This window comes from Pyxicephalus adspersus, chromosome 1, assembly GCF_032062135.1.
Source record: "Pyxicephalus adspersus chromosome 1, UCB_Pads_2.0, whole genome shotgun sequence".
Taxonomy (NCBI): Eukaryota; Metazoa; Chordata; class Amphibia; order Anura; family Pyxicephalidae; genus Pyxicephalus; species Pyxicephalus adspersus.
This window is the reverse complement of record NC_092858.1, coordinates 88,314,506-88,447,679: the sequence shown is the minus strand read 5'-3', so window position 1 is coordinate 88,447,679 and position 133,174 is coordinate 88,314,506. Positions and strand designations below refer to the sequence as shown.

At 37.1% G+C, this 133,174-nt stretch overlaps 3 protein-coding genes across 10 annotated transcripts in view; all 3 read left to right on the top strand.

Annotated features, from left to right (window-relative positions):
- The first annotated feature begins 25,122 nt into the window (after positions 1–25,122).
- Positions 25,123–76,550, top strand: YPEL2 (yippee like 2). Of its 4 annotated transcripts, XM_072417403.1 has the most exons (6): positions 25,147–25,274; positions 30,391–30,637; positions 37,559–37,866; positions 57,978–58,021; positions 59,993–60,101; positions 66,619–76,550. In XM_072417403.1, the coding sequence occupies exons 3-6, from the start codon at positions 37,750–37,752 to the stop codon at positions 66,706–66,708; spliced, it is 360 nt and encodes a 119-aa protein (XP_072273504.1). In that variant the 5' UTR covers positions 25,147–25,274; positions 30,391–30,637; positions 37,559–37,749; the 3' UTR covers positions 66,709–76,550. The 4 variants fall into 4 exon arrangements, with proteins under 4 accessions (XP_072273495.1, XP_072273504.1, XP_072273522.1 ...); XM_072417394.1 differs by lacking the exon at positions 30,391–30,637 and having other exon boundaries at positions 25,123–25,274; XM_072417421.1 differs by lacking the exons at positions 25,147–25,274; positions 30,391–30,637 and adding an exon at positions 27,809–28,434.
- A 10,193-nt stretch (positions 76,551–86,743) lies between these two features.
- Positions 86,744–121,731, top strand: DHX40 (DEAH-box helicase 40). Of its 4 annotated transcripts, none has more exons than XM_072417381.1 (19): positions 86,744–86,831; positions 88,933–89,110; positions 91,110–91,302; positions 92,464–92,609; positions 93,475–93,594; positions 94,860–95,090; positions 96,225–96,291; positions 97,037–97,168; positions 97,952–98,051; positions 100,051–100,137; positions 100,232–100,414; positions 101,589–101,669; positions 109,808–109,965; positions 111,845–111,959; positions 115,632–115,740; positions 116,331–116,425; positions 116,988–117,057; positions 118,864–119,092; positions 120,287–121,731. In XM_072417381.1, the coding sequence occupies exons 3-19, from the start codon at positions 91,119–91,121 to the stop codon at positions 120,421–120,423; spliced, it is 2,244 nt and encodes a 747-aa protein (XP_072273482.1). In that variant the 5' UTR covers positions 86,744–86,831; positions 88,933–89,110; positions 91,110–91,118; the 3' UTR covers positions 120,424–121,731. The 4 variants fall into 4 exon arrangements, with proteins under 4 accessions (XP_072273482.1, XP_072273474.1, XP_072273458.1 ...); XM_072417373.1 differs by having other exon boundaries at positions 88,933–89,126; XM_072417357.1 differs by having other exon boundaries at positions 88,933–89,946.
- An 8,234-nt stretch (positions 121,732–129,965) lies between these two features.
- Positions 129,966–133,174, top strand: part of CLTC (clathrin heavy chain) — a 52,113-nt gene continuing 48,904 nt past the window's right edge. Inside the window, exon 1 of one of the 2 annotated variants that reach the window (XM_072417334.1) lies at positions 129,966–130,446. In XM_072417334.1, coding sequence (XP_072273435.1) covers positions 130,405–130,446 — 42 coding nt within the window. In that variant the 5' untranslated portion in view covers positions 129,966–130,404. The remainder of the gene's footprint in view (positions 130,447–133,174) is intronic. The other variant, XM_072417344.1, reaches the window with a different exon arrangement.

Sequence of the window (133,174 nt, the reverse complement as noted above, 5' to 3'; positions counted from 1 at the left end):
TTTCTACTGCGTTTTCCCGCATTTTTAACGCATTCGCATGTTAAGTGCTTATAAACGCGGGAAAACGTCCCATTGAAGTCCATGGAAGCGTTTGCCCACGTTTTTGGGTGTCTTCCAGCTTTACAGAGCATTTTAATTTTTTAAGGTAAAGCTCATAAACATGCTTAGGGAAACGTCCTGGTGTAGATTAGCCTATTGGAATGCATGGGGATTTCAAACATGGGCTTTAAAAGCCTCAGGTTTAATGCTAGGGAAAACGTCCATGTAGACTAAGCTGAAGTCACTGACTTAGAACCTGACTTTACTCTATCCACATTGCCAATTCAGATGGCAGGACAGCCAGATAACTCAAGCAAGTAAATTCAACTTTTATTAGGATTCAATGTAAATATCATGCATATTGAACTAACTTGAAACGAACCATATCAAACACTTTTCTTGCAAAGTTTGTTTGGCTCAGTTTCAAGTAAGTGTAATATTCTTGAAATTTGCTGAATTTTCTGCTATTTTCCAATTATCTGTATTACTGAGTGTCATAAAAATGACACACAATCACCTGCAAACTAATCTTTATCATGTTAGTGTTTGTATTTGCTGCACACATTTGCAAGGAAATATAAAAAGCAGATATAACAATCATATGAGCTGATCACTGGCAGTCTCACATTAGAAAAAAAATGCAACAATAACAATTTAGAAATATTGACTATAGCTTACTGAAGTATATAAACTAGGGAGAAGTCGAAGGTTAAAATAACAACTGATTTTTTAAATCAAATTTCTTTGCCAGAATAGGACCCAGTTTAGACTAGGATTGCAGACAGTTCCTTAAAACTATAATCTCACCATTTAAATCTGCATTTATTGCAACTTTCTAGGAAAGAAGAACAACATTGGCATACATGCAAAACTGTTTTAATAGTGACATATAATGTATACAGCCAGATATCCCCTGCTGCAGAGTATGAATGCCAATGCATTAATGTACATTTTAATTCACCTGCACCTTTTGTTTTAAAGCAGTGCATCATCATGCACAGATAGTCCACATTTGAGCATTGTGGTGCATCAAAATCATATGCATTGGGTTTTGCTGGCAAAGGACATTTTTGTCCTGTTCAAAATTACATTGCAATGACCATAGTCAGTTTTGTGTGTTACCATGTGTTGTGTAAGGGTGAGGATGAAGGTAAGGGTGCATGCTCTGTTGCATGTAGTTGCAATGCACAGATGTAACTCTGGGTAGCTAGAGCTTTTGCTTTATTCATACAAATACTAAGGCATTCCAAGGTAAAGTTGTGTGTGCATGCATGCATACATACAAAACTTTTTTCCTGTTTCTTTACTAATTTGGTATCTAGCCCAGGTAATCCTTTTCTAATGGCAACGCCCTATGCCAAGTTCTTACCTCTCTTCTTCCTTATTGCATATTGTCTCTTTTTTTCTGCATTTCTTGCTTGGTGGAGGGACTGAGGTCACCACTCCTCCTGGTTGCTGACAACATCACTACCAGCTATGATAAAACAATGAAATATGTGGTAGGCGAGGTGAGCATAAGGAAGTCAAATGGTACCCCTGTGTAGTGACTGTTACTTTAGCTTGCATGCATAAGTTGTCAATGTCTCTTTAACTTCTGTTCAAGTTGTCATTAAAGTGAGCTCTAATTGCATACTTCAGTGATTGGGACATTTTTATTAAAATACTGTACAGTTTTTACTTCTCTTTTCCTAGTGTTTTATCCTTTGTTGTATTTGTCTGGTGTTTTGTATTTTGATATTTACAAATATGTTTGGATTCCTGTTTGAAATTGTGTTGTTTTTACTTGAAAACATTTCTGATAAATAAAGAATATTAAAAAAAAAACTGTACAGTGCTAGGCAGGGACACACATTAAGAAAAGATTGAGATAAGGAAAAAAGTGAGTATTTAAATTATAGGCTGTTCTAACCTCACCATTGAATATAGTACAATATTACTCATTGTATACTTTAAGCCCCCACCATTTTGCTAACAAGGCATATTCCCCTACATTTAACTGTTATTCTTTTATGTCAACTATACTGACAACAGTTACAAGGATATTCAGTAACACTGTCCTTTTTAAAGTGGTTGGTCTTCTAATAATTTAAAAAGGTGCTATATATCCTGATGTCAGCCCTGCAGCTACCATGCGTAAAAAGGGCTTCAGCAAAAATATCATTAACTGTCAGACATTTGTTTTTAATATCTACACAATGCTTTCATTTTATTACAGAACGCAGCCCTGTGCTGCCTATAATGAAATGCAGGTTTTGGTTTGCTGAACTCAATCTGATCCAACCCTAAAGTATGTTGGAGCTTTCTCATTAGCACAACATCAACAAACACATGGAAGCAAGGCTTATAGGTACTCTAATATCAAACCTCAAAAGTGATTTTATCTTAGTTCAGCCTAGTACAAGGATATACTTACATATGCAGCACAGAAAGCTTTCTCTTGCTTCTGTCCTAGATGGTTCTGTGTAGCCCTGTGAAAGGATTAGAACACATAAATAAGGCTAAGAAGAAATAAAGCGATTAGATTTCATTCACAAGAAAGTAGCTTTCCTCAGCACGAAGAAGAATGTTAAAGGAATTAGCAAAAGTATTCAGTTTTATTTAACCTTCTTTTTTTCTATAAAGAATAAGGGTACATTCAAAGTAAAGTACACATATCCATTGCACCCTACCTGTACATAAAAAGAAGTTAAGGGCACTCCCTGTCTAAAATGTACTATTCATTAGATATACTTACTGATCCTTTGAGTTGTGCAATATTTGGTGATGCATCAGGTTTACTTTGGGCTTTTTTAGTAGACCCAGCAAACAGAAGTAGACTTAGTGCCCAATTGAGAGGTTTGGAATGGGGAAAACTATTTTCTATTGAATGGCACATCTCAGATAAGGGAATACCATTAACTTTTTTTATATACAGGTGGGGGCAATGGATATGTGCACTTTGAAAGTACATTTATCCTTTATTGGGTGGTTTTACATGCAATGTTATTAGAATACATTCATTTTTAAATGTTTTTATTGTTATAACAGTTTACATGCATTTCCTACAAAACAGTCTCATCAAAATGTTATAATTTCATGTACAATACAGAATAACAAGCTGTACCTAGGCACATGAAGTCATTCACCATGTGAGCTACACTTTTTCCTAATATTACACTTTTTTAATTAACTGTGCATTAAGGCAGTACCTACCTTTCTCCATGTCCCCCATGCTCCCAATTTCAGCATGAGAACCTTTCTACAATGGTTTATATGGAATGACTGAGCCAGTGACAACATGTGAATTGTAATAGTGAAATCTCCTAAAACCCTGCACATAAACTATCATAATGAAACAGATAAATGCTAAGGATAACTATTTACTTAAATTAGACCATGGGATGAAGCATCTCTTATTTCAAAGTAAATTATTTGCAGATAAGCTCCCACATATTCCTCTCCCTTACTTGGAGCACAGTCTGTGTGGGAGAGCTCAGTGTCCATCAGCACCAGACTGGTGATTTGAGTTGTGTCCTCACATTTTTGGACTATCTCTTATAACAATTAGTTAGTAATAAGGACAAATTGCTGGCAATTATGTACAAAGAATGTTACATTCTCATACAGAATTCAGTCATATAGAACAGCTAGTAAAGTTGGTACCCCAGGCTGTTGTCAATAGGGTTGGAAAACACACACAACTGTGAAAATGTTAAAGTGTAGCTCTGCTTCCATTCTCGGGAAGGAAAACTGCTTGAAAACAGCAATAGTAGTTTTTTACTAAATCATATAGTACTTACTAAAAACCTAAAGTGGCTGTATGCATGTGTGATGCTATCTGACATCTGTAGTAGGTGGCACAATGTATATGTTTTGTGTGAATACTGTAGAAGAAAATTTTAAGATGTCACTAATATAAAGGTTAATAATGTATTTTGAATCCCAGACAAATTATCTTGTTGAAATGAGTAGTAGAGTAGAAGTTTGGTATCTGATATCAGAAAAAAAAATTTTCAGCCCTAAAATGCTGCATTTACATTTTATTAATAATATGAAGCAATTTTTTTCTGAAGAGAAAAAGGTAGCGATTTAGGTATGGAAGATGGCTGTAGATAAGTGGTCGCCAACCTTGCGCGGGAAGACAGGTGTCACTCAAAGGGGGGAACCTCCTCTGAGTGATGTCATTATGACGTAAACGAGCCCACTCTCCCATCGCAGATCTGAGCCTGCAATGGGAGAGTGAGTGGATTATATCCAGGGACAATGCCGGCCCACTTCCTTGAACCTGGGAACTATACTGGGGACGTGGTCCACGGCTTGGCCGGTGCATCCCCCCTGCGGGGTCCCTCTACTGACCCCGCTCGGGGGTGCATCAGCTAGAGCGGACCACCAAAATTTTCTTGCAGGCCACTGGATGGTGACCGCTGCTGTAGATAAAATACATCCTACAAACACAGTACGATCTGGTGGATGAAAAAGAAAAGCTCAACCCATTATGTTAAGGTACAAAATTGTATACGTGTTTGTTAGAAATGGAATGCCACAATAATATGCATAAGAGGAAGGGAAATCACAAATATACTGAATATAGAATATATTGACATTAAATATTTCAAAAATTAATTTTGTATACATAGGCATATCTAGTTTATTATGCCTAATTTTCATGTTTCATTAGTTTTCTATGAGGTTATTATTGAGATCATTATTTTGAAAACTAGAGCCAATCTAGCAAAACCAATACCATATTTGGAATCTGTGCATCAAACATAACCTAAAATGACTTTAATCTGTTTGGCAAGAAATTGTTTGTTGACCAGTGTAATCATTAGAACAATTTCTATTTGTCTCAGTGAATAACCACCATCATATTGTCTTGATTATGCATTAAGATATATGAGTATATTAATTAAAACAATAAGTATTCTGGGAAGAATCTTTGCAGATAAAGGTTGCAGATTAAGAACAGATACCACAAATTGCCAATATATATACCACAAGGTGCAATTGCAGAAATCTTTGAACCAAAGGCTCATTTTGGAGTGGAGACTTTTCTTCTGAATAAAGGCACTGATGCAGAATATTTGAAACAGTATAACACATTCTTTGACCTCTATTAGGTTAGGGTTTAAAACAAACTAGTAAAACATCTTGCTGGGGAGATCACAGATAGTTCCTAAGAAATGAATGATGCTTGAAGAATTTAGTTAACATTACTGTATATGAGTAAATACTGTTTAATTACACAATAAAATGTTTTTATGCATAAACATTGTATATAAACACTAAAAATATGAACTTAAAAATGTATCTTTCCTAACCAGGGCTAGGTGGGAGGGATGCGCTGACATAAGTGTAACTGTTCCAATGGTACAGTTACTCTTTCAAGTAGGTAATTTATCCAATGTATTTATTAAGCATGTTAAAAAATTGGTTTATCTAGTCTTAAACTGTACCCTACTTTATATTTTGTATTTCATATATTTTGCCCTAGGTGACATATCTGTTACAGAAAATTGGGGGGAGCAAGTGCATAGAGTTTAGTTGCAGTACTGCCTAACACAAATACCTGATTTCACAGAACACAAGCATCCAAAACTTTAATGGACAATCTACCTTCTCTCTGTTAGTAAGTAGCTCTGACATCCCACTTTCTATCACAATACATCTGTTTTACCCCACCTTGGACCCTTTAAACTAAAGTTTCAGCTAGATCGACTATTATATTGATTATGCATGTTACAGATATATAGGTATGCACATAATCTTTTTTTAAAATTATTTTTGTTGTTGTTGTACTAGTGTACCAACACCCACAGTTTTACAGACTTTTCATAATTCAGAAAGTAACATCCCTTCAACAAAGGATCTTTTTTTCCCCAATATAAAGGCTACAATGCCACCATATGGCCATATACTGTATAACAAGGCTTGTCCCAGAAGCATGAGTGGTCATTATTATCTTATATATAGGAAAGTTGTACTGAGAACAATACAGAAAGTGCTTTTTGCTAAACTACTCTGAAAAAAATTAGATAAAAAAATAAAACTGTAGAAAAATGTCAATAGTTCGAAGTAAATATTTCCCATACATAAAAAATGCTAGAAGTAACTACATGTCCTTCAAATATGTAGAAAAACCTGCTTCTAGGATTAACTACACCCTAATAAAAATAACAATATAGAGAAAAGGACATATTGCTAAAAGTAAGTACATCCATACAATAAAAAAACTCTGTAGTAAAAACTAAGTACATCCGATATATTAAAATAATATGGAAAAACCTGTTGCTAGAAGTGACTATGTCATACATACAAAACTTCTATAAGTATTTTCATCCCTGCAAATAAAATATAAAACAAATCAGATTGCTAGGAGCAGATTCAGCTATATATCTAAATAAACAGCTAATATCAGCTTGTTAGTTACAGCCTAATAATTACAAGCTTAATAACATATGAAACAGCCATTTGTTCAATTAGCCATTTTAGCACCAAAGTAATAACACTGGTCAACAAACATTTTCTTGGCAAACATATTACATTAATTTTAGGGTATGTTTGATGCACAGATTCCAAATATGGTATTGGTTTTGCTAGATTGGCTTTAGTTGTTGAAATAATGACCTCAATAATAACCTCATAGAAAACTAATGATGAAACATGAAAATTAAGCAAAATTAAACTAGATATGCCTACGTAGACAAAATTAAATGTTTCAAATACCTAATGTCAATTTATTTTATATTCATTTCAGTATATTTACAGAACTCATCACAAAGAAGTCATTGGAAAAACTCTGTATGATTTCCTTTTATGCTGATGATAAAGACAATCACGTTGAAGGCTCCAGCAGTATTCTGCTATCATGTGTCTATCCCATCTGCCCTGATACCTTTCTTCCATCACCTTTAAATCTTGATAGAAACTCTCCCCTTTCCTCACTGAAATCGCCAAGGTTTTCTGGAAATTTTTGCAAATGGCTATGGAGATAGTGTACTTTTATGTTCATAGTAGCACCCACATTTTTAAAGTTTAAGAGCAAGTTTTGTACCAGTTCTTCATAATTTTGTGCTTTATGGTTACCCAGGAAGTTCTTGGCAACCATGACATAGCTGTGCCAGGCAGAAGCTTCCCTATCAGTCATGTAACAATTTATCAGTTTTCAGATCTGGGGTCCATCAAAGATTCCTGCTTTTAATATTTCAGTACTCAATCCAGGGAAGAATCTACAAATGTATTTGAAGCAATCACCGTCCTTGTTCAGAGCTCTAACAAATTGTTTTATTAATTCCAACTTTATGTGTAGTGGGGGGAGAATGATTTTTTCTTTGTCAACCATTGGCTCCCTAATGATGTTTGCTGCACCTTTTTTATGTTTTTCTTGGAGGCCATGTCACTTTTTTCCAGTGATCCTGCTTTGCTCTACTATACAACAAGCAGGTGAAACATGGGTACTTTGTATATCCACTTTGTTGTCTAAGTAAGAAGTTCACCATTTTTAAACATATGCACCAGTCTTCATGTTAACTAAAAAATTGGTAGGAGTGTCACCTCTCTTGTCCTAAAAACCAATTATTTTAACTTCTGGTCTCAGACAGTTCTTTTCTTTTTGCCAGAATGCTAAAAGTTCAGATGCTTGTTTGGACAGACTTAGGTCACGTATTAAATCATTGAGCTCTTCTTGGGAGAACTGCTGGTTTGATGAAACATTTCTTTCATATTCACTTCCACTGCTAACTCCTGGATTACAATCCAAACCTTGTATATTCTCCACGTCGGATACAGGAATATCAGGGAGTGTACTGAACACGGGAATATGGGAACATCAGCACCATGCGGAATAGGTCGTCTTGCTGATCCAAATCAGGGTACTCTCGATTGTTTTTCTTGTAACGATTGAATCAGTTTACATTCACAGCACAAAAATAACAATCATTATGATGATTTTTGGGCTCTCGCCATACCATAGGTACACCAAATTTCAAACTTTTCAGTTTTCCATTTTTCCACTGATGTAGACACTCTACACAAATTTTGCATACCATATGGGGAGCCCAATACTTTGTCCCCCAGTTTAATAACCATAAATGCTTGGTTCACAAATTCTGTAATGTTTCTTCTCTGTTTTTGCTGAGAATATTCACCACAAATGTAGCAAAATACATTAGGGTCATTTAAACAACTTCTTCTTGAAGAACTCGTATTTCAGGTAAAGAAAATGTATGAATAAAACGAAGGCAAATGAAAGTTTCATGAAAATAATGCTACATTTAATATATAAAATGCAAAACATCAGTGTAAATAAAGATTCATAATGATATGCTGTGTTAACATTTGTTGTTGGTAAAATTGTCTATTCGGATTCCTGTATCAAAAGAACTAGAGCCAATTCAATGAAACCGATGTCATTTCTGGATTTAGCAGACCTGAAATACACTAAATATATTGAAAAATCCTTGGTAAATGACAACAAAAAATTTTTTGTTGAGCTGTGTAATCTGACTAATCCACAAAAAGATGTATCCAAATATATAAGGCAAACACTAGTTACATAATATGTACTATTTATTCAGCCAAACATACAAAATAACATAAGGCATCATTTCATATTTTCTTCTGTTGTGGAAACAATTTTTTAGCCTAAAGAAAATATATAAACAATGTGCATAGGATCAAACAATACTTTTTCAAACTATAAACATTGATGTGTACAAGCTGCATGTGTTACCTCTCAGTAAAAGTTAGAATGTTTACATATCTATCAACAGTTCAGTGTTTACACTGAAATCGCCTTTATAATTGCTTATCCCTGTACATGATCCATGTCCCACGCTTCAAAACTGTTATGAAAAGACTTCTTATATTTGTTTTTAACATTTATTATTGATTTTCTGAGAGTTTATAAACTTTTTTCTTGTACTATAAATATATATACATTATATTAAGATTAAGATATACATATATTAAGATTGGGTAAAAAAAAGGATTATCCACCAAAGGCTTAGTCTTTGCAAAGATGGGCTATGAGTCACCACTTGCTGAACTTTGTAAGAGAATTATCTGTCAATTTAAAAACAATGTATCGCAGCACAAGATAGAAAGAATTTAGGTCTTTTACCATCTACAGTTAATAAAAATGTGCAAAGATTCAAGGAGCCAGTGAAAATCTCTGTTCGTAAAGGCCAAGGGTGGAGACTGTTGCTAAATATTTGTGACACAGCACTATTTGTGTTAATCAACATATGCAATTGTTTTGCAACAACAGAAGAAAACTACCTGTGTATAACTGGATCTAATTGCTGTGATTTCACTTGGTTAACAGTCAGAATATGAAAAAACAGGAAAATATTTACACAACACTGGAAAAATATTGCATGTGTGTAACTGGAACTAATTGCTGTGATTTCACTTGGTTAGCAGTCACTACATGAGAAAACATGTTTTGTAGCTATGGTTCAAGGAAATAGCGGTAACTCATTTGATACTGTGAAGTTCTGAGTTTGATTCCTGGGTGTGATGATTTGTGTCAGAAGCAGTAATGTTGTACAAAGCAGCTTGTCAAAGACTTTCCCATGAGTATTTTTATGTTTTAATTTTTAGTGCACCAAGCCTGTGTTGGTAATGAACCTTATTAAGTCCCTACTTTTTGACTGTTATCATAAGCAGCTCTGATGGTGGCCCAATGGACTAATACACCAGTTGGTTGTTTTTTTGAATTATGGGTTCTGCATGCTTCATTTGACATGGAAATTGATTGTGGTTGAACTGGGTACTCTAACATAAATTCAGAGCCTCCTAGTGCAGACATACCAGTAGTGAGGGCCATTGTGTTACAGGAGTTGGGGACAGTGTTTGACATAGACATAGAAATGTTAGGTGCAGCTATGTGTCATAGAATAAATATGTATGAAGAGTTTGTAGTGCCATACGCTCATGTAGTATAAGTGCGAAGTGGTATATTTCAGGGTGAAGTGATGTGATACAGACTATTTTAATGGGTTAGGAGCACTGGCAGGAAGTTAAACAGAGGGTGAAGGGTGATATGGGGAGGGGATGAATAATCAGATAAGCAATATCCAAACAGTTTTGGCTTAAGGGTGGCATGCATTAGGGGGCTTCTGGCAAAAAAAATGTGTGCAAGGGACCAAAAACAAAGGGGTAGACAACTTTAGTAAAAATGAATTATATATTTGCAAAATTGATAAGCATTTAGAGAGCAGTAAAAAAGTTGCCATACTGTACTATGCACTACAGTATGTGCTGTACTTTATCCAGAATTTAAATGTAGATTTTAGGTTCCTGGCAGGTCTATCAGTACAAAATTTTGTGATAGAATACCCCACTACAGATGTTTGCATATTTAAATCAGATACACATTGTTTTGCACAGAACCAAACATAACTGAAGCCATCGGGGGCTCTTTGTTATTGGCCATGAAGCTCCTAGATCATAACTTGGTGTGATCAAGACATAGTTTGTCACAAGAGTAACTAGTAAATATATAGCAAAGAAAAATTAAGCAGGACATCTAAATATAGAATTTTCCTGAAAGGTGTATGTTAGCAATTCCCCACTGCCCAATGAAAGAATGTGTTTGGTTTATTTCAGAAAACAAATTGCCTTAGGCATGTAAAGCATTCCCATTCTAATTAACTTGAACAGCCTTTCCTATTTCAGATTGCACTATTAGAACCAGGGTTAACTGTGGATAATTTTGCACTAAAAACACAGTCTTCCACAGTTTTATGATAAATTGACCGTGAGACAGATGTATACAATGTGCCAAGTATATCATGTTCACCAAGTACTAACAGATAAGTATGCTGGCTGTAGTGGTAAGATAAGCTTCTTGTTGTTTTTGGAGTGCAAAATATGTTTTATTCCTCTAAGGTGCCATCACTCGTAGGGGTCTAATGCTCTGTTAAAGCTAATGTGTCACTTTTCAGATCAGATCAGTGTACAGCAGGCTGAGACACTGCAGATACTACTTTTTCTATTTATTTTCATGCTTCATTACCATGTACTGAGCAGTGGAAATTCTGTGATAATTGTTTTTCTTGAAAATATTATGCAAAGGACAATCACATGGCTACATATATTCTGCTTGTACTCTGACCCATCAACAGAGTTTTGAACCTAGAAAATGCAAAGTACATCTTCTACTGCACTGTAACACTAATCTGCATATTGACATAATTTGCACAAATGAATTACATTATTTAATTAATTTAATGGGTGTCCAAACAGTTTCATTAATTGACAGGTTCTCTTTATAGGTGACTGTAAGGGTCAACAAATAGGTGATATTTTAATTATAGATAAATCTTGTTGGGCTGCACAAGGCGATAGCCTTTTATATGCCTTGGACATTACAACAGCAAAATATCCCTGCCAAATGCCCCCTCTCTGTTCCAGTGCACCTTGGAGATTTAGTGTTACCATCCACCTTTGTGTGTTTAAGCGCTTCTTTTTGCATTTCCCATTATACAGAATTAAATTACAAACTCAACAAAGAAAATAGGAACATCCATAATGACATCCATAATGACCCAGAATCTCACCACAGAGCCCTCATCAATGCAGTGTGTGAGGGATTGAGTAAACTGGTAGTTGGTTTAACTTTTCAGCATCTACCAAAAACTGAACTTTAGGTTTTAGGTATAATGATCCTTTAATACCTTACCACTTTGTCCATTCAGGGCACCAGGGGAGCATGGATAAGTAAGTGTGGGGAAGATCATGGTGAAAGTGGGGTCTGTCAAGATAACCTGTCCCTTTGCCCTGAATAGGAAAAGTCAGAGATACTCTTTAAATCTAGTTGTATCTGATTTCTTGAATTTACACATGAAAGCAATACAGGGGTCAAGGGCATGCACATATTTAGTGCTTATATTAATATATTTTTATCAAGTTTTTGATGATTGATTTGAGTTTTTCAACATGGTGTGTTATCCTGCTAAAAGTAGCCTTCAGAAGATAGTACACTATGGTCAGCAACAATACTGTGGTAGAATTTGGCATTTAAACAATGCTAATGGTACTAAGGAGGCAAAAGTGTGCCAAAAATGTGTCCAAAACCATTACACCACTAAAAAAAATGGATGCATGCTTTCATGTTGTTGACACCAAATTCCGATCCTACCATTCCATTGTTACCACAGAAATGAAGACACTTCAGACCTGGTAATATTGTGCAATTTTGGTGAGCCCATGTGCCTGTTCTTAGCCAACAGAAATGGCATCTGATTTAGCCTTTTGCTGCTGTAGCCCATCTGCTTCAAGGTTTGTTCTTCTGCATAACTTGGTTATAAGGAGTGGTTGTTTTAGGTATTGTTGCTTTTTTATCAGCTTAAACCATTTCTTCTGACCTCTGGGATTTACAAGGCGTCTCCCCACCCCCCAAGGACTGCTCCCTGGAAATCTGAATTTTTGTGTGGTGGTAAGTTGCATTGGAAGGATATTAACACAGTTTTGTTGCAGTTTCATATCTTTCCCAGTTGTGAAGAAAAAGATGTTCATTCCACCATGTCTTTTGCAACATGAATCATCATTGCAAATCTCTGATTAAACATAATGTATTGGTGCACTTGGAATTCAAATTCTAATACAAAAGCTGCACTAAACTACAAAATTACTTATGTGTCGAATTTGTATGCGCAATATATTTTTTTCCACAAAAGTGTTACCCTTTTAGTATTTTTTCACAAAATAGTTACCATTTAAGTATTTCCCAAAGCTTGAGCTGAAATTTGATTACTCGGCTGGCATCTGCAATGCACAAAACTACTATTCAAACCTTTAAACCTGAGAGTGTAAATAATTGGGTTCCCTAAGGAATTCAGTGTAATCATCATAGCACTAATGTTCCGAAACACAAAGGCACTGGTTTTTAACTCTTCAGGGCAAACTGTGTATAAAACGTCCCAAAGAACCCCACCAAAGAAGGGAGCATATGAGACAAGTGCAAGAATCCATATGAAAATGCATGTTTTAGCTACTTGAATTTCAGCTGTCCTGTAAGTACCATTGTGTTGCCCATGTGCCAGCATGCAAAGTTTCTGCTTTCTTAATATTGAAATGATTCCAATATAGGTAATCAATGGTAAAACAAAAGCAACAAGGCAGTTAGGTATAGCGATAAAAGCCAAATAGTCAATGCAAAAAGGTCCATAGAGTGTAGAGACATGTTCTTTTTTTTTCAAACAATCCCATCCCATCAGAGGTAAAGAGCCAAGAATAATGGCTACTGTCCAAATTATGAACACAGCTGACAAAGTCTGGTTCCTGGTAACTTTACATTTCAGTCTGTTGGTTCCAGATACTGTCAAGTAGCGCTCTATGCCAATACTCACTAAGTTGTATACTGTAGATAATATGGAAATAGTATAAGATACATAGGCAATCAAGATATTCCATGATCCATATATGGTGATGTCTGGTTCTGTAATAAACTGCAAAGAAATCCAAAATCCAGATAAACTTACCAAAAGATCTGATACAGCCAAGTTACAAAAAAGAATAAAAATGCAATTAGTAAGACCTTTTGAAAATGTTATTGTGACAATCACAGAACAATTAAATGCAGCAGACACCAAATTTGTGATCATTTGAGGAATTCCTAGTGCAAGGACGACACTGGGACTCCATATGTCCGAGCTGTTTGTATCTTCTCTGCTGCAGTTCAGTAAACTGTCCATGATTGTGCTGCAATGTATATGGCTTTTAGTCCATATGTACCATACTCAATCTTTTGTCAAAATGACTCATTTCAATACAATTTTCCTATTATAAACATCTTCACTGATGATAATTAAACATTAACCCTAAGTATTTTAAGTAGCAGACAAATAGCACGGTAACTTACAGTTGCTAAGGTGCATGTGGCTAGAAGATAATTTCTACTTGTAATTTTCCAGCAGAGGTCTTATCTGTGATATGAGACTGCCTGGTACACAAAAGCAGGAAATTGCTGTTTGCAAATTCAGAAAACTTGATAAATTGTAGGATTAATTAATATTGTGTGTTCGAGGAGGAAATATGGATTATGATAAAATCCATTACAGATGGAAGCAAGCCAAGACTGAAAAGAAATCATGAAGAATGGAAGAATTTTATAGCCACAAAATAAATAAATACCTGCTGATCTATATGCTACTGGAAAATATACTGGTTTATTACATTTAAATAATAGTATGTATGTGTAAATAATCAAATTAGATATAATATCCAAACAACAATATTATGATCCAATAGAGAAAAACAAGGAAGCATGGCTTGCCATTGCCGACCTACCCTTGACATACTAGTTGTTTGACTTTATGATAATGCAACAGAAAAAACACAAAAAGGTGCCTTCTTATGCCATACATCCTATTTAATAATTTAAATGTAAATGTAGATTATGTAGTTTCAATCTGTCTTTTCATATTGGGTAATTAGTACAGGGGTGCTTAGTTCCCTTTACCCATTACCAGAAAGGATTGAAAACAAACTACACAAAAAAAAAAAACACTTCACACACTTAAGAAAACATATTTTTTTATTCTTGTTTTAACTTATATTTACCTTTGCATAGCCTGGAAGTTGTTCTGCAGCATTCCAATCCAGTGTTGACAGCCCAGCATCAGTATCTTAGTCCGAATAAAAGCAATGAAGTCAGGGGAACACCCTGGTTAATCTTCTTGGACAAATTTACCTATGATTTTTACTGGGCAAGTGATTCAATAATATATTAACCCCTGGGTAAATTGAAATAGATAATACACATAAAATAACAGAATGGAAATATAAATATTTCACAGAATGGCAAAAATAAAATGTAAATTGTTACATTTTGATAAACATACATCTGCAGGTTTTATTTATTATCTCAGAATAACAAATTCTTTCTTTGAAGCTAACTTGGCTTAAAATGTTTATAAGGCAAAAAAATGCTTAAAGTGTAACTAAACTAAAATTGAGTTGTTCGCTGTCCTGCTATCCGTCTTTGTCCCAGTGAACAGGAAGCCACCATCTTCGGTCGTCTTCAGTCATCTTCTACTGCTTTCTGGCTATGTCACCTTATCTCACACTGCACAGACGCGAGATCGGGTGATGTAGCCTGCAGTAAGGGAGGGGGCGATCTTACTGCACATGCTTGAGATTGCATTTTTTTTCCATCAATGTATTAAAATGTCCCGTCTGCGTCCCGATGCACCACCGAAGCATGCACCGATGCATGCACCGAAGCAGCAGCCAAGAGCCTCCTTGGATGCATGACATAGGTATCCCAGGGTACTCTGCGCTTCCATTCTGTTTTCAGTAATGCAGCTTGTACATGGTCTTTCCCCAAGTTGAGAATAAGCTTCACCCCTTTTCAGTGCCAAGATCTCCCACTTCACTAGGCATTCATGACGAAGTAGAGGTTCTGGCATTTTAGGAGTTGAATGACCGCAACACCGAAAAGAGAGGGCCAAATGTGCAGCCTGAACCTAGGATCCATGGTGCGCCACAGGGACACAGGTACATTGTTACTGGTGTTGTCATATCTTTTGGAGATAGGCAAGTAGGTTTTAATTGAAAGTATGTAGGAAACTGACTCACTCCTGCTATGCTCTTAGTTTGTAGACCATAAAAAAGAATACACAAAAATGATTGGTTCAACCGACAAGTGCTTTTTTTTTTTGCAACCATGTTTTTGTTATATCAGATTTTGAGAATACCAAAGTGAATAATTTACAGGCTGAATTAAAGGTGCTAAATATTACTTAGAATGGTTACATTTTACAGGTTTATAACAACAAAAAAAGATAAAATTGGAAGAGAAGGACTTTATTTTAATGGACAGTCCCATTAAACAGGGTGTGTAATCCTGGTGTCTTGATTAAGGTATGTATTATTAATTTACAGAGCTGATTACATATGATTATACATATATTGGTTTGCTTTCAGTATCTCTAATGTATTGTTCCATACAGCTGTAGAACAAGTAATTTCCTGTCCATATGGTCTGTTCTCTGAGAATATAGTGTATTTACCCACAAGGCTAATCTGATTGTAAGATAAATCTTTATACATATTGACACATGCTAATTTACCACTGTATATTAAATTATGGTAAAACTAGCAGTATTTCATTCAAAAGTTATGTTGCAAATATATACTTATACACGCACACTAAAGTATGTAAAGTAAAAACTTTTTTTTTTATTTATAGTGTGTCCCCTAAACTCTATTTGACCTGGTAACCTTTGTGGGTAAAAAAGAAAATGATACAAAACTCAAAAATGTTAGAATTGTCCCCAGATCCTTGGAGATGAGAAGCAAACTTCCAGCCTCTTGCAGTGACAACTTTCTAAGAGATTCACCCTCATTTTAGAAAGATTTTCTCTTACTTCCTCCTTATAGGACTAAATGAATCTCCCCAAATAGATACAGACAGCAGAAAGACAGACATCCTAGTCATGTCTCCAAACCTCTTTTCTGTGTACTGCTCTCCTCCTTCTTCTGCTTCTTTCACTATCCTAGCTCCATGTACTCTTTCTTCTGCCCCTCTCATTCACTTCCCTCTACCTCTATATTCTGCTCCTTTGCTTACAAAGCCATCTCCTTTTGTTCTGCTCCTCTTATCCGCCTCTAATGACCGGCTTTATACTGTATGCTTCTTCTCTTATCCACCTTCAGAGACCCCTGTTCTTTATAGTGTTCCTCTTCTCAGTCTCCAGTGTCCCCTATATCTCCATACTGCGCCTCCCATCAGCCTCCAGTGTCCCCTTTATCGCTATGCTGCTCCCATATCTACCTTGTATTGAGTGGTTATTTCAAAATACATAAATGTAACTCTTTAATCAATTAATAATGTACACATAAATTAGTCAAGTGCACATTATTTATTAACTTACATAAATGGAGAATAAAGTGGACATGGGCTTTATATATATTTATATTCTCAGTAGACCTAGTGGGGCTACTTTTTATACCTCTACTCAATTCTGCCAACTGTTTTATTTGATTTGGCATGCCTACCCTAGAGAGTTAGAAAGTAGAAATCTAACCTGCCTTTATGCTGCATTCCCACTTTGCTGTTTTTAGGCATAATTGTTTTCCTTAGAAATCTATAAATGAAAACTATTTTTAAACCTGCATTCTTTGCATTAAATGGTAATTCATAACAAAATGTACAAGAATGTAACAAAGTACATTCATGTACACTATGTGCACAAATGTTGAAACACATGTAACACTGCACATTCACATGCATTTTCATTGACTTTCACAAATATGAAATGTGCATTCTGCTAGGAATACTCAGTATTTCCCTCTTTGCTTTAAAGGCTGTGGTGATGTAGGGACCATGGAACATACCTGGTGGCCCTGCCTGGTAGCTCACGGTTTTTGGTCTGAGGTTTTCAATATGATCTTAATGGATCTCCACCCAATACTGAATGTGCGCTTTTTAGCCAGATTGACTTACCTTTGCCCAAATCCTACAAAAGTCAATGTGGTATGTTGTATTGGCAACCTATATTGCTCTTGCAAAGGCTTTCAAATGACCCTCCATCTTCCATTATTAAGATGAAACTCAAATTAGATTATGGCTAATTACAGAATTGGGTACTATTTATAAAACTGGAAATCAGACATTCCCTCAAACATTCCCTTGTGAAAGTCAATGTGTTTCAATGGCAGTAAATGATTCCCACAGGGAATGTTTGAGGGAAAGTCAGATTACCTGATATAGAGCCCCTGATGTTTTTGAACATGAGATTTGAAATTTTACTATGTTATCTGTGATCAAGTGTTAACAAATTCAAAGTAAGTTTCATGTATATAATTTGTTATACATATAACATCTATGAGTGTTTTTATCCTAATATTCTACAATATGATATATAAAATTATTTACCTAATGGATTTGACGCAATAATCTAAGTCAATGTCAATAAGACACCCTTATAATTAGTTTTATATTATATAAGATGTTATGTGACCATGTGGTATATATATTTCTATTATTTTGTATGTATACTGATTGTATGTTAGATTATTATTATTACAATTTCCAAGGTTTCCCAATTGCCTGAGGAAGCCCAGTAGGGGGAAACGCGTCGGGTATTAAGGGCTGTAAAGAACCAATTAGCACTATTAGACGCTACTGTGTACTTTTGAAGAAAAAGACCCCTCACCACTGTATGAATGTAATACAGTTGGAGGAAAGGTCCCACAAGTGGTTTAACATAAAATTGTATAATCTCAATATACCAATTTTATTATATAATTTTTTAATACTTTTATTATATAGAGCCATACAAACTGTCTTTCTTTGTTGTATTCTTTATACACAAACAAACCTATTCTTTGTACAATTCAGGGGTTGGCCTTAGAACTACGATTACTCCCCCAGCAATAATCCCTAGTGTGACTTTAAATCTTTATATATAATATATATATATATATTTATATTACACATTTAATATACATGCTACTGTGCAGTTATATTACATGTTTCTGTGTTTTTTTTAACAGATTTTTGTGTTTTTTTACTTAAAGTTTATTATTAAATTTATTAAATATTGGACAAATTTCAGTAAGAATTATAGGCCTACAATGTAAAATTAATTTCCATGCAAAAAAATGGAACGCTTTTTCCGTTGAAATATGGACGGAATTAGAACGCTAGGGGGGTAATTACCAACTACACAACTAATACCTAAAAGCCTTACAAGACAAATATATCACAGGTACGCCATAAAATATATAGCTGTCAGAAAGGGCTATACAAATCTACTCATAACTCTATTTAAAATACAGAATAATACGTAAAACGTTAGAAGATTGTTTGAAAATGTTTGAAAACAAAGTAAAAGAATACAGAATAGATCATTTTGTTTAAAGAATAAATAATTAGTAAAATGCCCTATTCTTGCTACAATTTGCATATACATGCAATCATATTTTAAGCTTTCTGCAAAATGCTTTGCAAAAGCAACAAAACACTTTAATACCACTCACATTAGTTGGTGGTTCATAAAAACTTTTTCACATTTATTTATATTTTTACTGCTTTTTCCTCTCCTGTGACCCAAATATATAATTTCCAAACCTTACAGCACACTCATATTTTTTTTTTGGACTCCAACGTATTGACACAAAGAAACCTATAAAACAAGTAAAGACATGTTCAGGCACATTTCCTTTTCAATGGGGCATGCCTACACAGATTCCTTCTTTTTATACTGAAGGAATACTGTATGTCTGGATAGAGATGTGCATTTCCCCTAAATCATTTTTCCCAAGGATAGCATTTGACTGCTGAACATGAAAACATTTTGAAGTTTATAAAATAATAAAAAATAATTAATTCTTTTGGACTACAGTATTTTACTGTCTGGTCCAGCATTTTAATTTATTAATACTTTGTGCATCAAACGCAGCACAGATACCAATGGTCAGGGGTTGATTTCTTTAAGTAAACAGTACAATTTATCTATAAAGTGTTTTGTACTAAAACATTCCAATTAAATTCATAAGGACTAGATAAGGTTTAAATCATTAGTTTTCAATGCCAGTGGACAGTGACAATAACTCAGTGGGAAGCAATTAGTGCAAGCCTGATCAGCTATAAAAACAAAGTAACATGTATGAATCTGGTCAATACAATCTTTTCTACACGATTCTAAATCAACCTTTCCAACATTAGAATAGAGTGCAACAGGACAGGTTGTTTTTTTATGCATACAGTTTCTGTTATGGTCTAAGGTTATGTGGTATACAAATAAAAAAAGCAAATATTCAGCAAATATTACAGACGTTCCTGTTCAGTGTACAATACCCATGCAGCAATCGGGAAAGCTTTTTAACTGGCGAACTGATATAGCCAGATGTATTTAATATTGAGGCTATGGGTTGCAAATGACAGACGAATACAGACAGTGCGGTGCGTAATATGTTGGCGCTATTTGAGTCCTGTTTATTATTATTATTATTATTTATTAATAATAATAATAATAATAATAATATTAGGTATCCAGGACAACAAGTAATAAGTAAAAATTAAAAAAAGAAACATTATTAGGTACTGCTATTATTTACAAGTAAAACTATGCTGATTTCTAATATGTTTGCATTGATGCTCTATATTTACCTACATAAGGCAAAGCATATGTAATATGTGACCTGTGGTCACAGGGAACTCGGTACAGAGTTGAAAGGGGACCCATGCAGAGAAGGCTGATTAGTTGCTAGACAAAACTTTTTACAGAATCTAGTTGAAAGGTAAGGGATGAGTAGAGGACCAGAGTAAAATCACCAAGACTTTGAAAAGAGAGATTAGGTTAAGACATTTATGGGACAAAGCAATCCTATCACAAAACACTGCTCTGTTGAAGGAAAATCATCACCTGAAGTCTGTTTAATAACCTCCACATCTTGGGGATTTGGATCCCTGGTTCCCTACACTGCTTAGTTGTTTCTTCAGTGAACCTTTACATTACTTTAGGACAGCAAGATGTGTTTAACAGAAAAAGTGATTTACCTTTGGACAAAGGCTGTTTGTTTAAAAATTTGACATGGCCTATCTTAACAGAGCAGGTGATTAAAAGAGGGAGGAGTCATTCAGTTATGAGCTATTGAGTTCTGTAAGCAGGCTTTTTTTTAAGGTAATGACTATAAATAGAAAGGTGGACAGGGAATGAATGTAACTAGAAAATAGATTTAAACATTAAAATGTTTAGTCTTGAAAACAGAAAATTTAAATAACATCATACAGTCAACTGGAAGAACAATGTCAGTTTAGAAATATTGTCAGACCGCCAGCATCTTTCAGTGTCACCCCCAGTGTGAATTACATAACTTCAATTCCTCTCTATAAATTACACTGTGTGACCCTGCCCAAGTGTGCTCGTGCTATGATTGGTAATAATCTAGGCAAGGTTATATATTCGCTGCCAATATATACTGCACACCCCATTTTTTTCCTATGGATGGAGCAATATTCCTGTGGATGGCTGGGACTGCCAAAAGTATGGCCCAGTTCACACTGTGGCATAGGTTGAACCATGCACATGCAGAACTGACATTCTCCTCCACAACTACTTGAAAAAAAAAGAAAGAAATGCAGGACCACACAATGAAGATCTTCAGGGTTTGGATAAAGGTAATGTTGGCCTTTAAGACAACTACAGAAAATGCAGAATAAGTAAAATTAAATAAACTAGGTAAATCATTTTACCTATTTTACCATGTTCTTTACCTTGGATGTATTTCAGAGGAAATTCATTGATTTAGGATGCTGTTTGTGTAAAGTATGAAAAAGAAAAAAAAAACAAACACTTCAGAACCAAGAAAAAAACATTGCTAAAGAATGTAGCATTGATGTAAAATGCAAAGACTGTCAGAAGTTCATAAAGTTTCTGTGGAATGTGAGAAGACAAATTTCAGATGAAAGGGAAATGACAAATTACTGAGAATACACTGAGAGAACAAGCTTTAATAACTCTTTGTTCCAATAGATATTTTTAACATGCTGTCAACATAGTTGAATATTTGATTCGGTTATCACTAGCAGCACATGTAAGGTGTTCTGAGAATGTTGTTCGAATAATTTGATCACATGAATGTTTAAAAAGAACATCCTGCTAAGAATTTTGAAGAGGAATTTCGGTTTAAACACAAAATTCACAGAGTGAATATGCAGAGTGAAAGCCTACAGTAGTATGAAATAGAATGTTTTTCAAGAATTTTTAGCCAAACTTGGAAAAGAGATAGCTTAATGAAAATAAAATTATTGTTTCAATGTTTATTGTAAAATATATTTACATGGGAGCAACACTTCCCTCTGTCCATGTCTATAGGATTGTGCTTCCTGTCTGATGTCTTCCTTGTGCCATTCCTAGAGTGATGAAAGTGATGATCTACAGCTGAACTGACTAAAAGCTCACTACAATTTGTGCAAAGAATGAAATTTTGTTATTTGGGGTATTTTTTTGTGTGTTGGGATCTCCACAAATATTTTTTGGGTCATTAGACCTAGAATTAGAATAATGCTGGATGATACCCTTATGTGTATCAATTTTCCAAAGCGAGAACACCGTAGAGATTTCTTTATTGCCTCAAACAGAAAAATATGTAGAATGAGTGGGGATCAGACTTTAAGTTTAAAAATCACTTTGATCAAGAGAAAAAATAAGAGTAATAGACAGACTCCTCTGAGAATGGTAATAATGTGAGTTGAAGCAGGGTAAGAAACGAATACGTGCCATAGACAGAGAGTAACATCTATAAAGTCTGTCCATGATGGTGAAAAGCCATGGAGGATCCTTGAATGAAATAGTCCTGAATAAAGGATTAAAAGCCGCAAAAATGAAAAAAGTCTGCTTGGTGCTTCTAAAGTGGATGTAACTGGGGTTTTAAAGCAGAACTAAACCTACGTTATTCACCTGTCCCCATACCCTCACTACGTACAACTCACCCTTCCGGTAGACGATCTTTGGTTCTTGATTGGCTGGGCCGGGATGACCTAACTCCCATGCAGGCATGTGGGAGTTATTATTGTTATTATTATTAATAAACAGGATTTATATAGCGCCAACATATTAGGCAGTGCTGTACATTAATTCCTGGCATGCGCAGAGGAACCCAGGGATGCTGGAAACCAAAGCTGGCACTGTGCATGCGCACATGCACTCTCGGAGAGTTGTGGATAGGCCTTCATTCTCTCCACTTGAAATATTGGGCTATAGGAATAACGTGACCACAGCATGGAGTGCCTTACAGAAGAGGCTGTGGGAGACAATCCATAGAGGAGGCTGCAGGAACAAAGAAAAGTAAAGTGAGTAAAAATCTTTTTTTTACTCCTTCAGACAATAACAAACATTTAGCATTTTTTTTTTTTTGTCTGGGTGTAAAGTTATATTTAGATTTTGCTCTTTAGTTACAGTATGTGACAATGTTATGTGACTGGGGATGTTGAACAGTTGTATATTAACACTGGCTGGCAGTGAATGTTGCTGTCAGTTGACAGTTAGTGTCCCATGCAGGTTCACTGCCTGGGATAGCTGGCTGTGCTCCTCACTGCTCTCATTGGTTGTCTACTGCACAGCTGTCCTCTCTCCTCTGCAACCTAACCATATGCTGCTATCATCGGAGCTTACATGGAGGAGGCGGGGTACACACATGCTCTCTCTCCTGATTGGCTGCTCATTATTTGATATATTGCATCCCTAGCATCCCTGTGGAGGCACTTTTTTCCCCGATGGCCAGTAGATGGTGCTGCAGATACACAAATATCTGTAGACAGGTGATGTTGGGACTGCACAAGAAACACCTGTCAATGCACTTTTATTGCTGCATATCAGACAGTGTAGTTGGAATTAAGACAAAATGTTCCATTAAAATATTAAAAAAAAAATTCTGTGCAACAGGAACCCATTGTTTGTTAAAAATGTTGATAAAAAGTATTAGGCAAGGGTAAAAAAAAAGTTAATCTCTTCAGTGCTGTTCCTCAAAGAAAGCCCTCTCCAGTGCCACTTATCTTACATGATGGCTGACTACTGGCATCATTCAACCCATTAAAAGCTGTCATGGCACCTTGGGGTGTATCACCGTAAGCATGGGCTCATAAAACTATAGTGAGTGCCATTTTCGTGGAGTACTGACACCCGGAGTCCAGTGACTGACAAGAAGACTGTTCATTTTAGGGGCCATTGTATACCAGTTACAGGCTTGTGTTGTCATATCATTTTGTGGCATAACAATACCCATTGGGGTGCACACAGCCGTTATGGGGCCTGGTGGTGGTTTCATGCAGTTGGCCTGTTTGTGAAAGGTAAAATGTAACAATAATACAATTGCTATATAAAATATATATATATAGAGGTAGTCCTCAGGTTACATACAAAATAGAGATGGTAGGTTTGTTCTTAAGTTGAATTTGTATGTAAGTCGGAACAGGTACATTATTTTAATAAATGCAATTAGGACAGATGTTTGTCTCAACATATTATTAGGCAGCATGGTGTCAGTTACTGTATAAGATCCTCACTGTGAGTTAATCACAAACAACGCAAAAAAAAACTTTATGGAGCCTAGACATTCATTAACTTCTGGAGCAAGCTGTGCTTTGATATACAAAAAGAAACAACTGCAGAGTTTGCCTGGGTCATTAAAGAGTTACAAGATGTTGCTCAGCTAGAAAAAGATTTTTTCTGCAAGTCATGCAAACCGCCCTCCTATCAAGTCTCCATCCTGCACAGGAGGGAGCAGGGAAGCCCCGTTTGTATCTAGGAGTCTACCTGTATAAGTCTATGTGTGTGTGTGTACATTAATATGTGTGTGTGTCACATTATTATGTTAATCTAATATATAATCTTTATAAAAAACCTGTCCCCGATCTAGTGATTAGATCACACAACCACACATCCAAATCTTTCTGGCTTGGTGTGTGCATGGGTCTGTACTCTTATTTATTCCTATGAACATTTGGGGACTATTCATACTACTGAGGTGTGGCAATGCTCAGTAATAGAACTGATTGAGGTTCTAACTCTTCTCCACTCTGCTCAGAGCCATACAAGTGTTAGCTTCAGCATCCCTATAGGCCTATGTATGATGTTCTATGCAATGTGCTGTGGGAACATACAGTCTGTCCTGATTTTGCATGCATTGCAATGCTTTTTAGTATGTTAGCTTAACTGAATGCAATGCTCATCAACACATGACAGTGTGGTGCCTGGGCCTATACACATTGTTCTAGCTTGATCATATATTGTTCATTGTGTAAAGGAAGCCTATTCAAATGAATAGAGTGATCAGCACCAAAAACAGACATGCAGCACTTTTGCAGCGTTCCATGAAAATGCATGTGGGGTTAGTACATTGGAGTGCAAGTTAAAAAGCAATGGAAATGTTGCAGCAGCCAGCAATTTCCTGACACCAGGAACAGGTTTGTCATCCACCAGATAGCAGTGTACACACACACAGCGCCACCTATCGGCAAGCAGGAACTGCACCGCACACATCTATAGGGATGCTGGGTATGCCGCGTGTCACGTCACAATGGTAAGAAAATGGGCCGTGTCTATCCGCAGCCAATGGCAGCAATGTTGCTAGGCGCTAGCTGCTACGTATAGGTGGACGGAGGTGTCACTTATTACAGAGCTGGTTCGGTTGTTCTTGTATTAAACAGCATAGAGCTGAAATGCAGATCTGGCTGGAAGGGGAGTGTAGCTGCACTGCTGTCTGTATAACGTGTCGCTGGGCTCAGTAGGTGGCAGAAGGTGGGTGCTGTGTGTGTGTGTCCCATAGAATGTGATCATACTGCAGGAGTTGTGGCTGCTATACATGCGCAGGGGACGTGCTATGTGGGGGTGTCACTCTGCTCCTGTGGCCTCTGCGGAGGAAAATGCCAACCTGATAGAAAGGTTGTGGCGTCAGCTGGCTGTGCTCGGTGTACAGTGCGGCGTCCATACACTGCCTGCCATGGGGCTGTCCCTGCACATTGCGGAGCTGTGATCGGATCATGGCACATAGCTCCAGGCTGCCCAGTGCGGAGGTGACTGCAGCCCGGCTGCTGGGGGATGTAAACATTGCTACACACGTGAGGGGGCACTGCGGGGGGGAAGATACATTGCCATGGCGTCAGAGATTCAGAACACGGGAAAGTTTCATGTCACTGTGATCGGCAGAGATACCGAGAACCCCAGACATTGGGGCTGATTGTGTGACATGACCCGGGATTAGTGAGACGAGCCCGAATATTGCATGTCAGATACATGGGGCCATGTGACCGCATTATTTACCAACACATGGGGGGAGGAGGAGGAAGCACCGCCTGCACTCACCTCAAGGCGGAACAGGGCTGTGTGCTACTCATTGCTGGCTGTACACTTATATTATTATTATTATTATATATGGCTGGGTGTACACATTATATTATATATGACTGGGTGTACACATTATATTATTATACACATTATTATGTATGGCTGGGTATACACATTATATATGGCTGGGTGTCTGGGTGTACACATTATATTATTATATATGGCTGGGTGTACACGTTATATTATATATGGCTGCTCAATGCTGGGTATACACATTATATTATTATGTATGGCTGGGTATACACATTATATTATATATGGCTGCTCATTGCTGGGTATACACACACATATATACAGTTAGGTCCATAAATATTTGGACAGACAACTTTTTTCTAATTTTGGTTCTGTACATTACCACAAATAATTTTAAATGAAACAACTCAGGCGCAGTAGAACTGCAGACTTTCAGCTTTAATTCAGTGGGTTGAACAAAAAGATTGCATAAAAATGTGAGGAACTAAAGCCTTTTTTAGCACAATCACTTCATTTCAGGGGCTCAAAAGTAATTGGACAATTGACTCAAAGGTTATTTCATGGGCTGGTGTGGGCAATTCCTTCGTTATGTCATTATTAAGCAGATAAAAGTCCAGGAGTTTATTTGAGAGGGCGTGCTTGTATGTGGAAGATTTTGCTGTGAACAGACAACATGCGGTCAAAGGAGCTCTCCATGCAGGTGAAACAAGCCATCCTTAAGCTGCAAAAACACCAAAAACTCATCTGATAAATTGCTACAATATTAGGAGTGGCAAAATCTACACTTTGGTACATCGTGAGAAAGAAACAAAACACTGGTGAACTCAGCAACGCCAAAAGACCTGGACGTCCATGGAAGATAACAGTGGTAAATGATAGCAGAATTATTTCCATGAAAAGAGAAACCCCTTCACAACAGCCAACCAAGTGAACAACACTCTCCAGGAAGTAGATGTATCGATATCCAAGTCTACCATAAAGAGAAGACTGCATGAAAGTAAATACAGAGGGTGCACTGCAAGGTGCAAGTCACTCATAAGCCTCAAGAATAGAAAGGCTAGATTGGACTTTGCTCAAAAACATCTAAAAAAGCCAGCACAATTCTGGAAAAACATTCTTTGGACAGATGAAACCAACATCAACCTTTACCAGAATGATGGCAAGAGAAAAGTATGGAGAAGGCGTGGAACAGCTCATCATCCAAAGCATAGCACATCATCTGTAAAACATGGCGGAGGCAGTGTGATGGCTTGGGCGTGCATGGCTGCCAGTGGCACTGGGACACTAGTGTTTATCCATGATGTGACACAGGACAGAAGCAGCCAAATGAATTCTGAGGTGTTCAGAGACATACTGTCTGCTCAAATCCAGCTGAATGCAGTCACATTGATTGGGAGGCGTTTCATAATACAGATGGACAATGACCCAAAACATACAGCCAAAGCAACCCAGGAGTTTATTAAAGCAAAGAAGTGGAATATTCTTGAATGGCCAAGTCAGTCACCTGACCTGAACCCAATTGAGCATGCATTTCACTTGTTGAAGACTAAACTTCGGACAGAAAGGCCCACAAACAAACAGAAACTGAAAGCCGCTGCAGTAAAGGCCTGGCAGAGCATTAAAAAGGAGGAAACCCAGCATCTGGTGATGTCCATGAATTCAAGACTACAGGCTGTCATTGCCAGCAAAGGATTTTCAACCAAGTATTAGAAATGAACATTTTATTTTCAGCTTTTTAATTTGTCCTATTACTTTTGAGCCCCTGAAATGAAGTGATTATGTTAAAAAAAGGCTTTAGTTCCTCACATTTTTATGCAATCTTTTTGTTCAGCCCACTGAATTAAAGCTGAAAGTCTACAGTTCAACTGCATCTGAGTTGTTTCATTTAAAATTAATTGTGGTAATGTACAGAACCAAAATTAGAAAAAAGTTGTCTGTCCAAATATTTATGGTCCTAACTGTATATGGCACACAATGAGATCGGCTGTTACCCTGTGCTGGTCATAGGGCAGCTCTACCTATAAATATTTACACACATGTTTACATACAAAGAGCAGATCAGCTGTGTAACACTCTGTTGGTCATAGTGCATATGGGTTGTAAACACTGACATGGTTGTATCAAAGTGCAGCTTATTGTTTACTGCTAGGAGAACAGCACATTTATACTGCTTCATCTTGCAAACAGGCAGCATTGTGTTGTGCTTTTTACCTCAGAAGGTAAATTAAAGAGAATAAGTATAAGAGTATAGAATAATGAAGGGTTGGAAACCACTGCCTGGTTTGTATATTTGGGAGAGTCAATCTAATTGCCCTCATAATCAACGCCACCTTCAAATGAAGATAAATCCAATATTTTGTGTTGTGACCTTCCAGAACAGGAACAGAGCAGCTTTCAATGTGAAGACATGTTCTTGTGACAACTGTCTGCGAGGAGATTTTCCTCTCACCTCCTGTAATTTCTGTAGGATAGGAAGTGAAGAAAAATACAAATGGCAAAACCAACTAAGCTATCAGCAGTTTTAAAAACCCACATCCAACATGAAGAAAAAACGAAGTTTGGGCTTTGGATATACTTTAGGGTAACTAGCATACTAAGTAATATCAGAAATTGTTGTTTTCATGCATTGTACAACCCCAAGAAATCGAAAGTGTGCTGTCATACCAAGGTCAGTTATACTTTTTTGCACCTAAAGTAACCCTCCGTTCCCCTACATACTTGGGATCCTGGTGTCCCTTACTCTTCCAGCAAGGCCCCATAGATTTCTATAGAGCTGGTAGACTGATCTGTCCACGGGGCTTTGCAGCACAGGAGCCACTAGATGAAAACAATGAGAGGGAGCCATGACTTCTGGGATTACGGTAAGTCTGTGTGTGTAGGGGGCAGGGAAAGTTACTTTAGATCAGGTGAAGGGAAAACAGTATAAATGTACTTTTATAAGTAGTCCTCCCCTTGAAGCCCAGTTCAACCCTGAGTTTCAATGGAGTAAACACATTCCAGGAGCATGGATAGAAAGATGTACAAAACCATGTAGCTGGTTCAATTTAACAACCTGCAAACCATGTTTAATCCTGACATATAATAATTACCCAAACATTAAGGCTGGGGACAATTTGTAGGGGATGTTTTGATATGTACAAATATAATAATCATTGTCATAAAAATATATCTGTGAGAAGTGTTCCCATTTATACCATATAGGTATATTTCAGTCCTGTATCATGCGCTCACATAATTTGTTTATAGAAACATTTATTTCTGATTACAAAACAAAGCTTTTGTGCAAACCGGAATTGTCAATGGTGTCCAGTGTCTGTCTGTGTTGTATTGCTGATGTATAGCTTTGTGGTTCTTCTTGCTGAAAGGTCAGACAATGTACTGTTATTCTTTGTATATTTTTAGCAAGAACAAATTGTCATGGTATAGTAGTACTGCACTACCCTTCCTCTTTAGTGAAATTTTATATAAAGGTTTATTATATGTTGTTGGTAAAACTAATGTTATCCATTCACTATGTCTGTCTCTCTTCTCTACTCTCTTTTCTTTTCTTTTCTTTTCTTCTGATTTCTTTTTTTATTTTTATTTTTTTCCCTCTTTTATCTCTTTTCGCTCTCTCCCTCTCTTTTCTCGTTTCTCTGGGAAACATGTCCTTGTTTGATATTTACCACAATGTGGGCTTTTGTTGTGTTTTTTTTTTTTTCTCTCTATGAACAAATTGCATTAAGATACACAAAAGTACCTTCGATGACCATTACCCATTAAATGCATCGTTTTTACTCTAAATTGATCTTAAATATTCCTTAGCCTATGTCTTGGCTAACTTGCAGTGAATTAGGAGCTGTCATTTTAGCGTAATTTTATTCAGATTCAGTTAGTTTTAGAAAAATACACCTCTGTTTCTAGGGACCCTTTATGCAGTTATAGCCCACATTCCACTCAGAATTTTACATGTTTTTTTAATTATTCTAATTAGAAAAATGTGTGACTCTTAGGGAAACAAAAACAAACATTTAAAAATATCCCCATAGGGCTCTTATTATGAAACATGTAATGTCAACTGTTTTATATAAATGGAGCCCATGAAGTCATAATGGGTATTGGACCAAGACTTGTTAGATCCTCATCATTCAGTTTACCCTATTTTTTTTTTTTTTTGTCTGAATGTCCAAGGTCAGCATAGTAAGCATTTTTTATGCATAGCTGTGTGTACAGAAAAGCCTAATGTAAAAAAAAATGTACAAGTCCAAAAGTTTACGTCTTTGTCTACCAGTAGAAGGTCAGGGTTATAAATACTTGTATGGACTCAATGCAAACAGACTCTCTATTGCTGGAAAAATATCCTGCATTTTTTCTGACTCCCTGTTTGCTTTTCTTAGGGTGATCAGTTTATCTGCAAAGAAGCTGTGGAAGATAAAGATTAATAAAGATTAACCCTTAGTGAATAATATTTGTGGATAATGACTCTAAACATTTTTTCCTTTTTTGGAGCATCATCTTGTTTCTGGTTGACCACATTCACATTTCATTTTTTTTACAGGTTCTCTCTGTTTCTCAACTTGTGATGTTGAGAGGTATGCATAAGGTTACCATCCAGCCAGTGAAGAGGGCTCTCTGGTGCCAAGTTCCAGTGACTCCAATGACTGGTTGGCTCATTTTTCTCCTCCTTGCATCTTGCCCCAAATTCAAAGTCGGGATGCAGATGTGGCAAGTTGGCAACAGTGGAGTGAGCCAGTAACAGAAAATAAGTTATTGCCCTGATAAGCCTGCTCCTCAATCATCAAAGGGTGAGCTGCTGCTTTGCAGAAAAAAGCCTAAAAATATAAGTCAGGTCTGAGTTGGAAGTGAAATCATTAAGTTTGGTGACTGTTTTGTATGTAGTGGGGCTGGGGAATCTGGAAAGTTTACCTAGTATGGGGCAGGAAAAATTTCTTATGGGGGGGGGGGGGGGGTATTCACTCTGTCTGGTTGCTTCAGCATACTTTTGGAACAAGGCACTTTGGCTTCAGAACATGGCCCAAGACCATGGGGTTTTTTTAGTTTTGTGGACAGTTTGGGGTTCATTATATATGCTAGCTGTGTGTTATTAAATACACATTTTTTAATGTACATAGCTGCAGCCTTTAGCATTGGGAGCAGATTGACATACCATGTTTACCTGAAAATAACACAGGGTCCTATATTAATTTTACCTCTGAAAATCTCATTGGGGCTTATTTTCAGGGATGTCTTGTCCCATTTTCTCATGTACAAAAATGAAATGGGTGGCAACAATATTATGACAGTTACCAGAGGCGTAACTAACGTAGAAATCGCCCAGCCCTCCAGCAAAACTTAACTGAAAAAAAAATTGTGCCCCCACACAATATCAAATCCCCATATGTGCCCCCACATATTACGGTATGCGGGGTATGCATATTTCGGAAAAACATGGTAGATACTATATTTATGAAAGAGGTACCAGTAATCGAGAAATGAAATTGGGACCCTACAGTGATCTCTACTTAGGATATAGGCTTATATCTAATTGGCCTATAGTCTGAGAATTTAATGGCAGAGATGAAAAGCCTTTGAACTTTTTTATATATATAAATCAGTAATAGCCACGGATATTCAGGATCAGGTAAAGAACAGTAGGCTGGGAGGCTTGGAAAATATCTTAAACCACTTTTTAATGGCTAAAGAAATATCAGGCTGATTATTTTTCCCTTGTGCTTTCTGTAAGTTTAAACTGGGCCTATTACGAAAGTCTGTTTTGCTTGTAAACTGTAGTCTCAGTTATTAAGTTGTTCCAGGCCTCTGCTGTATTATATTTAACCATAGGAAAGCTAACAAGAAAGTGCTCTAACAGCTGCTATCAGCAGCTCCACAAGGACAATGAATAAATAAGCATATACATTAATAGCCTAAGGATATTGGATGGATTTTCAGACCTTTTCATTACACATCCCAGGGAGCATTGAATAAATTGCATTCAATATTGCTATGTTTTATGTGTATGCAGGAAATAATGCTGATAGCTCATATACTGTATAATAATACAGCTGATAATGGCTAATGTGGTGCCTGTGGCTTCAAGCAAAACCAGTCAGTGTGGATTTACAGGGTAATTACAGCAGATGCAACTCATATAAAACATACACCATAGATACAACATGCTATTTCTTTTCCAGGAGTATTTTGGTTGTTTTCTTAATACGAGTCAGTGTCCACAAGTGTTTTCCTGCACTTGGAATGGAACCCGTCTTTGGAGTGCATCTCCAATGCAGGTCATCAAAATCTCATTTACTTTCATTGAACACTGCTCATGGCAGTCTGCAGGCTTTGTCTAATCCATTTAGCATTTCCCTGTTCAGGTGTATTTTAACTGCAGGCAAAGCAGGTCAGATGCAACTTTTTCTTGTCCATTGCCACTTACCACCTAAATGTAACCAAACAATGCCAGCAAATAATAAACAGTACCTATGCACCCTCATTTTACTCTGATTACATTTTTTGTGTTTTTGAAGTGTGTGTGTGTGTGTGTGTTGTGTGGTGGGCTGAATGCCTGTTGTTGTTGTTGTTGCCATGTTATTCACATCTGACTTGTCTTGCTCAATTTAAAACAAGGTTGATTGTTTCAGTTGGTCTGTTTTAGGGGCACATATTATACACCAGAAAAATGGTACTTACCCCAATCCCTGGGCTTCAGCCTACACCTTTACCCCCACTACACTCTATACAACACTCTATACAATACAGGTGTCTTGTAAGTTGGGCACCTTCTACCACTTGACTGAATGAAGTGTAGTTTCTCCACTTCATTCAGATACGTGGAGATTTTGGCTTCTTTTCAGTTCCATACCACCGGGGAGCACGAATGGCTTTTTAGAATATACACTGTCCTAGAGAAGCCACACTGGTCACTGTACAAATTGAGACTTGCCTGCCTTTTAAACAACTTTTTGAAACAGAATGGCACTTCTGTACTGGGAATCTGTGCTTTGTATCTAACAGAATTCTTCATAATTAGAAATAATTTAGCCATATTTTGTGCACTGCTTGAGTTGATTCACTTATTCCTCCCTCTGTCTTGCTCCAGGTTAGTGTAGGCACCTGTCCACTACATTATTAACATAATTCTTTCCTGCATAACCTTGTAAAATGTTTTTTTTTTTTTCATGCATTAGGCCAAATGCCCAAGAAACAAAAATATTCTCATTATGGCCAAAAAACATAAATTAATATCCACCACACATGAAGCTTGTGCATACCCTGGGATCAGTGAAAATAAATTAATAGTTTGATATATGATATACAATATAGTTGCAGCCTGATCCTCTGCCTTAGCAATGGCAGTTTCTATGTTCATATCCTTGCTTGTTCCTTGTAAACTCGTCAGCCCTGGATATGACACAGACTGCAATTAATACAGGCAGCACTGCCTATCTCTTGACACATGCATATACAACAAGAACAAATACCACTTCCTGATTTCACAAATGTGAGGCAGAAAAGCACAGTGGGAGATCAAAACAAGCAAGCAATGTCTCTAATAAGTTGCAGCAGGGAATTTACACTCCAGTAAATAAAGCCACAGCTCTGTCTCATGTAAGATATTATTTGTAATGTTATGCTGTTGAAATCACTGAAACTAAAGCTTTTGTCTTCCCATTTTATCTACTTTCCTAGTAAGAGAAGAACGGTTAACATGAAAATGATTAGTTCCCCATTACGCAACACTAATGAGCAATGTTTACTGGGCTTATCTGCCTTGCAATTGCACTACATTTTGTTTTGATACTTTTTCTTCTTTGGCTTCAGACACATGCAATTTTATGGTGTTTACTTCCTCTTCGTGGTTATGCCACAAAATGTAAGTCATGAATGTGTTTTTAAAGTAGACCTGGGTCATTTCCTATGAATCAGAAGCTATATTCAATTTACAGCATAATTAAAATATATTTATCAGTGTATTCCATGAGACCAACAGAGATGTATACAAGTAACATTATGCTTTTTTAGTTCATATATTTGTTTATTTAAGGGCCACAAAGTTGTCATATGACAATTTTCTTCTGATCTTTGAAAATGATTATTGATGTCAGAACTGCATAGCTTGCAAGTAAAGCTGCCTCTGCATAATCTCTTGTTTGGATATTTTGGTACACAGTTTTTTTTTTTTTTTTTTTTTTTACCAGTAGTCATTTTGGCGCAATGTAAAGTAATACTTAAGCTTTCATCATGTTAGAATATTTTGCATCTTACATACATTGCATTGCAGTTAAGGCCCGGGAAAATACTTTTTTCTAAACTATTTGTGGCAAAATTGCATGGTGAAACCTCTAGCTCCAAAATGTTTATCAGCTATTACCACTGCAGTTTCCTATTTTTTGGATGCAAAATATGTGTGTATTTTATATAAACATTTTTATATTTTACTTGCATGCACTCCAGCGATGGCTTCACACTTTGATGATTACAACAGCGGACCAGGGTTGCCAATCTAACTTTTAAATTTTGTATGGCCAAAAGGCCTAAAATTCTGGACTTATTTTTGTTAAGGGGGAGTGCACTCTGTGGTATGATTTGGATGGAAACATTTTTGTTGTTACAAAGTGAAAGTTGTAGCCTATGTATAAAAAAAAAAAAAAAAAAAAGATAAATACTTTATTGTAACAACTTACTTTGTGTTTATGTGCATGAGATACAGTATGAATGCCAACTTCCAATAGTTGCACGATTAGGTGGCGGTTTTGAAGATTGTAATTCAGTTTGACTAATGCAATAAGTAGGAGCAAGCAGTCTGCAATGCACATTGCAAAAAAGGGCCAATGCAATGCACAAGTGACTGCTGTGTTCCTGAGATGTGTTGTGTATGATTGGGCCAGCTATGGTTCAAGAAAAGTTTTGCAAAGCCGTTTTCTGGTACTTGCCAAAGATCCCCAGATGTTAAATTGTTTCCAAACTTTGGCTGAAAACCCACAGAAGTTTAGAAAACAACCCAAAACTGATCGGCACAATATGTTTTGAATATCAAACCTGTCAATTCAGTTTTCATCTCATTTTAGTGGAGATCTTCAGGCCAGTTAAATATTAGTTAAAAATAATACAGCCCTTTATTTACTTCAATAACTCATATTTATGAGCTAAAATATATAGTTTAAACATTTAAGAGTAGAAGTTCAATTCTTAATAGGTGGGATTTTTAACTGTCTCACATTGTTGCACTAAAAACTGTTGTCAATAGTAATAGTGCCCATGAGTAATGGGTAGTAAGAAATATATATCAAAATTGTTAAACATGAATATGCAATAGTGTTTTTTTTTCTTCTTAGCATAAAATTAGGGGTCATACTTGTGCCTAAAGCAATGGTTCTCAAACTTTTCAAGTTCACAGCTCCCTTGGTGCCTTGAAAATGTTTTCAGTGCACCCCTGGGCCAAAACAAATACCTAACAAATGTCAGGACCGAACAGCAGTTATATTTGTTCTGGCCAAGGCTACGATGCCTTGAAAAGAAAATGTATACATACATTGCATATCAATTCAAAAGCTATTATTTTAACATTTGCCCTGCTAGTGATGAGTAGGACTCCCTCAGTGACAAACCCCATTCCAGGGCACCCCTGGGAACTTATATCAGAACCCAAGGGTTTTATGTAACCCCTGTTAAAAACTAAGCACTAGAAAGACGGCACAGACAGTTCTTACATAAGACACCTTGTTATGTATGTTGATGCATTTCTCTGAATGTCATGTGTTGCAAAGTACATTTCTGAGTAGAGTGTTTTAAGAAAGCATTAAAATAAAAGAGGAAGTTAGTTATTATGAAACAGCTCACATCACTTACAAATATTTCCTATAGATAGACTGAACACGAGAACGGTTTTTCTTTTTTGTGTTTGTTCAGATTGCAGCTTTTGGTTTTGTGTATGGCTACACTTACACCTCCTATGCTCGAGTGTTGTGGTATCCATTAACCTCCCCAGTGGTTCATTTCTTTCTGGTTTTATGTCTAAAAGGGTACACTGTTTTTCATGAAAATTTAGTTTTTTAAAATTTAGTATAATAAAGTTAAAAACAATAAATTGAATAAGTTTAAAAACCTATATATTTTTTATATTAAAAAAAAAAAAACACATTATACTAATACTATTATATATATACTGTAAAATAAAAGATCTTGAAAACAATGTACTGATTTTAAACATATAAATCCAATGTATTGCATTCAATACAGTTATTTTGTATTGAATGCAATACAAATGGATTTTGAATTTCCCGCCCCACCCCACCGGCAACCTACACACGCACCGGCGTCACTGGGAACTCCCCGGTAACTCATCGGGTGCAAAAGCCGGCCGGAGGAAGAAGAAAGAAAATGCAGATCGCGGTGATGGACGGCGCGGGACGCTGGCGGATCAGGTAAGCGCTGTATTTACTTACCTTCTATAGGTTTACATACCCTGAGTGTGACTCGGGGTTACCTCTAGGGAGGTTAAAACACACCATTTATAGGCTTAAATGTTATCCCTTGTAAAACATACCAAAAATTTGCTACACTTCACCTGCACTACATAAAAACCAAGAGGTGTGAATGTAGTGTAATGATACATTTTAGGCAAAACAAAGACTGTCAGTGCATCATTTGCACGGACCACTATTATGAAGTTGGCTATATAAATCACCCTAGCATGGGAGGATTTCTGCAGATGTCTTCATTTCTGGTAAACGTAATAATCCCTTTACTTATCTCTGTTTTGCTGACAGCTCTTCCATATATACAAGCCCAGAAATGACAAATTCTGTTTCAGCAAATTTTGACATGTATTGACAGTTTTTATTAATCTACCGAATCTGTATCCAAAATTGTTTAGACTGTTAGAAGAAAATTGATACAATGGTAACAATACAACAGGAAATAACAGAAGGGGGGTCTGCTCAATAACATATTGCAAATATAAAGACTCTTTGTTCTTGAAGTCTTATTTAGATATCTTCCTGTGTTTATAAAACATATTAGGCTATACAAGAGATATTGCCATGTAATTTGTTTATTTTTAAGGGTTTTATAAGTATTAGATATAATTTCAGAGCTTTTATTGAAAGGAGTATTTGGTTTAATGGTTAGCATTAGACTGAGCCTGTGTGGGCTTCCCGTGTTTACATGTATTTTCTCTGGACTTTTTCTTCCCATTTGTTGAATAGAGTGGGATTTGGAAAGCTTCATGATACAAATAGCTTCTGTTTATTTATTAAATGATATTGTAACTATTCACTGAATAGAATATTTAACATAAAACATGGTGTTCAAATTGGAGCAATGTAAAGTGTGTGAAGTCCTGCACCAATATTTTGGATGAGGTACTCTGGAGTTTATTACATACAGCACAGTGTATGCAGGGCGCTTCATCATTCACCCAAATACACTCAGAACATCTAGCCATGCAGTGTTCTGCACCTACCAGGGCTGATACTTTTACTTTGTCATGTGGAAGATTGTGGGGCCTGCTACACACTTCTTTTTGTTTTGCCTTTATTATGACTATGGCATCAGCCTTTATGTGTTTTTAATACTGTGCTTGTGACCTTAGAATATAAAACGCAACTGAGGGATGTGCCTGTGTGGATTTTACAGTGTCCATTTTATTTTAGCCCTACAAATTATATTTTATCAGCTTTTTTTGAACCGTTATCTAAAATGTATTTTCTTTTTTTCCCCATCAGGTGAATTGCACTGGATCTGGAGGGGCGCTATCAAATATTAGTGTATTCTTCAGTGTGTGGAGCCTGCCCCCACACCCGTAACCTGCCAAACCACGGCCTTTACCTGCGTGTTCCGGTGTTTCCCGTGCGACCCTTCCTGCGGTAGCGCCTCGTGGGCCACTCCTGAATTTACCCAGCGCTCAGTGGCCCCAATGGTGAAAATGACAAGGTCCAAAACGTTTCAGGCATACCTGCCTTCTTGCCATAGAACATACAGCTGCATTCATTGCAGAGCTCATCTTGCAAATCATGATGAGCTTATTTCAAAGGTATGATACCCTGATTTTCACTTACCAAATTAAAAGTATTGTTTCTGCTCATATGTTGTCTTTGTTCTTTAATACCTTGGGAAAAATTAGGAAAAAATGTTTTAGTAGAAAACCTTTCCTTCTAAGTGTTCTAAGCAGCAATTGTCCTTGTAACCCATGCAAGTAATGAGTAGTTTATCTGTTTTGCTTTTTGTTATAAACTTGATGCCCACCATTGGTCGGAGTTACAGTATCATTAAAATTCACTTAACTCACTTTTTTTTACTCTAGTGACAACTAAGGCACATAGGGGTGGACAAATCAGAAAAGTTTGTGCATGCATAGCACTAACTTGTCTACTTTTGTAATTTTGCCAAGCTGCTGGCTCATTTAAGTTTTACCTTTCAGTCTCGAGGCCAACTTTCTGGCTAGACTCAAATCTCTAAACGGCCAACAGTCACTGGTTGTAGAAATTCAAGGAGATGGGACATTTTCATGGTTAAGTTTTGGAGTAAAGTTGGAATTGTGGTAATCTGTTTTGACTTGGTGCTTGTACATCCTATTGGCTTGTTTCTTAAGCCATACCACCTCTGGAATATTTCCATTTACCTAACATATACAATTAAACTGGTGGTGTTAAAACGTCTGCTCAAAGTGACCCTACTTGATTTAGATTTGAAGTGTGTAAAGTAAAATAGTGCAACGTGAATACACCTCTATCCCTATGGAATCCTTGGATCCTAGACTTGGTTTTTATTTCTAGTCAAGATAATTTCCTTTCCCTATTGGTAAGACCTGCTGTCTTTCATTCAGCTATAACCTGGTTAAGCTTCTACTGCACACTTATTCTTTATTTTTGACCATTGTCTGACAGAGGCAAGCAGAGCTTCAGGAATTGGCATGGTTTTATCTTGTGGGTCATTAATGCAGTCTAGGTTAAGAGGGGCTTCTTGAGAACTCAAGGATTGTTTAAGCATATTCTAAAGTTTCTAGAAAGTTTCTTCTACATTGAGTTACTAGATGACAATTCTTTTACTTCTGTAGGCACCTTGACTGTTCTCCAGTCTCTCACTTGTTATTTAGACCATTGCACAAATGTTCATCACGTATGCTGTTCTCACACTCCTCAACCTTTAGCTATCGCCTAATAGCTTACATTATCAATCTTTTCTGAATATTCTGTTTCCGCTTTAGGCATAATGTTGTATGCTTTTGATAAAACATTGCTATTTGTACTTTATTGTTCATTCCCTAGTATGAATATATTATGCAGCATTGGCTTTATTTACTGTGTTTAGTAACTATGTAAGGGTTAATGTTGGCAACATTATTTTCTTACCTTTTGATTTAGGTGAAACTCCATTATTTTCAAAGAGAAAACAAACAGTCTTCCTTCTTTATTGTAACCTTCCACTGCTCAGTAGATACAGATACAAACTTTTGCATTAAAGCTGAATTTCTGCCTTACCCTTTTAGTTCTGCACATTTTTACAGGTACCTCTCCTGCAGTGCATTTACTTACAATGTTAGAAGCTAACTGTGTTATGTTGGAAGCTCAACAAATTGGACAGAGCCTTCCTGGCTGATGGAAATTAGCTTCATCTAACACCTTTTCCACCTTAGCTGATGGAAATTAGCTTCATCTAACACCTTTTCCACCTTAGCCTTACTGTCCCTAGCCCACCCCTTTCATTTACCAGTTACCAGAGATTTGTGAAAGCAAAAATCAACAAGCTCTGATCTTAAAATTAATGGTTTAAGCTATCCAGCAAACCAATCAACTCTGCATTATAGATACAATATAATCCACTACAGTCAGTTTAATCAGGCTTTTAACAGGAGACTTTGTCTTCTGATTCTTTGGTGCACAGCCTCTATCAGTGTGAGATGTAAGCTGGGTACACACCTGCAATTATTGTCGTTGGAAAGGATCTTTCATGATCCTTTCCAACGACTAAGGACTGCACGATGCATGAACGAGTGCTGTACATACAGCACCGTTCGGCTCTATGGAGAGGGGAGGGGGTGACAACGAAACAGTGCCTTGCTGCGCGCACTCTCCCTTCCCTTGCATTAGGATCGTTCGTCGTCCTTGGGTCTGCCGGGACGGTCGTTGGGACGATGGGTGCTGTACACTGCTTTAGTGTCTATTAATCAGTTTAAGGGCAAAATTGTCATGCCTGAATGCAGAGTATGTTTATCTGCATAATAATAATTCTGAGTAAACATTTGCCTATTCTGTATTTGTAAGGAAAAACTTTATTTAGGTCTATTACATCTCGTTTTTGCATGTCTTGGAATCTTTGATTTCTAAAGAAATATTATAAATAAAAGATTTAGGTTTGATTTAAAATTGCTGATTTTTTTTAAAGCCCATTTCTAACCCTTCACCACAAACAAACTAGGATATAAAATATTACAGATATACAATTTATGGTTAAAAAGCTACTGTCTTTATCTTCAGTTTTTTTGCCTTTTTCTAGGCACAAATAACCTGTACCTGGGAGAATAATTTAATGAGTCTGCTGCAGGCAAAAGGAAGCCTTCCCTTAGTCTTTTTTAGTCACTTACAGTGGATCTGAAGCACCACTTTTAACATGGGAAATTCAGGTAGGTGAATATTCTAGAAAGGGACAGGTGATATCCCTTCTACAATATTTTTTCTTACCTACCTGATTCTCGCCCAGGTGTCAAATTTAGCTGAGCTACACATACACAGCTCAGCATTGGTTGCCAGGAAAATCTGGCAATCTTGGCTTCCCTTGTGTGTACTGAGTATAAATGAACTCCTGTGCACCTGCACAGGAGGTATGTCATCCCTGCAGGGGATGTGAAGTAAAGAAGAACATGGCGGGGCCCTGCGATGGAATATGGATAAGTGAGTAATCAAAGATTTAGTTCTGCTTTAAAATGTCGTTTTGCACGTTGAAGGAATATAGCCAGGGCCTGATCTGTGTACATACCCATAATATAAAAGCAACTGTCCAGGCTGATCTTTTGCTGATACCTAAACAGAGAGGATGCTAGAGGTTGTGGTATAAATTAAAGGAGGGCATTTTCAGAGGGAACACAGGTATTACCTGTATTTTTCTGCTTATGACTTGACTTGTGAAAATATCTTTTGAGGCTGGTTCTACTTTAAAGGACTAAACTATGTAAAAAGGAAAAATCCAGTAACCTGTTTGTTTTTTTTTTTTAGTGTGCAAGTCTATACCAGCTTATATAAAGATAAGCCTGTGTCTACAGTTCCAGCTGTCATAGCAATATTGCCTGTCTCCTGGGCAAGACTAGCTTGCAGCACTGAGCTTGCTTTGAATACAGGATGATTGCTCTAGTTTTTGCAGTTCAGAACTTTAGCTGCCTTTTTAGGTATCAGGTTTCCCAAGTACACTGACATTCCACTAAGGAATGGTGTTTCTCATGTGTTTACCTCAGTGATTACTAGTAAAAGGTCTATGGATCTTGCTTCTTACTGCCAAAAAACTGGTATATTCAGAGTTTATAGCGATATTTGTTTGGGCTAAAATCCAGATCCTAGCAGGTTTACCTCTAAACATTGCTGTTTTAAAGAATATCTATACTGACAGGCATATTTGCACTGCTATTGCTGTCCCCAGCTTTACTTTTTAGGAAATCACTGACCTGGAACAGATAGGTTAGAAATGCTGACTTTACCCAATGCCTGCATCTAAATCTGTTCAACAACCACAGTATTTGTGAGATTTCAGTGGTACAATCTGTGCTAAAGTTAATGGATATCCACTTGTTTACATGGACTTCAGTTTGCATAATGACCCATTTCAGACCTTGGTGTCCTGGTGAGTTGCTTTGAGGCAGCCCATTCAGATTATGGGGCTGGCAGTATACCCAAAAAATCTAAGAACCCAGAAAATCACCATCTTTGGCTGCATACCACAAATTACAAAATTTGTTTTTCTGTTGTGGTACACCACAATTCATGTGCATTGGAGCTGCTGCATAGCCTTGGTGCATTATTGGCACCGCAACCTACTAATGCATATGTACATAACTGCAAAAGAGTGGCTAAGTGTGTTGTAGCAATGTGTATATCACATGCTTGGAGAGCTTTTGGCAAAATGTTAAGCTTTTCACCACTCATCTTCAGTTTGGGAATATTAAACACCAGTCCTAATGGGGTGCCATCAGTAGTAACTAGCAAACTTCATTAGGCTTTAGAACTTGTTCACATTGTGAGATTTGCTTCAGTCCATCAAAACATGCTGTACTAGAAAAAAAAAAAAATACGCAAGAGTGTATGTACACAACATGTCACATCACATATGTCAACATGTGTGTGCTGTATGTGAACAGGCCCTAAAGCTTGTTAAAAGCCTGCTAGCAGCTTGATTAAAGTGACAGTCAGGATTTTAAATCATTTTTAAATATTTCAGATGAAAGAACAACCAATTCTTTTAAATGTTTTCCTCTACATTATTTATTTAATTACCTGAAAAGTGACTTTGAGTTTACAGGGGTCTGGGATTCAGATTTCCAAGGCTGTGATTACAGCGCTTGAGCCCTTGAGAAATAAAAGTAGCCACCGTCTGTATCCATTTTTAAATTTTACTATCTGTATGCTTGTAGGTATGGTATACTTTCTTCAAATATCTCATCTCAGTATTGAATTTATGACTATGGAAAAATGTGCACATCCACATCTGGTTTGCAGGCTTTATGTATATAAAACAAAGGTTTAGGTTGCTTCTTAGAGATCTCAATGTGAAACTGGTACCAGCGGGGGGGGGGACAGACTACAGACATGGCTGTGTTTTATGAGCTTTACCTTGAACATGAATAGTTTCTCCTTCTCCAGACATGTTTGTTTGCCTCTGCAGTCCTTGCTGCAACAAAATCTCTTGTGCAGGCTTCGTTTATAAAAAGCTAAAAATAGAGCTGAAATGAAATGTACAACAGAGCCAGGAGATGTGGATAAAAAAGCATGGAAAGTTTGACTTGGGCCAAGTAACGTCTAGGCTTATTCTCTGGAAAATATGAGTTGCTGATTTGTAGAAAGATGTAATTTTAGTTGGTGAACATTTACAAATTGCTGTTGTTGAAATATCCTTTAGAGAATGTTGTGATCCCTCTACATGCAGTTGTGCGTGCATTTGTTTCTTGAAAACACAGTAGTCCTATATTTTTATTTTTTTTTGTCCCTATCCTGCTGTTACAGCTATTTGCATACTAAGCCCCTTACCTGCTGTATGGTACCTAATGCAGCTCAGACAAAGCAAGCCTAAAGTAAAGGGGCTTTTGGTACAAAGACACAATGTAAGCCTGAGAGATCAGTGACAAAACTAGTGCATCAAGTAAAGTTGTTCTAGGGTTCCGTTACTTGTATCCGGTCCAGGTGACTACAGGGTGATCTATTAAATGTATACATGGCAAAAAAAAACACAAGTGCATGGTATATTTTTAGACATTTCATCAGTTAAAGCCCAATGCTGGCTTATTTTGAGAATTGTTATTGTACTATAAGAGCCCTTTGCCAGGATACACATGGAGACTGCTTCTGAAAAGATGTTAGTTGCTGGTCTGCATAGTTTTAGTACCTTGATTCTCTGATCTGGAATAAGCATGCAGAGAAAGTCAGAAGGCCTAATCTACTTGATCATGAACTCGGAAATCATGGAAGCGTTTTCACAAGGGATCAGTGACACCCTACTTTTCTGTTGCTACAGCAGTAGTGTCTTTATGAGCGAACATTTTTGAGTTCATGCTCCGTTTACTCAGCATATAATATATGAATTGATTTTACCATTTTACTTGCCCTTTTCATGGTTGATATTTCCAAAACATATTTCCAGTGCATTTCTCTAGTGGTCATCTGTTTTTTCAAGCAGTATAAACAGTTTCCTTGAATGTAAAGAGTAGAGAGTGCATTATTTATCATTTTAATATAATGGGAGATAACTAAACAGCATTTTGCTCACAATAGCACAGTTTAAAACAAACCGATGTTCTTTTCCTTTGTTGCAGAACTTTTGATTTCATGTCATCTTTCTGCATGGCACTGCACAGGGTGGATTTCCACATGGTGACAGTGGTCTATGCCCGGTATTATTTTAATAAAATCTGCCGATTTAAAAAAACAGCGATTATGTTTTTAGTGATTGGGTTTACATTCATATTAAGCCACAGATCACCTTAACAGTGCAACACAGCCACAAGGTTGTGCATTAGCGAGAGGCAAATATGGATTTCCTTGTCAATCTAAGCATGTTTTCTCAATTTAGATAATTATTTACCACATTTTTATTCACATATGCAGTATCTATTTTCGCTCCTTCAATGACCTTACTACTGACTTCCTTACTCATAACCTCATCACACGCATGGCTCCCAAGACATTTCTAGACCTGGCCCAACTAGCTGGAATGGTCTTCCTCATCCTATTCGGCTTGCTTCTACTTTCCGCTCATTTAAAAGAGCGCTCAAAACCCATTTTTTCAAACTCGCCTACCCATCGTCTGTCTTTTGAAACCACCACTACTTCCCAGCACTACATATTTCCCCTCCTATTGTGTGTTACTTCCCACACCTCCTAGTGTGTAAGCTCTTCGGGGCAGAGTCCTCTCCTCCTGTATCACTGTCTGTATTTGTCTGTCATTTGCAACCCCTATTTAATGTACAGCGCTGCATAAAATGTTGGTGCTATATAAATCCTGTATAATAATAATAATATATGTAAACAACAATTTACATACTGAGTATTTATAGTGAGGCACTGGCTGGAAGGATTGTGTAAACAAAACAAACTTTTTATTTTCTCAAAATATTAATAAGTGCTCCTCTGGGTCATGAAGCCTGTAGGGATTGTATAGCTTTTAGGGGAATAAAGCCTCCATTTCTCAACTTAGCTGGTAGGCAGATCTGATCAATAGTCTCAGCTTTCCACAGGCTGATTAAAGCTCAGCGCTCCCCCTCACCTATTTTGCTGTGTGAAAAGGCCGACGGAACACTAAAAAGGTACAGGTGCTGACCGTGTTCGGGAACCTATTGGAGTTGCACCGTGTTAGTGTCATGAATGGCTTACTGCTGCCAATACCAGAATGAAGCCTTTAGCCCTTACTAATACTTTTAAGGATATCAATCATAAAAATGAACGCCTCTTTCTTTCCCAATATGCCTGTATGAAAGTTAATCATTCTCCTGGTTCCTAACACCAGCATTTGCTTACCTCAGACTTGAGCAACTCATTTCTATGGTTGCCATAGCGACCCCATGAACATACGCATCTCTACTACACAGAGAACCATCATCATATCAAAGGAGAATGTGCACCCATTCAATTACAGCCTTTGAAAAACTGTTTAAACATTGTTTATGTGCCCAAGAAAACTGAACAAGAAGAAATCATTATGAAGTTTAAAGCGTCTGTTTCATATTCACTTATGGCTTATTTTCCTGGCTCTCTCTCATTACTTCTGTCTCTGTCTAGCATTGTTAAAATCAGTCCTGGAAGCCAACTGACAGAGGTATTCATTTTATTGAGCTGTAAAAGGTTCATATAAATAATTCCTTTTATACTTAATGCAAGTGGTCGCTTTTAAGCTTTAGATGAGTAAACCTTATAAGAGATTTGTAAACTCTGGCTTCACTAAAAAAAAAAAAGTTTCCAGGGTCCACTATTCCAACATTACCCTTTACAAAAATGTACCAATTTACTATGTACCCTGGCTCTTGGATTGAATTCCTTGCATATTTGTTAATAGAGGGGATTCAGATCCGACTACCTGTACAATACAATCTCACCCATACTGCTTTAGGTTACACAGCTACTGGTTCCCCAAGTTTACTAAATTAAAACCACTGATGGCAGGTTATTCAGGTAGAAATTATCATGATGGCCCATTTATTTTAGAGTAGATGAAATTGGCATTTAGGTAGATATTTATCAAATAAACAACACAAACATGAAAGGTGAATTGAGGGTAGACATTGGTGGAAATATGGCCTATGTTGTGATTATCTGAAACCTAGGAATATTAAGCTAATATATCTTGGGGGAGCAGTTTATACTTATTATGATCCAGTATTTATATAGCACCAACATTTTATGCAGTGCTTAACAAAGTCCATAGTCATGTCATTAGCAGTCCCTCAAAGGGCTCACAATCTAATGTCCCTACCATAGTCAAATGTCATTACCACAGTCTAAAGTCATTTTTGGAGGGAGCCATTTAACCTAATTGCATGTTTTTGGAATGTGGGAGGAAACTGGGAAGAACCTGCAAACTCCATGCTTATAGTGTCCTTGCTGAGATTCAAACCTGGGACCCAGTTCTACTAAAGCCAGAGTGCTAACCTTTGAACCACCAAGCTGCCCTACTTATAGGAGTAGTGGTGGCCCCCTGCCATGGCTCTGCACTAATTTACCATCATGCACTACTTTATTAAGCTTTTTTTTTTTTTTTGTTCTAAACCGTTCCAGAGTTTTTTAATTTCCCTCACAAAAGTGAGAGCTAAACTCTAAAAAAGTTAATATCCAATGATAACATATAGTCCTATACAATGTTATATGTGCCAACCCAGTCTTTTATTTAATTAAATGGCTTTTATTGATAGAACAATGACAATAGAGAATAAGAGAACCCTTTCCAATCAATCAAAAAATCATACAGTTCAGACTTTTGTTTAAGGGGATTACTCATGTTGCTAAACTGTTTTTTTGGAAAAGGGTAAAGGAAATATTGGTTTTGTTGGGTAAGCTCCATTTTCTCATTCTGTATGAAGTGGTTTTAGGAACAAAACTTCCCTTTCAATCTAACAGGCATTGCATTACATACAATGAATGTGGTTAAGGCCATTGGGGGTTTGCCTACAAGCTACTTCATCCTTCTGAAAAACAGACACATTGTGGCTTTCTCTTTTATAACTGGAAGATAGCTACACCAAATCATATCACCAATCTGTTCTCTGAAGCCATTCTTCCAACTGCTGCTCCTGTCACAAGCGCTTTAAGTATGTTACTTTGTCATCCGGCTGTAATGTCTCCGAAATCTAAGGTGGCAAGCTGGTCTTTGTACATTTACAAAATTGCAGTATGCTCAACTTGGCTGTTGGGTCTGTTGCTAGAAAGTAAATGAGTAGAAGAAGTTATTGCATGGTTTCTTTGTGTTTTCTCAGCAATGTGTCTACAATAGGTGGAAAAACTAGGTCATACAGCAATAAGGGCTGGTAGCAACAGTATGTCAATAATTCACCGGTGTTAATTTGTTTTATTTACTCTACTTATGCTCTGAACTATTGACCTTTCATTGTGATTACAAGTTCTTTTATTTCTGTTTCATTTCTGAACATGCAGCCATTGTAACTGGTACTGCTGATTAGGAACACTGACATTAAGAAGTAAACAGGAGTGACTAACACATGAAGAAAGCAGAACAGACACAAACAACCCTTCAAAATATTACATTGTTCACTGCACCACTTTGTATGCGTGTGCTGTAACAGTGACGCATTAACCTTTCTGCATGTTCTCCGCTTCAGCATCTAAATTTAGAAGATGTTTTGAGAACACTGCATAACAATCTTTTCTAACACTGTAAAATAAAGACTTGAAAAATCAACAGTCTTCCCCCGCTACAGACATATTTGGAGTAAATGTACACTGACGTAACACTTATAACGTTTAACTATGTCTATGAGATTAATAAGTAACTGTATTCTGCTAATCTGAGAAGGATATATTACCTAATGCATGTGAAATGCTATATACAAGGAAAATTAATATACAACAAAATAAGGTAAAAGCTGACCATAGATGGATAGGTAACACTCAAAAACCAAAAACAGAAAGGTGTCTTTCCATCTTCGAAAGATTCAGAACCAAACCTAATTTGCTTCGTGATTTTGTTGTTTTGCAAATTGTTGCCTGTTATTTCTTCGAGTGCATCTTCAGCCAATCCTGTTTCTTGGTTTTGGTTGAGTGGAAAATGATTAGAACTTATTTTGGTGTTTAAAGTTTTTATAACCCCTTTAGAGATATTTTCCTATTACTTCATGTCCCAGTAACAATTTTAGCATAGAGCATGAATTCTTTAACCTATAATCTTAACCCATATTTTAAATGCTTACCATACTGGGGCCACTACCCTTACCTTAGGAAACATTGATGCAGGGTAAATCTAAAATCTCCATTAACTTTTTATGCCTAGTAGGGATGAGTGAGCGAGATTTTAAAATTCGATCTTGCAGCGAATCGGGACGTTCTTGCTTACTGAACACATAGGAGAGAATGGCCTGTGTAAATTCGGCTGTCGAGAACGAAATTTTTGGGACCTGCAAGAGCAATCGGGAGCGGATCTGACAGCTCCGCTCCTCTGATTGCTCTTGCAGCCCTGTAGTATGAGTTCTTGGATAAAGATTCTCTATCCAAGAACACAGGAGTACCAGGGCTGTGCTCATCATGAATGAATGCAGCCGTGGGAATCATCCTGTGATGATTTCCACGGTTGCATTCATTGATAAGCACAACCGCGGTACTCACACTGACAGGAGGAATACCGTGGCTGCATTCATGAATGCAGCTTTGGGACTCGTCCTGTAATGATTTCCTCGATCTTCCGATGGGTCCGCGAAATTGGTTCGCCGAAACTTTGCAGACCCATCGGAAGTTCGAGGAAATTTTCGCGAGAATGTCATCCCTACTGCCTACGCAAAATGTTGACAATGGGACGGACAGGAGATCAGGTCAAAGAGTAGGGAAATGTTTTGAACTTTTCATCAGGTTTTGCTGTTGTCACCATTAAGGCGATTTCCCCTGATTTTGTTTTATTTAACACCTGTTACTTGGGAAATCAAGTGAAAAGAAATCTCCCTTGTGAAGAGATAAACAATGAGAATCTCACAGAACAACCCTTTCCTATACTTTTCTTTTGGTGTGTGTTTTTATTGCAGACAATTTGCCTAGAACTTTACAGTCCTTCTGTATATTTACATCTTGTTATATGGATGAATATGATCATTTTTTTAACCTGTGTGCACATAAACCGAAGCAAAGTAATGTGAATGTAGTTCACGCTAGTTGGAAATTTTCAGACTAGATTAGTGTAAAGAGATGTTTACCTGGGGATAGACAAGAGTTGTGTTATTTATTTGATTTCTGTGTGTGTAAATGATGGTAAGAATGGTAAATTTATGTACTACTGTGTATTATATGGACTTTGCTTTTTCTCCTAGTAGAGAAAAAGACGATAAGGAAGTTAAAGGTAGCAAAGTGTGTATTTCTGAAGAGGTCTGTAGTAAAGTCTACTTGTGGCTTTACCATGTATGGGCAAACCTTGGATTCACTTTGAGAAGGTGACACATGTTAAATCCAGTACTCCATTCTTTTTTTATTTTCTGATAACTCTGCAGTATGAGGGTCTTCTTGATTGAATTGGATTGGTATGTCTACATAGTAATTTATTTTCGACCAACCGTGTTGTTTGTGCTCAATTATACGAATTAATATATGATCGTACTTCTCTATCTGCACAATCTCACACAACCCAATGCAATCTTCACTTCCTCATGCCCCAGCCTTCTACTTCCTTCTGGTCATGTAAAAACATTGCTACATTTGAGTGTCTCTAGCCTCTTCTCGAATATACAATAAATGTCACTACCTTGAGGAAACAAATACTTTATCTAATCTGTAGAAAAAAAGAAATTAAAATACCCCCATACCCCACTCCCCAAACTCAGAGTCTAGGATGTTTTAATCACTTTAATTGTATTCAGTTATTTTTTTTTTTTTTTTTTAATCATCATAAAATAAAGATAGTAGTACACACTCCCCTATGGTCTAACAGTCTTACTTATTCAAATCCATTTGTTACTCAAGTGCTTAGATTCCCTCTCTTCTTGTTCTTTAGGTACTTCTCCTTTTTGCCATCCCTTCCACTGGCTGCTAATTATTCAGATAACACTGGGGAACAATTTTGAACAAAATTTTTGTTGACTTCAATTTTTCAGCTTTTCTACGCTAAAACAGGTATGCTGATTTTGAAAGTGCAATTAGTTTTTTTTCTATCACGTCAGGTTTTTTCTCTACCGCTTATATTAATGTGATTTACTGTGACGTGATTTTGTATAGGCTATTAATTTACACGCAAGACAGTGTGGTCAGAGGTTGTGCGCTGCTCTATGTAGTGAAAAAGCAACATTTATTTTTCTACTTAACACACGTATTTCCTTTCTTTGAGATCATGTCTGGCTCTGCTGTTTTTCATCCTAGGTGCCATAAACAACCCTGATTAATTTTGTTATATTTGTGGCTGTTTTACCATTTGTAGCCTATTTGGCATATTTCAAAGTTAAATTTGGTGATCAAGATATGTCTTGGGCCCCTCATAAGGTGTGTCGAGGGTTTACGGATGTAGACAAAGGGAACACGTGATAAGATGCCATTTGGTATACCTATGGTTTGGCGAGAGCCAGGAGATCATTTCATTGATGTTTACTTTTGTATAGTTAAAAGTTCAGGATATAACCAGAAAAAAAACAAGTAACATAGAGTATCCTAGTCTACCATCGGCTATACACCCAGTGGCTCATTCAGATGAAATCCCAGTGCCAGTTTTTGTTACACTACCCTCTCTTGAATGATGGAAGAGTGTAAAATTGAAGAGGACGAAGAAGGCTTCAGAACTCCTAGCATCAAAACTGCGGGAGAAAAACTTACTTGAAAAAGGAACGAAGGTATCATACTTTCAAACCAGAGAAACTGCATTTCTGCAGTACTTTAGACCTTGCAGTGGCTTTGTGTATTGCCATAATATACCTGGTTTAATGGAGGAATTGGGAATACCAATCTATAACTCAACTGAATGACGACTATTCATCGATAGCTCAAAGCGGAGTTTAAAGTGCGTCCTCCTTCACAATGGCAATATATTTGGGTCAGTCCCAGTTGGCCATTAGGTTTCTCTTTGTGAAGAATATGCAGGCAAAAAGAGAGTCATTATCTTAGGCAATATCACCAACACAATTGGGTCATCTGTGTTGACCTTAAAATAGTATGCTTCCTTCTTGGTCTGCAACACGGATATACCAAGTATCCCTGTTATCTGTGCATGTGAGACAGCAGAGCCCGTGGGAGGCATTGGGTGGAAAGATCCCCAAGATCTGCCCTAAAACCAGGTGATCCAAACATTTTACATGGGCCACTTGTTGATAGAAAGAATATTATATTCCCGCCTCTGCACATGAAACTGGGTCTGATGAAGCAGTTTGTTAAAGCTTTGCCAACTGAAGGAGACAGTTTCAAGTACCTCATTGTGGCATTTCCTAGCCTGTCATTTGAAAAAATAAAGGCCGGTGTGTTTGATAGTCCACAAATTCGGCAGCTCATCAAAGATGAACATTTCATCGGGACAATGTCAGAAGTCGAAAAAAATGCTTGGTTATCATTCAAAGCCATTGTCAAGGACTTTCTTGGAAACACACGAGCAAATAATTACACAGAAACTGTCCAGAAACTCTTGAAGAGCTACAAAATGCTTGGTTGCAATATGAGCATCAAGGTGCATTTTCTGCAAAGCCATCTTTTTGACTTCCTGAAAAACCTTGGTGCAGTCAGTGATGAGCAAGGTGAACAATTCCACCAAGATTTGAAGGTCATGGAAGGATGGTATCAGGATAGATGGGATGTACATATTATGGCTGACTATTGTTGGAGCATTTGGCGGGATTGTCCTAACACTGAACACTCCAGTAAAAGCTATAAGCGTAAATTTTTAACCTAACCGCTTACCGGATTAATTTTCAAATGTTTTACTGTAAAAAAATAAAATGTCATAGAGTAACAATAAATGCTTTGTATGAACAAAAGAAATTAAAAAAAAACAGTATATTCAAGTTAATATTTTAATAATTTTTCAATGTATGTAAAATGTGTATGTTTTTTGACAAAAAGGAAGGGTACCCTGTATCATAAAAACTGGATGTGATAGGAAAAAACTGGGGCCATTTCTGGATTCACCACCCAAAAATATAGAAAAAAAAAAGTGTATGATCTAACTCAAAAAAAAAATGCGTTCCCCAGTGTTATTATACTTGACAGATGTCTGAAAGTAAATATGGAGGTACTTTTTAAAAATCATAAATACCCCCCCCAACATGATCCTAATAAATACTTTTGCTGCGGCCAGCAGGGATTAATTCTGTTAGCTGAACAAATGTGACTGCTTTTGTCTAGTTGCAGTACGTTTATTGCAATATAGTGAACACGGGTATCAGTGACAATCTGTCTTCTACATGAATTTTTGGAGCACTACTAGAAGTAACTACTTTTCATCATTATTTCTCCTATCTGGTATCTGCTGCCCTCAGTGCTATTTTTAAATATCATAGTTGGCTTTTCTTTTATGAAATTTGCAGTAATCACAGGTGTGATTTTTAGCTTTGCTATAATAAAAAAACAAAAAACAAAATTAAGCTGCAGATCTCACTAGCATGCTGGGCAACTCCATTGCTGTTTGGTTTCCCCCTAGAGTTTCCTATTTCTACAACCTAAAGTAGAACTAAACCTGTCACTCACACCTATTCTACAATTGCCTGATACAAGGTGTACCAGTGCTTGTACAAAAGGGTGTCATTGTGTGTGTAGGGTAACATGATATCCAAACACCGCTATATTTATAAACTGTAGTCAAGAATGAGGTTAAAGAAATACCTAAAACGTGTACTGAAAATCTAAGAATAAGCAGTATGGTAAAAAAAATTAGGAAACCTTTCTATAATATAAATGCAGCATTCAAGTGAAACCCCCATTTATCATTTCTGCCCTATTCATGCAGAAACACCCCTGACAATATGTATCGCATTACTCTGCCTACATTGAAACAAGGCATGCTGCTTATTAAAAAAATGTTAGCATTCTACGGTTCTGAGCTATTAATGCAGTTTGTGTTTGAGAGTCACAAAGTGTGTCCTTGTTTAAGGTTTACCCTGAAACTCCATCCTCCACTTTCCACCCTCAGATTATGAAATGGACTAAATAGACAATGGTTACATTTCACAGCTGCCTTCTCCAAAAGGTCTGTGTCTAAAACTGACGTGTTGTAAAATGCATGTACTGTTTAAGGAAAGAGATAAAAAAAACTCCTATAATATGTGAACTGTATGTGCATAATGGATACAGAGAATTGAGTGTAGTGATGTAATGTAAGGTGTAGGCAGTATATGGTACCTGCTGTTACACTAGCAACACCTCATTTATTATGCAAAGTGCAGTGACTATTTGGAAAAACAAAATGGAAACAAGTCAAATTTCAACTTCTCTGTCTAGAAAGTATTTTATAAGAGTTTTGTGGGTTATTGCACTTTGCATATTGATCTGTGTCTAAGAAGCCTATCCAAATTATTGAGTTTGCATTTTAAAGAGCAACTCAGACTATACACCGAGCTATGGTAATGCAGTGTTCAGTAATCTATATAAATCAGGAATAACATTTTCTGTGAAAAGACTGCAAACCTAAATGTGTTGCATGGGGTCTAGTTATCTATGCTGTGCTATCTTGAACAACCCACCAATGGGGTTTTATTGTGCAGCTGTAAACTGACATTTGTCAACAGTAAAAGTGTTATATGTAGCAGTAACCATAAGCGCAAGGAATTTACTATAAATATTAAAGTATACTAAAAAAAAAGGTGCTTTATTCTAAAGAAATTGGTTACAGCTTTGCTTTCTGTGGTCATATTTTGGTAGAATGGAAGAAAGGAGCACCTACATGATGCAAGAAAATCTACTCCATGGAGATTTCCCATTATCTAATGACACTGGAGAATCTCTCAAGCAGGGACACAGACATTATCATAAACCTTACAGAGATTTGAAGCGTTTTCCACTTTATTTAAAAAGACTTTTAGCATGATCTCAACTTTGGGTATTATACTTATTTTCAGCATAGTAAATTGTTAAACATCCTTAATCTGCAGCACTCACGTCTTTTAAATTGTCAGACTGACTAGAATGAAAAATTCTTCACCAGTACATCAGTTGTAAATGTTGTTTTGACCCCGAAGGAGACCAAGGAGCAAATTCTTCACACCTAATGTAATTTTCTATTTGTGCTGATTTTAACTGTGCACACCCCTCCAAAAAAGTCAATTTAATTGAAATGCCACGAATCATTGGTCACAGTATATGTACATGATAAAGTAATATTACATTGTTGGCTTTAACATACTCCTTGTCCACTGTCAAGATGCTCTGCAGATAACCCTGATCTTCTTAAATCAATAAGTGGCCTGTCAGAGGTTTTACTGGGCCCTGCAAGAATAGAAGGAGATTTCTTTTTTCCTCTGCGTCAGTGTAACGTGAAAAACAATTGCTGACACACTTGTCGTCATTCATAATTAATAGAATGCCACTGAGCTGCAGTAGGCAGATTAGACTATACAAGGTTTATTGCAAGGACACGTACGCTCTCTTACTGTTAATCTGTCTGAGTAGGCTCAAGCAATATAATAGGCCATTAGATTTAAAACACAAGACCAGGTCAGACAGGTGTGTGTGTGTGTGTGTTCTGACGTTGTATGTTGCATAGCTAGAGGCAACACAATGAAAAGGGATCTATTGGATGACTCATTCACATATTCTGTACAGAATTAATTTCTGTACTACAAAAAAGCATCAGACCTGGATGCATCTGACTAATTGTAATGGTTTTAAAAACACATTTGTTTTTTTTCTCAACTTTCTTGAGAGAGACTGTTATCACAAAAAGATTGTAACTTAAGTGAATTTTGTCAAAGCACTTTTTGACCTGTTACCTGCCAAAGGATTTGTATTTCTGTCCTGTCCTGAGGTTTATAGTCCTGCCTTAGAATGCAGCCTTGACTGGCACCTGACCTTTTCTCTACTCCTCTTTCACCTTCACATGCATGTGTCCCCCTTATCCTGTGGCTAAAGATTCGGCCCACTTCTTTGTCTCTCTGCTTTCTCTCTTTCTATCTGCATGTATATTGCAATTCAGCACAGCTGACTGGTTCCTTATACTGCTTCTCCATTACAAGGTTCTCTGCAAGAGGCTGATGCCAACTCAATTCCCAAGTACTTATACCGCTTTGCATTTAAAACATGCACTTTATTTGTTTAGTTTATGCCTGGAGTTTAATTTTAAAGTAGGACTAAACCCGGCAGACTTACTAGTCCACGTTCCAGCACTGGTTGCGGCCATCTTCCTGTTCTTCTTCCTCTTTCGGGTGGTCTTCAGCCATCTTGGTTGGCCATGCCAGGGTTACGTAATTCATTCATTCATCCCGGGACATGCCCAGCTCATCTTTTTGCCAGAAACCGGGGGAGATCATACAAACTTTTAATATTACGCTTTAAGTGTACTTGTGATGTGACTGATAAATGATAACTGAAATTGCTGGGACTCCAACTAATGCTTTTTTGTATACTTTTCAATGTCCATAATAAAGAGCATAGTCATTGTATGTTTTAATAAACCTTGGGTGTCTTTCTTTTGTGAATTGGATGTGCAAAATTTTTTTCATGAGCTTCAGGTACACTTTAGTTATTTGATCTTTGCACTATTTTTTTCACAGTCCAATCCCAAAGAAAGAAGCAATTTGGGAATAAAGCATATGATATGCATCTTTTTTTTAAAGTCCTGGGCTTAGGGCTGTAAAGTTACCTAAATGTAAACATTTAGCTATTGTTCCATTTGACTACCAACAGGAAAGAAGGCTCAACTCCTTAAGCTATAATACATAAATACACATATATTACATGATTGCTATGCCAGTCACATTTGACTCCTAATTTTCACTCTCATTGCTGGGAATAATGACTGGTATGGAGTATAAAATATTGTTTGTGAACCGCTCTAAACACCAGAAAATGTTCTAGCCTTAAATAATTACACAAACTTTATGTGCACTTTTAAAATGTTTTCTTACCTAAATGCAAAGAACATCTTGTGGCTCTATGTCCATTTACTGGGTTTTTATTTCCTTACATTTGCCTGCCAGGTGCTCTTGTTTCTGTTCCACGTATTTTCCTAAGTAAATTCACCTGTAAAGACATATGGCTGGAATATATCCTTCTGTATTTATTACCGTACATGCTTTGTGTTGGTTACTATTTACCGTGACTAGGTGCTACATATAGAGGACATACTTTCCTTGAAAAATTTAGTTTGTGACAACAACACGGTTTTTGATTGCCTAATTGTCAGCCAACATCATAACTTAAGTTATTCATGCCTGGGAACAAGAAGGTTGTAGTGATTGAGGTGCATCATAGGATAATGTTAGAATAGCTTCCAGATGAACCAAAAGTAGTCGTTGAGAGAATGCATGATGCACAGTGACACGTTATGGGCACACTTTGTAGGGAAGCATCTCCTTTTGTGACCTACCCAGCATTGCTTTTAATCCTCTGTGCCCATTACACATTCTGAAATATTAGTACTTACAATTTTCTCTTAGCCTCTTGCAAAGTTCTGCAAATACCTGTTGATCCTGCCAGTGAAGTCCAACTAATACAGATTTCTGTGATGGTGTACCATTGATGCTGCACTGCTTCTTAATGCACGGCAGAGTTACCATTTGTCAAGTAAGCTGTGTCTGCATATTCTTTAGAAAGATAGAAAAAGGTTGCAGGGGATGTGGCATTGTCACTGCTAATTCAGAAACCTGTAACTTGTTAATGAGCACCTAATCACACCAAGTCTTTGTTCTGTTTTTTTGGATTCTCAGCATTGTCTATGTTGCTGAAAGTTTCCCACTGTGAGCTGCAGTCTCTGGGAATAGAATTATGTGAGAAATTAAGGATTTGGCTAGTCAGGGAGGAAACCACTTACTTTATGAGGCCTAATCATATAGTAGTTGGATTAAATACTTAATAACCATTCTAGAGCCTTTAAAAATTGGGGTGATTATCCCTATTTAATGTATAGCGCTTTGTAATATGTCGGCACTATATAAATCCTGTTTTTTATTATTAATAATATTATTATGACACGGTAGTAAAAGTAATGGAGAGGTTGAACATGATAAAAGGGTAGTGGGTGAAAGGGAAGGAAGAGCAAGAAAACAAAGGGGCAGTGAGAATTCTGGAGGGTTATTAATCAAACTTTGATGGATACTGGAGATGTTTTATAATTTGTAGGCGAGGGTTATGGGTGTCAGAAGAAACTCTCAATTGCATTTTCAATGTTAATGGTTTTGTTTATGCATTTTATTTAGTCCAGCAAAGCTTAGAGAGGGGGTCCTAAGTTTGGTTAAGATATGTGAATAAATTATTTATTAACATTAAAGTTTACATTTTATTATGGCTACCCTATATCTCAACCTTAATTTTACTGCACATCTTAAGTAAGAACTATAGGTATTTTAATAATGAGTGGAACTACTCAATTTTCATAAACTGGAGTGTCATAATTCTTTGTTTATTTTCAAGAGATCTCTGAAAGGGTGAAGTGATTAGTGCCTCCCAAAAGTGACATTAAGCTGTGGGTGCCCATATCTTCCTCACCCCACTTCAGATCACCCATCGGAGTGTTCTGGGACCCTGCAGAGCATTCAAAGTGAGGCAAACAAAGGCACTAAAGGGGCCCTGTTATACAGTGCCCTTTATGCTAGTGACAAATCATCAGCAGTAAAATTGCCTAAAAGACTTTTTACTAGTCCCCTATGGAACAACTTCCTTGTCAACAGATACAGTGGCATTGCTGCCTTATCAGTAGTGGTCTAAATTTTGCAGCATTCTAGGTCAGTAAGAGAATGATTGCTGAGAGGTAAATGAAAGCCTTACCCAATGGCGATGTGTTCTTGCATCAGGGTTGCCAACTAACACCAGCACAAAAGAAACGTTGAGAGCCCTTTATCAGGACATTTAATGCCCATTATTCAGCCCCACCTACAATTTGTCATGTCCATGACACCTTTTTACTTCAGATATCATTGCCCCCTCATTGGGGTCCTTTAGTGTCCTGGTTCTTTTAAGACCTGCTTCCCAAGCAAATTACTTTACTAGAATTCTCTTTACCATGGGAAAAAACTGGAGTCTAATGCTCTTGACTGTGCTTCATGAAAATAGTTACTTTACTTATTTAAAAATTCATTGAGATGGTTTTTTTAAAAACTGTTTTTCTTCCTTTGATTTGCAGTCATTTCAAGGAAGTCAAGGTCGAGCTTATCTATTCAATTCTGTGTGAGTATTACTTCTAAGACAAGCCTTTTCTATTACTGCTTGGAGAATATCAGATAGGATTTGCACTTGTGCTCACAGACTATTTGTTTATATATTTCTGCTGCAATGAATCTCATTTTTCAAAGCTGTACAACTGAATTGAAAAAAAAAAAATCCACCTTTGATTTTATCTGCGTGCATTTGTAGGTTATGTTATTGAACGCTAAGCTTACAACATTAGGAGACTATCACTGGAAAGAAAATTGTCCTCCATAAATTGCTTCAGCTTACTCGAAGGCACCATTGTGTTTATTTTTAACCTGAAAACATATTGTTATTGCTTTTCATAGCATGTGCATGAGAGAACGGAGACACCCAGAAGAATAGGCCAACTGCACACTTTGCATAAAACACATGTGCCCTGTGGGTTTCAAAGGAAAGTATTCAGTTATTTCAAAGAAAGACAGCATAAACAATCTTCGCACATGTAGTGCTAGTTTAAATAATGGTTTGTAGGTGCATAAAGGGCATATAGAGTGGGTTAAATAATGGCTTGTAGGTGCATAAAGGGCATATATAGTGGGTTTTATCAAAATTTTTGATTTGATTAAGCCCTTTTAAAGCAGACATGGTAACCTCCAAACTAGTCAATTACCATGTGCAGTCAGAAAAGGTTTCTTTTAGCATTAAAAGTAATGACGTAAAAACCCCTGTCAAGCCATTTTGCTGTGTCTCTTTTAGGGTAGATTTACCCCAGGGTGGGAGGGACTTGAATACCAGGGCAGGTAGTAGTGGGGAAGACAAATGTTTATACTACTGGTCAGAATAGGAATAAAGGAAATCCTTCTATGAGCACAGCATTTTGGTGACTGATAGTGAACCCCTTGCGGAGATTTCCTCTGACCTTTCTCAGGGACACAACAAGAATTGGAAGAGATCACTCCAGTTGGACGTTTTACAATAAAAACTGACAAAAATTACACGATTAGTAATCCTTTCCAACTCCAGAAAAGTTCATTTTGGATTTAGAAACCCTTAACCAGAAAGCATATAGGCAGCTCTACGGTTTTTAGAGATTCACTTTTTTGTTGTCCTGATGAGCACTGGGACTGAATGGAAAAGATTGTGAGTTGTCACCAGAAAAATATTCTAATGGAAATCTTTCAATAGGGATACATTGTTTTGGTGACATTTGGAGTTTTTTCACTTTGGGGAGCTTTCCTCTTGCTTCCCAATGTGGCCGCAGAAAAGTAAGTGAAAGGAAATCTCTCAGCATGTCGCAAAAATTATGAGGTTTTAGCCCTTCCCTACTTTAAACAAAATGAGTGCAATGGCTGTCATTCAGCTAGAAGGAATATTCAGGTCATCATACAATAAATGATCAAGGCACTACATTTCTAGCAAGCTCAGCAGATAAAAAAAAAAAAACTCTTCTATTTTAAAAAAACAAATGCAGCCACTACATCTAAAGATTGGTAAGCTGCAATAAAGGAAAACAGGAAAGCAGCATATTCCATATTTCATTTTATTTATTAGACATCTGTGTTGGTAGCTGACTGAAGGGATGGCACAAAATAATTTGAATTTCTTACACTATATCTATTTTAGCTAAATGAACTTCAATATTTACTTCTAGGGTACTTTAATGGCCTACTTATCTTGTGTCTACAACTGCTAGCTGTCTTGTTGGTTTACACCAAGTACAGAATTAGATGTGGCTACAATTATTTGTGTGATGGAGGAGTGTAGCATTTAGCTCCCACAAACTACAATGCTACATTTAATTAATTTCTGATTTTACTGCACTCAAAAAAATTAAAGATTAGTGGCTGTGGGTTACTGTATATTTTATCATAAAGGCCCCTAAATACTGTATATTAAAAAAGGCATCTTAGTTGTTCATTTTTTTTCTCACTGTAAAAACATTGTAGCATACTATTTGTGTCTGCATGGTTTTTATATTTTTTTTCTTTCTTTTTTCTTCAAACACAGTGTAAATGTTGGTTGTGGGCCTGCAGAAGAACGTGTGTTACTTACAGGACTCCATGCGGTAGCAGACATTTATTGTGAAAATTGCAAAACCACATTGGGCTGGAAATATGTAAGTAGTTCTTTATTAGTTGCGTGTATGTTTATTGAGTTGCATATAAATGTGCTGTACTTTTTATTTAAGCTGCTTTAAAGGTATTCTTTGTATACTTTTTACAAGCACAGTATATTTTATTAGACATAACAATATAAGCTATACCTTTCATATAATCCAGTGGTTAACATCTAATTGGTTTCAATCTTACCCAATGCCTCTATCCTCCCTTCCCCCTCTCCCCCTCCATAGACACATTCTATTTATACATTTACACATCTGGCCATTTCCACTAGATCCTAGATGGTGATTTTAAATATGTTAGATCAGTGGTCCCCAACCTTTTGGAGCTCACGGACTCCAGACAGTGCATGCGCGGAGAGCTGTGTGTCGCTCAAAGGAGAAGAAACTACCGCCCCCCCCCAGAGTGACATCATGATGCCAGAACTCACCTACTCTCCTATTGCAGGTCTGAGCCTTCAATGAGAGTGTGGGTGAGTTGTGTCCAGAGACACAACCCGCCCACTGCCCTGAGCATGCGATGCATACAGGAGATGGTCCGTGGCTCTGGCCGGTGCGTCCCCACAAGCGGGATCCTTTTCCTGACTGGGTGTTGGGGACCCCTGTGTTAGATCATTGCTGCAAATATTCTAGGCCAGGGGTGCCCAAAACGTTGATCACGATCTACTGGTCGATCCGAAAGGCAACGCGAGTCGATCACGGAGCCCTGCCTTACCCCTCCCTGCTGTTTACCAGAAGCCTTGCTGTACGTCTATAGGGATGCTGGGGATGTCTTTGTGTGTGGGAAGGCTCTGTAACAGTGGGAAGGGAGGCAGAGAGGACGGGAGGGCAGTCTGAGGTGAGCAGTGCTGGGCAGCCAAGTCAGTTCAGGCTCGGTGTCAGGGTTCAATTACCGAGATACCTTTCTACAGATTAGCAGTTCTTTCCCTGTGCAGCACGCCATTCTCCTATGACAGGTGAACTGTAGCTTTCCTGTCACTATAGTTTTGTAGCGCAATGTCTGTGCAATGTTCTGCCATTTAATATGTCATTAGCTCCAGTCACTATATATATATATATATATATATATATATATATATATATATATATATATATATATATATATATATATATATGCGCTATGTTTAGCATTTTTTATAACCACTATAGATCTGTCTGAGTTCTCGTGTAATTTAAGATTTTTTTCTCCAATGCGTTCCATAGCACAAGTCCTAGTAATGCTTACAGTCTTGAGTTTTTAGTCTCCAATAATGCTTGCAAATATAATTTTATCAAATGCATTATGATTCATTGTTTCATTATAATGCTGTTAACCTCCCCCTCATGCCATTATATTTAATTTAATAACTTTTCCCACACAGAAGGATATTTTAAAAAGCTAGATAGTTTGTAAAGGTCTTGCCCTGAATAGATAACAAGTGCATGACATATTTTTTATTCATTATGGTTTAGAAAATAATAAAGGCTAGGGGTGTTTACTAGTGAATTTATAATTTGTCATATAAAAAATGAATATCATATCTTCAGCAGCCCCCAGTACCTGCTTTTATACCCAGGGCCAGGAGAGCAGAAGGCAAACCTCATGGGCACAGTGCTATGGCACAGTTGGGAGGATAGCATCTCCTGCGCTGTGCAGGATTTAGCTGTCAATCCAGTACCTCAATTATTACAGATTGCACTGGGAGAGCATGTAATCCAGCTTATTAAACCAGCACCATTCCATTCACATATAAAGATAAAGAGCTCTGCATTCTTTCTTAAATGAAAGCTACTATTGAGGCTTTTTTCATAACTTAGTTTTATATGTAAATAAATTTAAAAAAATGAATTGGTTTTGAAAAATTTGTTTTTCCCTTCTGTTTTTGTTTTTTTTGGGCAGGGTCGTGATTTTATAGTCTTATAATCACAAAATAATGATTAAAAGAAAATGACATAATAACAATAGTAATAACGGAAGGACAAACATGCCTTACCAGCTTACGAAAAGCACAATAACAATCTGACATGATAACAATCTGACATGAGGCTAGGCTGAAGAGGCCAAAGGAGTGGACAGGGACAAGGGGAAAGAGAGGTGGAGGACCTTTGTTACATGGAAGCGACACCCATCTAGTGTGATCTGTATTCCTTCCAGGGATCCAGAATAGCATCAAATTTTCCTAAAATAATATTGAGTGTGTACAATGTCCGATCATTAACCATAATCCAGTCCATTTTCGCAGTGTTTAGATTAGATTTCCATGATTTAGCCAAAGTGATGCGAGCTGCTTACAGAATTAAGTTTTATCCATTTCAAAGAGTATTTGGAAACCCCCGCGTCACATTTACTAAATGAAACACTCTCCGGAGTACTTGGTACATCCTTCTTTAAAACCCTGGAAATTATTCGGACTATTTTTGACCAAAAGTTCTGGGCTATAGGGCAGGACTACCACATATGTACCATGGTGCCCCTAGCATCACAACCTCTGAAGTACAGTGGGGGAGGTAGAGGGATGGCATTTGGAAAGTCTGTCTGGTACTAAATACCATCTGAGGAGAACTTTATAATTAGCCTCTACTAATCATTAAGAAATTTTAGAAAGACAGAAGGTTACTTCGTTCCATTCTTCATGGGACTAGGAGAGCCGAAGATCATTTGTCCAAGCCCTCATATATGACAGTTTGTCTGGGAGGGATTCCGGGGCAGCATAAATTATTGTGATTTGATCTTTGGTATCCGCAATAAATCTACAGGAACTTTTAAATGGAGTAGAACACATAGGACAAGGGGCCTGTCTGATCTTGGACCAGACAAATGATTTAATTTGTCTGTAACGGAAGTATTCCTGTCTCAGGAGTTTCCTTTTACTGACCAAATAATCAAAACTAAAAATGTCACGCACATCAATAATATCTTTGATTCGGTAGAAGCCCTTATCAAGCCACCATTTAAAACTACCTGGATCTCTGCCAGGGGAAAACTCCGGATTGTTCCATAATGGAGTAAGCAGTACATGAGCAGAACAAAGCTTCGAACTGCGTCGGAACCTACCCCAAATTAAGAGAGTGGGACAGAGAGAAGTAGCCCGGGACCACTTTAGTTTTTTCTTTAGGGGAGCACATGCAGGAGGCGATTTCCCCAGATGAAATTCATGATCTTAGATTGCTAAGGCTATACGACCCAGCCATGACGGGGGGGGGGGGGGCACTAGACCATCGTTTTAGGTCAGCATAAATCTTGTTGAGAAGAGGGGTGTAATTGGCTTGGAACAAGGACCGGTACCTAGAGGTTAAATGAATCCCCAAGTATTGAAAGGAATTTTCCTCCCAGCAGAGATCAAAATTTTCTTTCAAAGGTGACAACTGAGGCCCTGGAATAATAATGTTAAGCCTGGGATTTAGATTAATTGACCTGGGGACCTGAAAAGCTTTCAAAAGTCTCCAATGAAACAGATTAGGGAGTGTAATATGTGGATGAGTCACATACATAAGAATATCATCCGTGAACACTGAACATTTATGTTGTGTCTGGCCGCTCTGGATCCCCTTGATATCTTGATTTGCTCGGATAGCCCGAGATAAAGTGGAGATAATGGGCAGCCTTGTCTTGTACCTCTTCTGATGGAAATATTGGGAGAGAGGAAGCCACTTAATGAGATATTCGCTATAGGTTACGCTCGCAAGATATTGATAAAATATTCCCTAAAGCCCATAAGTGACAAAACTGAAAATAGGTACAACCAGGACACGCTATTGAAGGCCTTTTACAGGTCAGTTGCCAGAAGCATTGTGTCTCTCAAGACCATTGCCACAGTTAGTGAAGCAGGGATAATAAATCAATGGAACGTCTCGTATTGTCAGGAGCCTGCCCATATTGCATGAAGCCTACCTGATCCAGATGGATATAGACTCCGAAAAATGCATTCAAATGAACTGATAATATCTTGGTCATAAAGTTCAGATCACAACCGATTAGCGAGATGGGCTTGTAATTAGTGATATTCGTGGAGTCCTTTCTCGGTTTGGGAATAACACTAATGTAGGCACGGTTGGCTTCATGAGGTAGAGGGAGGCCTACTTGCAAATAATTGTAATATTACACAAGATGTGGAATCAGTTGGGGACCAAAAGCTTTGTAATACGCATAGGAGAATCCGTCCGGACCAGGAGCACTGCCCTTTTTAAATAATTTAAGAACTTTGAATGCTTCTTCAACAGAAAGGGGTTTCTCAAGGAATATTTTTCTGATTGGATTTAGAATTAGGCAAGTGGAGCCCATTGAGAAATTCTTCTAAGGCTGCCTGTGGAGGAGTTCTTTTTTCACCATATAGAGAACTAGGCCGATAATATTTTCTCTGGATTCTGAAGAAAGTCTACCATCTTTAGGTTTAAAATTTGGAAGGGCGTGTAATTTGGGTTTGAGGTTTAATTTAAAAACCAACAGTCTGCCAGGTTTGTCTCCCCAGGTATATAAAATGAGTGGACGGCCCATCTCAGGGATTTTCCAGCTTTGGTGGTTAATAAAAGATTGATTTCAGTGTGTAAGGGTTCTATTTGTAGACAAAGGTCCAAATGTGGGATTAGTTTTATGTTGGAGTTGTTGTAGACTATGGTAATTTTTAGTTTTGAGTTGATAAGCTTGTCTTTGGCCTTCTTCCGTTCCGCACCAATTCTAATTAACTCCCCCCTAATGAACACCTTATGGGCTTCCCAATTGTTAGCGGGAGATGTATCCTCTGGGCTGTTGACTAAAAAAAACCCATCAATCAACATTTTTTTTTTCTTTTAAATTAAAGCTGAATAATATACCTTCTTTTGTGCACAGTTGTACAGGCTCCTTCTGTACTGAAACTGATAACTCTGGAACTGATTACACTGTACACTTACAGAAGCTGCAGCAAGTGTGATGGAGTCTTCCTCCTCTCTGAGCTGAAAACTGTCCAGCACCATCTAACCTATTCTTCCCCACTCTTACAGAACCCGCACCACCTCTTTCTTATGATTTAATTTCTCTTAACAATGTTTAGTATCACTTGTTGGTCATTTCCATCTGTCTGCATGCAAATTCGGACTGACATCCCACCCATCATGGCATCATCAGGGCTAACCACTCTGTGATATCATTTCAGAGTAAAAATAAGGCATTTAATGAAAACCAAAAGGTATCAATAGCATATTGATGAGTAAGGAGAGGAGAAAACCGGAACATTTGACATAATAAGCACTTTTAAATTTTAAATGTGTAAACCCTCACTTTTTGGTGTCCGACATCTTTGGCCTGATGCTTGCTGGGCCATTCTGACATGTAAATCTGCATTCCTTCTTGGTAGGACTGAATCTGTCTAATTTCTGTGGATTAGAGTGGCATTCAATTATGGCAATAGGGCAGTAGGAATGTGAGAGATGAAAAACAACACTTTAAAGCTAGGTTCACACCTGTGGTGAGGTTGTGGTGCATTTACCATTTCCTCTTGCCAGAAACTGCTGCCTCGGTATACACTTACATGGTAGTGTCTCCTTGCAGCAGCCCCATAGAGCATAAATAGGGGTGGTATTAGTACTGCTCACTGCCACCAGCTGTCAAATATGCAGACAATGGTTCTTTAAACCCCCTAGCGGTAATCTCGAGTGTGACTCGGGGTGGATTTTACCTGCAAATAGCGGTATTCCCTAGTCTCACTCTGGGTAGCTTTAACCTAATATAAACCCCACTTACCTTGCTCCCTTGTCGTCGTGGATTCAATACAAAATAACTCTAATATAGAGTGCAATACAAAGACATTTTCATATATATATATATATATATATATATATATATATATATATATATATATATATATATATATATATATATATATATATATTATATATGCTACTGTGTTTTGTTTTTTTTTATTAAATGTATTAACTATTGGACATATTTCGTTTCGTGAGCTATGCCTTAGAATTATAGCCTACAATGTCAAATAAATTTCCATGCAAAAAAAAAACGCTTTTTGCATGGAAATTTGGACAGAATTAGAACGCTAGGGGGGTTAAGATCTGATCCTCTGTGTGTGGCAGCTGCAGCGAACAGCATGGGATTGTACAATTTAGAGGCAGACCTGAACTTGGAAATGTTAAAACTTTGCCTTTTAGAATGGCTTGATATTCAGGCATTTCAACAGGGACTTGAGGGCTGCTGCAACTACAAATTCTTGCACTTTAGATTTGGCAGGAGTTGTTCCCCCCCTAATGTAATTATTTTTAAATAAAGCATGATAAATTAGGTTAACTAATGCTGTATATCAAGCTGGTATTTGTATATCAAAGCAGTTCTATATCTAGAAATGCTTCCAGGAATACCCTTGAAGAACAGCAGTCTTGTATCCAGGTAGCTATATGTATCTGCTGTGCAGAAAATCTTTTTAATTGGCTGTCTTGTTCACTTTTAGCACTTTGATCACTTAAGTCCTGTATGCAGATGACAAAGCACTAGTGTTCTCATAGTTTATACTTAGTATATTCTAATAATTGTCTTTGTTTTTAACAGGAACATGCTTTTGAAAGCAGCCAGAAGTATAAAGAAGGCAAATACATAATTGAATTAGCTCACATGATCAAGGATAATGGCTGGGACTGAAGAGATGCACAGAAGCCTGAACATCCAGCTGAACGTGTTATCCTTAGAATGAGCGAGTAACTGAGTGCTTGGTTTCATATGATTCAGAGGCTGTGCCGCATGGAGCATCCTCTCACCCTTAATCCATCATTCTTGGTGAATGGCCTCTAAACTTCTGACACTCTGTCTCTTTGCTTTGTATTCCTTTTGTGAGTTGCCCTCGGCCTCATGCTCTTTTGTAGAGTTGGCTAACGAAAAGCATCAGGAGCCTCATAGCCCAACCAGTTCTTCAACTGTTAAGAGTTGACTTAAAGCTGTGTGTAACATGATGTAAAAGAAGTGGCATACGGGGGTCGTCCAGTAGAACAGAAGGGAGGTATAGTCTTTCAATGGCGGGAGGGACATATGATGGTGATGACGATGATGTCCTAAAATTTAGGTTATGGAACATTTTTTTTTTTTTCATTACAAGAGGAAAATACCTCACTGTTACTTTTGGATAATATGTGTAATTACCCTAGATAAACTGGGTTAATAATTTATACCTTGAAGAAACCAAAAACATGCAGAATAGAAAATTGATTATTTTCAGGAACTTTCTGACCATCTAGTGGTACTTAGTAGTTTTTTCTTCCTTCAGATGATTTGGCTACAACTGTATTGCCTCTGATTACAGTAGCATTGTCAGTTTACTGAAAAAGATGACTATTTCAGAAAAATACAATTTCACTGTGCACCGTGAGTTTATTACACCTATTACAAAGCCTGTATATGGTTGCATTACTTATGTCTGCCCTGGCACCGTTGCTTCAAACCAATCCAGTGTCCCCAGGCATTCAAATGTCCATACTGGACTTGTAACAGTTGTTTAGTATGTTTTTGTGATGAGCAAGGTAATGATTTTGTTTTGTTTTATTTTTCTAGCAATTGGTGCAGAAGGGTGTACATTGACATCCTTCAGTCACTCATAATAAATACAGGAATAGGAATGGTTGCCAAGTTTAAAGGCTTCGGGGAAAATAGTGAAACCAGAATATGAATACCAACAATAGTTTATTGATTTGTTTTCTAAGATAATTGGGAAACCATTTGCATTTTTAAAATAAGTTGATTTTGTTGTGCAGTTAATGGCTTCCCAAGTTTCATGGTATCATTTGATAAACTATTCCTGTATCCATCAATAGCCTGGTTATTTGTGGTCTGTAATATTGGAAGCAATTTTGATATCAGTTCACTTGGACTACTTGATTTAAAAATGTCCCTGAGTCCTTGAGTTGTGGAATAGCGAACTGATGGTAGATTTACTAATTTTTTTTTCCCCTCTTTCTAACACGGGTGGTCAATTTTTTTTCTTTGGATTCTATATTATTAGAAAGTGCACCCAGTCTGCAAACAGAGATTGTTCCTTTTTTTTGTTTTCAAATTAAAATGCCAACCTTAACAGATCCCTATAAAGTGATTTAAAATATGATTTTTAAGCTTTTATTTCATATTTTGCGTTCTGTGTTTCAGTTAGTTGCACTTAATGTAAGCAAGTTTTAAATGAAAAACCAAAGGATGAATTTTTTTCATTTTGTTGTGTGACTGCCTGTCAATGTAACAGGAATCGACTGTATAATAAGAAAGTGCATATTCTGTCCATATAACACATCCACACCTGAATGAAAATACTCTTGTGCAGAATGTATATAATTTAGTGCTTATAGACCCTTGCATTTTATTGTAAAGCCACATTGACATTTTTTGCGATTTCACAACTATTTTTACCATATTGAATCGATATGGTAAATACAGTCAAGTGCATTATTCAAACCTTAAATAATCCTCCTACTCGACCACATTTAGGCAGTCAAATCAGTCTGCTCTCCACTCCACATCTTTTCAACTATCTTGTGTCTTACATATGACCCTGTTGACCAACTTGTAGATTTGCTAAACTGAAAATATTTTGATACGAGAGTAAAACGCGTCCAAAATGCCCATGGCGTACTCGTTTCACATGCTTTTTAGATTTGGGGTGTGGTAAGGAAATAGCTTTACCTTAGCTCCTCTAAAAGCATGTGCCAAACACTTTAGAAGAACATTTTACAGGATTCTTCCATAGACTTGAAAGGAGGAGTTTAACAAAATTTGCAGGTTTCAATGCCTGATATATGTTGCAGGCAAAAATTAATGCTATTTTGCTGTGTGCATTAGACTCTTCACTTATTATTAACAGGCAGCATTTAATTTGCTTAGCATTTGAAGAGCTTTATTAATGTGAAGCAAATGCCAGTTCTTTATGTGAATGAGGCCTTAAAAGAAATAAAATAGGATAAGGGTTTTGCCCCAAGCAGCCAATCCTATTGCAATTAGTATTTTCCATTGCAGGGTTAGAGATAAATAGTAACATATGGCTGGTGTAGGCAGTAACTACACATTTTTGCTTTTCTTTAGTTTTATAGACCGTTTGAGAATTCAATTCATTGAGGATAATCGAAGACGGAAAGAAAAAAGCATGTCTCATGTTGTCTCCTCTAAAATTACATTTGGGTTCTAAATGAAACCCACTGTTTTAGAATTACAAAATTAATGTTGTTGTTTCTGGGAATAGCAAAGTGGTTTGTTGGAACAGTGTCTGTGTGTCTGTGACACTGGAAATTAATTCTCACAGGCTTTCGGCCCGCCTGAGTTATGTAAGAGCGTCTGTTTTGAGCAATAACAAAATAGGTATATATAATAAGGATACCTTGAAGCCAATATGTAAATTTTGACATGTAAAAGCAAGAAATAAATGAGCACCTCCTTTATTAGAAACTGCCTATTCTTCTTGCTCTCCTTGGCCTAAAGACCACTTGGGGAGAAGGCAGAATTTAAATTCATCATTTGCTGAAAATACTAAGAAAAGTTTATGCAGTAATTTATGGTACAAGGCTATATGCTTGTCTCAGAGTGATGCAAAACAAAGTTCAAAGTAATTAATTTAGGGACTCTGGCAATTAAAATTTATATTTGTTCTGAGGCTTAAAAGTTTTAGAAGAGAAAAGCAGTTTTATGTTGAAACTATTTCATAAAAAAGTAAAATTTACTGTTTACCTTTCAGATCAATATACGCAGAGGTTGACCGCTTAATAATCAGTAGTGGTTTGACCTTAGTCTTCCTAATACAGGCTGTTCAATGTCTGCATGCTTATGAGTTCTGAAATAAAGTAATGCAATTTCCAATGAAAATGTTTTAAAAAAAACAAAGACCACATATTCTTTAAATAGTGTCCAACCTATGACAGAACTCTGTGGCAAGCTTTTTGGCAAGCTTTAAGACAAACTAATTGAGACAATGGCCCTGATTTATTAAAACTCTCCAAGGCTGGAGTGAATACACTTTCACTGGTGAAGCTGGGTGATCCAACAAACCTGGGATGGATCTGGTCCAAGTTTCAAAGCATTTGCTAGCAAAAAGCAAATGACATTGAAGAAATCCATTCCAGGTTTGCTTGATCACCCAGCTTCACTGGTGAAAGTGTATTCTTTCCAGCCTTGGAGAGCTTTAATAAATCAGGCGCAATCTCTGCTCTCCCCCACTTCACAGGTTTGGACTAGCAGGACTGTGCAAAGCAGGGAGCTCTAATAGGTTCTATGGAACTGATTGTTTGTCTCCCAGGTTCTGCTGCAGTTATTTTAACACCTTAGTGACTATCGACTTCCTACAACTGGGGATTGAGCATTAGAGTATGTTGGAGTGTGCAGCAATAAGAAAAAATTCACTCATCAGCAGTTATACATAAACTGTCCAGGATGGGGATAACATCAAAGTAGCTGTAAAGGGTGACTGACTGAGTTTTATTACATTTACAAGTTGGGGATTGAGCATTACAATATTTCTCTACATGGCTGTGAGTTGCTTGCTTCCAAGTGGATTGTTTGTTTAAGCAGATTCATTACTAGTACCAGATTTCATGATGCAACTAACACCAGACACAACTGCATTTACTCCTGACTGCTTTAGTGGAGGAAACTAAGACAACCAGCAGACAGACAGAAGACCGTAAATGGGAAGAGTAATTGCACCATGGAACCTGTTGTCAATAATCGGCTCTCATCTATTACAGCTGCAGCCATGTTGTAAATCCTTTTCAGCCCACAGAGAGTCATCATTTTCTATATACTAAAATATATTGTTTGTGGTTTGATGGAAGCTAATAAACAATGGCTATAGATTGCTATAGAATAGAGCTACACAGTCAGTTTTAATCTTTCTATAGAGAGACCTTTTATTGGCAATCATCTCATTTGCAGCACATTCAAATCAATGTGATGCCAAAAAATGACGGTCAACTAGCAGCTAATTTTCTCATTAGCAAAAGATAAAATTCTCCCATGTAGCCCTCGCCGTATTTTTAAAGTACTGAAATGAATCCAGAAAACGGTTTGTGTTACAGAGCACAAAACTATAGAATGATCATTGGTTTTTAAGTGCTGCAGGTTTTTAAGTTTTATGCAGTTTTTTTTTATATAGTCTATAGGCTTATCAACATTTCTTAGGACATAAGATTGTAAATCATTTTTTTTTTTCAGTTTGAAAATATCTATTCCATGTAGTAATCAAATAGCTTTACCTTTGCATTTAAATATAAAATAAAGTAAATAAATACTAGCAATATTTCTCAATTATTCATACCGGGGCCCAACTATAATATCCCATATGCTCCATTGACCTGCAAGGATGCTGTCACTGTACTAGGAATGTGCTATAAAGCCATGAGCTCTATTTACCCTTCCACCTCCCAGTGTAAAAAGTGTGAGCCAATCAGATACAGAATATGTGTTGCGTACAGCTTCTAGATATACCCATTCACAGTCTTGTCACTGGGCTTTTTGTACTGCACCACAAATAAACCCATGCCTTATTCACAAAACAAAGCAGACACAGTAAACTATTATCCTGGATCATCAAGTTTACTTCTTTCTGTGTTACTGAATGCAAAACACTTGAACAATAGAAATGTTCCTGAAAATTTTCAGTGACCAAAGCTACAGAGTATTGTTGCATTCATATTCGTGCATTCCTAAACCCATAAACTATCTACAAGTATAAAGCTATGTTGAATATGCCAAATATTAGGGATGTTACTAGTCACTAAGGAGCTGATAGACTAGAATATTGGCTAATATTAGCTATATATGGCAAACTTGAAATTTGAATAGGAGGACTTTTACATATTTCCATTGGATGCTCCATCTGTTTCCAGTGAAAAATGTTAGCCACTGATTTGACTATATTCAGTCTTAAGCTGGTATAACTGTGTATTTTTTACTTAAAATATTCTTGTTTATCCTTTATTCAACTTTTATTATTTCACCAGACTATGACTCTTCTGCTTGAGCTTCAGGGGTCATTTATATTTTAACAGTTGCTGTAAACTGCCTGACCTGACAGCTTCTTAGTGTACTCAACAATATTAAAAAATCTGAGCCCAATAGTTGTTTACATTATCCCAAATTGTGGAATTTTTTTTTGAGATTGTTTTTTATTCTAAGGAGCCGGCAGACTGTATGAGGTCAGATCTATAACAGGTCAGGAACTGTCAAATTTCAGGTAAGATCCCACTCTCAAGGTGAACTGTCATATTGATCCAATAAGTATAGCTAAATAAGAAGGGGATATAAACCTCTCATAAGTAAGCGTGAACTGTTATAATAATTTAGGACTAAATAAGAATTTCATAAGCCATATGGCCATTTTGTTTCTTTTTACGGTTCATTTATAAGTCTGCAGTAGTACATTAGTAAAATATTCTCTTCCTACCAATGCTGCACTAAAGAAGAGCATGTTTTGGGTTGTATGAACCATTGCATTTTTAGTTTAAGCCTTGAAATTCAGCTTCTACATAACACTATCCATGGATCAGCTAAATTGAACTCAAAAACATTTAATACACAGAGCTCTCCTGTGTTAATGGAAAGGATAGGGGCAGAGTTTACGATCTGCAACATTTTTGTTGGTTCTGATTTATCTTTTCTCTTCCATTTGTCCTTTCACTTCCTATGCACCTCACTTGGATTGCAGGGGTTTACCCTAGGTATAATTATATTGGGCTAGAACTTTTTCATTGAGGTTTATTGCATATATTTTTTTCCGCAGATTGTCAGAGTATTTTCAAGTGATATTAACATATTGAACATGTCATTCCCCTTTCTGGTATCAGTGTTTTACATTCTAGTTATTTTTCCCCTCTGAAGAGAAATTTTACATAACTGTACATTTTAAATTTGTACTAAATGCATTTCAATTCAATCAAGTTATATAAACACAATCATCCCATTAGATGCCATGTAACTGATAGCGTTCAAATTGTAATGCATTTGAATTCAACCAGAATATATGAACACAAGCATCCCATGAGATGGGATGGAACTGATCATGTTTAACTATAATATGTAAGTTTTAACTCACCCTTCAAGGGCACAGTGACCTAGAGTTAATTAGAACAGTGAAACACAATCCGTGATGTCATCAAAATAACATAATCTATCCCTGTTTGCTGGTTTGCCTGTCATTGTTGGGTGGTATTGTCTCATCAGCAATACTGTTCACATTTCAAGTATACACAAACATACAGTAAACTTAACAGCAGCTGGACATGATGTATGATTGATTCAGGTACATGGAAGTTTGTGTTCATAAAAGTTGACTATTCAGTTCTTATCACTGTTCATGCTGTCAGCAGATTAACTGCAAACACCAAGCAGGTTATTTACACTTTGCATACAGAACATTAATACCTTTTGGTGCATTCATACCATGAAAGGTTTGGGCAAACTCAAATACAGCCGCATAGTAGAAAAGCCTACTGTATTTACCAATGGCATATTAAGAGTTTTACAGCTTGAAACATGTATAGAAATATAGGCTTTCATTTACCAGTTGCAAGCACATTCTTCAGTGGACCAACATCACACTAAACCATATATATGATATAAAAAAAAGGTCTAATGAATTTCCCTTAGCAATCAATGAGAAATCCCCTTTAGTTTTCAGCATATAAGAGAAAAACATTACTCATGTAGTCCAAATTGAAGTTTGCAGCTTTTGGTTCTTTATGAACAGACATAGAACCTTCAGCTAATATACTAAAGTTCAAGACCTCCCATTATAAATAGTGGTTCACTTTTTCAGTAGTTATTGTTTTAAAAGAAAAAGTCCTCAATTTTTACCTTCCAATTATCTTTTGACGAACCTTGGTCCAGAGCAGACAAAAAGATCCAGACTTTTCATTATTACCATTTTTTTCAGTCACGTTTACTTTTATGGCTTTTTTTTTTCTTTTTTTAAAATGCTCTTTTAAAGTCTTTACATTTAGAGGTTATCCTTTTTTTTCTCACCAACTGGATAACTTTTGAGAATCCTGGGTATTTTAACACCCCTTATGTCTTTTCAGTCTTTCTTTTATTTGTGGGTGTCCTAACCAAAGTCACTGTTCTGTGCTTACATTGACAAAGCTTTAGAAAGTTGTGATTTACTATGTTGTAATGCTGCTAAGACTGTACTTTACACACGGAGTAAGCGCAAGGAACACATAAAGTTGGAGCAAGTGTGTGTAGCCAATACATTATAGCTTGATGATGGATGAAGAAAATACTTTTTCTGTTTCTGCAAAATCCAGCCCTGGATGATATCTAGGAAAAATGCTTACATTACCCCCAACATGAAAAGTGTTGTTTATAAAACTATAATCCTGTGGTCAGCACCCCCAAAACATTTAATTTTTGGTTGATTTATTATCTTACTTTCTCTGTAGTATTGATTCAATCTACACATTCTACATTTGAATGTTTGAGTGCATATTTAGGTAACCCACAGCAATCTGTAAAATTCCTCCTTTCATCAGTTTAGAGCAATAAGAGCAGATTCATGAGTGCTGATTAGATTCCATGGGTTACCATTCTTTGCACAATACCTTTTCCCTTAATAATTCTTGGTTAGTATGATCATTTGTTTTCAAAGCTTAACTAGTGCGCCATGTGGTTTCCTTGTCAAACAAAAATGGCTTTCTGAAGTGGAAAAAGCTTTGCTGGGATTACTTAATACCATGATGCAAATATTGTATAAGAAACTGACTTCTGTAGAAAAATGTGATAAAATAGTAAAAAGCTGCCCTCTTATTGGATGCTACAAGTCACAATACTTTCTACATCATGGTAATAAATTATCCTTGTAATTGCTCAAGTACTATAGTATGACTTTAAAACATCACTACTTGAAGTGAACCCTCAAGAGCAGAAAAATAGAAGCTTTCATTGCAGACTTATTTTTACGGGTGCAGTCTCCTTGGCTGTTGTCCTTATCTGGAGCCAGAATCTTGACAACAGCTCTTGAGAGTCTGAACATAATGAGGATTGATCAACTAAAGGGAGTCTAGGTTGTTGATTTTACAAAGTGAATTATCATTCATCAAAGAATAATTCATTTAGTGAAGCTTTGCTGACTTTAGCTATCCAATGATATACAAGCAAAAATCATTTTTTATTTTTTTTTTTGCTTGTGATTGGTTATTCTTTTAAGTGAATGTTTATCACATAAACAATACTAAGCTACTTAATTATCTGTAGGTCATCAGCCTAAACTCCTAGTAAATCAGTCCCATTAATAAGTTGGCAATTAAGCTTCTGTATTTGTACCTTCCAGGAGTTAGTGCTATCAGAACTTAGTATATAGAGTTATCTTGTGAATAGTGACTTGACCAGATAGTTAATGCAACTTTTTGCTAATCTTCTCTAGCAGATATATCAGTAAAAACAACTCCTTTAGTGAATGTCTCTAATAATTAAAGCTAAAGTTTTTTTATGGTAAATATTCTATATATTGATTGTTTAGATTTGGTGAATGAGCTAGTGCATTGGAGTTAGTAGGCATGCACAGTTTGGCACATCCTTTTGATTTTTTTTCACAGGGCAGAGCATAACTTGATAGCTCTATGCAAGTAGAAACCAAATGGCCAACCTACCCAAACCTATGCCAGTAATGGGTGGACTCTGATGTGTTGAATCACCCATTGGCTTGTTATGACTCCTAAAGATTTTCACTGAAATATTTTTTTAGGGTAATCACAGCTGTGGTGAGAAATATAGGGAGCTGTGAGTGATTGTTCCTGTCGGTGTCTACCAAAAATCCAATATCTCTTTGGGTGGGTTGGCCCTTTAAGAACATTTGTGCCTGTAGCACTGGAAAATATTCTTGATAATATTATACATTAATCCTAATTCCATCTAAAACTACCAGTTTAGTTTTCTTTGGAAATGATACTATACCGGAAATTATATATATTCCTATATGTAATAAATGTTGATGAATATTACATAGACATATTCGGCCTATTGGGTACTGTTTGTAATTATTCTGTCAAGGGCAGTCAAAAGCCAAATGTTTGTAAGTAATGGAAAGATAACTGAGGAAGAAATGGGAAAAGTTAAATATGTTTCTATGTTAAGCACTGTGAGGTCTTCTGAAATCTTTACTATTAAGGGGATTTGTGAGGCTCATGCATGTAGCAACTTAACGTGGAATCTATCTTCCCTGTTAAACTTCTTTACAAATGTAATTCACATGTGAGGTAAGAGAAATCCACATTCTATCTTACAAGAAATAAGAATCAGATACCTGTGTGTATTGCTTTTGTGTTTACAAAATGTCTCATTCTTATTTTGGCTTCTATAAGTTTATCAGGTCACATTTTTTTTGTTTTTATAAATGTATTTGTTTGTCTTCATGTTTCGTGTAAATGTACATAGTTATTCAGTATTAGAGGAAAGTGCATTATTTCTGTCATATTTACAATGCGTTGGTGCTCATTTGAGAAAAAAATAAAGTTTTATTAAAGATACAAGTGTTTTGTCTTTTTTTTTAAAAATGGTATTTCATGAAATGTTTTTAAAAAGAAAAGCTTTGGTTTGGTAAAAATGAGAAGGACTATACTCTCAATATTTTTTTTTTTTTTTTTTATAATGAGTTTTTCTTTAGGTCAGAATTAACAAGGATTTTAACCCCAACTAAAAAAAGAGTAAACCACTCCTCTTGATCTGCTATGCCTAAATCAAATTACACAGAAGTTATACAACTGCTTTACTGTAACTTTGCATCACAAAGCAAGACCCATCTGTCAAAATGATAGCCAGGAATTGATGGTAAATGTGGCTGGATTGTTGCAAGGGAGGAGGGGCTCCACGCCACATGCACACAACCTATTTACATTTATTTGGGCTTTGTGTTGCAGGCCATCGGCTCTAGTTAAAAAAAAAAAAAAAAAAAAACAGAATCTGACATTCCCTGATGAGAATCAATTTCTAGCGTTGAAACACATGGGCCTGAAAGATTCCCAGTAGAAAACATTTTAGGGGATTGTCTGATTCCCTATTTTATAAATAGAGCCCAAAGTGTCCATAACTGGTTGAAATGTCATTTTCAAAGGGTGTGGAATTTGGGACCCGGGTTACAATGTGTTATGAATATTGATGCACCGCCCAATGCACCTACAATGCAGTGCACCACAAGGCACCTAGGGACCAAGTAAATGCAAACCAAAGAGACCTACAAGAGAGGCCTTCTAGCTAATAAAGGTAATGACTAGCAAAAGGTTAAATTCCAAATGTTTAAAATGACTTATTCTTTAGTGTGTAGGGCTTCTGGTACCGTTAAATCTTAAGCCTGGAGCTAAAGCTGCCTTTTCATAGCGTTTTTTCTAAAAATAATTACTGTATATATCTCATAAAAAAAGAGGAAATGTAAAATGTCATATGACATCAATAAGGTTAATAGCCATTTTTATTTACCAGTTATTTTTTACTGATGGAGCCTATAGCTAATAATATAAACAGTGCCAGAGACTGTACATCTTCTTTGTAACCTTCACAATAAAGAATGGCAAATTATAGAGCAATCAGGGACATTACTTGAATAATTGATAAGGTTATTGACTCTGCCAGTAGAAAGCCAGCAAGAGGAGGATATTTCAGCTGTGTTGTACAGTGATTACAGAATCTGTGTCTAATATTAACCGCTAATGGACAATGATATTCTATAAATGGTTGATACCTTCCATCACAAATGCACATGATGATGGCAGCCAGAAAGACATAGATAAACAAACAAGGTCCTGCAGCAAAACTAGAAAGAAGAATGCAATTTTAAGTTTAAATATGATCTAAGACCTGTCATCAAGTGATTTTAGGACAATGGTTTGGTAAGCACTGTTGCTGCCTAGCAGCAAGAAGGTTCTGAGTTAAGATTCAGCCACATCTACATTGCCTTTATTTATTCTCCTTGTGTTTTGGGTTTTTTACAATGACCACAAGATCTGAGAGCTACTTCTTTTCATGAGGATCACAAAAGGCTGCAAGTTTTGTCCTCAGCCTTTTTCTTCTGAATACTGCTGAGAGAGAAGTGCACAAGTTTTCTGGCATGCATGATAACGGGGAGCAGACACTACCAAATTTATTTACTTCTAATTGCTTGTTATCATTTGATGCATGTACTGTGATTTAACACAAACCGCTCCAAAAATTAATTCAACAATATACAATTCTAATGGTGCTGATACGAACACAAACATGTCAGAAGAGACACAATCATTGCCATACTGATGCAACCAGAAACATATTTAAAGGCAGAATAGGTGTCATACCGCCATATTCAGGAGCACACTCGCAATCGGTGCAGTACTGACCTACCATCCTGGAACATATCTACAAATATACCATCAGTGCCATACTGACACAAGCACACACATGTTAGCAGAGACACAATCATTGCCATATTGATGCAACCAGAAACATATGTAAAGGCAGAATAGGTGTCATACCGCCATATTCAGGAGCACACTCGCAGTCGGTGCAGTACTGACCTACCATCCTGAAACATATCTACAAATATACTATCAGTACCATACTGACACAAGCACACACATGTCAGCAGAGACACAATCATTGACACACCCACAAACATAATTAAAGGCAGAATAGGTGGCATACTGCAATAATCAGGAGGACACTCATGAATGGTACAGTACCAACCTAGAAACATATCTACAAATCTACAATCCGTACCATACTGACACTGGCATCTGTATAACTATTTTGTGCCATTATATATCATTGAGTGCATTTTTGTAACTTGCAGCAATGCATGCATCATTGTAGGTGTGCTCATATATAAATCTATATTTTTTTTATTTACTTTTACTATTAATAGCATATCTGTTCATTGAACAGGACGGATATGAAAATGTTTGCCAGTGCAGTAATAGAGATCCGGGTAATGAGTGGTGTTGAGCTGTGAAAAATGTATACCTAATAGGTAATCAGTGATAAGAGCCTGTAAAAAATAACAATGGCAGATAGGGGTATTGGATTAATTCACCTAAAGCTACATACACACTTCCAATTATTATCGTTGGAAAACGAACGACGAACGTTCATGCACGATATATATGAACGATCGTATAGCACCGATCCTGTACATAGAGTTAACGACACGATCGTTCGTAGATATTGTACACACAATAGATATACTTTTTTACGAACGATTTTTTGCCCAATCGATCGTTCGTCGTTCGATTGGAACGATAAAAATTGGAAGTGTGTACGCACCTTAAAGGTTCTTTGAAAACCTACAGATAAAATTGTAAGTCAAAATATTAATAGCAAAATAGATTTGAGGCAAGCCTAAAAGATCATAAATTCTCTGTCTCCACCTAGTGTTTTAAAACAAATTGTCAGTTAGGTCTATTAAGTCCAACAAGTAATAATACAATTGCTGAAAAGCACATCAATTATTTAAACAAAGAAGTGCTAAGATAATAAAACATCAGTTAATTTGCCCTTTTCAAGGTAATCTGCTGGCAAAAGCTTCAATACCTTTTACCAATTGCATACAGTCTCGATGAATATAAGCAATATGGGAAATTTTGTTCAATAAAAGAAGCCTGTGTGGCTAACTAATACTTTGGTTCCCAAATCAGCATTACTGTGCACTGTGGTGTGCTGCAACACACATGTAAACAGGGTTACGTGTGGGTGCCGTTTAGAATAGCAAGCAATGTACCATGCTGAGATAAATAACATGCCTTAAAGTGCATTGCGGTAACATGCGCTTTACTGAGTGTGATGTGATCACAAAGCATAGCAGGTGTGATTGGGCCTTAAAAGCCTCCAATAACCAGTAAGCTACATATATTATTTTTGCAGGCTGTACAGTTGTAAATGTATACAGATATGGGTTAGGAAGGTGCTGTGATCAAGAGTTGATCAAGAGGGTGCAATAGACAGGACCTGTGACCTGAACATTGTATACTTGTAGGCCAGGTAAGAGGTAGAAGATTTTCTTCACTATTTCCTAACTGTACTACTGGTTTATTCTGTCTAAATGGCATCAGGTAGCTTGAAGCTTCTTCACTCCTTGCCTGATCAGTGCTGAGACATTGATTCCCTTGTCTCCATGTGACACCATCTGGACTGAAATTAAAGAGCAACATTCACTATATGACCTTTGTTGCACATTGAAAACCATGAGAGAGTATAGGATATTGCAAGAGCTATACTTCATCTTCATCTGTGTATTCACACTAAATGAGGTTGAGGCTGGTTTCTTTAGGTAGTTCCACTGTGGTTGTTATTTAACAGTTAATATCTCTTTTTTTTTTTTTTGATTACAGGTGTTTTCCTACGGTGCAGTTGCATGTGTCCCAGGGCAGTCTGGTGCTTTAACTGCTTCCTTTTATCAACTTCAAAATGTGCTACAAAATGCTCCACAATCGCACCTGAATGTCCACAAAAAGAAACGCCTGTGACTGCTCCCAGATATCAAGCCACTGAAAATAGGTGCCTGGGGGCGGTTACCCACAGTTCCGCAACAGCAGTCTGAAAATATAATATATTTATAAAGTTTGTACTTGGAAATGTTCTTGAACCCTTACTGACTTTGTCTGCCACTGGATCACAATATTTTAAGATTATGAAGGTCACATTTTATGGGTGTCATCCTGGCATGTGGCCAGTGACCCCTGTGCAGAACTTACCTGGGCCCCCTGTTGAAATTGTGGCAGCAGTACTGAAAGTTTAAAAGGTATCCCTGAGGCTACTGGACCTGAGAACCCCAAATCCACAGTGACTGACATCTTTAACCAGCTGTCTAATTTTGAAACAAACAGGACCCATTGTACATTAGCCCCCCAACAAATTCTAGGATGTAATCTGCAGGCTCTGCTCTACAATTTTAAAGAATCTATTATATGAGAAGCTTTACTAAAAGACCCATGAGACTTTGATGATGCACAAATCAGTTCAAATCCCAATGTGTCCAGGAAAATACTTTAAATGCAACTCATGTTGGAACAGATCAGTATAAAAGTTAGACAATTACAAATGGGCCTTGTACCATAGCCCATATTCTTTAACAGATTTATTAGCTTATCAAAACATTTACAGTATAGGATTTTAGACTTTGTTTGCACCGTTAACACAATCCTTTACAATTTACCAATGACCTTTTATGATTGGCTAACGCATACATGGAGATGAAGATAAATCAAGTACCATTAATATTAATATGGGGAGGTAATGAACAACAGAGGACATTTCAGGGGAAAATAAAGCAGTCTGAAATAATGTATTATCATGTATTTTGTATAGAATATTATAAAATATAAAGGAAGGATTCTGTATGACATGCAAGCTATATCGATGAATATTAAAAAGCTTTTTTCCATAAGGCCTAGGCATCTAAGACACAAGAAGGAAGTCCAGCTATTTTTATCAATTCATCTACTTTACTGGTTTGGGGATTTTAGACTTACAGTAATTATCCAAGTTGACATGCTGCTGAATGTAATTAAAATGATCTCTCACTGGGTTAGGAAGTGCAGCTCTGCTCATTATTAACAGTAAGCTGCTACAAGCAAGTCATCGTGTTCTAATTGAAAGGACAGTAAAAATACCATTGTGGTTATGTACATCTTCACATTTCCTAGTTGTTGTCAAATGCAAAAAATATGTGAGCTTATTTACAAAATTCTGTGAACATCAGTCACAGCATGAAAAGGCAGAGTACCTCTAAATACTTGTTCTTACAGGCAACCTTTTCTTTCCCTGTTCCTCTTGTCAACAACATACATTTGGCACTTCAGTAACACAGTAACATCACTTTTTTTATTCCAACAAATGTAAAATAAAAGTATTTTGAACTAGTATAAGTACCTGAATCTGTTGTAATGATCTGCCTACTGCAATTTCTAGGGCATCATTAATCAGAATATTGAGGAAATTGGATCAGCAGCCTGAACCAATCAGGCTTTTGATCTTAGCAGTGATGTCAGTCTAACACTATCAACATGATTATAAGACTTTAAAGTGAAGTGCAGTGATTGTGCTTCTGATTCGTCATGCTTCAATTGGAAGAGTGGAAGAGAATGCTGACTAAGAATTAAATCTTTTTGTACCCAATTTTCCAGTGTGTCACTTATCAGAATGGTAAGTTTTGAAGAATTTAGGCAGGAAAGTTAGTTGTGCTCACGAAGGATGCATTCAGCTATAAAACATTACATATAAAATATACATGGAATGTATTAGTAAGATCCTAAGAAATGGAATTTTGACTACCAATTAAAGTCCAATAAGTAATGGTCAAATGTGATTGATTTTTTTCTGGTGACATTAGCCTTAGAAAGGTCATTTATATGACCAATCTCTGTTACTCAGTATTAATTAAAATTGCCTCTTTCTTTAGATTTCTATCTTTTTTTCTATGGTAGCTTCAGTCTGTATAGCCTAAACTCTCCTTGTTTCAGAAATCAATAGGCTTTTAGTAAGATAACAGCAGTCAACTATATCCATTTGGCTTTATTCCTAAATATGAAAGATAGCCTCAACATAAAAATGAAATATTATAAAAAGAATCAAGGCTTATACAATATTAAAACCGATTGAAAATATTTATTTCCAATCTTTTTTACATGTCATCAAATATAAATGTATCAGAAATGATAAATCTCTTCAAAAACCAATAAAACTAAGTTTTAAAACTTCCCTCTTCAAACTATATATAATAAAATACATATAATCTGAAAGTCTAATAAAAGCCAGAATACAAAAATTCAATATCAATCATTCTCTACAAACCACATCACAGTACTTCACATAAACCTACCATTACATTTAAAAAGCTTTGCTCTGGCCTTATCCCAACCAGTCACTCCCTCTCTTACTAGACCAAGAAAATAAAATACATTTTCCCTGATCAAATCACTATGATCTTCGGCCTCATACTTAAATCCTCTATAGAAATATTTGGGTTACACTCTAATTTCATGCTGGTATATGCCCACCTCCCCACCATGCTCACACTGCAACACTAAACAGGGCCCATTCAACCACAAATTTTGGCAATGTTCTGAATCTTTAACCCCTCTGGATATACATCATAGCATGCGTTATACATTTCAGGAGTTGACCTTTCTTACTACATATTACTATAACGGTAAAGAACTCTACACAATACAAAGGTTTGCTTGTCAACCAAACTGAACATACAAAGTGGTCCATCTTCTCTCTCTTCCCCTTCTTTATCATTTTATAAGCAGGGACCTCACATAAGCTCCCCTACTCCTTCCCCCCTTCCTTCCTTTTTGCGTATCTTCTCTTTTCATGTAAACACTAGCCCCCTCCCTTCTCCCATGTATCCCCCACATTTCACAGATTCTATTATCATTCCCTTTTCTATCAGAAAATCTGTACCCACCCTATACACAAGACATAAAATATATGAGGTCAACAGTATGTATTCTTTAAGGCTTGGGCCCAATAACATAACTTTTTTTCATCAGTGGCCTAGATAGTTTAACAATTAATTTTTTTTTGCTTCCTTTGTCAGATAGATAGATAGATAGGTGCTATAGTCCACAAATATGATAATTTGGTAAGATAATATATGGCTAGGTAGAAGAGACCTATGTCAGCGTGAAGGACATTCACACTGAGATGTCACAAACACTGGGGCAGAAGTGTCCTTCCTACAGCACTGTCAAAACCTGGATATCTCTTTTTAAGACTGGGCATTTCACCGTTGAAGATGAGCCCCGCAGTGGGCACCCCCCCAACCTCAACTCACCTGGCAACCTGCGATGCTGTCCATTAGATGATTATTGAGGACCGGTGAATATCCGCAAGAAAGGCAGCCCAGATACTTGACATCTCACAGGAGCGTGTTGGGTTTGTTATCACCACTATCCTAGACATGTGCAGCCTTTCAGCAAAGTGGGTGCCGAAATGTTTGAACAGTCACCAGAAGAAGGAACAAGTTGAAGCATCCAAAGCCGTTTTGGCCCATTTTAAAGCTGCTCAGGAGAAATGAAATACCCTGGGTTTCCAATTGGTCCACCATCCCCCCTACTCACCTGGGAAACGTTTTGAGGACATTTCTGAGTCCAAGATGCTGCCGAGAGCTGGTTTGAGGCCCAACCAAAGGACTTGTATTTGAACGGTCTACAAAAGCTGCAACTACGCTGTACCAAGTGCATCAGTCTCAGGGGGGAATATGTTGAATATATGTGTTATTTCATAACTCTGGCTCACTGCTTCCTGGGCAAAGCCAGGGACTTCTCAGCACCCCCTCGTACATTAGCAGTTCTTAGACTGAATAACATATATGAGCATATTTACAAACTGATTGGATCTAAGAAGTGGTAAGCTGAAAAGTTATCTATTTTGAGTAGATATACTTTAATGCATTATCACAGCTGTTGGCTGATGTTCAATTGCAGACTGCAGACAGACAGGCTGTATTAGGAAATCCCAACACAGGAGTTCTTCAGATACACAAATAGTGCAGGTAAAGTCATTGTTTCCAACTTGTATAAAGCTAGCCATCATGACAAATATAATAGATTTTTTGGCTCCATAACTATTCTGCAATGAGAAATGTAGCCTAGAAGTGTAACCCTATATAAGGAATCAAGCCCTTATTTTTCTGCTCTGCTAGGTCTTAATTAAATTTTCACATGAGACATTGGGGCCAGCTGTGTCATATTGATTGATCAATCGTGTAAGCAGATATTAGCTGTGTGCTATTCAAACTAAGCAGTCGGTCTGGCTGCCACGTTGTCATGGTTCTACAGGTTTTAATTCTAAGAAATGAGCGTTGGTAATATTTACCTGGTTATTTTAATACTCAAGTCTGTTTGCAATGCAGAACTGTTGCCGCTATGACCACATAGCTCTAGAAAAGTACAGTGCAGCAATTGATATTCCATCTCTCTGTGTACATTAATCAAAGCCATGGTGTAGATGATATAAAGGAGGCCAGCTAATCACAGCTGTTTCTAAATGGAAGTTGTGGGCCTCTGACAGCATTTGTTACACATGTTCAATGCTTTTTCTGGTGGTTTGCCAACAATTCGCACCCAAAGGCACTTTTGTACTGGTGAATTGTGATAATGTACACATTTTGTATGGCAATGCATTGATGCACTTGGTTATTAATAATATTAATAAACAGTATTTATATAGCGCCAACATATTTCTCAGTGTTGTACATTAAATAGGGGTTGCAAATGATAGACAGAGACAGACAGTGACACAGGAGGAGGAGAGGACCCTGTCCAGAAAAGCTTACAAGAGTTATTTATTTTTATTAGTAACCCAAACAAACCTTATCCTAATGCTGCTGTGTGTTTCAATGCACAGTCCATTCAACTTTTTTTCATTGAGGTGTGTTGGGCTGTCCGTTCATATGAATGCATGGCAAAAGCAGTGCAAATGTATGTTCAAAAATACATAACCGTTGTGGGATCTTGGCCTGAGTCAGAACAGTTAATACCTGTACTATACTTCATGGTAACTGGAATATAAAAAATAGAACAGGAATGGGTTCCACAATTGTTATGCCGTTGTCTAATGTACTACACCACCATATATGTCACCACGGTATTTGGATCACCAAATACTGGGTTACCTGCATGGCTCATTTCCAGCCTCCAGTTTTGTCGTTCAGCTACGTTAGCACCTATTGCCCCTTTTTCAGCCAACTTTTGGCTTCTTGGATCAGCTGTGAGTGTACAGAGGGCACTATAAACAGCTCCATCCACCCTCTTTTTTCAAGGATGTGCATCATACACCACAATCAACACACAAGTGAAATGGAAATCATTTTGATCTGTTGATGTGTTCCCTGAACTTCTATTGTAATTGTAATAGTCATTGGGCCGGATTTAATAATGCTCTCCAAGGCTGGAGAAGATACACTTTCATCAGTGAAGCTGGGTGATCCAGCAAACCTAGATTGGATTTCTTCAAAGTCATTTGCTATTTGCTAGCAAATGTTTTGAATCCTGGACCAGATCCTCTCCAGGTTTGCTGGATCACCCAGATTCACTGATGAAAGTGTATCTTCTCAGGCCTTGGGGAGCTTTAATAAATCAGGCTCATTATGTCTGAGGATGTAGCTATTAGGCTGTGAAATGTGTCACATTAGTAACTATTTGTATTTTGAACTTTACTACCATACTGAAATACAGTTCTTTATTACCCCTTTCAGGTATTCAGTTATCTTGTCATTTAACAGGGATAATTAGGTGTATGCTTATGACTGTTTGCAAACTCTTTTAATACTTGTATTGTTATTATACACGTTGGGCTACTCTATTCCTTTCATTGTGATTTAATAAAGGTTTCTATGATATTCTCAGCAAACCTTCACATCAGCTACAAAACCACCATTGTTACATGACCTTAATACAGATGATTATGGTAATATTTAACTACAGTGTTCAGATGAATAAATACATTTGTATGTTCCTATAATACACTTTCTGGAAAATAGTAGATAAACTGAGGAGGCTGATAATATATTTAGATATCAGAGGCAGCTGGCTGAACTACAAGTTCCTGAGGTAACAAGAGTTAAGTAAACTACATGTGCAATCTGGCAAAGCTCAGCAGGGGGCGCTGTTCGATCCCTTTTTACAGTAGGCAGGCAGATCACGCTGAAGATTGTTTTGTCTACGGGTCCTTGTAGAAGTCAAAAAGCTCTAGGCAGCAGGAAGTGCAGGCTGTGAGCTGGGGTTGTGTTGTGTGCACACATGTGGGAAACCTAGCTATCGTATCAGAGGTCCTAGGTAAAGGTAGGAGACATACAAAGTGAATTCGGGTGTGGGATTTAATAAAGAATGGGGGGGGGGGAATATTTATATTTTATCCTCATTTCTATAACCTGCATAGCAGGGGACACCATGCATGTGATGTATTTGTTTTGGAAACCCTTGTTTACAGAGCAACCAAAATATGGGGATCAGATCCCTAAAAGGCTCATAACAATTAAATAATTGTAGTACCTAAGTATCATGACAGCTGGATTTTATTTGTGTTACTTCTGAATCAATGTTTTTGTCAAGTCTGTTAGCTATGTAAAGGCTTGATATATAACATAGAATATAAAGGTACTAATAATTTCTGCACCATTAAACTGTGATGTTTAGTTGTATATAACCTATCGCAACATTCAGAGTATGTCACAACTATCACAACTACCAGGTACAGCTCAGGGTATAGAGTGGATTGTAGAATGTCAGGTACAGAATTATAACTTCACTTACAAATATTGTACGAAGTATGGCAGCTGGGAGTATGTCATATACAGCATGAAGTACAAAGCAGAGTGGACTGTAGAATGTCATGTACTGCACAGAGATCTAAAGCAGGGGTGTCAAACTTTGGCCCAAGGGCCAAATCTGGCCCCCCAATGTCTTTTTTTTGGCCCCCAAAAAAATCCTAAATATGAACTGCAGCTGGCCCGCCGCTGCATTTAAATAGCGCCGTTACTACAATTCTTGGCATCACTCTCGTCTATAGACCAGCGGGCTCTCTGCCTATGCGTGGCCCCGCATTGGACTGTTTTATAGACGCAAGTAATACCGGAATTTTAGTAGCGGTAATATTTTAATGAAGAAGGAGTTCCAGCGGCGGGCCACTCATAAGATTTAGCCCCAAATTGGCCGTGTCTCGCATTTCCAGCACTCCCCCTCAGCTGTACTGTTCCTTGCTACTCCAAGGCCTGGACTTGAATGGTTAGATTTTCATAGAAGAATACTGTTATTATTGTTAGCCTGTGCAAAAGGGTTACCATGAAATTTAACTCAGAATTTAACTTAGAAGGCTACAAATAGAGAAAGAGGCAAAAGATTTTTTCTTAAATAAAATTTTTAAAAATTCCTATGCCTCTTTCTCTAATAAAGGCTTGTTCCACATTGAATGTAAAGCAAAACCTCTTCGTTTCCATATGAAAAGGTTTTATATCTAATGAGAAGAAAAAATGTCCTCAATTTTTTCATTAAATTTCAAGGTTGGCCCGCGACTTTGTATACGTTTTTAATTTTGGCTAACTGTATTTGAGTTTGACACCCCTGCTCTAAAGCATGTCATATAAAGCATTAGAGCATGGCAGCCTAGACTATGTAACTTACAACAGAGTGGTATGGCTCAGAGAACTTCACTTGTAGCTAGTGTATGGAGTATGGCATGTGTAAATGAGTGGAGTAGAATGACATGTACTGCACAGTGTATATCTCTTCAATATGCCACTTCCATCACATTGTAGCGAATGGTATGTCTCAGAGAATTTCACTTAGATCTGGTGTGTAGAGTATGGCAGTTGAGAGTATATCAGGTGCAGCAAGAAGTACAGAATAGCGTGTACTGTAGAACGTAATGTACTGCCTAGAATTAGTTGGAATAAATTATGTCACATACAGTGTAGCAGCCGGAAGTATATCCCTTACATCACACTGCTTATAGTGAAATTTCACTTATAGCTATTCTACAAAGTATGGCAGCTGTGAGTATGGGATATACAGCATGAATTACAGAGTAGCTTGGACTGCAGAATGTCATGTAATGAACAGATCTGAATTATGTCATATATAACATAAAGTGGGGCATTCCATAATATGTCACTTACAGCACACTGTACAGAATTGTATGGTTTAATGAATGTTACTCACAGTCCAGCTGAACAGTCAAATATCTTCAATGGGGAGGGGGTTTGTTCTTGCTTTTTTTGAACTGCACTCCAGAGAAACAGCTAAATCCAGCGATAGATTGTTTATATTTAGGTTCTTTTACTTGCTATAGTATTTGTTATTCTGACTATCTAGTCTTGAGATTTACACAGCTCTGGTTTTCTTCTGCTATAGTTCAGTAACTCTTACATATTTTGTTTCCCCCCAGCATGTAAATGGACAGTAAAAGGTGAAGAAATACACTTATGAGCTCATCTCTGTGTCCTTGATCTCTTCTATCAACATGTTGCTCTTTAGCACGTGAACCAATTGTGTGGCTTCTTCATCTCCCAGACTGAGCTTGGATGCACAGGGACTACAGGAGGCTAATGCTGCATTAAATTCAGGTGCTTCTACTTCATGGTATTAAAATATGTCTATTTATGTATTACTGAATATATCCGTGTGTTCTATACTTGCTTGGAGTTTAGCATTAATATAACTAAAGGTATTATAAGGATGAAAAAGTGAACTGGAATAATTAGTAGAAATGCTAGACACAGAATATAAAATGCTCTGTACTCATTAAGGGAGGGGATTCTGTGACCTGGTATAGCAACCATAGCCAGAACTTTTGCAGTGCAACATGTTTGTGGTTAAATATAGGGTTCCACTCCAAATGTGGAATTAAGAATAAAAACATGTATATAATAACTTTATATAACTTTTCTATAACAATAAAAACTTTATATAACATTTATTTAGAACCCTCTAATCAGTTTCTGTCATTTTGAGACCCCCTGGCTCCTGGAGGCACACCATAGAAAAGGTCACTGCCTCTGCTATTTCAATGTTTGAGACTCAGTAGATCAATTAGGTTTATGCTATGATAAACAATCCCTATAGGACTAGAAATTTTAGGTGGTCTTGTGGAACTTTAACGTGTTCCCTGAAGTCCCATTCTGCTATTGAATTGATAATTACATTGTATGGAACAGTTTGTGATATAACGTCCATATGTAGGCATTATAGCTTGGGAAAGGTTATACTAAACATCCAGCTTTTTTTCTTGTTTATTTTGCCTTTGAGCTGATCTCGCCTTCACCATCTTGAAATTTCATCAACTAAATATATGCTTGTGTAAATGTTGCTTATCCCTGGTGGTCCCTGGTGGATGTTACATTTTTGCAAATTATTTTTCTGCTTCCTCTTTCATAATGCTACCATCCTACCAAACATTTACGTGAGTATTTTATTATGCTTAAATTAGGTTTTTATAAGCGTTGATGCTTCAAACTGAGCATATTGTGAAAAATATATAAATTTTTTCCTGTAAAAGGGGATATTTGACCATACCTCTTGTTTCCTGTTTGTCAATGCAGCCCTTAATACATGAAAGCACCAATAGGCAGGTTTGGGGACAAGGTCAAGTTCAACTACTGATTGTTTTAATATATTGTTTTAATGCAAGGTGATCTCCAATCATGTACGAAACAATAACAACATCAAATGTTACCCTTTGTGGTAATACCTTATTGTCCATGTGCATACATAGGATGCTCAACTGTTTTGACAGATGCACAATACAGTTTAGGTTACATAGTTACAGTGAGACAGGTGGCTCCCATTCACTAAACAGCCCTGCCATTTGTGCTCTCCGCTGTCCATGGCCATTCTGAAAATGCACTCTTTGATTCACCAAGGACAGAAAAAGGCATTCATAATTGTAAGCCTCCCACTCTTGCGACAGCACTGGGATGTCTGTGGAGGTCCTCGTTTATCCAGGTCACTGTATATCTTGTAGTAGTTACTTACATTCATCTGGACTTGTTTTAGTAATGTTGAAGGCTTTTTGTTATGAAAATTAATCAAAATTACAAGAACAAGTCCAGTTGATTGTGATTAACTGCTACTGGACACAAAGCACTGGAAGTACAGCTGAGCACTACTGCGCATCTGCACTAAACAGTGGATGACTGTAAAGGGTACCACTAAATGGGGTAACATTGTATGCTAATAGTATTCTACTCCTTTTGATTTTTCTAGCTGACAATGTTCTTTAAACGAGTGCTTCTCTTTACTAAATTACTATATTTTATTATATGAATGTTTACAATATTTCACTATATGTGAATAGATGTTTGAGCAGAAGCTGTGCATTGCAGAGTGCTCTAAAAATAACACTGTTCATTTTTATAATTAAATGGTTGTTTGGTAAATATTAGCCCAGGTTTGCACTTGATTAATTTCAGCTAATCCACCTCTTGATGGGAAGGTTTGTATAAAAAAGAAAGTGCCCTGCTTTCCTGGGGATATATTAAAACTCACTGAAAGGATATAACCTCCATGCTGAGAATGTGTTATGAAGCAGCTGTTACTGATATTATGCCACCCCATATGTTACAGAATATTGACATGGAATCTAAAGGCAGACCTATGAAAAGCCACGCTCGAGAACAGGCTTACCTTCCCAGACTTCCTATTGAAAAATGCGAAGATAAGCTAGTCCAGATGACCAGGGATACTTCAATCCTAATAGTTACTGGAGACACAGGCAGTGGGAAAACTACAAAGCTTCCTCAGTATCTGTACAAAGCAGGTAAATAAATGTTTGCATGCAGTCATTGTACTATGTTGTTGGTACTATACTGTATCAATCCTTGTTCCACTATGAGTTAAAAAAAAACTATTTTGTATGTATCACATTAGTTTTCTTTTCTTTCAGAAATGTAGTATCCCAAATATACCTTTTACTATGCACACCAAGATTTCCTAAATCTATTACTATGTAGGGTTGTGACTCGACACACCCACTCTCTATACATAATATAAAGAATATATAGGCATAGCAGCTGATACTGATCCTGTTCTAGAAACAATCCTGTTTTTTTTTATCATGCCTCAAACATGACTTAGTGAAGAAAATCTTGTATAATTTGTGGAGAGATTTCCAAACTTTACATATCCAGAGGGACGGTGTCAACATCCTTGGTTTTCTATAGATACCTCTAACATTTCCAAGTATCTTCAAAGACCCTAAATTACAATAATTTATTAGCACTGAGTTCAAAGCCATCCAACAGGTCTACAAAAACACATTGTAATATAGAAGTTGTTAGAAATGTATAAAATATTAAATTCACATATGCATAATCCCTCTGAAAAAAACAAATGTTGATATTATTTAGCCACTCATAGAAAAAGATGAGGTATCTGCTTAAATGTGACATGTTTTATGAATTGCTTTCTCCCATCCATTTATGTACTTTTTATATTGTCATTTTATTATGTCACAATAAAACCACCATAAAAGAACAGTGGAGAAACACTTGCATCACATGATAATGGCTCAACATAATGGAGCACCCAAACATGTTGGTCACTAGTGGGGTGTTTTCTTTTTGGGGGATTTTCCCATATTTCTTTGAAGAGATGAAGTCGTAACAAATCTCTCCTACACAATTACAAAAACACATACCTAGGAAGGCTGAAAACTTTTAACAATGATTGTATTGTTTTATTTTGCTTTCTTGTCAGTCACAACTGTTTCCCCCTAATATTTAATTGGTGTCTTAGTGAAATAAAGTGGGAGACCGTTTAAGGCTAAAGTAATACTCTGCTACATTTTTATGTGTTTCTTTTTTTTTAAATCGGCATGGGGGTCAGTTGGTGAGTTTTTTTTTTTTTTTAACAGGTAAAGGTAATCCTTAAATGGCTTTATTATTCAGTCAAATAACTGATTTTTTACTTTTATTTAAAGGGTTTGCAAAACATGGCATTATTGGTATCACGCAGCCACGCAGGGTTGCCACCATATCTGTAGCACAGAGAGTAGCAGAAGAAATTAACTGCTCGTTGGGAAGTACTGTAGGTTACCAAGTACGATTTGATGACTGTACATCCCAGGTAAGTTTCTGTTTTTTTCAGAACCCGTTTTTCTCCTAAAGCTAAACTGAGTTCAGACAGCTTAAAATGGTTAAAACACAATGGGCCTGATTTTTTTAAAGCTCTCCATGGCTGGAGAGCATTTACTTTCATCAGTGAAGCTGGGGAATCCAGCAAACCTGGAATGGATCTGGTCCAGGATTGAAAACATTTGCTAACAAATAGCAAGGTTTGCTGGATGACCCAGCTTCACTGGTTCATAGCTTTAAGAAATCAGGCCTAATAATGGGAACTGTTTTACCTGCCAAGTGACTTGCTTTTCTGCCCATCAATATAAAACCTGGCCTGCCCTGTCAATCAATATAAAACTGGTCAAAAGGTATGTAAAGTCAAACTTTTTTCTAGGATTTATAAAGCACCAACATATTATGCAGAGCTGTACATTAAATAGTGATAGAGGATAACTCTTCCAAACAGGGAGGCAATAAAAAAATGTTTTGTCCACACTTGAAAGCTGGACAAAGCTAAATGTTGGGAAAACAGCTGAAATTATAATATAGAATCACATTTTAGAAAAATATGCTTGATTTCATAAAGAAGTAAACATTATTATTATTAATAATAATATTGTTATTAATAATAATAATAATAATAATAATAATCCTATACAAGGAAAGTTAGGAAAACACTTGATTGTATGGTTGTCAGCAGAGTTTTACCTCATTTAGTAAGCTATATGATAATACAATTTACAAAAAAAACAGCCTTAACTCCTTTATTATATCAACCCCAATGTGTCAGGACCCTGATAAATTGCACAGTAAAAAAAAAATATTGTGAGAAATTGTTTACATTGTAACACTTTAAACCATTTTATATGCTACAGAAAACCGACATTATGTACATGACGGATGGATGTTTATTGAGGCACTCTCTGACAGACCCCAATCTCATAAAATTCAGTACAATTATTCTGGATGAAGCTCATGAACGAAGTTTAAATACTGTAAGTATAAATCTGTACTAACCGGAGAGCTGTAATTCATTTTTATGCATTTTTGTTTTAATAATTTGAAGTTTATTATGTGGATGTGCTCTGATTGTATTGTGACCCAACTCTTCAGTAACCACCCAAAAACAGCCCGATGGCTTCTGAAAAGTGCTGGATGGTACCCCCGGCTAAAAGGGGCTGGGGAGAAAACTGACTTTGTTGTATTGTTGTTTTAAGATGCATACAGATGTTAATTTTTTTTTAGCTAGAAACAAGCATTTGTGATAATTTCCATTAACAGTGGAACAAATAAGTGCCATCTACACAGCTCTGTTCATTTCTGTGGAGTGGGGGAACCCGACTGCTTCCTTCTCTAAAGGAAACAGCAGTTTTCCCCAGTCAGTTGTTTGGTAATTCACCAGCGTAGATTTTCATCCAAAATGATTATGATCGTTCGTACATCTTTAAGCAGGTTCGTAGCTTTAAAGCAGGTATACATCAGGTCTGGCTTGAGTAAACTTTGAATTTTAAGATTGCTAAATTATTTGTCTTAGCAAATCAACATTCTAAAGCCTACAAAGTGTGGGAGAAAACAACACTGTTAAAGTGCAATATAGTGTAGGTGAGGCCAATACCTCTCCTGGTCCTAAGCTCTGACATTTAAAAGTCTGGTGTCTTCCATTGGCTAATAGGACTTTGCCATTTGACTGTTTAAACCTCATGGATAAGTTTAAAGGGAAACTTTAAAGGAATAGGTATTTGTAACACTCTCCAGTTTCCGGTTGTTAAAACAGTGCTGCCTTACAATTCATGTATATGTGTGTATTCTGAAATTCAGAATGAGCTACATCATTCCCACCTTTCCAATGAAGATGGCTAAAGACTTTAAACCCCCAGGATTGAGCAAGGATGTCATCATTATTGGCAAGTTCACTGTTCACATCTTCCTTTAAATAGATAACCAGCAGAGGGAGCATTTAGACATTTTAATGTGGAATACAGTAAACAAAAATGTAAGGCACATAGTGTTAAGACTAAAAAATATAATGGTTTGGGGTAACAGCCACAAAAGCTGTACCCAAAGGAAATATACTATGATTTCTTTTTAAAACATAATGTTTAAACTTTGTCTAATATTTTATTATAGTACATCTGTACACAATACTATATGTATGTTCAGAAGATAAAAAGGTTTCCTGACATACTGATAGAATACTTGTGCACTTTCATTTTGCAAATAATGTTGAAAATTATTACATTTTGTTTCTCTTTATTTTAAGGATATCCTGTTTGGTGTGATAAGAAAACAGTTCCTATCAAAGCATTCTCCAAAAAGGAAGTACCCCCTCAAAGTTATTGTAATGTCTGCCACACTGGATATTGAAAGGCTTTCTGAGTTCTTTAATACCTGCCCAGTAGTCACAATTCCTGGAAAAGTCTTTCCAATTAAAGAGAAATTCCTTAACCTTATCGGCCCACGAGACAAGGACAATACAGCATACATTGCAGAGGTGTGTGTATGTTTCATTACTTTATTACCACATTATGATTGTCAAAACTAAATACTTATCTAGTGTAGAATGCACAATATATCGTGTAACAAGAAAGCATATGTAATTATTTCCCAAACTGTTTATGGTATATGAAAACCACTGTATATGTAAAATACACTAAAATCCTATCTAAAGGTTAATGTCCTTTTTAATATTTTAAGTCTGCAGCTTTCATTAAAGAGCTGGTGATTCTGGCATAAAGGGATTTCTGGCACTTCCTGTTACATGGTAGTACCATTTGTTCCTGTCTCCCGATTGTGTTCTTGCAATGTCACCATATCACATTGGTCTTTGATGGAGCCTTTTTGGAGCACATTTATGCTGACATGGTCCATTGTTGTCGCCATCAGGAACCGCACCCTAGGAAATGCCATGCAGTCATTGCAAGCATTATTGCAAGCAGATGTTAACAAACATAGATAGTAACATAGTAGTTAAACAGTTGATCACAGCCTGTTGCAGATTGAAACCAGTATGTCTGACCTCCCACCTCCATCATGATTTGACACTTGGGTTTACAATTCACCCAGAGGATAAATCTAATCTGCACATATTGTTATGCACGGCAAGTATTATTAAATGGGGAATGCCAACAAGAATGGAAAAGCCCTGTTTATCTAAGGTACAATGAGTCTGATTGATCAAAGCTCTCAAAGACTGGAGAAGATAGACTATCATGGTAGAACCTGCGTGAGCCAGCAAACCTGAAATGGGTCTGGTTCAGGAATATAAACATTTGCCAAATAACAGCAAATGATTTTAAGAAATCTATTCCAGTGTTGTGGGATCACCACCATAGGTTTTTACCATGATAGTCTATCTTCTCCAGTCCAGAAGCCTATACCTTCCACAGTCCCCATTGTACACACCAGGATCCTTATCCTGCTGTTACAAGAAGTTATTGACAAACTGAAGTCTCTCAGTTTGTTTAGTAAAATACAGTGGTTGTCAGCAAGAGCAAGGAAAATTTTTAAACACATTTTTATTTTGCTTTGTTTTATTAAAGTAGCTAAGGCATTTTAAAAGAATACTTATTCCTAAAAAATATTGTTGTAATGTATCATCATGTATTTTTGTTGTCTTTGTGTATAGACTGTGAAAGTCACGCTAGATACACATTTGAATGAACCTGCCGGGGACATTCTTGTTTTTCTTACAGGTAAAATGCTTGGATTAGTATATATGTGTGTGTATATATTATAACATTCTTTATTTGTTCTTTTGTATAGAAAAACAGAGATACAAAGGTAATATAAAGACAATAACCTGGGTCGAAGACTGCATATTACAGCGCTGTGATGGCAACAGATGCTAAACAATTGATACATTTTACATGACGTAGACATGTAGAAAACTTTACACATAGATTAGGCTGGTATCTAAGCAGTAATACCACCTTAAGTATTCAGATTAGTATATTTTAAAATATATTTGTATTTAATTATATACAAATTATATTTAGATATATTAATTCTAACTCTAATGATGTTTCCACTGAATTTGACCATGCACAAAAAGAAAGACCACCAGAATGTGGGTGACAATCAGAGCACTGGAGCTTTCAACAGAAAAAAAATGTAGCGGTTGGAAAATTCCTTGTTTATTCTTTATGCTCTAGGAGGACTAAACAAAGATATTCTGACGCTGTACTTAAGTAGTTATGGGAGTTCACTTAGCCTAACTCTTTGGAAATATACATTTACTTGCTATTGTGTAATATTAACTTAAAGCGAAGCTCCCAACTCTTTGTCTTAGTTTTGAACTGAATGGAAAGAATTGGAACCTTTGTCAGGTTTATATTACGATCTCCTTGGAAAGGAGTCCTTTAAATACCTGTCCTGATTACTGTAATCTGCCAATTGCTTATATATTATTTTATTAACATTAATTGTACCATGTTTCAGGCCAGTGGGAGATTGAGAAGGCTTGTGATATGTTATTCCAAAAGGCTGAGTCGATTGACTATCGCAACGATGTTTATGACTCTTCAGTGGAAGGCCTGCTAATTTTTCCATTTTATGGCTCCATGACAACAGGTAAAAAATTTTTAACTTTTAATTCTATGTTTTTTTTCAACTTCTATAACACCTGTACAAAGAGAAATGTATGTGTTTGTCTTTGTTGGCCACCTCTTAAGGAAACTAGTTCTCTTGCTACCTTTGGTTTGACACTTTGAGCCTGATTTATTAAAGCTCTCCAAGGCTGGAAAAGATACATTTCATCAGTGAACCTGGGTGATCCAGCAAACCTGGAATGGATCTGTTCTACGATTGAAAACACTTGCTTACAAATAGCAAGTGACCTTTAAGTAATCCCTTCCAGGTTTGCTGGATCACCCAGGTTCACTGATGAGAGTGTATCTTCTCCAGCCTTACAGAGCTTTAATTTATCAGGCCCTCTGATCCAGTGACCCAGAACAAACATGCCAGATAGAAAGTTGGACTGAAGTCTGATCCCCTGATCTGCATTCTTGTTGTAAGTAGTGACTTGTAAGTAATGCCTAAATTAGAATTGAATTTAGGCATTGCAACCATGGGATTAGTATAATATCCAAGCAACTTGCATTTTCAGTAGGAGTGGTCTGCAGTGGCAGCCCCTGCACATTTTTTTCTGAACAAGTTGCCTTTTTAAAAAAAAGTTCTTTGGAAACTTTTGTTAATATTTTATCCAAGAATGTTGTTAATACCTTAATAGGTTGTTTTTTTAGCTTTCATGAGCAGAATCTCATACTGTTATACATTTGCCGTAGACTTTCTTATGTCTTACAGTTAATAATACATTTACTGAAACATTGATTGTATCTTTTTATTGTTTTCTAGATCAGCAAAAAAGGATATTTCATCCTCCCCCTGAAGGCATCAGAAAGTGTGTAGTAGCCACAAATATTGCTGCAACTTCTGTGACTATCGAAGGAATAAGGTGCAAACATATATGGTCCAATTCTTTTTAAATTCTTTTTGTCTCTAGATTATACTTAGCTTTTTTTTTTTTTTACAGAAAAGAAGGCAAGGGTAGTAACATATATAAACTCATAGCTACACATAATATACACACTGAAACGGGTGTTTGGGACAGCCATGTATGTAATCAAGCAAACTTATGTAAAAAACATTTTACAGATATTCCTTAACATGCAGTCTTGCCAGTTTCCAAGATATATCTAATTTTAAAGTGTGTTAAAAATCACCAATAAAGCTGATCCAAACTATATATACACTCACCTGACCCCATTCCATTGCGTGTGCCTCCACCTTCTTTATGTGTTCGGTATCCCAGCACAAATGCTGTGCATGTGCAGCTCAGCAATCAGGCAGGCGAGTATATTTTATTGTGATAGATCCCAGCCCGGGTCGTGTGTGTGTGTGTGTGTGTGTGTGTGTGTGTGATCTCCTGGTCCTCCAGAGTATTTTAAGAATCAGATCTGCACATTGATAATTATTGTAGAGAACATATACCAATGAGGATTCATTATTTTTCACCAGTGCTGTTTATTGGGGATGTGTCTCACTTAAATGTAATTGGTGGACAGTGTCTATTAATGTGCATTCAATCCTTTTCTTTTTATCAAAATGTAATGAGCCTTCATGCTAGTACAGATGTAAAATCACAAGGTAACGTTATTCGAAAATAGCATGCATTGTAACTAATGCTCCTATTTATATAAAAGTGCCAGCATTTAACATTTACTTTTACTTTTATACTTTCATCTCTATCCAGTTTATAGTAGAATTAAAATATTTCCTGCTTGCAGTTGCTAGGTAACTGGTTAGTCCTTCTGGTAACTGAACTCTACACAGAAATATATTAGTTTTGTTATATCTGGCTTGTTATATCATTCAGGCATTCCTGTATTGAGATTTCCACACCAGAAGTTCTCCCAATGTTCATGTGATGATCACCTAATGAAAGTGTTTCAAACATGAATAAATTATATTTCTTTGGGATTTGGGGGGATGCACAAAAAGTACAAAGCAATTTGAGTCTTAGATGGGGAAACAGCAGAATAATGATAATGAAAAATCCCATAAAGATTACCCAAGACAGATATCTGTTTAGGTTTACTAAAAACTGACATTTTACTATATAAATATTTAGTAATTTCACCAAATGAAATTAAATGTACATATAAGGATTTTTTACTTTACTACATGCATACTTGTTCCAAGTCAGTTACTTGGAATGTATTAGGTCTTGAATGCACAGGCTTCACCCAGTATAAAAGCAATGTGTACAGCACGCTTTTACAAAGCATTTGCAGTATTTTCATCCACCTTCAGGTAGTGCTCCTGAAACCTGTAAAACGCTTTAGTAAGCTTTTGTAAAAGTTGTTAACCCTGTTGTTTTAAAAAGTTGAAGTGTGTATGTTCTTTAAAGTCACCGCAAAGAAGAGTTTTATGTATGACTTTTAGACATAGCTTTTAAATATTTTAGTTGTGAGTGTGTATGTATATAATTGCGTTATAGATGTACTTGGGGGCAGCCATATTTATTTCATGTAAAAGGCTCTATCCTCCTTTGTCAGTGCACTTTTCAAGCTTTACTACTCCACTACTTTATTTCCAATTTCTTAACAATTGACTAATTTGTGTTGCCGATCCCTCTAGCATAAAGCCCCTCCTTTTATTTTATTGTTCTACACACACATATATAGCAATATATCATACATTATGAAAATAATTAAGTGTGTACAATTTCAAAAGTTATGTAACAATTACTCTTTAATAAACAGTGCAGCATTGGCTTAAAATGGTCTCACTGAAAATATAATTTATACAGTAAGGGTAGCAGAAACAAGAAAATATTTACTTCCACCAGAAAAGCCATGTGTAAACATTTTAGCTCTATATTTATTTTGCCCAACAGATGTTTTTTTTTTTTTTTTTTTTGCTTTTTTTTTTTACAATTGTTTATATTTCAGGTATGTAATAGACAGTGGATTTGTGAAGCAGTTAAACCATAATCCCAGGGCTGGACTGGATGTTTTAGAAATAGTCCCTATTTCAAAGTAAGCAACCGAAAATTCAAAATGAACGTGCTGTTAGCAGAAAAGGCTTTATTCTCTAAATATTTAACTCTTGTTCTAATTCCTTTTCTTGAAGAAGTGAAGCAGTGCAGAGAGCTGGGAGAGCAGGCAGGACGGCACCTGGAAAATGCTACCGAATTTACAGTAAGGAATTCTGGGATAAATGTATGCCGGATCACATGATACCTGAGATTAAACGAACCAGTCTAACATCTGTCATTCTGACCCTTAAATGCCTGGAAGTAAATGATGTTATCAGGTAATTCATGGAATGTTTACTGTAATATTAAACTACTACATAAAGTAGTGGTAGTGCTACTTTTGTTGCATAGTAGCATCTTTTTTTGGGTGGTATTGCAGCCAGTGAAGTCTAGGGACCTGTGTATGCAAAGGTTTCATCAATGCTACTGCATACACAAACTCTGTCTGTGATCATCCAAATGGGGAACTGTTACCTGTGTGTGGAAAATACACTAGAGTTTATGTTTTTGAAGTGCAGTATTCACATTTATTGGTTAAATGTATCCTTGCTGCAGTAAGCACATTTCCAGTAGACTGTTTCTCAATGTGCTTTCAGATGGCCTTTTAGTATATTTCCTCCAATATTTATTACATATATATATATATATATATTTTTTTTTTATGCAATACAATTTCAACTTCTATATAGCACATTGTTTAATTATCTTAGGTTTTTAAACATATTATTGTTCCATACTTTATGAAATGTTCAAGAATCTAAGTTTAAGTATGTTGTTTCCTGTATTCCTAAATGAACAACATATTCTTCAGTACTTTTTTTCACATAGCAAAAAAAAAAACACATTTGGCCTCACATGGCTCTGCGCTGCAAAGTGTAGGTTCTCATCGTTTTCTAGGGGGAACATAAAAAGCAGTTTTATTTATAGTCTTGCTTCTAACTGCACAACTGGTCCCCCCAAGCCTTTTCTTTTTGGTCGCAGACACCATCGAGTGCAATGTGAGTGTTGAAAATCAAAATAGAACACTGACTGCTGGGAGAGTAAGGGACAAGGTAAATTGAACTGCTTTTCTGGTCTAGACAAAAAAACCTAACCTATGCAGTGGTATAGACACAGATTTTTTATCTAGGGAATAGCTTTCATGTTCTGATCATATTTTATATGCATAATAGTCCAAACTGAGCTCTATTCACAATGCTTACCTCTGTATACAAACTCCATGCACACAGCATCCTGATCATGGTTAAATGCAAAATCTATATGTTGTCAAGCAACTGTGTTAACCATGGCACCCCAATTTTGCTAAGTGACCCTAATACGGGTGTATCATGGTATTGAATTAAAATCATGAGTATTTGTTTGCACATTAGGGATTTACCAGAAAATCAGATTCCCAAATACAATTCTTAACAATCTGAACTTTTGTCAAGTTACCCAAATTGTTGTTTACAGGTTTCCATACTTGGACCCCCCAGAGGAGAAGTTTATTTTAGAAGCACTCAGGAAACTTTATCAGTGCAGCGCAATTGACAGGTAAAATAATTCTACATTATTTTTTAGGTCAATTATTTCTTATAGTAATAGCAAAATTAAATCAATGCTGTAACTGTAGTATAATTTTGCAGATGTAATCAGAAATAATGGGCCTGATTTTTTTTTAAAGCTCTCCAAGAATGAAGAATATACACTTTAATTAGTAAACCTAGGTGATAAAGCAAACCTGGAATGGATTTCCTAAAAGTAATTTGCTATTTGTTAGCAAATGTTTTTAATCCTGCACCAGATTCATTCCAGGTTTGCTGTGTCACACAGGTTCACTGATGAAAGCCTACAGCCTTGGGGAGCTTTAATAAATTAGACCCACTGAATACATGATTAAAATGTCAAACTATGGGGACCATTTATAAATGTTTATAAACAAGATCTACTTTGCCTTCAACCAAAAGTCACAAATTTTTATAATTGGCTTTATCTTTGTGACTCTTGTATGAAAACCATTATAATTGTTTTTATAATATACCTAAAATAGTTTTCAATCATTTAAATTGTCCATTTATAATTGATAGACTGTTTGTAAACAAAAAAAAAGAAAAAATCAAACCAGATGCGACTTCATAGCCACTGTTAGGATAAAAACCCTACCCTAACAGTCCCACGTTACTGTATATTTTGTGTTTTAGGGTTAAGTAAAAATGTTATTTACAATATTTGAGTACCTTACCAGCGTGCTTGCTGTTAGTTGTGTAGGGTATACCAAACCTAACTTTAAAAGCCAGCACCTGTAGGCAAACACAGAAAATGCCAGGCTGTCTCTTATGTGTAATTGTTATTTTATTTTATCCTTAGTTCCACTTTAAATCCATTTGTAATGTAATGATATAGCTTCTTATAGATTTAAATTTCCCCAGGGCTACAAAGAGTATAATACTGAGCTGCTGTCTGGTCCTTGGTCTCATTAAACTTATTTGAGAAGAAGTGTTATTAGTGATTGAAATTAAACCTCAAAGCTGTGTTGTAAATATCTACAACTAAAAAGGTATGGGGCAGCAGGTTGAGTAAAATGGGTAAGATATGGTTTAAGGCATCGAGTCTGCTTTAAATTTTTGGTTATAAGCAAAAGAATGTTCAGATGTTTGTGCGTTGTATTCATGCCAAAAAAACAAAGAAGTAACATAAGAGATAAGTTAATAATATCTTGAGTATACTACTTAATGAAATGACTGCAGTATTACAGAGCTCATACAGTTTTTATTAAAGGCATTTTTCTTCTGTTTTTGTGCTTATTTTACACCACCAAAACAAAACCATAAATGTTTATTTGGCACTGTTTTTTTCTGAATTTTGTTGGCTAGTAGTCATTGGTGACATTGAACTGGACATGGTCTGTAATATTACAGAACAAAACCGGTTAACTTTGACTATCTGTTATTTGGAATGCTATAAACTGGATATATTAAAACCTTCACATAACTTTTTATGTTCAGACTCACCGGATTGCACACTATTTTTCCATGATCTTACGCAGGTCTTTGTTTATCCTGTGTATTAAAATATTTTCTTGTTTAACAATATGCCTGTATGAGGAAGGCTTACATGTTGGTGACCTAAATATGCAGACATGAACACTTTAAAGTTAGCCATCGACAGTAATTATTATCTCTCAAATGGAAAGGAGCAGCTAGAAATGATTACAGCATCCAATTTAAGTTCTGTATTTATAGTTACTCATTACAAAGCCACAATCTATAATGATGAGAGATTACTTTCTATTATTTATTAAGCTCTTTCAGTAACAGTTGAGGAAAGGAAACTGCTGTAATTGTTCTGCAAAGTCATCAGAAGAAAAACTTCACCATTTAGCTATACTAGGATCTCTCTCATCTTGCATAAAATTATTAATAAGATGCAGACTGCCAATGTTTACTTCTGAAGAAACTAGTCTGAAAAAAATTTCAGCAAGTAAAGTCAGAGCTACAAAACTGCCTGTCAGTTCTAAGTCATGAATGAAAACTAATTCATTCATTAGATCAGCATGACAACCAGATAGCTGGTATTTTCAGAAGGAGTCATCAGCAGTCTACATATTCCTCTCCACACATGTTTTTTTGTAATTAATCAATAGCCAACCATAAGCATTGCAATCTTAATGTACAAGCTATTACGTGAAGGGCTGTCTAAACCATCCAATCATTTAAGGTCATCTGGGTATTGTATGAGATCCTTATGTAGCAAGAACTGTTGTGTGAGGGTCTAGCTAAATGAACCACTCCTATTATATCAAATGTGTAGGTTCACACTTCATGGTTGATGGTAGAGATTGCACAATTAGAATGTAACATGTTTGGCCTGTTTAGTGTGGGTTTTATTCAACCACATATATATATATATATACCCTGTTGGTGTTCCCCAAGGGTCAGTCCTTGGACCGGTCCCCTTTTCTCTGTACACCTCCTCTCTCGGTAGTCTCATATCCTCCTTTGGCTTACAGTACCATCTGTACCAATGACACTGAAATCTATCTGTCCACTCCTGACCTGTCTCCCTCAGTCCTGGATAAGGTCTCATGCTGCCTATCAGCCATCTCATCATGGATGTCTGACCGATTTTTGAATTTCAATATGGAGAAAACCGAACTCGTCATCATCCCCACCCTCAAATTCCAAATCTCCCCCTGATGTATTTCTAACTGTTAACAACACTGTTATTCGGCCCTCCCCTCAGGTACGTTGTCTTGGTGTCACCTTTGACTGTGCCCTTTCATTTACCCCCCCATATTCAAAACATTTCCAGGTCCTCTCACTTTCATCTACACAACATCTCCAAAATCCGCCCCACCTGTCCCCTGAGACCCCAAAACTCCTTGTACATGCTCTTATCATCTCTCGTCTGGACTACTGTAACATCCTCCTCTCTGGTATTCCACTAACCCGACTCTCCCCTCTACAATCTATTATGAATGCTGCAGCCAGACTCATCCATCCTTCCCTCCGCTCCTCTTCTGCTGCATCTCTTTGCAGCTCTCTACACTGGCTTCCATTTCACCTTAGAATCATATTCAAGCTCCTGTGCTTTGCCTTCAAATCCCTACACAGTTCTTGTCCCACTTACCTTTCTGACCTGGTAAAAAAGTACTCCCCCAGCCGCTCTCTCCTCTCGTCCAATGACCTACTAATGACTTCCTCACTCATAACCTCATCACACTCACAGATACAAGACTTCTCTAGAGTTGCCCCAACTCTCTGGAAAGGTCTTCCTCGTCCTATTTGCCTTGCTCCTACTTTCTGCTCATTTAAAAGAGCACTCAAAACCCATTTTTTCAAACTTGCCTACCCATCTTCTTCTGTCTTTTGAAACCATCACTACTTCCCACCATTACTTATCTCCCATCCTATTGTGTTTAAATTCCCCCACCTACTAGATTGTAAGCTCTTCGGGGCAGGGTCCTCTCCTCCTGTATCACTGTCTGTATTAGTCTGTCATTTGCAAGCCCTATTTAATGAACAGCACTGCGTAATATGTTGGCGCTATATAAATCCTGTTTATTAATAATAATAATAATAATAATGATATTACCAAAATTGACTAGTGACTATATATCCATGTTTGGTTTGCCTGAATAATTATTGTCAGATTGTAATTATGTCTGTGGACATTTCAAGTACAAGTGGACACTTCCATCCAACCATTCTCTCGAAAAATACATTGTGTCATGCTTAAATAGATTAGTTAAAAATTCTCAGTGGCTAAACATGAATGTATGGATTAAATGATTGCATGATTATTCACACATTGTGTGGGCAGAGGTGTATGCATGCATTGTTAAGCAGCTATTTATTGTCAGCCCAATTTTCATTGTTAATTTCACTGGGGAACAATTTTGAAAAAAATTTTTGTTGACTTCAATTTTTCAGCTTATTTACACTAAAAAGGTATGCTGATTCTGAAAGTGCAGTTAGTTTTCTTTTATCACATCAGGTTTTTTCTCTACCGCTTATAATAATGCGATTACTATAGCGTGGAATTGTATAGGCTATTCATTAACACGCAAGACAGTGTGGTCAGAGGTTGTGCGCTGCTCTATGTAGTGAATAGGCAAAATTTATTTTTCTACTTACGTATTTCCTTTCTTTCAGATCATGTCTGGCTCTGCTATTTCTCGTTGTAAGTGCCTAAACAACCCTGATTCATTTTGTTATATCTGTGGCAGTTTCACCATTCCCAGTCAAAGGGCAAAAATAAGCACATTTGTAGAGCAGACCTATTTGGCAATTTTCAAAGTTAAACTTGATGGTCAAGATAAGTCTTGGGCCCCTCATAAGGTATGCAAACAGAGGGTTTACGGATATGGACAAAGGGAACACGTGATAAGATGCCATTTGGTATACCTATGGTTTGGCGAGAGCCAGGAGATTATTTCAGTGACTGTTATTTTTGTATAGTGAAAACTTCAGGATATAACAAGAAAAATAAATGTAACATAGAGTATCCTAGTCTACCATTGGCTATACGCCCAGTGGCTCATTCAGATGAAATCCCAATGCCGGTTTTCGTTACACTACCATCTCTTGAAGAACATGATTATGGTGATGAACTAGGTGACAACAATGATGAAGAGTTTGAAATTAAAGAGGACTTGTAAGGGATTTTATCAGCATGAGTTGAGTGATTTGGCACGTGATTTGGGACTACTGAAGAAGGCTTCAGAACTCCTAGCATAAAGACTGCGTGAGAAAAACTTACTTGATAAAGGAACGAAGGTATTGTACTTTCGAACCAGAGAAATTGCATTTCTGCAGTACTTTTAGAACTGAGTGTGGCTTTGTGTATTGCCATAACATACCTGGTTTATTGGAGGAATTGGGAATTCCAATCTATAACTCCACTGAATGGCGACTATTCATCGATAGCTCAAAGCGAAGTCTAAAGTTCGTCCTCCTTCACAATGGCAATATATTTGGGTCAGTCCCAATTGGCCATTCAGTTTCTCTTTGTGAAGAATATGCAGACATAAAGAGAGTCATTGAGTTGTTGCAATATAGCCAACACAATTGGGTCATCTGTGTTGACCTTAAAATGGTATGCTTCCTTCTTGGTCAGCAATGCGGATACACCAAGTATCCCTGTTATCTGTGCATGTGGGACAGCAGAGCTCGTGAGAGGCATTGGGTGGAAAGGAGTTGGCCTCCAAGATCTGCCCTGAAACCAGGTGATCCAAACATTCTGCATGAGCCATTTGTTGATAGAAAGAATATTATATTCCCGCCTCTGCACATGAAACTGTGTCTGATGAAGCAGTTTGTTAAAGCTTTGCCAACTGAAAGAGACTGTTTCAAGTACCTAAGTTTGGCATTTTCTAGCCTGTCATTTGAAAAAATAAAGGTCAGTGTGTTTGAGGCCATTGTCAAAGACTTTTTCTTGGAAACGCAAGAGCAAATAATTACACAAAAAATTGTCCAGAACCTCTTGGAGAGCTACAAAATGCTTGGTTGCACATATGGTTGGTTGCAAATATGAACATCAAGGTGCATTTTCTGCATAGACATCTTTCTAACTTTTCAGAAAACCTTGGTGCAGTCTATGCAGGTATTAGGGTAGATGGGATGTACATATGATGGCTGACTATTATTGGAACATCCAGTGGGATTGTCCTCTAAAGCTGCGTACACACTTCCAATTTTTATCGTTGGAAATGAACGACGAACGAACGACGAACAATCGATTGGTCAAAAATCGTTCGTAAAAAAAGTAACCAACGACGCCGACGAACGAGAATAGTCGCTGGAAATGAACGACCGGACCGGCGGATCGGATTGGACGACGATCGTTTACCATCTATCGTGTGTACGGTCGTTCATTGATCGTCCATGGTCTGAGCATGCGTGATGAACGAACGTTCGTTCACTTCCTGTCGTGCACGTCACTTCCTGTATCGCTCAAACGATTGCATCTATTGTGTGTACAATATCTGCGAACGATCGTGTCGTTATCTGCATGTACAGGATCGGTGCCATACGATCGTTCGCCGATATCGTGCAGGATCGTTCGTCGTTCGTTTACCAACGATAATTATTGGAAGTGTGTACGTAGCTTTACACTGAACATTTTGGGAAAAGCTATAAGCGTAAATTTTTACCTTAACCACTTACCAGATTAATTTTCAAATGTTTTACTGTAAAAAAAAATGTCATGGAGTAACAATAAACCCTTTGTGTGAACAAAAGAAATGTAAATAAACAGTACATTCAAGTTATTTCATTATTTTTTTATTGCTATGTAAAATGTGTGTTTTTTGACAAAAAGAGAGGGTACCCTGTCGAGTAAAAACTGGACATGATAGCAAAAAACTGGGGTAATTTCTGGATTCACCACCCAAAAATTATTAAAAATCAAGTGAAAAAATCTTACTCAACAAAAATGCATTCCCTAGTGTAAGTGATTTTTACCTGTATTTTATTTTTTTTTTGGGGATCTTTTTAGAGTAATCAGTTGTTCATTTATAGTTGCTGCATTTGTCCCTGTTGTACCATCTTATGAAGAAAAAGCCTGTTTGCAGAGCTTGTTTTACCAAGTTAAGGAAAATATGTTCTATATGTTGCCATATTTATATGGTCCTGATATTTGGTTTACACTACAGTGTCCAACCCAGAAATTTTTTTAACCCAGGTGGGAAGAAATTGTAGGCGGGTGGCAGCCCCTGTATTGTGACCCAACTAGTTAGTAACTACTCAAAAAACAGCTGGGTGGTTACTAAAAGGTCCCGGTGGTGCTCCAGCTAAAAGAAGTTGGGGAGAACACTGCCACCAGCATATAGTGTAATGTTATAGTGTTTCGTTTATCATACTAAGAAATAATGTTTTGTCCTTAGAAAGTGTAACCAACTTCCCGGATGACCCTGCTTTCTTTTTATTACATTCCATTGAGTGGCCTGAGAAACTCTATAATAGATCTTTAGTGAAGCACTTGGTGACAGCAACCAAGGCCTTTGTCCCCAGACTATGGAAGACAACCACTCCCCCCCCCCCACCTTGGGTATGTGGATTCACAGGGAGAATGAGATACAGACAATAGAGGATCTGACTGCTGGGGTTTATGATAGATTGCAAAGGTTTTTGGATACTTGGGCCTCCTAGATCATGTTCCAGGAAACGGTGGAATATAAGGCGCTTCTGGACCCCCAAGAGCAGCCCCAGGATTGTTGAGTTTGCGATTTGCTCAGAGGTTTTCATAATTTAGGCTATGCAACTGGGTTACAGTAATAACATTGGGGTTTGTACGTGTTGCTCTCAAAGTGGTTATTCTTGTCTACTGCCCATACTATGTTTTGTATCCGACTTGTTATTTGAAGTTATGTATTTATTGAAAATTGTATTTTTTCTATTACTATCAAAATAAAGTGTTAAAAAAAAAACAAAGTGTAACCACCTTAGCCCAGAGAACACAGTATCTTTGAGCGTAAAATTTTGACACCTTTTAAGGCCAAATTTAACTTGCAGTTTAAAACTACCTGCTTTGACTCGACTATAAACCCAGGGAACAATATGCAGCAGTAAGTACCTTTTAAAACGGTATTTAAACAATTAGATATACAGACTGAGCCAAAGTAATTATCCCCCTTTTCCCTTTTACAGGTTGAAGTATTTTGCATTAGGTATGATGGGTCCCTTTTTCCTAAATTATCCTTTGGGCATTGCTGCTTGTCACCAGTAGATGGTGCTGTGATCTCTTGTATAGTGTGTAACAAACTGGTAAAATAAATAAATAAATAAAGGGGTTCTTTTTCTAATGTCATTTTGAGGGCAAAAAAATATTGGTTTATGTTTGTCTGTATATTGTTATTTTTTTGTTGTTGTTGTCTTAAGAAAGCAGCCACAGCTTCAGCATAGGGTTGACATGCCGCTTGCTAATACGGAATTAGAGCTTTCCGGTTAATTAGGAGCATGAGCTTTGCTAAGTGAAAGTTCTAGCTTTGACTCATCCACACTGAGAGTAGGGGTCCTTCTTTGCAGCATCCATTAAATAAATGGTAAGAGAGAAAAAGCTAAATGGGTATACAGAAACCTGGAAGAAATTCTGGCATTTACAAAGCTAAAAAAAAGTGTGTTTGACTGGTAATATATATTTTTGTAAAAATGTTTAATGAAACGTATCATATACTTCTTGATCTTTTAAAGGAGTGGTAATGTCACAAGATTAGGACGATTCCTGATAGAATTTCCATTATCACCAAATCTAGCTTGTGCCGTAATAAAAGCAACATCTCTAGGGTGTGAAGACCTGCTCCTTCCAGTGGCAGCCATGTTATCAGTGGAACACGTCTTCATACAATCAGGTATCTTACATGCAAACAGATCTTCCTTTGACCTTAATCTACTGTATGGCTATGAATACACTCTGCATGCATTTTAATCATTAATAACTGCTCAACAGTCTGTGAATTAAGCAAATGTGATTCTGGGAACCTGGCACAGGGAGTTTTGTACAAATAGTCCAGCCTAAACTTTTTTCTTAGTTTTAGATAGGAAAAGTGGGGAAGGGTTAAAATCCTTGTTAGGATTTTACTCTGTTATAGATATTTCTTCTTGCTTACAGTAAGCAAGTGAAGAGAACTCCCCTAATAATAACATGGATTAAAATATTTTAATTTAGTATAGGAAAATGTGAACCCACAGATTTTAATTCCTACCTGTGTTCCTGTTGCATATTTTTCCAAGGATGTACTCTGCAACATGTACCTGTTGTCTGGATTTCCAACTAAAATCAGCTGTGAACTTTTTGATATGTGAATGTGCCTTGGCACTCCTTTACTTACAGCCTCATAGCTGTACAGTGCCTCTTGACTGCTAGTTATTGGGAAATTTGGTGTGAAATGGATTATGTCACAATTGTATGGGTCCTGGTCACTGTCCTTGCTGGATGCTTTGACACAAAAAAGCAAAGCTCTGCCTCTACTAACATGGCCGTCTTCACACAGAGTCACAGTATTCACCCCTGCTGCCACTAGCCATTAATAACACTGCCAGATGGTTACTTTAACAATAGTTGGGCTGCTGATTATGTGGACCTGTTGCTTTATTAACAGCCAGCAACCTGCTTAGTTCTAGTTTCAAATTCTAGCAACCTTATTGCAGACGGCATAACAAAGTCTTTACATGCATTGAGGCTGCTGGTATACAGCCAACGTACACTACACCAAAGCACTAATGCAATGCAACTAAAAAAAAATAAAATTACCATTTTCGTGGCACCATAACTTTACAAATGCCATGAATACTTGTCATGGCTAAAAAACAAGTGAAGCCATGTTTTTTGGATTATGTTTTCACTGAAATCTGTGTAAGCAGTTTTAAAGTAGAAACCTTTGTTCCCATGTTATAGCGTACTGGAACAGCTATACAATATTAACCAAAGAAAAAAAAACTGTCACTGTCTAGTTACCTATGATTTTAAATATGCTTGAGAATGACACCTTCCAAATAAATGTCACTGTTCTTCTTTTGCTATCAGACTCTCAATTTTTGTTTTGGCCATAAAAAAGATTTTGCATGGTAAAGTGCAAATATTTGAAACCATAAACGTGAAACGTTAACACTAACGGGGCTTTTCTGTAATACAGACTTTTAGAAGGAAGTATTGTAAAGAATAATATTTTACGTCATACATTTGAAACTTGTATACTCCCACATCCAAAATAATGCACTGTACAGTCTAAAAGACAATATTAGAACAATAATGTAATGCCGTTTGTAATGTAACATACACAGTTTGGATCTATTGTTTTCCAGCTTGAATATTTTTGACAGGCAAGCATATTCTTGTTTTATCTGTTCGTGCCCTTCACAGGTTCATAGGGCAGAAAAGGAACCTGAACTTGCAGAAATTCAGGAAGTTGCTATGGAACTAACAGCAGAGAATTTCTTTTTTCTTTTTGTCCAGAGATTTTACTTCTGTGACTATTTTAATACAGTCCAACTACCTGGAGTTACTGTATACTGTGTTCATTTTTATATGTATTGCTGTACACTGTAAAATGTTCCAAAACGGTTTACAAAGTATATTTCCTTCACATAAACCTAGGGGTGCAAATGCCACTGCTTGTGATCTGATCATTTTCAACAGCTGCCATATCTGCTGCCCTCAAAAATCTTTGTCTGTAAGTAAGTAGAAACTGACAGTCATTTTTAATTAATTTTTTTTTTCTGTCCCTCTAGGAGCATCTCGGGAGAATAAAGATTTTGAAGAAAGTCATAAAAGGTTATCCAGCTTGGCTGGAGGAGGAAATGACTTTGTGACTCTGCTTTATATTTTTGAACAATGCAAATCCATGTGAGTACAGAGAGAAACTTTGATTTCATGTTTTATCTTCTTAGTGTGGGCCAACAACATGGTTATATTAATTCCACCTATTCCTACTTCTGTTTTGGAGGATAATATAACTTTTTTAGCAAAAATATTGACTTACACAAATAGTATGGGCATCCAGTTTGGTTGAAAAAGCCATTTCCAAAACAGTAGGCAAGGTTTTGGATCCCCCTAGGAATAGGTAAAAATATTTTCATATAGGAAACATGTAAGGTCCTGGTCTGGCACCAGAGCTTGCCAGACGCCAGTCCCCCAATTTTAATGACGCACTCTTCGCTTATAACAAGCCCCCACTCAGCTTTGGGAGGCAAGTTGTGCCTTACAGCACATAATAAACAGGAAATCAGAAAAGACAAAGCTGAGTCGGGGTCACAGGCAAGAGCTTGGTCCAGGCAGCATATAGTCGACGAATCAGAAACAGACAAAGTCGGCAACAGTAAATCTAACGAAAATAACACACCAGCAGCAGGTGTGCCCAGCTTAACGTTAAGGCCACTAAGGACTGTAAGCAGAAAGGCTATGTCTACTAATTCGGAGCAGACTAATCTGCTCCTAATATCCCTTTCAGCTGTGCACAGCCTCAGATCATGTGAAGGGGATGCCAGAAATGTACAGCTCAGGCTTCATGGCAAAAAAGAAGCAGATGCTGCTGTTTCTTTGTTCTCCTTGCTGCTGCCAGTGATACTGTTGGACAGAAAAAACAGGATGCATTACTGTAGTGAAGCACAGCACAAGAACACCGGACAGATAAGTGTCCCCTAAAAAAATACAATAAAATCTAAAGCGTGTGGGATTTTGCTCACTTCCAAAAGCAGTGACTATGTTTGCCATGACAGGAAGTCTCCCCAATGGGCATAAAGAAAGCAGCAAAAATCTGACAGTGAATTGCCACACTCCTTGTATCTAAAGATTTTTATTAAAAGAAAATCACCAGCCTATGTAGTATATACATAATTCTAATAGGTTACATAAGCATGTAGCCTAGACCAATGTGGTTTTCTCATTGTGCAATATTTTAACAACTGCAGCTGATCTAACTATTGTGTTTTGTAAGACTTTCCCTGGAAATTTTGTAGTAGCAAGAATGCTGCTGTTTGCATGGCGCAAGAACTAAACTGGGAAGTGCTTGTAATATCCGTTATACAATTGTATTCCCTCTGAGTCACCTGCAGACAAGCTGTCCATTAAGTTGCTTGCTTTATATAACATAAAGAAGGTTGGTCTATCCTATTCTATATCCTCCCCAGTCTAACTCATTGTCTCTCTGCTCCTTCACTCTCTTTATTTCTCTGTCTGTGCTCCTGTACCTTTTTACTTTACTAATACTCTCTGGTGACATCTCACCCAACCCTGGTCCCCCCCACAGCCTCCCCCTTCCATATACTCTCAGCAAGACATTCCCTTCTCCTAACCTCATCCCCATTCCGCTGGTATTCCACTAACCCGACTCTCTCCTCTACAATCTATCATGAATGCTGCAGCCAGACTTATCCATCCTTCCCTCCGCTCCTCTTCCACTGTATCTCTATGTAGTTCTCTCTATTGGCTTCCATTTCACCTTAGAATCAAATTTAAGCTCCTGTGCTTTGCCTTCAAATCCCTACACAGGTATTGTCCTTTGCAATCCCTATTTAATGTACAGCGCTGCGTAATATGTTGGCGCTATATAAATCCTGTTTATTAATAATAATAATAATAATAATTCTTAGGAAGGTAAAAAATTCACTGGTTACCAAATGTGCAGAGAGTGATATATGTTTCTAAAAGAAGAAGAATTAAATGTGAGGGGGAAAATTCCACCTGTGCTTCATTACAATATATCCCTCCCATCCTTCCTAAGCTGCTCTCTATTGAACTCCATGCACTTTCACTGCTCTTTTCACTAGTAGTGGTAAGGAGAAGTAGCCCTGCATGATCTATACCACATGTTCTGGTTGAGAGTCATGCAGTTCTAAGTCCTAACCCATCCTAATATGTTAAATCATACATCATTATTCATCAAATTTCTCCTAAACTGGCTTGTTGACTTCGTCAGAAGTGTGAGACATTAAAGCATAGCAAAGTTAATTCACTACAACAACTGTTTGTATGTAATTTATTAACTCATCTGAGTTTAAAACTTGGCTTACTATATTTGTTCTCTTCTTTTCATGTGTATTCAGAATAACATGGAACAATTGGATGTGCAGTTGGATTTAACGACATGCACAACATTATTCTGTAATACATTCAATATGCACTATTCAGTATGTACCTGCTCCTAAGGTTTATGTAACCCCTATCCATGAACATGCTTCATTTTGGTCTGTAAAATACATAATTGAAAACAGTTTAACTGTTTTGTTAATTTGTCATTTTTGTGCAACTGGATCTTGTCAGATATTTAAAGCTGTCCTGGGTCCTCTATACATAATCCATGGTTTTTCAAAGAGCCTGTTTTGCCTGTCTATTATTATTATTACACAGTATTTATATAGCAGGGACATATTACGCAGCACTTATAAAGTCAATTGTCATGTCACTAACTGTCCCTCAAAGGAGCTCACAATCTAATGTCCCTATCTTAGTCCTGTGTCTTTAATACAGTCTTGGGTCCATTTTTAGGGGAAGCCAATTAACCTAACTGCATGCTTTTGGAATGTGGGAGGAAACCCACGCAAACACGGGGAGAACCTTCAAACTCCATGCAGATAGTGTCCTGGCTGGGATTCAAACCTAGGACCCAGCGCTGCAAAGGCCAGATTGCTAACCTCTGAGTCACAGTGCTCACTAGGTGTTTAGTTCTTATATTTGTTCTACATGTTGTGTGTTTAGCACAAGAAAACTAGGACTGGGACCACGTGGTCCACAAAAGTCAAAGTACAGCCCACAATAGTAAATTCAAAACGGCATTTCTGGCAGATCATCAGGTACTTTTCTGTATTTGTAGAGTCTTTAAAGGGAAAACACGCATGCACTGCATACTGTAGATACACTACAAGTCTGTTTTTCAGTAAATGGTAAAAACAACATTACACTGTTAACTTTTATATGTTAATATTCTTTTACACACTGTATCACTCTGGAATCTTAATAGGCTTTTATACGCAGTGACACCAAAAACTTAGTGAAAAGTTAATCCTGCCCTACCTTTCTTATCCATCTGCACGACTGGTTGTCCACTACCATATAGATCTTCACTAACTTTGTTGTTGTTAAGCCCTGGGTATTACTTTTTATTCCAGTAATGACTAAGATTAGCATCAAACAGTAAAAGTAAAATGTTTGGATGTGAAAACATCTATTCACACAGGAAGGGGCATCTGGACTATACTCTCTTTATTCATCCGTAACGTAACAAACAAAACATCTCTACATACCCTGTAAGGTGCCACTAGCACTGCACTAACCCTACCAAAATATCATCAAGGTAAAGTATTCAGATCTATTGTCTGATTAAAAAAGCGTTGCTAAATAGTGCTAATATTATGGGCCTGTTTATACGTATTGCAGTACTTAGGTGTTATGTTCATTTATAACCAGCTACACTCTGCAGTTTGTGTAATATTTAAATTATTCATGAATACTGTCTGCTGTTCATTGTCCAAGTATATTAGAAGTCAGTGAGAAATAATAATACATTTTTTACTCTAACAGTGACAATCCTGCTTCATGGTGTCACAAAAATTCAATTCACTGGAGGGCAGTAAAAACTGCATTCAGTGTGGAAAAACAATTGAGAGACATTACAACTAAGCTTAAAGAGGTATGTTCTGCAGTTTCTTTTACGATTCTTGTTGCTAAATGTGTTTTGTTTTAATTCTAACTATGCTGGAATTTTTAATACACCCCACTCAGTTTCCAACAATGAACAACCTCAGTGGGAAATAATGAGCATTTCCTAAATCAAAAGCACCCATTGCCTTTTCTCAAGGTTACATCAGACATATATTACATTTTAACACATTTTAACACAACTAACATTGCTTACATGCTGGAGTATGGATGTTGTGCTTGAATATTAGGCATATGTGTTATTTATAACTGCCCTATATAAAGAATAGCTTTAAATATTAGAACACTTCATGCTGCTGAATGGAGGGCATCTTATGGGGCAAATCTGGTGGGTAGCATAGCAGCTGGTGATTTATGCAGTTAGAACATTCAAGGTAAATATGATGTTTTTCCACCAAATAAAGGCTTTGTTATATACAGGTTGAATATTATATATTAAATGATAGAAATATATATACTTTCCAAATAGAGATGTGTGCACATGTATATGTATGGGAAACAAGTGCAAGCAGATAAGCTGATGACTAATAAATCATTGATAACATTTGTTTATTTATTCAGATGAAGGACTTTCCCATTGAAAAGTCAGATGTTCCCAGGAATGATTTGATGGTACATTGTCTTTGTGCTGGTTTCTTTTCCAATGTTGCTAGAAGGTAAGTCAGATATTTTCTGTTACTTAATAAAAAAGGGTATCAACAAGGAAAATATCAATCCATAGCAAATAAAGGTAGATAGAGTGTGGGTGCTATAAGACATTACATAATCTTTTCCTTTCTTGCAAATTCTATATGATGAAACAGTTATTGACTGCTTCTATTACAAGTGCTGTCTTCCAGGACGTGAAAAGCTACTTTGATTTTGTCTTCTTGAGAAAGAATTATAAAAAATATGTTGTATAGAAAATCTGATCAAAGTTGTTATGACTATTATTATTGTTATTACACAGTATTTATATAGCTCCATTATTTTACGCAGTGCTATACAAAGTCTATAGTCATGTTACTAGCTGTCTCTCAAAGGAGCTTACAATCTAATGTGCGCTGCAAAGCCCAGACCACTAACCTCTTAGCCACCGTGCTGCCCCCTATGATTAAAACGAGAACAATGAATGGCCAAAATGTTGTAGCCCCTTATTGATCAATTTGATTTTAGTTTTGAGTAGTCAGATAGGTAATATTGGCTTGATTTCATTTTGACAACTTTTTGCGTGTAAAGGTCAGTAGGAAGAACATTCTGCACAATGGATGGAAATGGCAGCATGGTGCACATCCACCCTTCATCAGCTGTGAGTATTTATTGGGGTATATACATGAACACTGATGTTAGTTTGCTGGTTTTATATTGTGTACTCTAATATCTATTTGTAAAGCTGTTAAATGAGAAAATTGTAACGCCTCTGCAGAAGCAAAGGTGTAGTTTACAAGTTAACCTGTGCTGGGCATAACAACAGATTATTCACAGTGGTTCTTAATGTAATAAAAGCCTTGTTTAGTTAGTAATCTAATTTGTACACAATACCAGCCATTTTTTAATATATAACATATATTCATATAACATGTTGGCTGAGCTTGCTCTTTGCAAAGGTTTACCATTACTGGGATTCATTGAAAACCTTTTACCGTTTTGGTATATGTCTGTGTCTACGTACACACTTCAAATGATTCACGTCTGGTTATCGCTTCAGGGCTAGTATTGGACGAGAATCTGGCGTGTGGACAGCGTCTCTCCAACCTCATTCCTGGATCCGTCCTAGCAGATCCTGGAACGAAGGACTGCTATAGAAGTGAAGAGGAGAGAACGCAGTGGGGTGCCGATCGTTTATTACCCTCTATTCATAGAACAGAACGGCCCTGTATGTACAGTGCTCGTTCATGCATCTTTCAGTCTTTTGTCATTGGAAAGGATGTGAAAGATCCTTTTCAACGACAGAAGTCCTATGTGTGTACTTGGCCTAAGTCTTTTTGGATCTTTGCTGAAATGACAAAAAAACATAAATATATAAATGTATCGGTTTGTTAGTAACCATAAACTATTTGAAACATTGGCATATCAATTATTTTGTGCATATGAATGAGGTCTGGCAGTTGACAAGGAAGAACAAAGGTGAGAGAGTTGCTGGCCTGTCAGCTGCCTGAACTCACACACTCTCTTCCTCCTGTAGTGTGTGAGATCAGGAAGCAAATTCAGATGACCTTTCCTGGCTTCTGAGGATAGAGCTTTTGCAGACCCAGTTATAAAAATCACATGGGTTAGGAGGAAGGCTTATACAGTACTTGGACGAGATAATTAAATAACATTACGAAAAAAAACACTGCATGGGGGGGAGACAGAGGTATGAAGGTATTTTTAGGGTGCTGACAAGAGCTGGTGATATATTTTTTCATGCCCAGAAATTAAACAATCATTCAAATTCCAATGTGTCTGCAACAGCTTTTATTGTTGTTGGTGCATTCATGTCTTATAAATCCCTAGTAGAACACTACAATGAAGAAATTAATTTACCGTGGGAAGGGAGCACTTGACTGTAGCAGATTGTTGGTGTAATATTTTTTTCTAGAATGGGCTAGCATATTAATTGGGACTATAAGTGGCATATATTACCTGTGATCTGCTGTTAGGTTGATTTACTTATTGCTGCCTGCTGTAGCCCTGGATTTAGACCTCATATGTAAGTGGACAAGTAGGGTGCTGGTTCAACTTTGGCTCAAGGGTTTTAATAGAGCAACAATTGGAACTCAGTCTGTTTTTGGTTTCAATAGATTTTTATTAAATTTTTTCAATTTTTATACAAAAAAAGAACAATACAAATAGAAATACACATTTACAATTAGCTACAATTCAAACAACATAACTAACACAATGCAAATAAAAATAAAGTGGCAACCAGTACAGTGTGTCATGGCATTTCTGAGTACAATTGGATTAGGTTGGTAGTGTACAAGGACTGTTGGATCAAGACAAGGAAAAGAACATTATGTTACCGTCATAAGGCATCTGGTGAAAATTTGTTGTTTACACATAAGTGTACTCTTGTGCATAACTGTGACTTCTTGTGTTCATTCTTAAAAATAATTTATTGTTTATATCTCAGTTGTTTGGCCAGGAAACCAACTTCGAGTGGATTTTATTCCATAGTGTATTGGTGACATCTAAGATATTTGTTCGGACTGTGTGTCCTATTCGCTACACATGGGTTAAAGACTTGCTACCAAAATTGCATGATATCGATGCTTATGAATTAAGCAGTGTGGCCAGGGAAGAAGTGACTGCAGAGGAATTAGCGAAATGGAATGCTAGAGAAAAAGCACAACAATCTAATGGTGAGATCACTTTTTAAAAATGAGTTCACTAATATAAATGTTAAGTAGAAATGGTTTAGACCTTTTCTAGAACTTTCTTTTTTTTTTTGGTACCAAAGAGTAACAACTAATTGCAACAGCCATAATGGCAAATGCTGATACTAAAAGTATTGTCATTGAAATTTTACAATACTTTTCTGCCTAAAATTTGGAAAAGCTTTTAGTAAGGATGCAATGGAAACCTTTATTATGTTTTTTTCATATAATAAACATTTTTAGAACTTAAACGCCAACTAATATAAGCGATTGTAGACTCTGGGTTAAGTAGATATTATGGCTAAAAGAAAACAGAAGAACCTGATTGATGTATGCAGTAAAATTACTGAATCCTAATATAAGGAGGCCCAATTGCTCACTTCCTATTGATTTTTGTACCACAGCCAAAATTTATAGTATTAGCTTCTTTATTTAAAAGAAATAGCTGCAGCTGGTAACTAAAAGATTTCCTAACTGAAGGTATAGTTACATGCATTTAGAATAGCTTCTTCATCATTATGCACATTTTTATTCTATACTGTGTGGATTAAAAGCACATCCTCATATTACCCTTTAAAATGTATGCAGCCTCAAAACTGTTAAAATGTATGCAGCCTCAAAACTGATAAAAAGCTTCCTATATGTTTTCCCATCAGACCCTGTACATCATTTTTTGGCAGTGCATGCATGAGATTTAAATCAGCAGTTTTATTGCAACCCATAAATAAATCTTCCTTTGTTTTGCCCTCATCATTAACGTGAAAACAATTATCAGTGTGCAATATATTTAAAGGGAAAACATTCATTTACATAGAGTGTACTTATCCTGCCTAACTAGTCTCCAAGACCAAACCTGTATCTCATAACCTTAGTCTGCGGTACTGCTTACATCATGCAGGATATACAGGGTCTTCAAATCTGTGGGAATCTAATGCACAGGTGTTATCAGAGAACAGATGTAGACTGTGTCTGTGGGATGGACAAAAGTATAAATCTAGGTTTGAGCAAGGGGTTATTGGACTGGAGCAGTCAAAAAGGATGTGTGCTTATCCTACATTCTATAAAAAAAAAAACTTATAAAGATGAGAAAGCATTGATTGTGCATTTTTACCTAAAGTAAAACCACATTTTACCTCTCCACTTGTCCAGTGTTTTCAATGTTTCTGGTATCTCTTACAGATAGTTTGGAAGCCTCATTAAAGAAGATGCAAAAAAGAAATGATGATCAGTCCATATCTGATGCAAGAGCACGATTCCTTCAGCGTAGACAGGAGAAATGTCAGAATCCAAACATTCAGCAAGTGGACAGAAGTTGACAAGCACTCATTGTTTCCTATTTAGGTCTCCGATATAGCTGAATGACAGTTACCAGAAAAACTGACAGTGCTAGGGCTAGTGATAGTGGCGAGAATAAACTCGTTCATATTACTGATTTCTTTTGTTCAACTCTAAGACCCCTGCAACCAGCTGTTGAACCGTTGTTACTAGTTCATTCCTAGGGAATGTGTTACAGAAAATAATAATTGCTTATGAAGGCACAATTGTAAGGAGGAGATTTATGATACTCTTTGTTCAGTGTAAGCCATAATCCCTCGAATCTTATAAAATGAACTTGCATTTTGGCTGTACTGGACCTAGTAGGATTATTGTACTGAATCATTTTAAGAAGGTACTTTCCTTTACAGTGATCCTAGCTTCCCCTATCCAGTGCCTGTTCACTAACAAAATCCTTAATGATCTGGGTACAGAGGAACTTGTGACTTTCCCTGCATGCCATGTTAAAAGAAGCTGCTATGATAAAAGAAACTGCCACTTTGAATTATTAGAAGGCGCCCTTATTCCAGCTGTGCCTATAAACAAGTTAATAAATATAAATATAATATGTTGGGAAATATAAGACATTGTTAGGCACACTTTTTTTTTTTTTTTTTGAATATAAAAAAATAAAACCCTTTTAGGAACGTTTTTTTACTAACTCTAGGAGGAATTTGTCAAAGCTAATTTGTGTAAAGGAACTGTTCTGGAAACTGTTCTTCTGTATAAATTTACATACAAGTTCCGGAGGAGTAAAGCTTTTCTTACTCAGATTCACTGTTTGTGAAATTTATTAACTCGTAGCTAGTATGCATCTCGAGAGCTGGCACTGGGGGATTCTCACAGAAATATTTTAATTTGTGACAAATGCCCTTTAAAAGAACCTATGGTCTGGAAAATCTAAATTGTTGAGGTATGGGTCCTCATTCTTTCTTTACCAGAACAAGTCATTTTTGCAGAGACAGTATTGAGCTATAAGTGTCTTGACAGCCAATGTAGCAATTTTAGTTATTTTAAGGAACAACTACTTTTTTCAGCTTCTTCATTTTAAAAATTCAAGGCCGCGTGCTTTGTCCATTTTTTTAGACAATGGTTTGAATGGTCCCCAATTTCTGGTAGCGTTATAATGATTGTGATTTAAATCAGTCATGGCATACCTGTCCAATAAATGTTTTTTTTCTACTAAACCTAAATCTAGGACTTGTAAAGCTATTGTATCTGAATCATGTGTACTTGTTAAAATATCAGTTTTTGATACATAAAATGTAAAAATAAAAAAAAATAAAAGTGTTAAGTGTTTTAATCTTTAAGCATACTGATTTTTTCCACATGCCAACAATAGGTATACTTGTTTTTCTACAAATTATAATTCAACAAATTATTGTACTGGTGCTAAAAATAGTTATTTACCTTTTATATCCAATTGAATTGAATTTTATTAATTTTATTACTAATTAAATGAATATGCACAATGTGTATGTATATTTTTTTATAATTACATTTAATGTTATATTTAAAATAGGTGTCAAGTTTAAGTGAATGAAAATTATTTTGTTAAAGTATTATGCATCAGAAGCAGTTACCATTGTCCCTCTTTTTCCATTTCAGTATGTTTTGTACATTTTGTAAAAACTATTAGAGACCTGCAGACGATAGAAATAGCTGTACTTGCCTACAGTTTTGGTGTTATATAGTAAACTTTCAGGTTTGCACAAAAAAACTGAAGACAAGCCATGCTGCTCTATATTGTTTTGTCTGTAAATGAATGACAGTTTCTGTAGGTGGTGCATTCAGTTGTGTAAACTATAGACTAGGAGAGAAAACTGAAATGGGTGGAGGAAGGGAGGTTACTTTTCTTCATCATTTGTTGCATATCAGCACTGTGAATGTTCTGTCACCACTTTGTAACCACTTCCTGACTACAAACACTCTTTCAACCTAACATATTTATTTTGGGCAGATTTCCTGGTTGTGGCAATAGTGTACCATGCCTGTACACTGTGTTGGTACAACTGCATGTAGTCTCTTCTGGTAGAGCATGTAACAGGGTGGTATTAGAAAAATTGGGAGACAAAGTATTGTTAATCATAATAGAAAAAATCAAACACAATGACCTTCGTGGCAGAATTATTAGATCAGATAAAGCTGTACATTTACAAATATTAAAAACTATTTTGATGAGGGTACTATGGTATTTTATCCTATTGGTTTACATCTTGACCTCAGTTATTCTTATTTCCTTACATGTCCACACATATATAACATTAATATAATACTAATATACTTTTTAAAATGAAAAGCAGTTAGAATTGCCATTATTATGGTTACAGTATGTCTTAAATACCACTTGTGAGAACACAGTTAAATACATGTAAATACATATAAATGAATACTGGTAAAGCAGGAAAATTACTGTGAAGCCAAAAAGCTTCAGCACATCTACATGTTAGGCAAGACTACTTTTAAATTAGTTCAGTTTAGTGTTTGCATTAACATGCAATAATATTTAACTAAATCAAGGGACCCAACCTACGGCCTGCGGGCCACATCTGGCCCATTTAGCTGTCAGATCCCACCCTCTCCCTATTCCCTCTCTGCTCGCTGTCTTACAGGGGATGGGACGCACGCATCTCCTAAGAATCCCTAGGAGATTGTGCTGCCAGGAGGAGAGGGCTTCCTGAGCATGCTCAGAATGAGCTCCCTGACAGTGGGTGTGTACTATATACCTGGCAATCAGCTGTGGCTACTCCCTGCCCACTTTGTACTGTGAGATAATCCCAGCAGCAGCATGAGAGCTGTGTCCCTACAGCTGTCATTATCCCCATCTATAAACCTTCATACCCCCTACACCCAGTGTCATGGTAAAGTGAAATATTCAGGGTACACAGGGGGTTATACCCATCATTTCATGCTACCCTGTCACACATACCGTGTTTCCCTGAAAATAAGACAGGGTCTTAAGTTTATTTTACCTCTGAAAATCGCATTAGGGCTTATTTTCAGGGGATGTTTTTTTTTTCTCATTTACAAATCTATATTTATTCATGTCCAAAAAACTGTTTTTATTAATGTACAAAAATCTGTATTTACCAAAACCTGTAAGTTATGAATGAGAATGGACAAAAATGATTAATAAAAAAAAAAACACAGCTTCATAAGGAAGCAAGTGCAACATAACAAGAAAATATGCGGACAATTAACATATGACTCATAGACTAACACGCAGACACAGAAACAAAACTTCCAAAGCTTTGTTGACCACAAATAGTAACCAATATCAATCTGAGTAAAAAAAAAAAAAAAACAATCAATAAATATGCATTGCTGCTAATTAATGAAATTCTAGCAAGGACCCTTTGAAAAGAGAATCCACCAACCTCTTATTAGTTGTAGTGTCACACCAGAGTACCATAGGTTAATTAACCTTGTGATTTCTTCACCCCTTGCTCCAGTGGTTTGAAAATCTCCTGCTCCTTCTCTGCTTTCTCCTTCCTCTTGGTATCCCTCTGTGTACCATGTGACCGCACCCTCCGAAGAAGCCAATAGGGCTTACTTTTGGGGGAGGGCTTATATTTCACCCTTACATGATTAGCATGCTAGGGCTTTTTTCGGGGTAGGTCTTATTTTCGGGGAAACACGGTAGCTATCCTCTTACTCTCTATAAACCCCAAATTGTAGGGAAAGGGAAATGTAGGTGCAGAATTTTTTTGGCTAACTCCCCCTAAAATTTTATTGCAGCGGTGCCATCAGAAAAGCTATACCTATAATTCCATGCTATCCTGTCAAACATACAGTAGCTGGGCACTTACCTTCCTAAATTCTCAGGAAGGGGGATGTGGGGACCTGAAGATGTAGTAGTAGGAACATGTATCCCTTGGCTCTTGGTCACATGAATTGCATTTCTCTGGAAGTATCCATTGCAAAGATTTTGGGGTACAAAGAAGGTTAGCGGCCCCTATAACTGTTAGGACGCATTATATGGTGTAGTTTCTGTTCTTTGGTACAGGAATGGTTAACAGGGAGCAATATATGACCAGCCAGCACTGTATGATAGATTTAGTTTTGTATCTTTTAATATTAAAATGAGCATTAAATGGTGAATGCAGAAATTATTGATTTGTCATTACTTGGTGTATGTACATTGCAGTAGCTAGAAACATTTCAATTTCATTTTAAATGAAAACACTTCTAGTTTTAAACATCTTTAATGTTTGTTTGCCATGTGGCCCGCAAGTTTTATCTCAATGTAACAGCGGCCCCCAGATGAAAAAAGGTTGGGCACCACTGAACTAAATCAAATATGAAAGAGTATTGACAACAGGTTCCACTCGAGCTGCTCTCTCACTGTAGCATCTACATTCTGTTTGGGAAACATCCCACAATACTTGCAGAGTGCTTGGCATACTAACAGTATCCACTAGTGACAAAACATCTATTTCCTACGATTCTGGGCCAATCCCATATTATCTATTGTCCGTTTTAATGGAACATGAATATACTTTCCTCCTGATTACCACTCTAGCAACCTCAATTGATGTCTCCATCTCCCCTGAAGAAGCCGTTTGGCAAAACACATTGGGATTAAGTATTCTATTGATTTATGGACAATCATTTTGACAACTTTATGCTTATGCTGGCTTTATGTTAGCATTTCTACAATAAACAAATTACTTGTTTTTACTACTTTGCCTAAAAATCCTGTTCTTCAAATTTGTTTGTATGAGAGAATTTGCTAATTTAATAGTTCTCATTCATATTATTGGTAAAATTGGGGGGTAGGCTGATATTAATGAATCTGTACTCATATGACTCCATAAACCCCTGTTTAGGGGGCTCCCATGATACTTTAGAAGCTGTTGTAGAATATGTGCAGGCACCTTTATGTAATAACATTCTGATATCAGTTCAGACAGACTTACAGGTACTCTATGTAATTACTGAATTATACACTACAGTAGAAGTGTTGGTGTCATATTTATATATATATATATATATATATATATATATATATATATATATATATAAATAAAAGTACACAATGGTAATAGTGCTGGAAATGAATGTACCAGTGCCTTACGGACTCACTCGCACTCAAAGGAATTAGCAAAAGTATGTTTTTTTCTCATTTGCATTTTTCAACTTCTCCTAATATGTGTTTTTACATGCATTAACATGCAGTAATATCTGATTACATGCAATTCTACAATAAAATGGAACCCAAAATGCACATACTTTGATCCATGAACTATGCAAGCAAACTCACTACACAAAGACGCTTTAGGTTAAGATAGTGATTGCTACCTTTTTTTTTATGCACCTTTATTTTAGTTCTCTGCAGTTTAATGCATTTTGTGTACTCATTGTGTAAATAAGGCAATGAGACAATATTAGGTATATTTGGATGTGGATTTTTGGCCCGAAATTTTTCCATTGTGTAAAAACCTGAAAGGATATAATTTCCTAATTTATACATGGATTGGGTCTTTGCTAATATACTTCCACTGACTGCCCAGCAAACATCCCAGTCTTATTGACTTGGAGTTGGTTTCCTGCTTCCTCTCTGACAGGATGCTGCACAGAGTGAATGTGTTGGTGTGAACATATGATGAGGAGAAAGTAAAAATACAATACAGAGATGGACCAAAGGAGATCAGTACATCGGAATGTTGCAGGTGAAAGGCAGGGGCATTGGAAAGCACAACCAGCATAGGATTGCTCCCAAACCACTTTCCTTTTCTGTCACCACTTAAGTCAATGCAGTGCCTCCTCCATTCCCCCCTCACATTCATTCAGAATTAGCCTTTCAAACAACAAGCACCTACCTGGTTTCTAGTCACCAAAAAAAAGTTTGTTTCCCAAAACATTGTATATATCATGACTGACACATTGTAAAAGGTGTTTAATTGTATCAAAACACTTTGTAAGATGTGACAACCTTGGGTGGATACTTGGTTGTTCAAATAAAGTGTTAGTTTTTCTCCAAGTCCCAAGGAATCCATTTTCATCTTTTCAGTACTGCAAAGCATCAAAATGTAAGAACATGCATGGTAAGAGATTTACCAAAGTTGTTTTTTATATGAGAATTTACCTGAACTGTCCATTTAATGTATACCTAATCTATCAGGCTTTTGTATTATATAGTTATTAGTGGATCTATTGTATGGTCTGATTGTAATGTAGGTGGTGAGCTTAACATTTTCAAACTAATACTTAAAAAATTAATTAAACAATATTTGCCAAAATCATGCAAATTATTTTGTTGTACATATGAAAACCTTGCAATAAGCTTTTCCTTAGGCCAATTGCTTAAAGCCCTGGTCCAACCACATTTTTTGTGTTAAAAATAGGCCTTTTTGTATTAAAAATAACAAGCAGAACACTCTGCATTCCAGTGCCGCCAGTGCTCTTCAGGTGCATCGGCATCATTCATTCCACATCCTATGAGTCCACAGAATGGCAACATATCTTTGCTTGAGCAGTTTTCAGTGGTAAGGACCACGTAACTACCAGAAGACAAGGGGATAGGTGGTGATAGGTGTCAATGGAAACCTATTGTGAGTGAAAGACAGGAGTCTGCCATTGTTCACCTCTGATTCTGATTAAACTTACTACTTCAAAATCATACAGACACCCTGCTTTGTTATTTCAAGTCACTAATCTAAAACAAGCATAGGAAAGGTAATGTTTTCATTTCCATACTTATTCTGGGTAATTGACTCAGATAGTATTAAAACCAGAGTGTAAGATTAAAAGACAGGCTGCAAGCATTTTCAGAAGGGGTATCAGTAGCAGCTGTTGTAAACTTGTCATAGTAGCTTTCCTTAAATAGGCAGTTAAAATTTGTTTGGATTTGTTGCTTTTAAGAAATTAGCTACACATAGCCTAGCCTATCTAGACTGGGGATGAGTGAGTGCGTTTTTAAAACTCAATCTTGCGGCAAATTTGGACGTTCTCGCTTACCGAAATTGTAAGCGAGAACGGCTGGTGTAAATTTGCCGATCGAGATTGATTTTAATTTAAAAAAAAGGCGGACTGTGCTGATCAATGAATGCAGCGGCAACGGTTGCATACATTGATCAGCTCAGTGTGGGATCCCCGGCACTAGAGGTTAAATGGGGACAAGTCTCCTCATTCAAAACCTCTACTGCTCTTTGATTGGCTAAGGAAAGCTTTCCTCTAGTGCCGGGGATCGCACACAGGATTCCCAGTGCTGCATGAATGAATGCAGCCCTGGAAATCCACTGCAATCCCAGGGCACTAGAGGTTAATTTACCCCTAGTGCCCGGGGATTGCAAACAGGAGGATTCCCAGGGCTGCATGAACGAATGCAGCCCTGAGAATCTGCTGGGATCTTGGAGAACTAGAGTTTAATTAACCTCTAGTGCTCGGGGATCGCAGACAATGATTTCCTGGAACTTCTGATGGGTCCACGAAATTGGTTCGCCGAAATTTCGAGGACCCATTGGAAGTTCTAGGAAATTTTCGTGAGAATGCCAGAGGCATTCTCGCTCATCCCTAATCTAGACACACATGCACAAGTCTAGGTTATTTGTACCATTTAGGGACCCCCCTTAGTATCTACACACCACTTATGAACAAATAACTATTTACCCCCTAGGGGCTAAGCAATGTGGGCAATTTTAACCACTTGTTGGTGGGCACCTCATTGGCCTAGAACAGGGGTTCTTATTCTGCCTCCTGGTTTGGAACTAGAGCAGCACTCAAGGGGAAGAAGTACGTGATCTGGTTGAAGTGAGGGAGCTGAGATACTTCTCACTCAGCCTGTAAAACCACACTGACTACCAGGCCTTCGGGGGTCCTTTGCCAGGGGAACTAACTATGTTAGGATATAGGTAGGGGGTTATTTATTTATTTTTTTATAATAACACCAACTTTGGGACATTCCTCCCTCCCCACTGGCTAGAATTAGGAGGAATTGTATTACTGACCATTACAAATAGTGTGCAGCCCTGACCCCCTGCACAGCATTCTCTAACATCCCTGCATTTATTATGAATCTGATTTAGCCCAGGAGTGCCTGGAAAACTGTAAAAGTTTGGAAATCGCTGGCCTAGACTGATCTGATTTTTAACGTACTGAAATTGCTAAACAGTTTTTTATAAAATTTAGTTTTTAAACTGATAAATAGGTTGAATATATAACACTCTGCAATCCTGTGCAGTCATTGTTACAAGATGCTTTATATTCACCTTACACCGTAAAGCTATATAATCGCCAATGAAGGTCTAGCCTAACAAGATTACTGCCAGGAAATGGTTAAAGCAAGGGATTAGGATTACTTATGTAGATGGATTCTGGTACTGGTCAGTTTTTTTTCTTTCTGCTCCTTTTCTGTATGAATTTGATTTATGGCTTATTCACACTTGTGACAATGAATAGTAAATCACATTCCCACAATACTCCTGTGAGATGTGCATTGCAGTGCCACTGTCTATAGCAATCTAATAGTAGGTAAGTAACACAGTAAGCGTAATGCACAGCAGCACATCACAACATACATACCATTATTATTACAATTAATAAACAGTATTTATAGAGCACCAACATATTACGCAGCTTTGTACCATATGTTGTTAACACACTGCAAACGACCAATAAAGTGTTAAAAGGCTTTTAATGTCTTCATCCATTTATGGTCCAATAGGGAGACAAAAACAAACCAGTGGTAAAGTCCAACTGCACTTTTAATGTAAACCAGCGAAATACACTCCAGGGGCATCACAAAAAATGTGAACCCCATTCCTTCAACAAAGAAGAGAGAGCTGTGATTGGAGAACTGGATCATGTGACCCAAAGTCCTTTCTTGGTGGTCCCTCACTGTCTGCATGCTGATTTGTACAAATAGTGTGTAGCGCAGTATAATGTACAGCAGGCAATGATGCCCAGGAGACTTTTTATTTTGATGCAGCTGGAATGTATTTCATTTCAGTGGAATGTTCTGTTAGGGTTTAAATATCTTTCCACCCACCATACAAACCATCACATCAGCAGTTTTACATACTCCATTTTATCTGGGCATACCGGCAACGTGATCATAGATTGATTGGTGCAATGATCTGCTTATATATTGTTACTTTACATAACACAGAATAATGCATAATGGAATTTTGTGAATATTTATTAAAAGTGTAATAAATCAGCTAATTAGTGTGCTCATGTTGTCATATATATGTGAGCAGCAATGGAATGACCTCAGCCAAGGTGACCTGATCTTCTGTGGACAGAGGATGCCTATGGAGGAAGTCTTCTTCTACTTGCAGCCATGTTGTGTTTGTGGGAAGCCTGTAAGTGTATAATGTTGTGTTTAATGCCTGGAGCAGCAGGGGACACCTGAGGGGGCAGTGCCAGGCTGTGCCTCGAGCTGACAGGTAACTGAGCCGACACTCGGCATCAGGCAGCATCCTGCATCATGTGACCTGGGATCCAAGGCCAAGGTACAACATTACCGGAAATGACATCACGTCATCGAGTCGCATGATGTGGCAAAATTAAAAAGGAAGAAGAAAAAAAAGAATCCCGGACGCGGAGTTGAAATTCTTATCAGAGCCGTGTCACTTCCTCGCTGCCGCAGTAACCAGGTCGCTGCTGAGGAGTGAAAGGCAGAACGTGGCCATTATACTCCGTACAGCTAAGAAATCTCAGCGAGAGAGTGATATTCTTCCGCCGGGCGTTGAGCTCAGGTCAGGCGGGATTCATACGCGCTGAGGGGGCGGGGCTCGGAGTGAGGGTGAAGCTGTCGTTCCGGATTGCAGAGGCAGCTATCCCGTTTCCGCCATTGCGGCTCCTGACCGAGAGAGAAAACCAGGAACAGCCGGAGGACGCGTCTCCCTGATAGGCGGCTCAGCCAGGACATCGCTTTCATCGCTACACAGACCCTCTGAGCGAGTCAGGAAGCCGGCGAAAGGCGGGGAGGAGGTGACAGCCCGGGCAGAAGAGAGGAGGCAGCAGTGCAAGGAACCGCCATGGCTCAGATATTACCCATCCGCTTCCAGGAGCACCTACAGGTATCGGCCCGACGAGCTCCGCAGAGACCCGGGCTCCCTCATGTACCCGGGGGGTCATTCAGCCTCCTCCGCTGTACTAGGCCGGCAGAATGAATTAACCTTCCGCCTTCCGCCTCACCTGCCCATCCCGTGTACACGGCCTGCTCTCCCCGCAGCCACTTCCCGGTCCCCCATAGCTCCCTATAGCCGGGGAATGTCAGTGCCGGTGTGGGGAAGCCCGGGGATCACCTTGAACCCCTGTGTGCACCGTGCTCCCACGTACATTGGATGCGGGCCTAGGTGTATGGAGGGGAGAGGTCCGGCAGGTGCAGCTGATGTATGGGCAGGAGGGAGTGTCAGTGTGACCGGCATTGTGTAATCTGGGTGTAGTGACGATCAATGAGTGTGTCATATAGGAAAGGGCAAAGATCTTCCCTACCTAGATAATTATACCTCCCATACATTGCCAGACAAGTGGCATTAATTGCTGCTGGCAAACGCTGCCCAATGTATCCATCCAGCACCACACTGCGCTAATATCATACATGGCTGCCCAATGCCACATCTAGCACAATCCCAGCGACACTAATGGCTTCATTCATCATTCCTTTTACTTCCTGATGCCAGCTTGGTTTTTTTTTTACCAATATATATAACTCAATTTCTAGATATTTTATTTCAAATGACACGTCCTTTTAAAGATATTTATCTGCCAGGATTGAGAATAAATCAGTAAAATGCTGTCATCCCGTCCATGTACATCCTTCTGTATCATGGCATTGTTATCAATAACCTTCTAACCTTGTGAGTGTCCCATCCAGGTATTCCCATTCCATGTAATCCAAGCTAACACAGTCTGCCCGTGTTCATGTTTACATTTTATTCAACCTGGAACAGCTGAATAGATTTCTAAAGCAGCGTATTACACATATTCTTGCATTATTTTTGTACCTATTATTTTAGATGTGTGTGATGTTATAATTTAGATGAATGCACGTTGTCGGTTTTTACATTCAGTTTCATGCATTTCTTCTTGTAAATGTGTTATAATGCAATAAAAATGCTGCTTGTAGGACATTTGTGGCCACATTACATTCCTTGGGCCCGCTCACCTTCCCAAATCTCCTCTTCTTAGTAGGGTAAAAAAATGCACCCAAAGAAACCCTTGTCATCGTCATCCTCCCAGATGTGACTGTCCTTTGTAGATTGCTGTGTAACACAGAGGTGAAATACTGGGAAAGGGCACTCCAGTCCATTGTCAGAGCATCTAATGAAATCTAACCCGCTCTGCATTTCACAATAATCATTCAGGAAGAGTTTGTGATGTTATCCTCATCTTAGCACCACAGTCACAAGATGGGGGGTACCAAAAGTATAATTCTCTTTTTATATGCAAAATGATTCTGAGAGGGCTCAGAATGTGGAAGTGAATCTGCTCTTTTAGTAAAAGGTCAGCCTAACTGAATTTTCAGTATAAATGTGTTTAATATTTTCCAGGTGCATCAATATAACAGCTGTGCAAAGTCTACAGATTTTTTTTAGAAATATATTAAGTAGAAAAGCCTGTCCCCTGCAGCCATGCTTCAGAGAGGGCCCTTGCTTTCTGTGGAAAAAGTGGTCTCTCTGTAGCAGTCCCACACTCTCCTTACCTTAGAGGTGTCTGCAGGATTGTAGGAAATAGGATTCCTTTTTTTCAATTTATCTGAACTAGTTTTTAACCTATTTTAGCCTAATGTTTGGTTGGGCTTTAAATACGTTTTCCTGACTTTCAGTTATCATTCTTTTTGTATGTCTTTTATTTATAAAGATATTCAAAAGGAATTTGAAGTATAGAGCATTACATTGCATGTCTTGTTTTTTGACAAGCCTATTAAATGATGATGATGATGCATATAGCTCTCTTCCAAAATGCATTATTAATCCTGCAGAAGATGCTCTGTGTTTTTGAGGTTTGGCCACCTCTAAGTTTATGGCTAAACTTAGGCTACTATTGTGCTGCTGACTTGGATCAACAATTCGTGGGTTTAGGAATGTAGGTGTTTTTGTATTTTTTTTTATTTTTTTTTTGTCTTGAGGACAGTGGTAGGATCTCTGCTCTTAGGTCCCCATTGATGCACATCTGCTTTGGTTGTTACAAAGGCAGTCATGTTCTGCTGTTTTTTTTCTTTAATGCATTTACTTTCCTTGCGGTCATTTTACTTATCTTCTGGTACACTTGTATACTTTGGATCAAGACCTAGAATAGTACAAATGAGTGTGCATAAGATAAGTAATACTGACTTCACGTGATACAGTATAATTACAAATGGGAAATAAATGCATTTGGCAGGTCATATAAGGAAATTGTTACAAGACTTATTGATTAGCTAAGGGATCTGGTTTGTCTGTATAGTTAGGGCCACTGTGTGAATAATACAACAGGAAGTATATAATACATGTATACATTTTGCAATTGTTGTGATAAAGAAGCTTACTGATTTTAATGGAAAGATCTTTCATAAGGAGCGTTGTTTGTATGAAAGTCTGGTGCCCACTGGTTTATATCAACATTCTGCCTTACCCTCTGAAATCATATCAACATATGGGCAGCACGGTGGCTCAGAGGTTAGTACTCTGGCCTTTGCAGCACTAGATCTCAGGTTCGGATCCTGGCCAGCACACTATCTGCATGTTTGCAGGTGCTCCCCGTGTCTGCGTGGGTTTTCCTCTCACATTCCAAAAACGTGCGGTTAATGGTGCGAGTAAGGTT

Coding starts and splice junctions, on each gene's coding strand:
- YPEL2 (XM_072417394.1), top strand. CDS start 37,750: ATGGTGAAAATGACAAGGTCCAAAACGTTTCAGGCATACCTGCCTTCT. Junction 37,867..57,977: donor ATGATGAGCTTATTTCAAAG/GTATGATACCCT, acceptor TTTGATTTGCAG/TCATTTCAAGGAAGTCAAGG. Junction 60,102..66,618: donor CCACATTGGGCTGGAAATAT/GTAAGTAGTTCT, acceptor TGTTTTTAACAG/GAACATGCTTTTGAAAGCAG.
- DHX40 (XM_072417357.1), top strand. CDS start 89,848: ATGTTGCTTATCCCTGGTGGTCCCTGGTGGATGTTACATTTTTGCAAA. Junction 100,415..101,588: donor GAAGTAAATGATGTTATCAG/GTAATTCATGGA, acceptor TGTTGTTTACAG/GTTTCCATACTTGGACCCCC. Junction 115,741..116,330: donor TTACAACTAAGCTTAAAGAG/GTATGTTCTGCA, acceptor TTATTTATTCAG/ATGAAGGACTTTCCCATTGA.